The sequence below is a fragment of the Ranitomeya variabilis genome, chromosome 1, assembly GCF_051348905.1.
Source record: "Ranitomeya variabilis isolate aRanVar5 chromosome 1, aRanVar5.hap1, whole genome shotgun sequence".
NCBI classification, from domain to species: Eukaryota; Metazoa; Chordata; class Amphibia; order Anura; family Dendrobatidae; genus Ranitomeya; species Ranitomeya variabilis.
Genome location: NC_135232.1, coordinates 1,007,339,498 through 1,007,483,676, shown reverse-complemented (window position 1 = coordinate 1,007,483,676; position 144,179 = coordinate 1,007,339,498). Strand labels below are relative to the sequence as shown.

Below are 144,179 nucleotides of genomic sequence, written 5' to 3'. Positions count from 1 at the left end.
TCATCCGGGTGAAGGGGAACACTGATGAAAACATTAGCCAGGTCGGTCACTTTGAACACTTTTGCTGTGGCACGCACATTCGAGAGCAGAGTGTGCGGATTCGGCACAATTGGAGTTTCAAACACCGTGACGTCATTCACAGCTCTCAGGTCATGTACCATTCTGAACTTGGCTGGCTCTCATTTTACAGTCTTTTTCTTGACAGGGAAAGCAGAGGATTGCAAGGCGATGTGCAAGGAACAATGATTCCTATTTCCAGGTAGACCTTCAGTTGGTCAGAGACAGCTTGGCTCTAGGCCTGGCCTGGGCCTTACGAGGGTACGGGGTACCTGGCTTGAGTGACACCTGTACTGGGGCAACTTGAGGTTTTCTCACGTCCTGGGGTCCCTTAGACCATAGACTTTCTGGTACTACGTCCAGTACCTCCTTGAGTAGGCCTCATCGGTTGCCTTATGTTCTTGTAGGGCCGCCAGCATGACTCTTCTTGGGTCAGGGATGAAGAAAGTGTCACTGTCCCATCTGTCTAGAATACTGTGGTTGCCTTCAGCTTCTGCAGTAGGTTCACTCCCAGCAGGTTGAGTGGAAGGTCCTTGACACCACAAACTGGGACAGGATAGAGTGTCCTGGCTGAGTGCACACGCTCAGTGACTTTGTAAGCTGAGAATGTCTGACTTGACCATCAATGCCCATGCGAGGCACAGAGGATTCTGATAGGCAGGTGGGATCAGCGAGTTCCACAGGTCTCATCACACTTGCACCGGTGTGCAGAAGAAAAGATCTGACAACGCCATCCACTTTAAAGGTAATTTGAGGTATTGGTCTTGCAGATGAAGTTTTACATGTCAGGAGCGTAGTGTTTTGCGGACCTGGCTTGCTTGCCCCTGTCCTTTGGATGGGGTACTTCACTGCTTTCTGCACTCCTTCCTTGACCTGTTTCTCTGGACCAACTCTTGGGTTGCATGGGTCCAGTCTCTTCGGGGGCGTGGGTGCTTTGCACTGGTTCTGGAAATGGCCAAACTCGCCACAGATGTAACACTTGACACTTCTTCTGTCTTTGTAGAGTGGTTGCGCTTCCAGGTCAGTGGTCATCATGAGAGGGGCCGTCTTCTGCACCCCTGGTTGGGACTCAATCCCTTTGGCTACTGTGGACAACATGATGGGTACTGTAGCGGCAGCGGGGTCCGGCCTGCTGATTGAAGCTGCGGTGGTAAGATGGGGCCTGCAGGTGCATTCGTGGCGAGGCCCGGGGGTGCCATGAGATCGGCGGCTGCATCCAACCCAAGGTCTTGGGGCATTACAGGGGCTGCGGCTGCATCTGCCATCACTTACCCCTGGTCTGACATAGCTTCTCCCCTTTTCTAACCTTATTGAGGTCGGTGTCTCCTCTCTGGAGTCTGCAGCGGTTCTTCCGGTGTGTCGATCGGCACTTTGCAGCGTCTTCACCTCTGGCTCCCCTTCTGGCGTTCTCAGCAGCATGGCACCCGTTTCCTTCTTCGCGCTCTTTGTGGTGCTATAATGGCGGCAGTTTTGGTGACAATCGGCAATAAACAGTCTCCTAGGCGCACATAAAACATTTTGCTGGGTCAGTCCACTGCTATTGACCTGTTCTCAGGCCTAGCCACTATCAGTGGTTTCCTAATTGGTTGTCTCAGTCCATGCACAAAGGCCTGTACCAACATTTGCCTGTGTATCTGGTCATGAATGGTGAAGCCCATGTCTTGGAATACTTGCATTACTCTGCCATGAAACTTCTTTACAGACTCTGTCTTATCTTGGCTCTTGGTTTTGGCTTGTCCTGCCAATCTGCCTTTGGCCCACTCTCTGAGCTGTTCAATTAGCTGTGGCCCTGACTCCCAAGCGTGTACATCTAATTCTGCTGGAAGTTTGAATTGTTCCTTCATGATTGGCCAGAGTGCATCACCTGCTTCTATTTCCATTCATGGCCCAGAGATCATTCCAGGTGGCTGCATATTTTCGCTGGTTCTGCTACATTCTTCTGTAAAATGGCATGGGATGCATCCCTGGGTCTGGAAGATTGTCACCTGACTTGAAGTGCAGTGCACCTAGTGTAATGGTGGTGCCTGTATCTGCCCCTGCATTCTTGGTGCCTGTGGGTTTCTTTTCCTAGTGCTGAACAGCATGTATGATGTTCCCTCTTCATCTTCATCAGAGGAATAGTTGTAATAGCATGTACTGGGGTCATACACTGGCTGATTTTGGACCTAGAAGTTGCTTTTCTTTTACTCTTTGTGTGTGGATGTCTCCCCCCTGAAGCTGTGATGGATTAGGCTTATAGTTGGTGTGAATGTAGGCAGCTCTGACCGGTGCTGAAGTTGTACATTATCAATACATGGTGATATCAGTCCTCCCCCCTCTGCACCCAGGGCTGAGCTGTCTGCTGCCTGATATGTCTGGGGGTTGCCTACTGCATTGTGTGTAGTGGGATTTTCACCTTCTTCCCCGGATATCACAACTGACAATGGCTGGATTGTGCCAGGGACATAGAAAGGGGAACCTTGTGCTGTAAGCACCATATTGTTTGAATTGGGCGTTGGCCCAGCTGGCAACGAAGAGGAAGAAAGAGGAAGAAGAAGAAGAAGAAGAAGAAGGAGGGGTTGATTGAAGAAGGAGGAAAGAGGTGTGGAGAAAGAGAATGAGGAGATAGAGAGAGAGATAGGAAGGTGTGGTAAAGAGAAACGGGGAGAATCAGGGTGTGCAGAAGGAGGTGGAGAGAGGAGGAAGGATTGGTGTGGAGAAGGAAAAGAAGAAGAAGGAGATAGGTGTGGTGGGGGAGTGGAGAAGGAGGAGAGAGAGAGGGTGAGGAGAAGAGGGAGGTGTGGAGGAAAGAAATAGAGAGAGGGAGAGAGAGAAGAGAAAAGTGTGGAGAAAGAGGAGAGTGGGAGAGAAGAATGAGGAGAGAAAAAGTGACAGAGAAAAAGGAGGATAGAGAAGAACAAGAATAATAGAGTGGAGCAATGATGCCTTCTCCCTGTAGGGAGAGACGAGGCGCGCCTCATACTGTGCAAAAATAACTACCTATACCATGGATTCTGCTAAAAGCAGACTGCGCAGATTCTCCCGTCTCATACCCACAAAAATCACTTCCTGTATTGCTCACATAACTTTCTGTACCACCTAAACGATGTAAGCTCTGCTGCTACTTTATACCATGTATTAGCATTCAGCATTTTAACATCAGCTAACTTCCCTTATTTTCCTTTCTACGTCATGCCATTCTGCAGCTTGAAGTCTGCCATTCTTAAGAATTTCACATACTTTATACCTTCCAAAATTCTGCACATACTTAACACCTTCGTATTCTGCCACTATCTGGGGGCTGTTTTCTCTTCAGGAAATAAAAAGACTCTCCTGTTGCCTGGCCACTTTGTTCCCCATGGCAAAAAAAAAAAAGAAAAACACACAAAAAGGAAAAAGAAAACAACACTAAAAAAACCTCTAAAATTTAGTATATAAAAACTCCGAAAAACCCCAAAACGATAAAACCGTCAAAAACTTAGTACACTACCAAAAACTCAAAATTTTGATACAAAAGGAAAAAACTTGGAAAACTTTAAAAAAAAACTTAAAAAAAACTTTAAAAAAAATATACACATATATATATATATATATATATATATATATATATATATATGAAAAACAGAATAAAGACTTTCAAAAGAGTAAAAAAAACCACTATATATATATATTCCTTCTCTCTGCGTTTAACACAGTCAGAGACACACACTTCCCCTTTTCTTATGCTATTGCAATCAATGTCACTAAAATCACGTATCTGAAAACACGTATGTCGCATCAAAAATAATAGATACAATTTGTTTCACTTTTTCACAAATAGCTACACATAGCTAGCATTGCAGAAACAGCCAGAAAAAACAGATGTGACAGTGTGATTTACAATGCATATATCCCTGCCACAGCAGCTGGAAAAGAGGAAGTACAAAAGGAAAGAGAAAAAAACAAACAAAAAACTTTCTTTTATAATTTCATGCTTTTAAAGCAGCAATACTTGACAAACAGAAACAGATAGACAATCCAGGAGATGCCCTTTTTAATTGACACGTGCAGGCCGTTCTGGGAACAGACAACTATCAATCGCACTGGCATGCATATGCCGGGTTCTACCACCCTCCGCTCCGGTCATCCTGACTGGCCGCCGGCTACGGGAATCTGTGGCAGCCCTCAAAGCTATCACCATCCGAGCCTGGATCATGGAACTGCCTTTCCCGAGACCTCCTGTCTCTCCTATTGCACGGGAATCTGTGATAGCTTATTCAGCGATTTGACCTCCTGCTGTCTGTTACCCAGCCACCACAAACAAAAGTCACTTTTCCTTCCTTCTCCCGGATCTTACACAAACACAGAACACATACACGGCACACAGCAGACACCTCCCAGGGTTTGGATTCAGGCTTCGGACTTTTTACACTACCTGGGAATTGGTGACCACACCTGACCGGCAAGAGGTATAGACCCGGACTGGGCACAGGGGACTTTCAGGTAAGATGATAACATTTTCTTACCTTACTTATGGAGCTGCGCAGTCTCTGTCCCATGAACCAAGGCCGTGGCAACACCTCCGTCTCTCCGGTCAGTAGGGTGCGTTTCGTCCCTTTGCCCCACGTTGGGCGCCATTTGTTATGGAAAAATTTTTGGGTTGGATAAATTTATCCCTGTGTGTGCTGCGGCCGCTCCCAATAAGACTGAGTATTTTGAGTGCTCAAGGAATGAGACTGCAACATCATTGTGTCAATAACATTCCATCAATACTAATAATTTATTGTACATACATAGTTTTATGATAGCATATAGAAAGGAGTGGTTAGGGGTGGTTAGTTAATTACCATATTGTCTAGCTCCTCTGTCATTGGTTATCTAAACATATATGGAATATTGTGATTAATGCTCATATGACTGCTGATTAAGCAACTAGAATTAAGCTCTCTGCATGTAGGACAGAGTTGAGACATCTGATCAGCACTTAATACATCTGACACTGTTGGTCTGCCGCTTCAGCAAGATTCAGCTATATTCTAGGCATTATTTCAGGACATCTGGCCCAAGTTCCGCTTTTGAGATGGAAAACCCCATACAATCTGTCTGGCTTATATCAGTTCATGTCAGCCATTTTAAACCATTGATTATAATGTATATATTAGCTGTGAGCATATGAGTATATATGATTATAGAGGAGTATACATGCAAGTGAGATCTACATGATATATATATTTCTATCACACATGTGCCGGTAACAGCTGCAGGTGGAATCGCAATCCACCTGCGGCTGTTAACTAGTTAAATGCCACTGTTAGGCCAGCCACACACTCAGCGTATGTAAATACGGTCCGTTTTTTACGGCCGTAATACGCAGAAAAGTCCCCAAAATGGTGATCCGTATGTCATCCGTAGGCAGGGTGTGTCAGCGTATTTTGCGCATGGCATCCTCCGTATGTAATCCGTATGGCATCCGTACTGCAATATTTTCTCGCAGGCTTGCAAAACCGACATCTAATGGATTTATGTGCTCAAATGTTCGTTAAAACATATATACAGTATATATACAGTATATATACAGTGCCTAAAAGTAGTATTCAACCCCCTGCAGATTTAGCAGGTTTAATAAGATGCAAATAAGTTAGAGCCTTCAAACAAGAGCAGGATTTATTAACAGATGCATAAATCTTACAAACCAAAATGTTTTGTTGCTCAGTTAAATTTTTATAAATTTTAAACATAAAAGTGTGGGTCAATTATTATTCAACCCCTAGGTTTAATATTTTGTGGAATAACCTTGGTTTGCAATTACAGCTAATAATCGTCTTTTATAAGACCTGATCAGGCCGGCACATGTCTCTGGAGTTATCTTGGCCCACTCCTCCATGCAGATCTTCTCCGAGTTATCTAGGTTCTTTGGGTGTCTCATGTGGACTTTAATCTTGAGCTCCTTCCACAAGTTTTCAATTGGGTTAAGGTCAGGAGACTGACTAGGCCACTGCAACACCTTGATTTTTTGCCTCTTGAACCAGGCCTTGGTTTTCTTGGCTGTGTGCTTTGGGTCGTTGTCTTGTTGGAAGATGAAATGACGACCCATCTTAAGATCCTTGATGGAGGAGCGGAGGTTCTTGGCCAAAATCTCCAGGTAGGCCGTGCTATCCATCTTCCCATGGATGCAGACCAGATGGCCAGGCCCCTTGGCTGAGAAACAGCCCCACAGCATGATGCTGCCACCACCATGCTTGACTGTAGGGATGGTATTCTTGGGGTCATATGCAGTGCCATCCAGTCTCCAAACGTCACGTGTGTGGTTGGCACCAAAGATCTCGATCTTGGTCTCATCAGACCAGAGAACCTTGAACCAGTCTCAGAGTCCTCCAAGTGATTATGAGCAAACTGTAGACGAGCCTTGACATGACGCTTTGAAAGTAAAGGTACCTTACGGGCTTGTCTGGAACGGAGACCATTGCGGTGGAGTACGTTACTTATGGTATTGACTGAAACCAATGTCCCCACTGCCATGAGATCTTCCCGGAGCTCCTTCCTTGTTGTCCTTGGGTTAGCCTTGACTCTTCGGACAAGCCTGGTCTCGGCACGGGAGGAAACTTTCAAAGGCTGTCCAGGCCGTGGAAGGCTAACAGTAGTTCCATAAGCCTTCCACTTCCGGATGATGCTCCCAACAGTGGAAACAGGTAGGCCCAACTCCTTGGAAAGGGTTTTGTACCCCTTGCCAGCCTTGTGACCCTCCACGATCTTGTCTCTGATGGCCTTGGAATGCTCCTTTGTCTTTCCCATGTTGACCATGTTTGAGTGCTGTTCACAAGTTTGGGGAGGGTCTTAAATAGTCAGAAAAGGCTGGAAAAAGAGATATTTAATCCAAACATGTGAAGCTCATTGTTCTTTGTGCCTGAACTACTTCTTAATACTTTAGGGGAACCAAACAGAATTCTGGTGGGTTGAGGGGTTGAATAATAAATGACCCTCTGAAAAAACTTTTCCCAATTTAAAAAAAAAATAAACAAAGAAATAACATTCTTTTTTGCTGCAGTGCATTTCACACTTCCAGGCTGATCTACAGTCCAAATGTCACAATGCCAAGTTAATTCCAAATGGGTAAACCTGCTAAATCTGCAGGGGGTTGAATACTACTTGTAGGCACTGTGTATATATATATATATATATATATATATATATATATATATATATATATATATATATATATATATATATATATATATATATATATACAGTGGGGCAAAAAAGTATTTAGTCAGTCAGCAATAGTGCAAGTTCCACCACTTAAAAAGATGAGAGGCGTCTGTAATTTACATCATAGGTAGACCTCAACTATGGGAGACAAACTGAGAACAAAAAATCCAGAAAATCACATTGTATGTTTTTTTATCATTTTATTTGCATATTATGGTGGAAAATAAGTATTTGGTCAGAAACAAAATTTCAAGATTTCTGGCTCTCACAGACCTGTAACTTCTTCTTTAAGAGTCTCCTCTTTTCTCCACTCATTACCTGTAGTAATGGCACATGTTTAAACTTGTTATCAGTATAAAAAGACACCTGTGCACACCCTCAAACAGTCTGACTCCAAACTCCACTATGGTGAAGACCAAAGAGCTGTCAAAGGACACCAGAAACAAAATTGTAGCCCTGCACCAGGCTGGGAAGTCTGAATCTGCAATAGCCAACCAGCTTGGAGTGAAGAAATCAACAGTGGGAGCAATAATTAGAAAATGGAAGACCTACAAGACCACTGATAATCTCCCTCGATCTGGGGCTCCACGCAAAATCCCACCCCGTGGGGTCAGAATGATCACAAGAACGGTGAGCAAAAATCCCAGACCCACGCGGGGGGACCTAGTGAATGAACTGCAGAGAGCTGGGACCAATGTAACAAGGCCTACCATAAGTAACACACTACGCCACCATGGACTCAGATCCTGCAGTGCCAGACGTGTCCCACTGCTTAAGCCAGTACATGTCCGGGCCCGTCTGAAGTTTGCTAGAGAGCATTTGGATGATCCAGAGGAGTTTTGGGAGAATGTCCTATGGTCTGATGAAACCAAACTGGAACTGTTTGGTAGAAACACAACTTGTCGTGTTTGGAGGAAAAAGAATACTGAGTTGCATCCATCAAACACCATACCTACTGTAAAGCATGGTGGTGGAAACATCATGCTTTGGGGCTGTTTCTCTGCAAAGGGGCCAGGACGACTGATCCGGGTACATGAAAGAATGAATGGGGCCATGTATCGTGAGATTTTGAGTGCAAACCTCCTTCCATCAGCAAGGGCATTGAAGATGAAACATGGCTGGGTCTTTCAACATGACAATGATCCAAGGCACACCGCCAGGGCAACGAAGGAGTGGCTTCGTAAGAAGCATTTCAAGGTCCTGGAGTGGCCTAGCCAGTCTCCAGATCTCAACCCTATAGAAAACCTTTGGAGGGAGTTGAAAGTCCGTGTTGCCAAACGAAAAGCCAAAAACATCACTGCTCTAGAGGAGATCTGCATGGAGGAATGGGCCAACATACCAACATCAGTGTGTGGCAACCTTGTGAAGACTTACAGAAAACGTTTGACCTCTGTCATTGCCAACAAAGGATATATTACAAAGTATTGAGATGGAATTTTGTTTCTGACCAAATACTTATTTTCCACCATAATATGCAAATAAAATGATAAAAAAACAGACAATGTGATTTTCTGGATTTTTTTTCTCAGTTTGTCTCCCATAGTTGAGGTCTACATAAGATGTAAATTACAGACGCCTCTCATCTTTTTAAGTGGTGGAACTTGCACTATTGCTGACTGACTAAATACTTTTTTGCCCCACTGTATATATGTATATATATATATATATATATTAAAGAAAAAGGAACAGCACAACACTTGTACTTATCTTCGGGTGCAGGGCCCCAGGCAACCAGTCCAATGATTGCACCAGATTCACAGAAACTCAAAAAATGAGGCAGCACTCCATTGTTAAAGTGAAACATGTGGTAGGTTTAATCGACCCACATAGCCGGGCGACATTTCAGCTCAAACTGAGCCTTTATCAAGCCTCATTTTTTGAGTTTCTATATACAGTATAAATATATATATATATATATATATATATATATATATATATATATACACTCACCGGCCACTTTATTAGGTACACCATGCTAGTAACGGGTTGGACCCCCTTTTGCCTTCAGAACTGCCTCAATTCTTCGTGGCATAGATTCAACAAGGTGCTGGAAGCATTCCTCAGAGATTTTGGTCCATATTGACATGATGGCATCACACAGTTGCCGCAGATTTGTCGGCTGCACATCCCAAAGATGCTCCATACAAGGCAGGATGGATCCATGCTTTCATGTTGTTTACGCCAAATTCTGACCCTATCATCCGAATGTCGCAGCAGAAATCGAGACTCATCAGACCAAGCAACGTTTTTCCAATCTTCTACTGTCCAATTTCGATGAGCTTGTACAAATTGTAGCCTCAGTTTCCTGTTCTTAGCTGAAAGGAGTGGTACCCGGTGTGGTCTTCTGCTGCTGTAGCCCATCTGCCTCAAAGTTCGACGCACTGTGCGTTCAGAGATGCTCTTAGGCCTACCTTGGTTGTAACGGGTGGCGATTTGAGTCACTGTTGCCTTTCTATCAGCTCGAACCAGTCTGCCCATTCTCCTCTGACCTCTGGCATCAACAAGGCATTTCCGCCCACAGAACTGCCGCTCACTGGATTTTTTTTCTTTTTCGGACCATTCTCTGTAAACCCTAGAGATGGTTGTGCGTGAAAATCCCAGTAGATCAGCAGTTTCTGAAATACTCAGACCAGCCCTTCTGGCACCAACAACCATGCCACGTTCAAAGGCACTCAAATCACCTTTCTTCCCCATACTGATGCTCGGTTTGAACTGCAGGAGATTGTCTTGACCATGTCTACATGCCTAAATGCACTGAGTTGCCGCCATGTGATTGGCTGATTAGAAATTAAGTGTTAACAAGAAGTTGGACAGGTGTACCTAATAAAGTGGCCGGTGAGTGTATATATTCTGTATTTATATTTAATTCAGCGCGATATATGTGAAAAGCCGGTAATTCAATTGCCGGCTTTTCATTTCTCCTTCCCAAATCCGACAGGATATGAGACATGGTTTACATACAGTAAACCCTCTCATATCCCTTTTTTTTTTGCATATTCCACACTACTAATGTTAGTAGTGTGTATGTGCAAAATATGGGCGCTGTAGCTTGTAAAATAAAGGGTTAAATCGCAGAAAAAATTGGCATGGGCTCCCGCGCAATTTTCTCCGCCAGAGTGGTAAAGCCAGTGAGTGAGGGCAGATATTAATAGCCTAGAGAGGGTCCATGGTTATTGCCCCCCCCCTGGCTACAAACATCTGCCCCCAGCCACCCCAGAAAAGGCACTTCTGTAAGATGCGCCTATTCTGGCACTTGGCCACTCTCTTCCCACTCCCGTGTAGCGGTGGGATATGGGGTAATGAAGGGTTAATGTCACCTTGCTATTGTAAGGTGACATTAAGCCAGGTTAATAATGGAGAGGCGTCAATTATGACACCTATCCATTATTAATCCAATAGTACGAAATGGTTAATAAAACACACACACATTATTACAAAGTCCTTTAATGAAATAAAGACACAGGGTGTTGTAATATTTTATTATTCTCTTAATCCAGCTGAAGACCCTCGTTCTGTAACAAAGTTAAAAAAACAAACAACAATATTCCATACCTTCCGTCGTTATGTCCCACGATGTAAATCCATCTGAAGGGGTTAAATCATTTTACAGCCAGGAGCTGTGCTAATGCACTCGCTCGTGCCTGTAAACCCCGGGTACTGTAAGGAAAGCTGGGTGATCTGTAGTTACCTTGAGTTGCTGTGAGGCGCCCTCTGCTGGATGTCCTCATATGAACTCGAGCGTGGGAACTTTTCCAAGGCTCCAGTTCATGAGGACATCCAGCAGTGGGTGCATCACCGCAACTCAAGGTAACTACAGATCACCCAGCTTTCCTTTCTGTACCCGGGGTTTACAGGCACGAGCGAGTGCATTAGCACAGCTCCTGGCTGTAATATGATTTAACCCCTTCAGATGGATTTACATCGTGGGACATAATGACGGAAGGTATGGAATATTGTTGTTTGTTTTTTTTACTTTGTTTCAGGACGATGGTCTTCAGGTGGATTAAGAGTCTAATAAAATATTACAACAACATGTGTCTTTATTTCATTAAAATACTTTGTAATAATGTGTGTGTGTTTTATTAACCATTTCGTACTATTGGATTAATAATGGATAGGTGTCATAATTGACGCCTCTCCATTATTAATCTGGCTTAATGTCACCTTACAATAGCAAGGTGACATTAACCCTTCATTACCCCATATCCCACCGCTACACGGGAGTGGGAAGAGAGTGGCCAAGTGCCAGAATAGGCGCATCTTCCAGATGTGCCTTTTCTGGGGTGGCTGGGGGCAGATGTTTGTAGCCAGGGGGGGCCAATAACCATGGTCCCTCTCTAGGCTATTAATATCTGCCCTCAGTCACTGGCTTTACCACTCTGGCGGAGAAAATTGCGCGGGAGCCCACGCCAATTTTTTCTGCAATTTAACCCTTTATTTTAGCAGCTACAGCGCCCAAATTTTGCACATACACACTACTAACATTAGTAGTATGAAATATGCAAAAAAAAAAGGGGATATGAGATGGTTTACTGTATGTAAACCATGTCTCATATCCTGTCGGGTTTGGGAAGGAGAAATGAAAAGCCGGCAATTGAATTACCGGCTTTTCTCTCTAACACCGGTGCGTATTTCTCGCAGGTCACACTGCTGGTCCGTGTGTAATCCGTATTTTTCTCGCCCCATAGACTTTTATTGGCGATTTTTTTTGCGCAATACGGTGACAAACGCAGCATGCTGCGATTTTGTACGGCCGTACAAGACCATATAATACGGATCAGTAAAATACGACTGATAGGAGCTGGGACATAGGGATCATTGGGCCGTGTGTTATGTGTATTTTACGGACGTAGTTTATGCGCTCACACGTCCGTAAAACTTGCTAGTGAGGCCGGCCTTAATGTCTGATGGCATTTAACTCACGCTTACCTGAAGTGCATTGCTAATACCGCCCATTGGTGACCCCATCACCAATGGGTTGGCATGACAACCAGAGGTCTGCAGCAGACCTCTATAGTTGTCATTGCCAGATTGTTATGAGCGCCACCCCATGGTCTGTGCTCATAGCAAGTGAGCATTTCTGCTATATACAAAGGCAACTGTACTGCAGCTTTTAGCCTCCCATGGAGACTATTGAAGCATGCAAAAAGTAAAAAAAAAAAGTTTTTAAAAATATAAAAAAACTAAAAAAATGTAAAAGTTCAAATCACCCCCCTTAAGAAGAAGGGGAGCAAAAAACAAACACAAAAACTGAAATACCTCTAGTCGTTAAGGGGTTAAGCAAGTCCCAGTTGTAATTACTGATTTATAGTTGTTGGTGCATTGTTATAGTTTCAAAACTGCTTGATATCCATAAGTTAGAGGTCAATGACCTTGAGCCAGTAGCATAGCTTTCAGGGGCATCCAAGGGCGCAGCTACTCCAGGCTCCATGACCTGAGGGGCCCACTCGGAGCTATGCTGCTCTTAACTGTATCAGAGTGCGCAGCGTGCCGATACAGTTCAATTCTGACAGAGCAAGGAGATACGATTTCCCTACACTGCCACTATGGGACCCGTGAGCTGGGGGCCCATGAGCTGGGGGGTGGTGCCAGCATCAGCACCGCCCCCCACAAGTTCAACTGTATCGCCATCTGCCGATACAGTTGAAAGCAATGATGAAAGATGGAGCATCAGCTGACGCTTCCTCCCCCCATCATTCCTCCTCGGCGTCTGACATCTCACAGCCATGAGATGCGCGATGGTGTCTGTCGTCCACTACGCTAAGATATGCGACTTGAGCAGTAAAGGAACGAGGAGGGGAAGTGGGTATTGTATTTTATTATTTTGTTTAGTACATTGTAGTGGCCATAAAACTGTATTGAGGACTTTGGGATGAATTATACTGTATGGGCTATGGGGTGCATTATACTGTATGGGCCATGGGGTGCATTATACTGTATGGACCATGGGGCGCATTATACTGTATGGACCATGGGGCGCATTATACTGTATAGGCTATGGGGTGCATTATACTGTATAAACTATGGGGTGCATTATACTATATGTGCTATGGGGTGCATTATACTGTATGGACTATGGGGGTGCATTATGCAGTATGGGCTATGAGGTACATTATGCTGTATGGACTATGGGGTGGATTATACTGTATAGGTTATGGGGTGCATTATACTGTATGGGCTATGTGTTGCATTATACTGTATGGAAGACTATGTGGGGGCTATTATAATATTTTGAGTGCTATGTGGAAGCATTTAAACTGTATGCAAACAATTATAAAGCATGAAAGTTTTTGTGGGTCCATCATACTGTGTGGAGGGCTATGCGAGAGCCATTATACACTGTGGAGAGGTGTGGGCCATTATATTGTATGTAGGCCCATTATACTGCATGGAGGGCTGTGTCGGGGTCACAGTTGGGGGATCATACTGGGTTGAGGTCACAATACTTTTCCGGGGCAGTTGAGGAGTGGGATACAATAGGGTCATCATACTGTGCGTGTGGAGGATACTGTTGAGGAATTACTGTAGGGGTATCTTACTGTGTGTGTGGGGCACTTTTGCTGACACCATACTTTGCGACTGCAATGAAAGGGGAATCTAGGACTCCAGTAGGAGTGCAGTAATAGCGGCACATATGGCAGCAGCAGCTCAGCATTGGGATATCAGCAGGATAAGGAGTTTGTGCAGGTTGGGGATAGATGGGAACAGGGCCTGAAATGTGAGAAGTCAGATGTGTCTTTGTTGCAATTTCTGCAGATGAGTCTTGGCTGGAGAAGTTATGTCGGTCTGGGCCAGATGGAAAAGACATGAAAAGTGAATGACTCCATCAGAAAGAACCTCAGCTGTAAGGCTAAGTTCACACTAGCGTTGTGCGCCGCTGCGTCGGCGACGCAACGCACAACGCACGCAAAAACGCGGCAAAACGCACGCAAAAACGCTGCGTTTTGCGACGCATGCGTCGGTTTTTGCCGAAAATCGGATGCAAGAAAAATGCAACTTGTTGCGTTTTCTTGGTCCGACGCTTGCGGCAAAAAAGACGCATGTGTGGCACAACGCAACAAAAAAAAGCGCATGCGTCCCCCATGTTAAGTATAGGGGGCGCATGACGCATGCGTCGCTGCTGCGTCGCCGACGCAAACCCGACGCACATTAGCTTAACGCTAATGTGAACGTAGCCTAAGTCACTATGTATAACTGTGCAGTAATCTCTTATATGTTCTGCAGGACTGGTATCTTCCACTATATGGGCACCATATGGCAGTAATATCAGTGTTGGCCTTTTTATAGAGATTGTTTTTACTAACAACTCTGTTATCTGCTAAGGTTGTCCTACATTCACTATTAGGGTGCACCACCATATTTGCAATCAGGGTTACCTGGTTGGTGGCCCACTCATAAGTTTGCCTAAACCCCCCCCCCCCCCCCCCCGAACAAAAACCCTTAGCTATGCCTTTGCCTTGAGTAATATGGCACTTTTTGTTATCAAGTTTGTTTTGATCCTTCTGTTCTCTATTGTCAGAAATTTGTATTCATCATTATGGACCAGCATCATTAATGATCCATTACAGAGAATATCTACTGATAACCATATGTATAATGTCTATAAAAGCAAAAACAGCATAGTCATTGATAAAAAAAGAAATTAACAGCAGAAGACGGTACAAAGATGCAGAAGGAAGGATTTGAGCTAAAAAAAATTTAACAAAATGTTGCAAATAATGACACTAGGTAACAATAATAATTTTATTTCTATATAGCCAACATACTACACAGCATTTTACAATTCAGAGGGGATATGCGCAAACAGTAAATGATATTACCGAGTAACACATTCAACAAGTAACAGGCGGTGAGAGGGCCCTGCTTACAATCTATGAAGCTGTAGGGAGATACAGAAGGTAATAAGGGCTTGTACTGTATGTTTCAGTAGAAGGGAATTGAAAAATTAACAGTACACGGATTTTCCAAAAATCTGCATTATAGAGAATATGGATTTTTTGTAATTCACTCCAATCGAATTCAGCTTAATGGGAGCCGCCATGATGTTGAACAGTAGAGGACAGGCAAAAGGTTAAAAATAAAAACATACCATACTCACCTCACCGCTCAGTACTCTGGCCATCCTTGCTGCTCCCTGCCCGCTGTGCAGGCCTTCGCGTGTCCCCAACCTTTTTGACCTAAAGAGCCACATTCAGCACTGAGAGAGGGTCGCGAGCCACATTCAGCTCTGAGAGGGGGTCACGAGCAACATCCTGCTCCTGTCTCCCTCAACGTAGTGTCAACCAAAGCCCCCATTACGGGTATAATGATAACCGAAGCTTTTCCACAGAAATCTCTCCAAAGCAGTGCACTGAGATCCAAGGGTTACCAAAATGCTCCAATTCAGTATTCTCCCATCAAGGACTCCGAACACACTGTCGCATTCAGGTTCAAGAACCGGCTCTACCTTTTAATATCATCCCCCATACCTAAAAAATCTCTAAACCCCTAAATCCAGTATATGTGCATCCAGATTTGCTCTTCTGTGCAGGGCTACTCAAAAATTCACCATTTTGAGATGTACTCTTCATACCTGTTTGCTAGACCTGGAGCTAATGCACCAAGCTGGCAGACAGTCGCGAGCCACAATTCATGGGACCACGAGCCACATGTGGCTCCCGAGCTACAGGTTGGGGACCCCTGCTCTAGGGTTTTCAGTGCAGTCTTTAATATTGCACAGGTGATAATTTCATCTCCTGTGCGATGCTGGGGAAATCCTGAAAACAAAATCTGTTGATCACTCGAGCACTGTAGTTGGGGAATACTGCTGTAGCGAATATACAACTGCCATGGTTCCACCAATTATGGTGTCATAGGGACGCAGTAACATAGTAACATAGTTATTAAGGATGAAGGAAGACTTAAGTCCATCTAGTTCAACCCATAGCCTAACATAACATACCCAAACATGTTGATCCAGAGGAAGGCCAAAAAAAACCATGTGGCAAACAGTACGCTTCACATTGGGGAAAAAAATTCCTTCCCGACTCCACATACGGCAGTCAGACTAGATCCCTGGATCAACGCCCTATCAAGGAATCTAGTGTATATACCCTGTAACATTATACTTTTCAAGAAAGGCATCCAGTCCCCTCTTAAATTTAAGTAATGAATCACTCATTACAACATCATACGGCAGAGAGTTCCATACTCTCACTGCTCTTACAGTAAAGAATCTGCGTCTGTTATTATGCTTAAACCATCTTTCCTCCAGACGTAGAGGATGCCCCCTTGTTCCTGTCTCAGGTCTATGATTGAAAAGATCATCAGAAAGGTCTTTTTACTGTCCCCTCAAATATTTATACATTAACATAAGATCACCCCTTAGCCTTCATTTTTCCAAACTAAATAGCCCCAAGTGTAATAACTAGTGTTGAGCGATACCGTCCGATACTTGAAAGTATCGGTATCGGAAAGTATCGGCCGATACCGGCAAAGTATCGGATCCAATCCGATACCCGATACCAATACAAGTCAATGGGACTCAAGTATCGGACGGTATTCCTGATGGTTCCCAGGGTCTGAAGGAGAGGAAACTCTCCTTCAGGCCCTGGGATCCATATAAATGTGTAAAAGAAAGAATTAAAATAAAAAATATTGCTATACTCACCCTCCGACGCAGCCTGGACCTCAGCGAGGGAACCGGCAGCGTTGTTTGTTTAAAATTCGCGCTTTTACTTGGTTACGTGAAGTCCCGGCTTGTGATTGGTCAGGGCGGCCATGTTGCCGGGACACGGACCAATCACAGCAAGCCGTGACGAAATTACGTCACGGCTTGCTGTGATTGGTCCGCGTCCCGGCAACATGGCCGCCATTAACCAATCACAAGCCGTGACGTCACGGGAGGCTGGACACGCGCGCTTTTTAAAATGGGCGCGTGTCCAGCCTCCCGTGACGTCCCGGCTTGTGATTGGTTGCGCCGCGGTCAACCAATCACAAGCCGGGAGGCTGGACACGCGCGCATTTTAAAATTTTAAAATGGGCGCGTGTCCAGCCTCCCGGCTTGTGATTGGTTGATCGCGGCGCAACCAATCACAAGCCGGGACGTCACGGGAGGCTGGACACGCGCCCATTTTAAAATGCGCGCGTGTCCAGCCTCCCGTGACGTCACGGCTTGTGATTGGTTGCGTCTCCCATGTGACTGCGACGCAACCAATCACAAAGCCGGGACGTAATTTTAAAATCCTTAAGGACCTGAAATTACGTCACGGCTTGCTGTGATTGGTTGCGTCTCCCATGTGACTGCGACGCAACCAATCACAACGCCGGAACGTAATTTTAAAATCCTGAAGGACCTGAAATTACATCACGGCTTGCTGTGATTGGTTGCGTGCCGGTCACATGGGCGGCACGCAACCAATCACAAGCCGGGACTCACGTAAAGGAAAGAAAAGCGCGAATTTTAAACAAAGAACGCTGCCGCTTCCCTCGGTAAAGTGCAGGCTGCGTCGGAGAGGTGAGTATAGCAATATTTTTTATTTTAATTCTCTCTTTTACACATTTTTACATTAATGTTGTTTCGATACCGATACCCGATATCACAAAAATATCGGATCTCGGTATCGGAATTCCGATACAGCAAGTATCGGCCGATACCCGATACTTGCAGTATCGGAATGCTCAACACTAGTAATAACCTATCTTGGTACTGCAGACCCCCCAGTCCTCTAATAACCTTGGTCACTCTTCTCTGCACCCACTCCATTTCAGCTATGTCTTTCTTATACACCGGAGACCCGAACTGTACACAGTATTCTAAGTGTGGTCGTACTAGTGACTTGTATAGAGGTAAAATTATGTTCTCCTCATGAGCATCTATGCCTCTTTTAATGCATCCCATTATTTTATTTGCCTTTGTAGCAGCTGCCTGACACTGGCCACTAAATGTGAGTTTGACATCCACCCATACTCCCAGGTCTTTTTCATTGATGGTTTTGCCCAGAGTTTTAGAATTAAGCACATAGTTATACATCTTATTACTTCTACCCAAGTGCATGACCTTACATTTATCCCCATTAAAGCTCATTTGCCATTTGTCAGCCCAAGCTTCTAGTTTGCATAAATCATCCTGTAATATAAAATTGTCCTCCTCTGTATTGATTACCCTGCAGAGTTTAGTGTCGTCTGTGAAAATTGAAATTTTACTCTCTATGCCCCCTGCAAGGTCATTAATAAATATGTTAAAAAGAAGAGGGCCCAATACTGACCCCTGTGGTACCCCACTGCTAACCGCGACCCAGTCCGAGTGTGCTCCATTAATTACCACCCTTTGTTTCCTATCCCTGAGCCAGCTCTTAACCCACTTACACATATTTTTTCCCTATCCTCATTGTTCTCATTTTAGGTATTAACCTTTTGTGTGGCACCGTATCAAAAGCTTTTGAAATGTCCATATACACTACATCCACTGGGCTCCCTTGGTCCAGTCCGGAACTTACCTCTTCATAGAAGCTGATCAGATTAGTCTGACAGGACCGGTCCCTAGTAAACCTATGTTGGTATTGGGTCATGAGGTTATTCCTCTTCAGATACTCCAGCATAGCATCTCTTAGAATGCCCTCCAGGATTTTACCCACAGTAGAGGTTAAGCTTACTGGCCTATAATTTCCGAGTTCAGTTTTTGTCCCCTTTTTGAATATTGGCACCTCATTTGCTATACATCAGTCCTATGGTACAGACCCTGTTATTATGGAATCTTTAATGATTAAAAATAATGGTTTATCAATGACTGTAGTTAGTTCCTGCAGTACTCGGGGGTGAATGACAGTGCTGCCACCCAAAGGGATTGAATACTGGCTGAGCTGTCAGGATTGTGAGTTACAGCTCTACTGCCCAGTCTCAGGCAGAGGTGTGAGTATTGTGATTGACAGCTCAGCCGTCCTATCTGGCTGGGTCTGTGGGATCTCTTCCAGGTGTCATCTATTCTGGATGATTACATGGCTTTTTAGCACTCTGGCAAATGTCAGACCTTTGCCAATTGTAGCTTTGCTCAAGTGGTGTGTGTGTTTTCTCTCTAGTATGAGTTGTATTCTGATCTCTGTTGCCGACCTTGGATTTACCTTTTTTTACTATCCATTTGACTTACCCCTTTGTCTTGATCAGCAACCTTCCTGATACTCTGACCCCAGACTGTTACCTGACTACTCTTTTGTCTTTTCCCTTTGTCTATTATGAGCCCTCTTAGTACTGACTCCAGACCTCGACTATTCTGTGTCTGTGAGTAGAGACTAGCGTCACAACATCCAATGCAATGACTGGCACATGGTGGAGGTATCTGTGTAGTGATTGGACAAATATGAGCCAACTGCTGCATTCAGAACAGATTTCACAGAGGAGCGTTTAGTAAGAGTGAAACTAATTAATTGAGACTTTCAGTGCTCCAGATCAGAATAGATAAGAATAACAATAAGGCTGTGAGCACATGTTCTGGATTTTTCGCGTTTTTTCGCTATAACAGAATAGAATGCAATCCGCAATTTTTGTGCACATCGTGGTAAAAAAAACAGCATGTTCATTAATTTTGCGGATTTTTCGTGGATTTCCTGCAATTTAATGCATTGGGGAAAAAACGTGAAAAATAAGCACAAAAACTGAGATAAAAACGCGCATGTGAATTTCCTGCGGAAAAAGTCCGGTTTTGTTCAGAAAATTTCTGCAAAAGAATCCTGACGTGTGCACATAGCCTAAGGCTGTGTGCACACGTTGTGGATTTCCGCTTTTTTTAGCTATAAAAATGCGACAAAAATGCTTAAAATACGCATACATATGCATCCCATCATTTATAATGCATTCCACAATTTTTGTGCTTATGTTGCGTTTTTTTCTGCGAAAAAAATGCATCGTGGAAAAAACGCAGCATGTTCTTTAATTTTGCGGATTTTTTTGCGGATTTCCCACTATATTATTGCATTCCAGAACCTCTGGAAAAAAGGCAAAAAATCCACCAAAAAAACGCACAAAAAACGCGAGAGATACGCAAAAAAAATGCGAAAAATCCACATGCGGATTTCTTGCAGAAAATGTCTGGTTTAGTTCAGGAAATTTCTGCAAGAAATCCTGACGTGTGCACATAGCCTAAAAGTTTTTGAAAGGTCAAAGGTAAGAAAAGGTTGAATAAAATAGATTTGCATTTAGGCTTAGACATTCATTGAGAAGTAGATTTGTTTTTCTTTTGTTATGTATTAATTTATTAATGTTAAAAAGTTTGGACTAGGATATGATTAAGCTTTCTGCCAACAGTCAGGTTTGCCTATATTAACTCCTTATTGATCCGGCCATGTTTCATTTTTTCATTCTTCGGCCCCTGCTTCCAAGAGCCATCATTGTTATTTTTGCATCAACATAGCATAACTAGGACTTGTTTATTTCAGGAGAAGGTGCAACTTTGACCACCATGACTAAAGCCCAAAAAATAGATCCAAAGTAGAATGCTGCCTTAGCTATGCTTCAGTGTGGTTATAGTGTCCTTTTGGTAATGCACAGTGTTGATTTGCACCAAACATACCTTTTGGAATTATGGCCAAAATGTTCAACCTTGATCTCATCAGGCCATAACAAGTTTTCCACAGGTTTTTCGCAGACATAATGCAGGTGTAGGTAGAACATAGGCTTGGATATTTTTCTTTGTAAGTAAAAAAAAATTCTGCAACCCAGTTTTACTACGAGATTGTGTTGTGACGGGTGGGGGTAGCAATGATAGCTGAAATGGTTGCGCCATTTGATAGAAACAGTTTAGCCCCTTACCGACATCTGGCATACACTAACACCGATGTCGGTCTCCCTCCCTTTGATGTGGGCTTCGGCGGTGAGCCCACATCTTTCCAGAGAAATGTCCACTGTTTTGAACAGCTGACATGTGCCCGCAATAGCCGTGGGTTGAATCGCGATCCACCCTTGGCTATTAACCAGTTAAAGGCCGCTGTCAAACTCTGACAGCGGCATTTAAATTGCGCTACCAGCCATCGGGCCGGAAATACGCACATCGGTCTGTTGGGATGACAACCTGAGGTCTCCTGGAGACCTCTATGGATGCCAGTGCCGGCTTGCTGTGAGCGCCACCCAGTGGGCGGCGCTCATAGCAAGTGAGTAAATCTGCTATATAGAGGCGATCTGAACATCGCATCTATGCAACAGAGCCGATCGGGCTATGGAAGCTTCTAGTCTCCCATGGAGACTATTGAAGCATGCCAAAAGTAAAAAAAAAGTTTTAAAAAATATTAAAAAATTTAAAAAAATATAAAAGTTCAGATCACCCCCCCCTTTTGCCCTAAAAGGATTAACCTGATCGCTAAATGGCATAGTGAGAAAAAAAAATGCCAAAATTTCACTTTTTTGGTCGCCGCAACATTGCATTAAAATGTAATAACGGGCGATCAAAACACCGTATCTGCACCAAAATGGTATAATTAAAAACGTCAGCTCAGCGTGCAAAAAATTAGCCCTCACCCAACCCCAGATCACAAAAAAAGGAGACGCTATGGGTATCGGAAAATGGCGCATTTTTTTTTAACAACGTTTGGAATTTTTTTCACTACTTAGATAAAATAGAACCTAGACATGTTTGGCGTCTATGAACTTGTAATGACCTGGAAAATCATATTGGCAGGTCAGTTTTAGCATTTAGTGAACCTGGCAAAAAAGCCAAACAAAAAACAAGTGTGGGATTGCATGTTTTTTGCAATTTCACCTCACTTGGAATTTTCTTCCTGGTTTTTAGTACATGATATGGTAAAACCAATGGTGTCATACAAAAGTACAACTCGTCCCGCAAAAAATAAGCCCTCACTTGGCCATATTAATGTAAAAATAAAAAAGTTATGGCTCTGGGAAGAAGGGGAGCGAAAAACAAAAATGCAAAACCGAAAAAAGCTCCAGGGGTTAAGGGGTTAATGGCACGATCAGCTATTGACAGTGGTATTTAAGTGGTTGAACACCAGTGATTGGAGACAGCTGCAGTAGCTGCTGTGAGTTGCAGGTTCTAGTTGTATAAGGTTATGTGAATATTACATCTTTTTGAGGTCTAATTTTTTTAAAGCGGAAGACACTTCAGGAAACACTGGCTTTTTTTTTACTGAAGCATCTTTTGTATCCCTTTTTTTTCGTCATTTCCTAAGTGCTTTATCATCATTTTTGGCCCCTGCTATTTTTTAGCATTTGTCCATTGATTTTTGGACATTTTTACTGGCAATTTCCCCCTCTTCTTTTTTAACTTTACAGACAAATGAAGAAGTCGTTAGCTATTTTTAGAAAATAAATACTGGTTAAATATTCAAATAGATACCCAGGCATCATCTGAGCCTTTTGTATTTACCTTTATTGTAAAATATAGAGAGACTTCAATATGAAGAATTGTCTGCTCATATTTTTTAACCACTTGGTGGTTTAAAAACGTTAAAAAAAAATGAACATAAGACCTTCAAGTCCTTATTTATATAGAAATGTATATGTTAATTCATGTTTTTTTTTTAACTTTTTTAGGCAAATTTCAGAGTAGAAACTGTCTGAAAAAACAATTTTCCCATACCCTTAATATTTCAGCTCCTGTGCCCACATGATATATTTTAACCCCTTAACGACCAGAGGTATTTTTGGTTTTGCATTTAAATTTTTCGCTCCGCTCCTTCCCAGAGCCATAACTTTTTTATTTTGTGGTCAAAATGCCATGTCAGGGCTTATTATTTGTGAAATGAGATGTGCTTTTGAACAACACCATTGGTTTTACCATGTTGTGTACTAAGAAATGGGAAAGAAAATCCAAGTGCGGTGAAATTGCCAAAAAAGTGCAATCCCACACTTGTGTTTTGTTTGTTTTTTTACTCGGTTGACTAAATGCTAAAACTGACCTGCCATTATGATTCTCCAGGTCATTACGAGTTCATAGACACTAAACATGTCTAGGTTCTTTTTTATCTAAGTGGTGAAACAAAATTTCAAACTGTTTAAATAAAAAAATTGCGCCATTTTCCGATACCCATAACGTCTCCATTTTTTGTGATCTCGGATTGGGTGAGGGCTTATTTCTTGTGAGCCAAGCTGACGTTTTTAATTATACCATTTTGGTGCAGATACGATTTTTTTATCACCCGACATTGCATTTTAAAGCAATGTCATGGTGCCCCAAAAAAGTAATTTGACTTTTTTCTTCCTACGCGGTTTAGCGATCAGGTTAATCTTTTTTTTATTGATAGATCGGGCGATTCTGAACGCGGAGATACCAAATATGTGTAGGTTTGCTTTTTTTTATTGTTTTATTTTGAACGGGGCGAAAGGGGGTGATTTGAACTTTTATATTTTTTTTATATTTTTAAAAACATATTTTTTTAACTTTTGGCATGCCTCAATAGTCTTCATAAGAGACTAGAAGTTGTCACAACCCGATCGGCTCTGCTACATAGAGGCGATGTTCAGATTGCCTCTATGTAGTAGAATTACTCACTTGCTATGAGCGCAGACCACCGGGCGGTGCTCACAGCAAGTCGGCAGTGACAAACGTAGAGGTCGCGATCACGTGACAGGGTCACCGGTGGGTGGATTTCCAGCCCAATGGCCGGAAGCGAGAGTTAAATGTCGCTATCAGCATTTGACAGCGGCATTTAATGGGATAATATCCACGGGTGGATCGCCATTCCACTCACGGCTATTCCGGGCACATGTCAGCTGTTCAAAACCACCGAAGCCCACATCAAAGGGAGGGAGTCCAACGCCGATGTAAATTTACGCCCAACGTCGGAAAGGGGTTAAGCAGAATTTGAAGGTCCCCCTCACTGACCTATTTATAATACTAGTGGCATAAGGCCCTTTTGCCCAGGTGCTACTTCAGCACCAACTGTACTGTAATCAAGACCTTCCTTGGCTGGTTATATGGTGCTTGCCACCTGGCTTTTCCAGACAAAATGACAAATCTGCATTCATACGTAGAGACATGTCATTCATGCTAACAAATTAAATTTGCACTCAGACAGTCTCAGAAAAGTGCATGGTAAATTGTTAAGAACATAAAAGAGTTTATTTTATTTCAGATAAACTGCTCCTTAATTCTGCTCATTATGTTTCTCTATCTTCTGCACCTCCAGCCAAATGTATAAAGCTATAGGTGTAATAAGGACAAACCCTGAAATACACATTCACAATCCACCATGGAAGCAGTAGATGCCAACTTGGACATTTGGCTAACATTTTCAGATGTTCCTACGGTAAAGCACGTCTCCTATTCTGCACTGATGTTATAATTGGGGGCTTTTAGCAGACAGCTTGAGTTTTATGTCGAAAGTTCAATATTTAAAAGGCTCACATGAGAAATGAAAAGAATAACATTTTAGTACGTACTTAAACAGGTTCTGGGATATAGAAAGATTGATCTAATCTGTAATACATACACCATCTGTAATTCCTTGCAGAACATAACACTGCAAGAGAAGCATGGACTTATCTGAGCATATAAAGCATTTTATGGGTTTGCTGGGAAGCAGATCAGTGTTTAGGAAAGGATTAGACCTGGTCCCTGTTGGAGGTTATAACTCATATCCATTTATTTGATGATTTGCCTTTTTTTATTCATATAAAGTAGAACTCCAGATTTGTTATTTCAAAATCCAGTGTTTTAATGTATTGGTGAGGACCTTTTATTACGCTTTAAAGGAGACATTTTTTGCCATTATTTACAAAAGACATATAATGATGTTTGCCATGCACGCAAAGGGGATTATGGGCTAAAAAGGTTCAAATAAAGAAATGGGCACATGGCACATAGCAGACAGTATGCTCAGCCTTCTAAAGAATCAGTCTAATAACGTGTTAATACAATTATACTCTGGCAAGGTTTTTCTTATACAAGTGGTTTTCACATATGCCCAAAACACAACGGAATATTCCCAAACACACTTTGACTTTCAGGACATATGGAAAAAGTGAACTTTTTAGGAGCGCCAGGAAATCCTACTGTATTCTGATCTATATCTGCTAGGTAGAGAATAGCTTAGAAGGGTTTTTCCAAGACGGACATTTAGTCCCTATCCATTCGGTGATAAATGTCTGATCACTTAAATCGGGGTTCAGAGCCTCCTGTTTTTCATCATTGAATAATCATAGTTAGAAAGAGTTTAAATTAATTTGCAGTGAATCTGAATTAATATATGATTTTGAGGTCATTAGCTCCATATTTGCGACAGATACCTTGAGCCAGTTTATGGTAATATTATTGTAAATTTATAACCCATGTGTAACTAGATTCCTTGTGTTTTACCCTACCCCCATCTCTGTCTTGTCTTCCCTTTTGTTAATTTGAGATTAATAATTGATTGTTGAAATAATAATATATCCTCCCTTGCATGGGAGAGTGATTTTTTATTATATATTTCAAAATAAAACTTATTGAAACTAAATGAATTTGCAGGCCTATGGGGATGACAAAAACAGACCGCTAGCGGACACAGGCAAGAAAGGACCCTGGTGCAAGAACAGCATATGGGTACTTTGCAGTCCAATAACTTCTCCTAATGCACAATTCCACCTGCCTTGGAGATGGCAGTGGCCTCTTTAGCTCTTGGGGTCTTGGGCCCTTGTGTGGCTGCACAGTTTGCACCAATGATATGTCCACCCCTGAAACAGATGAGTGGTGAACTTTACTGCCTCCGTCAGTTCAATAATAATAATAATCTTTATTTTTACTAACACTAAAAATTTTTCTTAATTTTTACTTTATTTTTATGCACTAACATATTCCACAGCGCTTTACAGTTTGCACACATTATCATCGCTGTCCCCGATGGGGCTCACAATCTAGATTCCCTATCAGTATGTCTTTGGAATGTGGGAGGAAACTGGAGAACCCGGAGGAAACACACACAAACACAGGGAGAACATACAAACTCCTTGCAGATGGTGTCCTTGGTGGGATTTGACCCCAGGACCCCAGCGCTGCAAGGCTGCAGTGCTAACCACTGAGCCACCGTCCTGCTCAGACTTTGACTACAGCAGCTGTGTCCATGCTGGACTTCTGTTCCATTCAAACGCCTCCACAGTGAGGGAATGAGACCCCTATTCTAGTGATCCAGTGGTGGGGCTGCCAGAAATCAGTAAAAAATAATTCTCGGGGAACATCTTTAAAAAGTAAAAAAAAATGGTGAGCTTTTAAGGTTACAGCAGATAGATCAAGAATAATATTGGATTAGAGTAATAGGGTTTTTTCCAATATTTTGTAATTCCGTGATTGTTACTTTCCAAGATATTGTAAGTTTTTTGTCACTGCTCTATTTGTAAAAATCACAGCAGGATGTGCAGACATATTGCTTGTCACCTCTGAATCAGAGGGCCATTGTGCTAATTCACCCCATCTCTACAATCTGACATCCAGTGACAGGTATATGTTAGATCTTAGCTAACATCAAATTGATTACAGTATAACGCATATGGATCATATCTATTAGGTTTGGCTGCAGGAATTATAGGTTAGCATGACTAGATGCACTGTCCTAATACTGCAACACCATAGATGCATGATTCCCATACTGTGTATATTACCATTGTTTTAACTTTAAAATCCCAAAAACTATAATTATTTGAATCGCCCTGTTATTGTAATACTATAAATTGATGTTATTGTTTACATCACACAGGAACCTTTCCTGTAGCCTTCAATTCCAGCACCTTTTCGGAGATTTTAATTAATTGTTTTTAACCCCTTTACCCCCCCCCCCCCAAGCCTGTTTTCACCTTCATGACCAGGCCAAATTGTACAATTCTGACTAGTGTTACTTTTAGAGATGGAACACTTCAATGGATCCCACTGAGTTTGTGAATGTTTTTTCGTGAAAATTGTACTTCATGACAGTTAAGACATTTTGAAAATTTAGCAATTTTCAAATATGTAATTGATATGCCCTTAAATAAGGGCGTTATGTCACACAAAATAGTTAATACATAACATTTACCATATACAGTATATAATCGCGTGTAAGCCGAGATTTTCAGCCCACTTTTTTGGGCTGAAAGTGCCTCTCTCAGCTTATACTCAAGCCGTTGTCCCAAGGGGTCGGCGGGGGAGGGGGAGGGGCAGCTGTCACATACTCACCTGCTCCTGGCGCAGTCCCTGCATGTCCGATGGTCTCCAGGCAGCTCTTCCTATGTTCAGCGGTCACGTGGTACCACTCATTAAAGTAATGAATATGGACGCATATTCATTACTTTAATGAGCGGTACGTGACCGCTGAACGTAGGAAGATGCCGCTGGCTCCCGGAGACCATCTGACAGTGAGACGCTGCCAGGGACCACGCCGGGAGCAGATGAGTATATCAGGAGAGGGTGAGCATTGCGCAATATTCACCTCTCCCCGTTCCACCGCTGCACGCCGCTCTGTCTTCCATTCTCTGGCAGTGACTGTTCGGGTCAGAGGGCGCGATGACGTAGTTAGTGTGCACGCCGCCCTCTGCCTGAACAGTCACTGCAGAGGATGGAAAACAGAGCAGCGTGCAGTGGTGGAACGGGGAAGGTGAACATTGCAAGTGCTGGGGACCTGAGTGACAAGAAGTGAATATGTGTTTTTTTTATTTTAATTGCAGCAACAGCATATGGGGCATAATGTATGAAGCATCTTATGGGGCATAATGTATGTAGCATCTTAAGAGGCACAATGTGTGGAGCATCTTATGGGGCATATGCAGCGCCCCAGAGTCCTGGTCGTTGCAGTACTGTGGCTCCGCCACTAAGGGGAGCCATGGTGCGTTCGATGGCACTGAAGGAGTTCCTCCAATCAGGTATCACAGACACCAATATGTTTCACAGCTGGGCCTCCGGGGGGAGCTAAGGGTGCTATTCATTAGGCCACTCCCCACCATAGTGGGTAAACTGGGGGTCAGGCAGGAAGTTAGAGAGAACGCTGACTGGATTGAATGAAGCAACACCTAGTGAGAGAGGGTGTTGTGGAGGAAGAGACAGTAGGGTCTCTGCCAGGGGTGGGACCCTGGCAGAGGCTTGGCATTGGAAAGAACGTAACGGGACCGTGCCTGCTCAGCATAGCGGCGGTGCCCAAGAAAGGACTAGAAGCGAGATAGATTGTGCTGAGTGAGAAACGAGATCAAGCAGACGGAGAATACCAGCAGGGGTTTTGTTGAAAGAGGCAGCACCTTGCTGAGGCGCATTACCGGTGGCCGGAACGCCGAGGGAGTGGAATAATATACAGCTTTAAGCCATACTCCAAACAGCGGCAGGACAGTCAGTCTCAGGCGGGCTGTCTACCACATATCACCTATGAAGTCTTGGGGGGCAATTGCGGGAGAGGGGCGTCTCTAGGGTCCCGGAAGAACTCCAGGCCTACCTGACAAACGGGTGCCGTTCCAACCTGAATACCAGGGAGGGACGGAATAAGAGAGGAACATCTAATCGAGTTGTGAGGGAACTTAAGAAACAGACACAACAGTTGTGGGGTACTTTCCGTGAGCACAGCAGGGAAGGACTACAACACACAGCGCTAAGAAGGAAGGCACTGATTTCCACCTGTGAGGAGAACTCTGGAGGTGCCATTGGACCGGCCGGACTTGCGCAGCCTGGTGGGCCAGATTCCGGACTGAGGACCAAGAGATCTCCAGTAAAGAGGTAAAGAGACTGCAACCTGGTGTCCTCGTTATTTACCGCGACCTGCACCCCACAACTGCACCGCTACACCACCGTTAACAGCACCTACTTCACCGGACGTCCCCCAACTGACGGACAGGGCCACGGACCGGGTCTAGCCACCGTGACAACCCCAGGACTGAGACCTAGAGGCCCGGCTCCGGGTACCCCTCGGCCCTGCGGCGGTGTGGGGGGCGCTCCAACTTGGCGTCACGAACAGGATCTACTTAAGCCTGAAGAATCAGGTCATGTGTGCCTAGAGACTGTGATTTACTGTACTTGAACCGTACTTTATTGAAAAGACTGTGTTGTGCCATTTGCCGCCAAAATCCGCCGCCATTGCAGCGCTGAGGAGAGCGCAGGAAGAGAAGAGGGGCGTGGAGTGGGCGTAGACAAGCTGGAGAGCGCGAACAGCAATGGCCGCCCAGTCTAAATATTTCTGCACGGTGAGGACGTGTCCGTCAGCAGCAGAGATCCGCCTCCTAATCCTTAATGGGGGGCGGAGGCAGAGAAAACGAAACCGCTCCCGAAGGAGAGAGCGGGAAAAGGACCAGGAAGTGACCCACGTGGAGGACGCTATGGCCAGCAGCTCCGAACCCGACAGTGGGGTTGAAGTGGAAGTCTCCCCCGACTACCCGGATGAGCCCAGCAGCCCGTCCTCCGTGGATAACACCAGATTCCTGAGAGCCGAGATGGAGGACTTATATAACCAGCTCCTCCAACTGAATGTGAGAGTCCAGGCTCCGCACCCGGTGGAGCCGGTAGAGGGTTCCCGGACGTCGGAGTCCTCACCGGAAGAACCAGCGGGACCTGCTGCGGAAAGTGAACTTGCACCAGTTGGTGAGTCCGCCGATCCTGCCCCGCCAGCCGAGGGTGTGTTAGTGGGTCCCGTAGCGGCACCACCTCTCCCGGGAACCCATAGACTCCAGCGCCTGCTACCATGGGAGGAAGCCACGGGCATGGAACACCGCATGCGAGCCCCGATCACCCCTACTCCCTTGTTGGGTGAGGTCCACGCGGAGCGCACGGTGTGCCGCTGGGTGAACCCCGGATCCAATCTTATGGGGTTCCCCGGGGTGGAGACCCAGAAGGGGGAGATGGTACATGCCCTAAGCTGGGAAGAATACCGAATCCAGCTAGAGCACCGGTGGCGAGAGGAGGAGAAAATACATCAGGCTGGGCGGGAGGCCCATCATCAGAAAGATCTGGCGGTCAAGGACCGGGCCCGCAAGGACCCCACCACTCACCAGGCCCCGCGCAGGCAGGGCATCGTCACCATTTTTAAGCTCCGAGGAGGCTGGGGCTTTATTAAAGAACCGGGGCTATACGCGGAGGTCTTTGTTAACCGGCGGGATGTCGAGTCGCACCTCAGAGAGGGCCACCCCGACCGAGACCTCAACCCGGGAGACAGCGTCATCTATACCAGGCATCTTGGGGAGAAGGGGTGGTTCGCTCTGAACGTCTACAAGCAAGAGAAACCAGCCCCTGTAGCCAAAGTGCCACCGTGTGACCGATCTGTGACCACTTCGGTCGCCCCACCCTGTCTGATCACAGAACCTGCGATCTGCCGCCTGACCACCGTAGCGGCCAAGGAGGTGCCTCTTCGAGTGATTGATGTTCCTGATGTACCCGCGCAGAGAGAAGTGGGAACGCATACCCTCATCACCGCGCACGATCTGGTTGTGCAACAGACCCGCACCCATGGGGTGTACCTGGCCGCGGGAGTGAACCTGGAACCTGAACTGCCTGTATTGCAGGGGTTCCCCCGCCAGGTGGCGCCTCGTGGGGGATTCTAAGATTTTATTGCTTTATGAAAATGTAAATAGTTACTGTTTGTTCTTTTGTTCCTGTTGCTGCTAAACCCGTCCAGGGTAAACTTTAAAAGGTGACCCCTTTGTTGACCCGGGGTCACTATTGTTGTTTTCCAGAAGTTTTGCACAAAGTTACACAAACTGCAGTAATCATGGACTGTGCATGATACAAACTTCCTGTATATAGTTTGCACCTTATTAAAGGCGCTTCCTACTGGTTTTGTTTAAAAACATTTTGCGAAGATGCCATTCCGGAGCTCTGGTATGGACTGGTAGGCTGAGAAGAAGAGCTACCTCAGAAAGACTTGATCTCCTCTTAAAGGGGAGGTGGGAATTGAACTTGGAAAGTGATACTGTTTCCGAACAGTAATGTCATGATGATGCTTTGCAAGAAATGTAACCGTTTTACATGAAAAGTTATATGTGTTTAATATGTTTGAAATGTGAAGTTTGAATAATGTTCTTCAAAAGGAAAGATGCAGAAAGCCTGTTGAGGTGGACTAGAGTTCTGCATGGATAGAAACGTAAGAAAGTAATAATGAAGGTGAGGATAGAAGGTAAACCCTGCGTCCCCATAGAAAGTTAGTTCGTTACTAAGGACAGAAAGTAGACCCGTAGGGGTTAGTGAGTGAGTCCTTATAGGAGCCAGGCAGAGTGGGCTCCATGTTCTCAAACTGAAAGGAATGTTATGTCTATACTATGTATAGTAGAGAAAGGCAGTAGGCCCTGGCTGAACGGGGCGGTCCTGTAAAAGAAAGGAGAGGCAGTAGGTCTGGTGCCATAGGGACAGGCGGTCCTGCAGGTTCAAAAGTAGGAGAATGAAGAGTTACCTTGCCCTGTAATGTGATTATAGGAAGGCCTTTGATAAACTAAGAGTGTATGTTTCTTAAAGGCAATGTTAATTTATTGTTCCAGCATTTGCACTTAGTAGAATACCCGGTTGGGTAATGAGAGTAAATTGTAGCCTGTTGCTATGATATTTGATTATGTTTTGTAACGTTAAAGTGTCCTCACCTCCCATAAAGGGAAGCCTGTTCAAGTATGCTTATTGTTTTGCACTCAACAAATTTGTATGTCTTTTTGCTAACCTGTATTGTTGTTTTCTTCCCAGTCCCGGAGTACTGTGTTTAACCAGGGGGGAGTGCAGCGCCCCAGAGTCCTGGTCGTTGCAGTACTGTGGCTCCGCCACTAAGGGGAGCCATGGTGCGTTCGATGGCACTGAAGGAGTTCCTCCAATCAGGTATCACAGACACCAATATGTTTCACAGCTGGGCCTCCGGGGGGAGCTAAGGGTGCTATTCATTAGGCCACTCCCCACCATAGTGGGTAAACTGGGGGTCAGGCAGGAAGTTAGAGAGAACGCTGACTGGATTGAACGAAGCAACACCTAGTGAGAGAGGGTGTTGTGGAGGAAGAGACAGTAGGGTCTCTGCCAGGGGTGGGACCCTGGCAGAGGCTTGGCATTGGAAAGAACGTAACGGGACCGTGCCTGCTCAGCATAGCGGCGGTGCCCAAGAAAGGACTAGAAGCGAGATAGATTGTGCTGAGTGAGAAACGAGATCAAGCAGACGGAGAATACCAGCAGGGGTTTTGTTGAAAGAGGCAGCACCTTGCTGAGGCGCATTACCGGTGGCCGGAACGCCGAGGGAGTGGAATAATATACAGCTTTAAGCCATACTCCAAACAGCGGCAGGACAGTCAGTCTCAGGCGGGCTGTCTACCACATATCACCTATGAAGTCTTGGGGGGCAATTGCGGGAGAGGGGCGTCTCTAGGGTCCCGGAAGAACTCCAGGCCTACCTGACAAACGGGTGCCGTTCCAACCTGAATACCAGGGAGGGACGGAATAAGAGAGGAACATCTAATCGAGTTGTGAGGGAACTTAAGAAACAGACACAACAGTTGTGGGGTACTTTCCGTGAGCACAGCAGGGAAGGACTACAACACACAGCGCTAAGAAGGAAGGCACTGATTTCCACCTGTGAGGAGAACTCTGGAGGTGCCATTGGACCGGCCGGACTTGCGCAGCCTGGTGGGCCAGATTTCGGACTGAGGACCAAGAGATCTCCAGTAAAGAGGTAAAGAGACTGCAACCTGGTGTCCTCGTTATTTACCGCGACCTGCACCCCACAACTGCACCGCTACACCACCGTTAACAGCACCTACTTCACCGGACGTCCCCCCACTGACGGACAGGGCCACGGACCGGGTCTAGCCACCGTGACAACCCCAGGACTGAGACCTAGAGGCCCGGCTCCGGGTACCCCTCGGCCCTGCGGCAGTGTGGGGGGCGCTCCACATAATCAATGGAGCATCTTATGGGGCATAATTAATGGAGCATCTTATGAGGCATAATGTATGGAGCATTTTATGGGGCATAATCTATAGTGCATCTTATGGGGCATAATCTATGGAGCATCTTATGGGGCATAATGTGTGGAGCATCTTATGGGGCAAAATCTATGGAGCATCTTATGGGGCATAATCTATGGAGCATTTTATGGGACCTAATGAATGGGCCATCTTATGGGGCACAATGTATGGGGCATCTTATGGGGCATAATGTGTGGAGCATCTTATGGGGCATAATGTGTGGAGCATCTTATGGGGCATAATGTGTGGAGCATCTTATGGGGCATAATGTGTGGAGCATCTTATGGGGCATAATGTGTGGAGCATCTTATGGGGCATAATGTGCGGAGCATCTTATGGGGCATAATGTGTGGAGCATCTTATGGGGCATAATGTGTGGAGCATCTTATGGGGCATAATGTATGGAGCATTTTATGGGGCATAATGTATGGAGCATTTTATGGGGCATAATGTGTGGAGCATCTTACGGGGCATAATGTGTGGAGCATCTTATGGGGCATAATGTATAGAGCATCTTATGGGGCATCTTATGGGGCATAATGTGTGGAGCATCTTATGGGGCATAATGTGTGGAGCATCTTATGGGGCATAATGTATGGAGCATTTTATGGGGCATAATCTATGGAGCATTTTATGGGGCATAATGTATGGAGCATCTTATGGGGCATAATGTGTGGAGCATCTTATGGGGCATAATGTGTGGAGCATCTTATGGGGCATAATCTATGGAGCATTTTATGGGGCATAATCTATGGAGCATTATATGGGGCATCTTATGGGGCATATTGTATGGAGCATCTTATGGGGCATAGTCTATGGAGCATCTTATGGGGCATAATCTATGGAGCATTTCATGGGGCCATCAACCTTTATGCAGCATTGTATGTGGCAAATGTTTCTATGGAGCATCTTATGGGGCCATTATTAACCTTCATGCAACATTATATGGGCATATTTTAATATGGAGCATCTTATGGGGCCCATCATGAACTGTATGGAGCATTATATGGGGCTCCTGATTCAATATGGATATTCAAAAACACGTAACCTACTGATATCTCAATTAATTTTACTTTTATTGGTATCTATTTTTATTTTTGAAATTTACCAGTAGCTGCTGCATTTCCCACCCTAGGCTTATACTCAAGTCATTACGTTTTCCCAGTTATTTGTGGCAAAATTAGGGGAGTCGGCTTATACTCGAGTATATACGTTATCTACTTTACATCAATGCAATTTTTGAAACAATTTTTTTTTGTTAGGACGTTATAAGGGTTAAAAGTTGACTAGCGATTTCTCATTTTTTCCAAAAAAAATTTACAAAACCATTTTTTTATTTTTTTAGGGACTACATCACATTTGACTTTGTGGGGTCTATGTGACAGAAAATACCCAAAAGTGACACCATTCTAAAAATTGCACCCCTCAAGATGCTTAAGACCAAATTCAAGAAGTTTATTAACCCATTAGGTATTTCACAGAAATTAATGGAAAGTGGAAGGAAAAAATTAACATTTAACCGTTTTTTAAATAAAAAAATAATTTTAGATCAATTTTTTTATTTTTTTAGAAGGGTAACAAGAAAATATGGACCCCAACATTTGTTGTGCAATTTCTTCTGAGCATGCCGATACCCCATATGTGGTCGAAAACTACTTTTGAGGCACAGTGCAAAGCTTAGAAATAAAGAAGAAAAGAAGAGGCATACTGGAGATTTTGCTGGACTGGTTTGAGGGTGCTATGTCACATTAGCAGAGCCCCTGAGGTACCAGAACAGAAGAATTCCCATAAGAGACCCCATTTTACAATCTACAACTCTCAATGAATTCATCTAGGAGTGCAGTGATCATATTGACACCACAGGTGGGTTACAAAATGTTATCTTATTGGGCAGTGAAGAAAAATCTAATTTGTACCATCAAAATTTTGTTTTAGTCCAAGATTTTACATTTTCACTCTGGGAAATAGGCAAACATGGCACGAAAATTTGTCCCACAATTTCTACTGAATGAAGAAATTCCCCATATGTGGTTACCCAGTACTGCCTAGCCATATGGCAACATAGTGGTCATAAACTTATAAATAACTCATGAAAGAATAAAGTTACATTAAAATCAAGCACACCATTGTTTTTCTTGTGAAATTCTCAATAAGATTGATGTCACATGACCCTCTTCCCACTGGAAAAAATAAAGTTGGATCCAAAATGGCTGACTACAAAATGGCCGCCATGGTCACCACTAGTGATGAGCGAGTGTACTCGTTGCTCAGGTTTTCCCGAGCACGCTTGGGTGACCTCCGAGTATTTATGACTGCTCGGAGATTTAGTTTTCATCACGGCAGCTGAATGATTTACAACAACTAGCCTGCTTGATTACATGTGGGGATTCCCTAGCAACCAGGCAACCCCCACATATACTCAGCCTGGCTAATAGCTGTAAATCATTCAGCTGCGGTGATGAAAACTAAATCTCCGAGCAGTCATAAATACTCAGTGATCACCCGAGCGTGCTCAGGAAAACCCGAGCAACGAGTACAATCGCTCATCACTAGTCACCACCCATCTTGAACAGTTTTTCCCCTCCCATATACTAATGTGCCACAAACAGGAAGTTGATATCACCAACCGTTCCCATTTTATTTAGGTGTATCCATATAAATGGCCCAACCTGTATATTTTATATAATGGATATGTATTCACTTATTTTCTGTTGCTGAGCAACACTTGCTCAGGGCTTGTTATAGTACATAGGTATTGAACTGGTTTCCCCATGAGGGTTTTTTTTCTCAATATAAGGATTTTTTCTGATAAATATTTTTCTATGCATTAAAGAACAGCGGCAGAATGGGGGATATACACTGCTCAAAAAAATAAAGGGAACACTAAAATACCACATCCTAGATATCACTGAATGAAAGATTTCAGTTGCAAATCTTTTTTCATTACATAGTGGCATGTGTTGAGTACAATAAAACATTAAAATGATCAATGTAAATCAAAATGAATATCCCATGGAGGTCTGGATTTGGAATGATACCCAAAATCAAAGTGGAAAATCAAATTACAGGCTGATCCAACTAAAGTGGAAATGCCTCAAGAAAAGGAAATGATATTCAGTTTGTGTGTCGCCTCCACGTGCCTGTATGACCTCCCTACAATGCCTGGGCATGCTCCTGATGAGGCGGCTGATGGTCTCCTGAGGGATCTCCTCCCAGACCTGGACTAAAGCATCCGCCAACTCCTGGACAGTCTGTGGTGCAACGTTATGTTGGTGGATGGTGCGAGACATGATGTTCCAGATGTGTTCAATCAGATTCAGATCTGGGGAAGGGGCTGGCCCGTCCATAGCTTCAATGCCTTCATCTTGCAGGAACTGCTGACACACTGCAGCCACAGGAGGTCTGGCATTGTCCTGCATTAGGAGGAATCCAGGGCCAACCGCACCAGCATATGGTCTCACAAGGGATCTGAGGATCTCATCTCGGTACCTAATGGCAGTCAGGCAACCTCTGGCGAGCACATGGAGGGCTGTGCGGCCCTCCAAAGAAATGCCACCCCACACCATTACTGACCCACTGCCAAACCGGTCATGCTGAAGGATGTTGCAGGCAGCAGATCGCTCTCCACGGCGTCTCCAGACTCTGTCACATCTGTCACATGTGCTCAGTGTGAACCTGCTTTCATCTGTGAAGAACACAGGGCGCCAGTGGCGAATTTGCCAATCCTAGTGTTCTGTGGCAAATGCCAAGTGTCCTGCACAGTGTTGGGCTGTGAGCATAACCCCCATCTGTGGACGTCGGGCACTCAGACCATCCTCATGGAGTCTGTTTATCACTGTTTGTGCAGACACATGCACATTTGTGGCCTGCCGAAGGTCATTTTGCAGGGATCTGACAGTGCTCCTCCTGATCGTCCTTGCACAAAGCCTGAGGTAGCGGTACTGCTGCTGGGTTGTTGCCCTCCTACAGACCCCTCCATGTCTCCTGGTGTACTGGCCTGTCTCCTGGTAGCGCCTCCAGCTTCTGGACACTACGCTGACAGACACAGCAAACCTTCTTGCCATAGCTCGCAATGATGTGCCATCCTGGATGAGCTGCACTACCTGAGCCACTTGTGTGGGTTGTAGAGTCCGTCTCACGCTACCACGAGTGTGAAAGCACAACCAATATTCAAAAGTGACCAAAACATCAGTCAGAAAGCATTGGTACTGAGATGGTATGTGGTCCCCACCTGCAATGGGAGACATATATACCAAGATGGGGGTTACCAGGAAGGGGAACACATATACTAGGATGGAGGACATATAAGTATAATAAGGTGGGGCCAGGATGAGAGACATATATACCAGGATGGAGGGTATATATATATATATTCCAACAGTAAAATATGGTGGTGGTAGTGTGATCATCTGGAGAGGTTTTGCTGCTTCAAGACCTGGAACACTTGCTGTGGTAAATGGAACTAATTTCTGCTGTCTGTCAAAAAATCCTGAAGAAGAATGTCCGGCCATCTGTTTGTGATCTCAAGCTGAAGAGCACTTGGGTTATACAGTAGGAAAATGATCCAAAACACACCAGCTAGTCCACCTCTAAATGTCTTAATAAAACAAAATTAAGACTTTGGAGTGGTCTAGTCAAAGTCCTGACCTTAAACCGATTGAGATGCTGTGGCATGACCTTAAAAAGGTGGTTCATGCTTGGAAACCCTCCAATGTGGCTTAATTACAACAATTCTGAAAATATGTGTGGGTCAAAATTCCTTCAGAAAATTGTAAAATACTCATTGTCAGTTACTACAAATGCTTGATTGCAGTTACTGGAGCTAAGGGTGGCCGAACCAGTTATTAGGATTAGGGGCAATCACTTTTTCACACAGGGCCCTGTAGGTGTGAATTTATTTTTCCCTTAAAAATAAAGACCGCCATTTAAAAACGACATTTTGTGTTTACTTGTGTAATCTTTGTCTAATATTTAAATTTGTTTGGTGATCTGAAACATTTAAGTGTGATAAACATGCAAAACAATAGGAAATCACAAAGGGAGCAAACACTTTTTCACACAACTGTATATACCAAGATTGAGGATATACATATGCCAAGATGGTGGGGGCCTCTGTCCAAATCTTGCATTTCTGGTTACATCTTGCATTCTTCCTCTCTGTTTACAGTCATGGAGACTGATCTGTCATCTCATTCATTATTATTACATAGTACACAATTGGTTACTGTGATAAGATTTTCTGTCTACCGATGAAGGGAGCTTATGCAGCGCAGTGCATGCAGTTTCATCGTACTGGAACTTCTAGTGACCCCAAGAACATAAAGACATCCGATTCTCAGATGGTCACCATAAGATCACATGACAAAACAGAAGAGAAGAAATACATTCATTTCCATTCATATGCTGCTGTCAGCATTCCACATGTCTGACTGAGAAAAAGGTCAAGGTTCGCTGCATCCATGGGGTCACTGTGGACTATATTGTGGACAGTGATGATTGATATGTCCAAAAGTGTCAAGTGCCAAGATGGCGGTATAACACCGAACTTATTGTACCCCTTTGAGGCCGGGACTTTGTGTTCTTTGAAGATCTATGGGAAGTTGATGAAGTGTGGGGTTGCTAAGAGGAAAGACGGAACAGTAGTATGAAGCCCCACTACAGCAGCAGGCTGTGGGGATTCTTGTTAATGGAATGTATAAGGAGGAGGAGGAGGTAGCACCATCTAAAGGCGATAGTCCAGAGTTCGAGGTGACCGGAAGAAAGTGTGGGTCTGACCAATTCGGGGACTTAGCTGGGGTGACCAAACGTGTGACCATGGGAAACTGGGTAGCTCCAGAAAAGGGGTACGATACTAAGTGTGGACTTGCTGTTCCAGGATGACAGGGTGAGAGGGGGTGACTCCTATTCAGACTGTGACTCGAACGCAAGGGAAAGAGAGTGCAGTAAGGGGGAGCCGAGAAAAAATGACAGATCTTTGTCTCGTCACGGGGACCGCGGAAAGGCGGGACAGGCTACACCCTCTGAGAAGAGAGATGATGAGGAAGAGTTAGGGTCAGGTACAGATCAGGTTACTGTCCTTGATAAGGAAAATCAGTGCATTGCATAAGAAAGGAAGGAGGGCACTCACCGATCTGAAGCTTGATTTTGCTTTATTAAATGTTCATTAAAACATCATGGCCGGGAGAGTAAACAAGGAGCTCCTGTGAGCAGTGTGAAGACGACGGCCGTTTCGCGCTCTCACTGCGCTTCCACGGGTCTGTATGTGGAAGGACGGCAGGAGGGAAGATCATATGCTCCAGCCACGGCATACTCCTCCCATTCCCAGTTCCTCCCACCTGGCCATGAGATACAAAACACTAAAACATGATTAAAACTGTGTAGACCACCCATAATTTTTATACATTAACCAGTATAACCAGCACAAATAACGAGAACAACAATTATTCGTTTTCTATCTACCCCATTAGCGACCTTGAATCCTGCGAATGAGTCATTAGTAAAAGAAAATGCTCCTTCGTTACCAATGTGCGACGATGCCGCTACTAAACCCCTTTTGGTAATTACAGGAAAACCAACATGTCCAACTCATCGTTGAACCCCGTCGGTCCCATTGCGTTAGTGCGCAATATACACTTTGAATCACGTCTGAGGAGGAGCTTATTCCAATCTCCGCCCCACGCTGGTAAGTGGACCCTTTCAATGTCTGCAAAGGAGAGAACTCCCGGATTTCCCCCATGTACCTCTCTTACGTGCGTAATCAATCTTGGCACTCCTTTGCCCATTCTGATTGACCTGTAATGCTCCCGGAAATGCACATACATGGGACGTATAGTTTTCCCCACGTAATAAAATCTACATGGACAGAAAAGGACATATACAACATGGTCTGTTTTACAGGTAATGAAATCCATCACCGGGTGCTCAATTGCCCCTATATGTAGGACCCGACTGGTGACATGGAATTCACAGAAGGAACAATGTCCACATCTGTGATTGCCCTTGGGGGCCCCCCTCTTATCCAACCAATTTTTGTTCTCCTCTTTCTCAATACGGTTCCTCACCAACTTATCCCCCAATCTAGTGCTGCGCCTGTTCGCTATTAAAGGGCCCCTGGCTACCACCTCCGCTAAATCCTTATCTCTTTCTAAGATGTGCCAATTCTTTCTTGTAGAAGCGCGAATCTGCTGGTCCATAACACTATATCCAAAACAAAAATTTAATCTTTTTTTCTCTTTTCTTCTTATTTTCAACTGGCATACTACCCTCCTGGGTCTTTGTACCTCTCACTGTACCATTTCTTACCTTCTCAAATGCTGTATTCAATAAATCCTCTGGGTAGCCTCTTTGCCGAAATCTATCATATAGCTCCCCTTACTGTCTCAAAAAACCTTCCTCCGTATTGTTGACCCTCGTAATCTTCAGGAACTGACTATAAGGTAGTGAACGTTTTACGTGTGCGGGGTGGAAGCTATCATAGTGCATCATCATGTTCGTCGCCGTAGGTTTCCGATGGACCGATGTGCACAATGACCCCTCCTTAATCTCTACTAGTACATCTAAAAATTCCAACCGCTGTCCTCCAAACATGGCAGTGAACGTCATATTCATCGTGTTTTGTGTATTAAGGTGGGTTACAAATTCCTGAAAGATTTCATCGACATATCTTAAATATAACTTGATATGTCTCAAATACATATTTTCTATGGAGTATATGTACCTCTCCTCAAAGAGTCCTAGATATAAATTAGCGAATGTGCACGCTGCCGGAGTCCCCATCGCTGTCCCGACCTCTTGACGGTACCACCTGTCCATGAAAGTAAATGCATTGATAGTCCCTTGTGGTGGAATTTGGACTGCTTTTATGCATGAAAGCACTTGATGTGCAGAGAGGCTGAAGGTCTCCAAGTGGAAGGTAGTGCCGTCCCTCTTTTTTCTTTCGTCAAAGAATTCTCTTACTGTCCTTGATAAGGAGGTCACTTTGTCTCTGACAAATCTCAGCACAGAGGTAGGGCTGGAATTAAAATAGACCTGTAGGAGACCAACATCTGCAATGCCCGGAAAGGGTGAAATGGCTCAGTATAATGAAGGCTCCAGAGTACCTGATGCTAAAGAGAAGGTGTTCTCTGAAGTTACCGAGAGTCGAGAGACAGTTGAACCTGTGGATGCAGGAACAGGCGGAACTCTGAAGAGGCAGAGTGTGGGTGGGCAAGAGAACCCATCTAAGAATCTAATTAAAGAACTGGTGTGACATGTGCTGGCCAAAAGAGAGCAGGACCATGAGATAGAGCTGCTTAAAGAGACAGTGAAAGAGCATGTCGAGTGAGAAAGCGTCCTGAGACAAGCGATTGAGCACAGAGTGAATGAGATGGAGAAGGAAATCTCTGAGCTCAGAGGTCACCTATCAGCATGTCCAACCATGAACAAGGCCATATTGAAAGATATGGAGGTGCTCAGAGAGGCCCAAGAGAAGCATCAGCAGGAGCTTCTCCAGAGAGAGGATGAGCGTCCCTGCCTGGCAGAGGAGCGGGATAAAGTTTTCTGAGAACTCAAGATAGAGAAGGAGGCTAATGCCCACCTCGAGAAATACAGAGATGATCGTGAAATCGAACTGTCATGCTCTCTCGGTCTGATCGCCATGAAGGAGAGTGAGCAGGAGAGGCTGACCAAAGAAAGGGCCTTCACGGAGGAAGAAATTCAGCAGGGAAAGTGCCACACAGATGGCCATACAAGTGACATCGAGATCTTGGAAAACTGCGCTGAAGCTAAGGATGAGGAGGTCCAACAGTATGGCCAAGAAGGTGAGACTTCGGTTTTCAAGTGCGTGATAGAGGTACCCGGAGACATGCGCGAAGCGTGTGCCAGTGAGGATGTGCATGAGGCCTTTAGAAAGGTGGTAGAAGCATGTAGAGTAAACTAGGCACCAGAGACGAAACAGTTTGTCATACTGTCAACTAGGGAAGTCACAGTGAAGCGGGTGGCTGTCCTGAGGGATATGCATCTACAATGCCTCCGCACAATACAGGTGATCATGCTGAAGAATGAGAAAGCCGCTCGTCATCTGGAGCTAGCGAGAGAAGCTCAAAATTAGCTTGGCTTGGTGAAAGACATCATTCTGGTACCCAGAAATTTGGTGGGGAAAGTCATTGGAAGACTTGTGAGAGTGATGCAGGAGATTGTAAATAGATCTGGTGTGAAGAGACTGAGGATTCCGGCTGATGACAAGGACTAGGTCGTGGGTGAAGATGGGATACTTCCATTCCTTGTTGTCAGATCCATGGAGAGTCTTGGGAATATCCGGATGTTCCTGAGGTATCACGTGGTGTATAGTGTTGAGCGATACCGTCCGATACTTGAAAGTATCGGTATCGGAAAGTATCGGCCGATACCGGCAAAGTATCGGATCCAATCCGATACCGATACCCGATACCAATACAAGTCAATGGGACTCAAGTATCGGACGGTATTCCTGATGGTTCCCAGGGTCTGAAGGAGAGGAAACTCTCCTTCAGGCCCTGGGATCCATATAAATGTGTAAAAGAAAGAATTAAAATAAAAAATATCGCTATCCTCACCTCTCCGACGCAGCCTGCACCTCAGCGAGGGAACCGGCAGCGTTGTTTGTTTAAAATTCGCGCTTTTACTTGGTTACGTGAAGTCCCGGCTTGTGATTGGTCAGGGCGGCCATGTTGCCGGGACGCGGACCAATCACAGCAAGCCGTGACGAAATTACGTCACGGCTTGCTGTGATTGGTCCGCGTCCCGGCAACATGGCCGCCATTAACCAATCACAAGCCGGGACGTCACGGGAGGCTGGACACGCGCCCATTTTAAAAAGCGCGCGTGTCCAGCCTCCAGTGACGTCCCGGCTTATGATTGGTCACGGCGCCATGTTGCCGGGACGCGGACCAATCACAGCAAGCCGTGACGAAATTACGTCACGGCTTGCTGTGATTGGTCCGCGTCCCGGCAACATGGCCGCCATTAACCAATCACAAGCCGTGACGTCACGGGAGGCTGGACACGCGCGCTTTTTAAAATGGGCGCGTGTCCAGCCTCCCGTGACGTCCCGGCTTGTGATTGGTTGCGCCGCGGTCAACCAATCACAAGCCGGGAGGCTGGACACGCGCGCATTTTAAAATTTTAAAATGGGCGCGTGTCCAGCCTCCCGGCTTGTGATTGGTTGACCGCGGCGCAACCAATCACAAGCCGGGACGTCACGGGAGGCTGGACACGCGCCCATTTTAAAAAGCGCGCGTGTCCAGCCTCCCGTGACGTCACGGCTTGTGATTGGTTAATGGCGGCCATGTTGCCGGGACGCGGACCAATCACAAAGCCGGGACGTAATTTTAAAATCCTTAAGGACCTGAAATTACGTCACGGCTTGCTGTGATTGGTTGCGTCTCCCATGTGACTGCGACGCAACCAATCACAACGCCGGAACGTAATTTTAAAATCCTGAAGGACCTGAAATTACGTCACGGCTTGCTGTGATTGGTTGCGTCCCGGTCACATGGGCGGCACGCAACCAATCACAAGCCGGGACTCACGTAAAGGAAAGAAAAGCGCGAATTTTAAACAAAGAACGCTGCCGCTTCCCTCGGTAAGGTGCAGGCTGCGTCGGAGAGGTGAGTATAGCAATATTTTTTATTTTAATTCTCTCTTTTACACATTTTTACATTAATGTTGTTTCGATACCGATACCCGATATCACAAAAATATCGGATCTCGGTATCGGAATTCCGATACAGCAAGTATCGGCCGATACCCGATACTTGCAGTATCGGAATGCTCAACACTAGTGGTGTACCTGAAAGAAGTAGAGCAGCTAAGACGTGAGAGGGAGCAAATCACTATAGAGCTGCAGGAAATGGCAAACAGATTGCCACCAGCCTCATCTCGTGGGATAGAGGGGCAAAGAGGTTCACTTAAGACTGGAAGATCTCAATCTGAAGCTAACAGAGGACATAGAGATAAATGGAAGGACTGCTCTACAGGCAATAAATACCATAGGAGAATTGGCCAGCAGAGACATAACAAAAGGTGGCCTGACGGAAAAGGTAGAAGTAGTGATGCCTCAGTTATCTCAGGGCTGAGTGACCTAGGCGGGAGACCCTGTAACGGACATGTTGAAAAAGAGTCAGACCAGACAGATGGTATGGCTGCAAGGGAATTACGATGCTGGATTGACTGCCGGGGATGCGGGTGGTCTGACAAGGGGTCATCTCAATTAAAAGATGTGACGGAGGATGGGTATCTACAAAAGGGTTCAGTAGAAGGGCCCAACTTTGACAGATGGTTTGACTGACAGAGACGACCGAGAAGGATCGCTGGTTGGGTAACAGAAAGTGCCAAGCCCCACGGCTTTAGGCAGAGGGGGGAATATGTGATTGATGGGCATTATGTATCGCAGAGGTGGGTGGCTCTGTGATGGAAGCCTGGGCGTGTTTTGCTCAGCAGATCTACTGCTGAGGGATTTGTTTTACATTGGGAAGGCTTCCAGGTGACTTGGAGAGATGAGTGGGTCCAGTCACCTACATACCCACCCAAAGGGGTGTGTATGAACACCTAAGATGGTTGTGTGTTTCAGGACCTGCGGTGATGTCATGATCACCTGACTAACCATGTGATAGGTAACTGGGTGTGGTTACAATTATGTAATGGAGGTGTGTTTGGCACATGGGAGCAAGTGCTGGCTAGTCTGAGCCAAAGTAAGGAGGCCTGTGAGATACCTCCGGAGTGGACGGTCTGATAACCGTGAGTGATACTGACCAGGGTCAGTGAGAGACGTCTGTAGGATACCTCTGAGGATAAGAGGCATCCGGGAACCTGTGTGGCAGACACCAACAGGTAACGGACAGGGATCCGTGTTATACTGACAGGGGTCAGAGAGAGAGAGAGAGACTGTGTTTACTCTATGGGATACCTCTGAGGATAAGAGGCATCCAGGAACCTGTGTGATGGATGCCAACCGGTTAACGGACTGTAATCCGTGTTATGCTGACTGGGGTCAGTGTGGGAATGTGGTTCCACTGTAAAGCTGAATGTGTACAGACGGTGTTCAGGCTGTTGCATACTACCAAGTTCCTGAGGTGTTGGTTTATGCTGATGTTGAAATAAACCAAATAGACTGATTTTGTAAGAAAATCGTGCCTGTGTGCGTTTATCCCGTTGCCAAGCAAGTGTCTCCCAAGACACGCAGTAAGTGCTATCTTACAGGATGCTACAGAACAACAAATTGATTGACTATCCCAAGTATCAGCTTAAAATTTGTGGGGTTTGACTCACAGACACCACACAACCAATCAGCAGAACGGAGGGGTGACAAGTGACATGAAATATGCAAACTGCCTCTGTAGAGAAGACTAGAACTCTAGTGCCACCTATTGGAAGTAAGAAACCTAAAAGCCAATATCAACCCTTTAATGAGCCATCCCTTATGAGTTAGAATAAAAGCCAAATCAGAATCTCACTTTGCAGACACGTGTATCGGGGAGTTGCCCCTCACCAGGGTAGCGCATAAGATCGGATTTGGCTTTGTAAGAGGCTCTGACTGGGGTTTAAGGGGTAACGTTTCTCCTTGTGGAAAGTGATATGCCTGACATGCCAATATAAGGAGACTTATAAGCCATGCAATGCTCATCTGGAAAATTAAATATGCAAAATCACCTCTTAAGAAAGGAAGAGAACTTCAACTCTAGTGCCGCTTATTGGAAGTAGCAATCCTAAAAGTCAAGGTAACATTGCACTGAGGAGGGGCAACACCTCAAAACCCGTGTCGGCAAATTGAGATTCTGGATTGGTTTTTATGCTAAGTCATGTGGCAAGGCTTATTAAAGGGTCAATATTGAATATTGGGATTGCTACTTCCAATAGGTGTCACTAGAGTTCAAGTCCTCTTCCTCTCTAGAGGCAAGGCAAGTTTCATATTTCTCAGAGGAGCATCACATGGCCTATAAGTCTCTTTACACTGTCATGTCAAGCATATCACTCTGCACACAGAGAAATGTTACTCCTTTGGTCACATGAAAGGATTGCCAATTTATAGAAGAAAGACTTACACAGTTAAGACCTATTGTAAGGATAGGCTATATATGTGTCTTTAAATATCTTAGGTAAAGTAGTAGTGTGAACTAGCCTACTGAATGTGTATATAACACATTACAAATAAACATGACCTATTGAATATACCCAGTTATATAGCCATTGCCTTGGTGTTGCCGTAACACCATGACTATTCCTGTTAAGCAAACATTTGGACATTTTGGTCTGTGAGCTCAATTTTATATGTGAAACTTGGGGATTTAAGCATAACCCTGACATGTACATGTGACAGCGGAAACATTTTCTAAACCAACCAATAAACCAAGTGACAATGGAAAACATGGTTCATAATTTATGAGCTCACTTTAGGCAAGAAATCTACAGGTCTAAGTCGGTAAATCTCTCTGCTTTGTATAATGACCCTTTTACTAGGGGAGTCAGAGAGAATAATCCTCTTATAAATCCTGTGACTTGTAAAGGGCAGGATGTTATTTTTTTCCTCTTCTCCATGAAAACCAGTGCAGTTTAACAAGACTGTTTCGGGGCATATTTTAATGCTGATCTACTTAAACAAGAATAAAGATAACCCCGGGTTAATGGAAACAAATTAGTTTTTGCCTTTTTTTGTCACAAAATGAATCCTCCTGGCTTACCCCTACTGTACACATCTGTTTTTTGGAGAAATGTGTCATTATGCTGGACAGGATCTGTTAGTTTAATAGAACTACTGGGTCAAGTAAACTGAAACAAATCGCCATTACACAGTTTATAACACATTCTAGCACATGTGGTACAACAAGTGCTACAGATGCACATGGCGTAGATATGGGGGTGCAGAGGTTGGTACTTGAAAAAGCCTAGAGGTGTGAAGGCCTATCATAATAGCTGTGTGATGTCATAATACACAGAGCTAAAATGTTCTAATAAATACTTCACACACATACATCTGAAATAAGCGGATAATAATATTGATGGGGACTACCTCATTTTCTTCTGAGCAGACGTGGTCGTGATGAAACACGAGCACTTTTTTCATAATGCTTTGTACAAGTGTAAACTTTAGCATTTAAAGCGAATCTGTCACCACCTGGGATGTTTTTACCTTTTAATATGGGCATACAGGTAATAGAATGGTTAAAATAGTCCTACCTGTATGCCCATATCTGCGGGCGAGCTTGATGTGTAGAAATCGTGTTTTATTTGTTTATGGTAATGAGTTCTTCCAGGCTTTGGGGCTTGCTGTGGCTGGGAGAAAAGTTGGCAGTGACTGCACAGTGACTTGCTGGCACCTGCGCAGAAGAACAATGAAGTCAATGCCCATAGCAGGGCAGGGCAGAAAAGGTAAGTATAACAGCACAATTGCAGGTGCCAGATTCCGGGGCCAACAATACATGTCATAGGGCACTGTGACACTGATGGCAGGGGGGTGGTATGCAAATGAAGAACGGAGGCCAAGTTTTCTTCCAGGCACCGTACTGTTATGGTTTCCAATGGCAAGGAAACATCAGAAGCATAGAATAAACGGACAAGCTCTCGGGTGATGGAAACTAGAGCTGACCGCGATGCTAAACCTACACACCACACTATAAGTAGCCAGGGGGCATTCCTGCGTTGTCTCTAGATGCCGCGCGCCAGCCGGAGAACTAACTACCCCTGGTAGAAGAAAACACAGTCCTGGCTTGCCTCCAGAGAATGTCCCCACAGGAGATAGCAGCCCCCCACATATAATAACGGTGAGAGCAGATGAAAAGACACACGTAGTATGAAAGCAGATTTAGCACAGAGAGGCCCGCTAACTAAATAGCAGAAAGATACAACAGAGGACTTCGCGGTCAGCTGCAAAACCCTTCAAAACACCATCCTGAAATTACCTTAACTCATGTGACAACTCATGCCACTGGAGTGGTAATTTCAGCCCAACAAGAGCTTCCAGCTGCAGAGATTCACATAAGTGCAAACTGGACAAAACATACAAAAATAGACTTAAGGACTAAAGTGTCCAACTTAGCTGAGCAGAAAACTGGGAGCAGGAACATGCAACAGAATCACTCTGGATACATTGATGGCCAGCATTAGAATGACTGAGGAGCAAGGTTAAATAGGATACTCCCACATCCTGATAGGAACAGGTGAACTGAGAAGGCAAAGCTTGCAGGACACCAGTACCACAAGAGACCACCGGGGGAGCCCACGAACCGAATCACAACACCGTACACCCTGGAGCCTGGAAGAACTCAATACTGTAAGGAAATAAAAGACAATTTCTGCACCTCAAGACCACAGATATGAGGCATACAGGTATGACTATTTTAAACATTCTATTACCTGTATGCTCATATGAATAGGTAAAAACATCCAGATTCCCTGTAAAATCACAAGAAATGGGGCATAGAGCTAGAGCGCAGGACATGACTGTGGATTGCTAATGCAAATGATATAGTGTTAATTCGGCATGACAAAATTAGGAGTGTTACCTGTGACAGCAGGTAAGTGGATGCAGGAACGCGTTGCTATCGCAGTACATTTTATAGCACATTACTATCATTATTTGTTGTTGCATGATCCATCATTTACAGTGGGGCAAAAAAGTATTTAGTCATTCAGCAATAGTGCAAGTTCCACCACTTAAAAAGATGAGAGGCGTCTGTAATTTACATCATAGGTAGACCTCAACTATGGGAGACAAACTGAGAAAAAAAATTCACAGAAAATCACATTGTCTTTTTTTTATCATTTTATTTGCATATTATGGTTGAAAATAAGTATTTGGTCAGAAACAAAATTTCATCTCAATACTTTGTAATATATCCTTTGTTGGCTATGACAGAGGTCAAACGTTTTCTGTAAGTCTTCACAAGGTTGCCACACACTGTTGTTGGTATGTTGGCCCATTCCTCCATGCAGATCTCCTCTAGAGCAGTGATGTTTTTGGCTTTTCGCTTGGCAACACGGACTTTCAACTCCCTCCAAAGGTTTTCTATAGGGTTGAGATCTGGGGACTGGCTAGGCCACTCCAGGACCTTGAAATGCTTCTTACGAAGCCACTCCTTCGTTGCCCTGGCGGTGTGCTTTGGATAATTGTCATGTTGAAAGACCCAGCCACGTTTCATCTTCAATGCCCTTGCTGATGGAAGGAGGTTTGCACTCAAAATCTCATGATACATGGCCCCATTCATTCTTTCATGTACCCGGATCAGTCGTCCTGGCCCCTTTGCAGAGAAACAGCCCCAAAGCATGATGTTTCCACCACCATGCTTTACAGTAGGTATGGTGTTTGATGGATGCAACTCAGTATTCTTTTTCCTCCAAACACGACAAGTTGTGTTTCTACCAAACAGTTCCAGTTTGGTTTCATCAGACCATAGGACATTCTCCCAAAACTCCTCTGGATCATCCAAATGCTCTCTAGCAAACTTCAGACGGGCCCGGACATGTACTGGCTTAAGCAGTGGGACACGTCTGGCACTGCAGGATCTGAGTCCATGGTGGCGTAGTGTGTTACTTATGGTAGGCCTTGTTACATTGGTCCCAGCTCTCTGCAGTTCATTCACTAGGTCCCCCCGCGTGGTTCTGGGATTTTTGCTCACCGTTCTTGTGATCATTCTGACCCCACGGGGTGGGATTTTGCGTGGAGCCCCAGATCGAGGGAGATTATCAGTGGTCTTGAATGTCTTCCATTTTCTAATTATTGCTCCCACTGTTGATTTCTTCACTCCAAGCTGGTTGGCTATTGCAGATTCAGTCTTCCCAACCTGGTGCAGGGCTACAATTTTGTTTCTGGTGTCCTTTGACAGCTCTTTGGTCTTCACCATAGTGGAGTTTGGAGTCAGACTGTTTGAGGGTGTGCACAGGTGTCTTTTTATACTGATAACAAGTTTAAAAAGGTGCCATTACTACAGGTAATGAGTGGAGGAAAGAGGAGACTTTTAAAGAAGAAGTTACAGGTCTGTGAGAGCCAGAAATCTTGATTGTTTGTTTCTGACCAAATACTTATTTTCCACCATAATATGCAAATAAAATGATAAAAAAACAGACAATGTGATTTTCTGGATTTTTTTTTCTCAGTTTGTCTCCCATAGTTGAGGTCTACCTATGATGTAAATTACAGACGCCTCTCATCTTTTTAAGTGGTGGAACTTGCACTATTGCTGAATGACTAAATACTTTTTTGCCCCACTGTACATGCACTTGCCCCTCTGCTAAATACTCCTTTTTACAAGCATGGCGTGTTAAGATTTTCACCATGAAGCAGGTCTGTTACTGGACAATTGTGAGTGTTTATTCTTACTTTTTTTTTTTTAATCTTTATATATAAAGTGGGGAAATAAGAAGAGAGAGGCCTGTAATTGACATAATAGGTAGACCACAACTATGAGAGTCAAAATGAGAAAACAAATCCAGAAAATCACCTTGTCTGATTTGGCAAGATTTATTTTGCAAAATATGGTCTACCTATGATGTCAATTACAGGCCTCTATCGTCTTTTTAAGTGGGAGAACTTCCAAAATTGGTCGCTGACTAAATACTTTTTTCCTCACTGTATTGACTTTGCATTACTCACTACTAATTTTTCTATGTGACAATTGTCCTTCTTTTGGTCCTTTGAATGGTTTCAGGTTCTCTTATGAGCTATAAGTGCCATTTTTGTTTTTATAACTTCAATTTTTTGTTGTTAATCAAATGGTCTGCCATTCATTCCATTAAGCAAGTATATACCTACCTATAACAGTCTGTCCTTTGCATATTTTGTAGACCTCAGTAGATACTATTGCTTTGATTCAGTGTGCTCTTCTTCTTTTCCTTTGCTTCTTGTACAGGTCACTGATTATTCAGTGACCTGCCTTCTTTTTAAAATTTCACGCCACCAACATCATTGTGTGGGTCTCAGGTGCGCAGTTTAAGTCGGCGTCCTGTGTGCTGGACTTCAATAAAATGGCCCCGGATGTGGCACATGCGAGATTTCGGCTAGGTAAAAAATGTACTGAGCCGAAATCTCGCCATCTCCAGCACCATTTTATTGAAGTCTTGCACACAGGACGCCAACTCACACTGCGCACTTCATAATGTGGGTGGTGCAGAATTTTAAAAAGGAGGCAGGTCACTGAATAATCAATGACCCCTACAAGTAGCAGAGGAGGTTGGTGGGGGAGCGGAGAACCAGTAGAAGGCTCTGCCCCCATGTCCCACCACGAAGCACACAAGATGCCATTTTATGAAAACTTCATAAGGTGATTATTCATCAGCCACTGATCGGATCCGTTTACATCAGGTATCAGATTAATCAGCATCACAGTGCCATTATAGTCATGCTATATCCTGCTGACAGATTCTCTGGAAACTAAAATTCCTGACTACAAGAAAATGGTCCTGGTTAGACTTACTCATCAGATTTTCCTTCCCCTTCCCCAAGATGATCTCTAATATATGCACTCTTCTAACCTCCCCTGTTGTGAATTAGACTTTTTGGCTCCCTCTTGTGGTCACTAGTGGTATGACTCTGGGATTGTCTTTTTTCTGTTTGGCACTCACCTGGGTCGTTAGTCCAGGGGTGTCGCTATATTAACTTCCTGGATCCTTAGTCCGGTGCCTGGCATCGTTGTAATCAGATCCTTCTGTTGCTCCTGCCTGCTGGTCCTGGCTCTTGCAAAATTAAGCTAAGTTTTGCTTCTTTGTTTTTTGAGTTACTTGCTTTGCTACTATTTTTGTCCAGCTTGTACTAAATGTGATTTCTGACCTTGCTTGAAGCTCTAGGGGGCTGGGTTTCTCCCCCCGGCCATTAGACGGTTCGGGGGTTCTTGAATATCCAGCGTGGATATTTTAATAGGGTTTTTGCTGACCATATAAGTCATCTTACTATATTCTGCTATTAGCTAGTGGGCCTCTCTTTGCTAAATACCTAGCTCATTCTTATGTTTGTCTTTTCCTCTTACCTCACCGTTATTATTTGTTGGGGGCTTGTATCCAACTTTTGGGGTCTTTTCTCTGGAGGCAAGAAAGGTCTTTCTTTTCCCTTCTGGGGTTAGTTAGTTCTCCGGCTGGCGCGAGACGTCTAGAACCAACGTAGGCACGTTCCCCGGCTACTTCTATTTGTGGTGCTAGGATTAGATATATGGTCAGCCCAGTTACCACTGCCCTATGAGCTGGTTTTTTGTGTTTGCAGACTTGGTATTGATTCCTGAGACCCTCTGCCATTGGGGTCATAACACTCCCCCACAATACTTTATAAACCAATATTGCTTATGCCTTGGGAAGAGGAGCTGAATATAATTTTATGCAAAGCTGAAATAAAGCACATTTTTTTCAACTCGGCTGGATTCTCCAGATGCATACTATCAGTACTAGGTTAGTATTTGACATCAGTATTTGTAAGCCAAAACCAGGCGTGGGCCAGAAGTGGGGATGTGTTTCTATTATATTTTGTATCTGATTGTTTCACTGCTGGTTTTGGCTTACGAGTTCTGATGTGAAATACTGAGTGTGTGAATGTAGCCTTACAAGAAAACTCTTACAAAATGCTGTCTCGCTGGTACAAGACCCCCAAATTTTTACACCACTTGGGACTCTCTGACTACAATTTCTGCTGGAGATGTGGTACACATATAGGGCATTTATTGCATATATTTTGGCATTGCCCTTAACTAGAACAATACTGGGCAGATATTTAACCAGACTTTAAGAAAAACTAGGACCAATAAAAATAGGCTTATAGACTTAACCCCAGCTCAAGTTCTACTGTCCTGTCCCTCCACAAATTTTAAAACTAAAAAAAGACTTTTTACCTCTAATGGTTGGGGCCGCAAAACACTTATTTCCAATCCACTCAAAACAATCTAATCCAACATCCTTTTTTATGAACAACTAAATAATAAAGGTCAAATACAGTTTCTTATCTTAATAGATGCATAACATATGGATAGTAAGTCATCCATTTTTATGCACCTATTGATGAATAATGAGTCAGCACCGTGCGTTTTTTTTTTTTTTTTTACAAGTGGACCATTAGTTCATGTGACAATATTAGTTTTAAGCTGCATTTTTTAGCAGTTTTCCTTTGTGCAAGCTCAAGTCACTAGAGGCTGCAGCAGCTTCTCTGTTTCTTTGTCTCTGTCTCCAGCACTTTCATCTCCATAGATTTCTAGAGAATTTAATGTTATTTTATTGGCTCAGAGATTTTGATTATATAGACGACAGATCGGACTTTTATAGGAAGTTGCAGAAAGGCTTCTTTTTTTAGATGAGCTAACTCAAACTGCATTCTCTTCACTGGAGAAAAATCTCTTTCTGTTATTGAACTCGAACTGGTATAGTTCGGGGTTCATACAAGACATCTAGTGTCCGGTGCTCAAATCCAAACACGGACTTCGAGTTTGGGGTTCAGATGCTGAATAGTTTGTTGAAAGAATGCAGCACAGCCAATTAACAAGCTTTTCAGCTGTGGGCACTTCCTCAGCCATCACAGCCATGCAAAATATTGGCATAGTTGTAATTGGCCTGCGCACCATGTGACCTGACCTGTATAATCGCCGGATCACGGGTGGCACTGCCATTGTGCTCTGACTAGCACAGGTACAGTGCTAAGCTCTCTGCATACTATGAAAACAGGCTCTGTAGGGGCACACTTCAAACAGGCTCTCTGGGGGTACTCTGCACCAGGCTCTGTGGGGGCACTATGAACATGCCTCTGGTGGGGGGTATGCTGCAAAACAGCTTCTGTGGGGTTACTCTGCAAACAGCCTCCATGGGGTTACTCTACAAACAGCCTCAGTGGGGGTACTATGAAAACAGCCTCAGTGGGGGTACTCTGCATACAGGCAGTGTAATAACCTACTGGGCATTTTCTCTGTATACAGGCTGTGTAATACTCTGCACTTTTTTGGAGCGCAGAGAATGAGGAGAGCATCAAATAAGAGACGTGGCCGTGATGCTGCTGTTGGTGGTGGTGTACCTGCTGCAGGGAGAGGGTGTGGTCGATCTGTACCAGCTATGCGCCGAAATAAAACACCTTGTGTATTCAGGTGACAGGATAGTCTGCATAATTTTGTAGGCCAAAGTACCACTGGACAAATGGTGAGGCCAGTAGAGGAGGTTTTAGATTAGATGGCTGAGGGTGCCTCCAGTTCCTTTTCATTTTCTTCCACCCGTTACCCTTGCGTTACCCTTGCTAAAAGTGCAGAGTTGGCTCCCACCTCACCCATTTGCAAATCAGGCAAGCAGTCAGATCCCAAAGTCATACAGCAATTGTTTCTGCTTTTTAATGTCTCTGCTGACATCCACCTGGTCCTGCCCCAGAAGAGTAAGATATTGAGTGCACCGATACCCAACCACTTGTTCTGCTTGAGGAGTAGTACGTGGGAAGGCTAGTGAACATGGTCAGTGGACCACAGCAGTACATTTCTGATGATAATGACGAAACACAGATGCTAATTGCTGTGGCTTTCTGCAGTGTGCAGACATGTAAGGTAGGCAGGGGCGAGGAGTGGGTGGAAGATGATGCAAGGGATGAGCAGGTCCTAGACCCCATATGGAGTCAGAACCATCCAGGAGACATATGCAATTCAGAGGAAGAAGTGGTGGTCACGCTGCCCCAGATGTACAGCAAAAGAGGGAGCAGGGTGCAAAAGCACAGCAGCCAGTACGTTGGCTGCTACTGCTCAATGGAGTTTCCTGTTGTGGCATTTCTTCAGGCAATGTGCTAACGACAATTCACAGGTGGTTTGCACGTTGTGCTATCAGAGCTTGAAGGGAGGCATAAATGTTCTTAACCTCAGCACCCCCTGCATGACGAGGCATCTGAAGGCAAAACATGAACCGCAGTGGAGAACACACCTGAGAAACCAGGAAAGATCTGAGGCTCATCCTGCTCCCTCTTCTGCTGCGGTCTCGGCCTCTTCTTTGTGCTCCTAAGCAACATGGCCACCTGGCTTCACAGAAAGAGAATGTGACAGCACCACGCCAGCAGTGTCACTGAGCATCTCCACACGTTCCCATGGAAGCATTCAGCTGTCCATCAGCCCAAACACTGGAGAGAAAGAGGAAATATTTTCCCCACCCACCCATGAGCCCTGGTGCTGAATAGCATTTCAAAATTCCTGGCCTCTGAAATGCTGCCATTCCAGTTGGTGAAGATGAGCACTTTTTAAAAACATATGGTGGTGTCTGTCCCACAGTACTTGGTTCCCAGCCACTACAACTTTTCCAGACCAGCCATCCCGGACCTGCACAAACATGTTGTGGACAAAATGAGGTGTGCACTGTGCAACGCCATCAAGGTTCATATAACCACTGTGTGGACCAGTAAGCAAGGGCAGGGGCGTTATATCTCCCTAACTGCCCACTGGCTAAATGTAGTCGCAGCTGCACCTAAGTTGAAAATTCCTACCACCAGCTAACATTTCTGGATGTTTCTCTCTCCATGTTGCCTCCTCCTCCGCTTCCTCATCCGGTCAGCGTAACAGCTACATGACCAACTTCAGCGCAGCCAGGGGAAACGACAGCAGGCTGTCCTGAAATTCATCTGTTTGAGGGAAAAACCTCACACTGCGCAGGAGCTGTGGACAAGGATCAAACAACAGACCGATGAATGGCTGGTGCTGCTGAACCTCAAGCCTGACCTGGTGCTGTGTTATAATGGGTAAAATCACGTAGCAGCTCTGGGCATAGCCGGTTTGACGCACATCCCTTGCTTGGCACATGTGCTGAATTTGGTGGCACAGAGCTTCTTGAAAAATTACCCCGAGATGTCAAAGCTGCTGCAGAAAGTGCAGGCTATCTGTGCACCCTTTCGGCATTCTGACCTTGCCGCTGCTGCTTGCCTGCGCTGTAGTGTCACTTCTACCTTATTGCTCACGATCTCATATGCGACATATCCACAAGGTGGAACTCCTCCTTGCATATGTTGGAGAGACTATGAGCAGGAGCAGGCGATAGTAGAGTTTCAGCTACAGCATGCACGGGTGAGTCACTATGTGGGACATGTGTGCCGTGTTGCACTGTTTTCAGTACTCTACGATCATGACCGGCGCTGATGATGCTATCAAAAGCATTACTATTCCAGTTCTATGCCTCCTTGAAAAAAAAGCTTCAGATGATTATGGTTGAGTTGATGGCACAGGAGGAAGAACGGGGACCATTCACAGCATTATTGGTCTAGTCTTCCACCTCCGGCTCAGAAGGTGGGTTCCTGTACCAACAATGACTAGGTACACAATTGTCCAGCCAGTGGACAGTTTTGGAGGAGGAGGAACTGCGTTCACACCAGGGTGGCACTTAAGGCATGAGCATCAGTGAAGCGTGGTTGGGGGAATACAGAGGAGACAAACGATATACCTCCCACCGAGAACAGCTTGTCTTTGCCTCTGGGCAGCCTAGCACACATGAGCACCCACATTCTGTGGTGCCTGCGCAATGACCGCCGAGTTACCTGGATTAATAAGAGTGCAGATGGCCACACTGCTGGATCCCCGCTACAAGAACAGCGTGCCATCCTTACTTCCCTCACTGGAGCATGATAAGAAAATGCGGGAATACAAGCGCACACTGGTAGACCCACAACAGATGGCATTCCCACCTGACAGCGGGGGCTCAGTCGAAGCACGAGGAAGAGGAAGTCGCTAAACAGAGATGAGGCATTGGCACCACCTTGGGAGAGTTGACATGACCGAAATGTATAAAACTTCCTCAGCATGTCACAACATCCAGCACCATCATCTGATATGATCCATAGTAGCAGGAGGCAGCAGCATTTCAATAATATGGTGGAAGAGTATGTGTCCACACGTCTCCACGTAGTGATGGGTCTGCCCCATTTAACGTCTGTCTCCAAATCGGACACATGGCCTGAGCTTGCCCTTTGAAGATGCTGGCCGCCCTGTGGCAATGTGCTGTTGGAATGTGTGTTTAGCACAGCAGTGGGTGTGATCACAGACAGGTAAGTGCACCTGTCCACATACAAAGTATGTGAGTCTTGCCCACTGAGTATAATTGAGGATGTGTTGGTGACAAATATTGTTACTTAGAGTTGGGGGTATGAAATATCCCTCATTTTAATTGTTTTTAATTTTTTGCCTTTCAGATGTATGGCCTTAGATAACACTGACCCTGGGAGAATGTGGTACCGTGGAGTGCAAAGATAATATAATGGTTTTTTTCGGTTTTTGTTTTTTGAATATGATTTTTGCATATAACATGTTTGATACAAATAATAATTTTCTTAGATAAAATAAGAGGTCCTTTAATGAGTGGATGGATTGTCAATCAAGTAATAAAAAATGATTACAAAAATAAATTTTATATGGCATTGGAATCTTTTGTAGTTGGTGCAGGTGTTTGACCGGGACAATGGTGAAACTACCTTATAGTTGTCACAGTTGCAACACTTTGGTCCGGAGGGATCATTTGGGGCATTTGGACACTATGTGACTCCCGGAGACATCCTGGATAAGGTGCCGTCTGGTGCATCAGGGTAGAATTAGGCACCTTAAATAGTCCATATGGTGTTATAACGCCGCACCAGAAAGAATAAACATATGGGTATAGCCTTGTTAATTCTAAGTTAAAAAGAAAGTTTACTTTAAATATAATGCCATAGTGGCTTCTGCACATGCGCAGTTGAGAAATTACCACAGTATAACTTTATAATAAGTATGGCGCAATAACTTGTCTCTGCGCATGCGTTTATATAAAACGGCTATATAGGATATATTACACAGGTCAACAAAAAAAAAATTTTTTCTGGTGTCCAAAATATTTTAATGAATTTGGGGTATTTTTGGGGTGCTGATTCTGAATATGCTATCAGTTTTGCCAGATTGGCTTAAGTTTTTGAGATTTTTGGTATCTTATTTATAGCACTTGTTGGTAAATGCGACGCATCATCTCATTAATTTCTTTGGATTAGTACTTGAACTGAGCAGTTCTCAATATAGTTTTGTGTTAATTAGTGTTCTAAAAGTTTGTTCATAGCTTGATTTTTGCACTAACTTTATGTTGTTGTCTGTTTTCCAGTGAAAAGCATGAACTCATCAAGAAGAAGTTGTCTTAACGATCCAGACTCATTCTGTTACATTTGTGGTGAATACACACTGCCAAAACATAGAAGAAACATAACAGACTTCGTAAAAAAAGTGTATTTTGCCTATTTTGGGGTTATGCTTGGGGACCAAGACAAGTTTTGGGCACCACACATAGTGTGCAAAGCATGTATCGAATTATTACGAAAATGGAGCAAAGGACAAAGAAAAAGCTTCAAATTTGGTGTTCCAATGGTGTGGAGAGAGCCAAAAAATCATCATGATGACTGTTATTTCTGTGCAGTGCAAGTGCAAGGATTCAATAAGCATAAGAAACGAAAATGGGAGTAACATGGAATCTGCAAGAAGGCCTGTCCCTCATTGTGAAGATGTGCCTGTACCTGTGTTTACCATAAATAACAATCATCATGATGATTTTTAGCAAAAGGCGCAACTGTGTGCACCTGCGCGCAGGTAAGAAATGACAATATGATGCCACAACATATATGGCGTAGGAATGTGCGACTGCGCGTGCGCAGTTAAGAAAATGCCACACAGGACTGATCATTGGTCGGCAATCCATTCCATTGTAATGACGCGCTAAGGACATGCGCAATAGGTTGTATTGATCGCCGTATACCTCGCATGGCGTCCTCCATGGGTACACGTCTCTTTAGGGTAAGCGTGAAAAAAAAAAAAAATAACCAATATAATAATTAGTATAGAATATGATCTGAAGGGCAATGTGTTTATCTATATATATGAGGCATAGTGATTACTCGCTAATCCCGCCCCTGCACAGTAGCTCCGCCTCCCACATCACCACACACAATCCCGCCCCCCACCTCATTACCGCACACAAGCCCGCCCCCCACCACATCACCGCACACAATCCCGCCCCCAACCCATCACCGCACACAATCCCGCCCTCCCACCCCATTACCACCCATTATCCCGCCCCCACCCCATTACCACATGTAATCCCGCCCCCCATCACATTACCACACGTAATTCCGCCCCCCACATTACCACATGTAATCCCGCCCCCCAACATATCACCACGCATAATCCCGCCCCCCAACATTACCACACATAATCCCACCCCCACATCACACTCGCTAATCCTGCCCCCTGCACAATAGCTCCGCCCCACCACATCACATATAATCCCACCCCCCACATCACCACATAATCCCGCCCCAACACATCACCACACATAATTACGCCCCCCCACCCCATCACCACGCATAATCCCGCCCCCACCCATCACCACGTATAATCCCGCCCCCCACCACATTACCACACAATTCCGCCCCCCACCACATTACCACGCATAATCCCGCCCCCCACCACATCACCACGCATAATCCCGCCCCCACCACATTACCACGCATAATCCCGCCCCCCACCACGCATAATCCCGCCCCCACCACATTACCACACATAATCCCGCCCCCCACCACATCACCACGCATAATCCGGCCCCCCACCACATTACCACACAATTCCGCCCCCCACCACATTACCACACAATCCCGCTCCCCACCACATTACCACACATAATCCCGCCCCCCACCACATCACCACGCATAATCCCGCCCCCCACATCACCACACATAATCCCGCCCCACCACCACATTACCACACACAATCCCGCCCCCCACATCACTGTTGTGAATTTACCTTTTGGCTCCCTCTAGTGGCTACTAGTGATTTGACTCTGGGTATGTCATTCATCCCTTGTATGCTCACCTGGGTCGTTAGGTTAGGGGTGTTGCTATATAAGCTCCCTGGACCTTCAGTTCAATGCCTGGCAACGTTGATATCAGAGCTAATCTGTAGTGCTCTTGTCTACTGATCCTGGTTCCTGTTTGATTAAGCTAAGTCCGCTATCTTGCTTTTTGCTATTTGTTTTTGTTTGTATTTTTGTCCAGCTTGTTCATAATCTGTATCCTTTCCTTGCTGGAAGCTCTAGGGAGGCTGGAGTTCTCCCCCCGGGCCGTTAGACGGTTCGGGGGTTCTTGAATCTCCAGTGTGGATTTTTGTTAGGGTTTTTGTTGACCATATAAGTTATCTTACTACATTCTGCTATTAGTAAGCGGGCCTCTCTTTGCTAAACCTAGTTCATCTCTGTGTTTGTCATTTCCTCTTACCTCACCGTTATTATTTGTGGGGGGCTTGTATCCTACTTTTGGGGTCTATTCTCTGGAGGCAAGAGAGGTCTTTGTTTTCCTCTTCCAGGGGTAGTTAGTCCTCCGGCTGGCGCGAGACATCTAGCGACCAACGTAGGCATGTTCCCCGGCTACTTCTAGTGTTGGCGTTAGGAGTAGATATATGGTCAACCCAGTTACCACTGCCCTATGAGCTGGATTTTTGTACTTCGCAGACTTGCTGATATCTCTGAGACCCTCGCCATTGGGGTCATAACACATCACCACGCATAATCCTGCCCCCCACCACATCACCACACATAATCCCGCCCCACCACCACATTACCACACATAATCCCGCCCCACCACCACATTACCACACAATCCCGCCCCCCACCACATCACCACGCATAATCCTGCCCCCCACCACATCACCACACATAATCCCGCCCCACCACCACATTACCACACATAATCCCGCCCCCCCACCACATTACCACACACAATCCCACCCCCCACATTACCACACATAATCCCGCCCCCCCACCACATTACCACACACAATCCCACCCCCCACATTACCACACATAATCCCGCCCCCCCACCACATTACCACACACAATCCCGCCCCCCCACATTACCACACACAATCCCGCCCCCCCACCACATTACCACACAATCTCGCCCTCCCACCACATTACCACACATAATCCCGCCCCCCCACCACATTACCACACACAATCCCACCCCCCACATTACCACACATAATCCCACCCCCCACCACATTACCACACACAATCCCACCCCCCACATTACCACACATAATCCCGCCCCCCCACCACATTACCACACACAATCCCGCCCCCCCACCACATTACCACACACAATCCCGCCCCCCCACCACATTACCACACAATCTCGCCCTCCCACCACATTACCACACATAATCCCGCCCCCCCACCACATTATGACACACAATCCCGTCCCCCAACACGTTAAATTGTACCTGGTAGAAGTCAAGGAAAGATCTTTGAAAATGACGAAAATGACTATACATTTAATTGTGTTTACAGATAAATTTTTACTTAATTTGTTTTGTTATGAAATTTGTTTAGATGATGGAAAGAATAAAAAACGCACATCTTACTGAATCCAGTTTGTTTTTGATTTTACACTGTGAATAAAATGTATTTTTAGTATTATTCAGATTTTTAATGATTATTATTGTTATTAACGTCATTTTAAGTTAAATTACCACCTGCGTAAGCGCTATTGAATGTTGTCATTATTTACTTTAGTTTAATCACCAGCAGCGTTAATTAGATAGCAATGAGCGTGCCGAGCGTTAGCTGGCTGGAAACATCTAGTTAGTAATATGAGTGAATGTAAAAAGCACTAAGCACTTTGCACATGTACACTTTATGTTAATTTATGAAAATAATGTATAATGCACTGTTTTTCAATGCACTTTATGGAATGTAAATTTAAAGTAGCATTAATTGATGATTGTTGAGACACATATAAATATGTACTAAGTAGAGGTACCCACTGCTTGAGAAAGGTTCATATGGAGCCGAAACGTCGCCCAGACATGTGGGTTGATTAAATCTTCCATGTTCTTACTGAAGGAATGGAGTGCTGCCTCTTTTTTGAATCCTTTAGATCTATAGATAGATAGATCTATATATAGATAGATAAATACCAATTCCGATGTTTAGTAATAAACATAATAAAATAGTACATAAAGAGTTAAATAAAGGTACACACGAAATCTGCGTTAGGCCGGGGTCACACTTGTGCGGAACTCGCATTAGTCTCGCACCTCAATACCCGGCACTGCCACCAGCACTTAGTACCGGAGCCTTCAGCTGCATAGAAATACATGCAACCGCACGCTCCGGTCCCTATTGCTGGTGGCAGTGCCGGGTATTGATGCGAGAGACTTGTGCGAGTTTCTCACAAGTGTGAACCTTAAACGCAATATCTGTTTAATTTATAAAAAGTTGAAAAAAAAATGGCGTGGGCTCCCGCGCAATTTTCTGTGCCAAAGAAAGCCAGCGACTAGGGGCTAGGGGCCGATGTTTATAGCCTGGGAAGGGGTTAATACCCATGGATCTTCCCAGGCTATGAATCTCAGCCCGCAGCTGTATATTTAGCCTTTACTGGCTATTAAAATAGGGGAACCCTCCCAAAAAAACGATGTGGGGTCCCCCTATAATTAATAGCCAGAAAAGGCTATGCAGACAGCTGCAGGCTGATATTCATAGCCTAGGAATGGACCATGGATATTGCCCCCCCAGCTACAAACTATAAATACTCCCTAGTCCCTCACAGTCCGTTTAATATAGACTGTCCAACAACGATCTCCCCTATAGAGCTGTCACATCAGGAGATTTGACAGCTCTATAGGCCTCCTGTGGCACACTGACAGGAGATAATGGCTCTTGCAGTGCATCACTGAAGAGGTTACCTGAGTTCAGGCTCTCACAATGCTGAGTGAGAATTTTCCCACACAGCGGTAGCGCAAGTGACAGTGTGAACTATACTGAACTCACGGTGGAGGGATACATTGTGGAGGATTACCTCCTGTCACAGTATCACTGGAGCGATGTGACAGCTCTCCACGGGAGATCGTCGTGGGACACTCGTTATTAAATGGATTAAATTGGATCAGATTGGTTTTTTTTATATTACATTTTTTTACAGATGGTCGAGGGCTTCGGGTACTAGGTCTATGGTGAGTATATACTGTATGTTGTATGCACTGTATGTGTATATGTCTTTTTTTTTTTTTAACACAGTAGCCGAGTGATGGGACTACTACTGTCCCATCATCCGGCTAGCTGTCATTGTAGCAGGCATAGCCAGATGGGGCTAGTAGTCCCATCGGACGATGCCTGCCTACACACAGCCGCGCACACACACACAGCCCTGCAGACCCCCCCGCACACACACACACACACACAGACACCCGCACATCTTCGCACACACAGTCTCTGCCCACACACTCTTCCCCCTCCCGATCCACGGCAAATCCACAGATCTTTTTAAACCTACGGTTTTGCTGCGGATTGGCCTGACAGAATGGAAGTCAATGGGTGCAGAAATGCTGCAGATCCGCAAAAAGAATTGACATGCTGCGAAAAATAAAACACTGCAAATCCGCGCATTTTTTTCTGCAGCATGTGTACAACAATTCTCAATTTCACACTGACTAACATTGGTTGTGCACTACACTGCGGATTTGATGCAATTCCGCACGTCCAAAAACGCTGCGGATCCGCATCAAAATCCGCAACGTGTGCACATATCCTTAGAGTTTTCTACTCCAATTCAGGTATTTGGCTTTAGTTTTCAGGTGCAACGCGGGAAGAAGCAGCAGAACAGAGAGATCGTAATATTAGCACTACCATGTGGAGAGGAAAGGTATGGGGTGGGCATGTCTGTCTGGTACACCACCAATAGCTACAGCAGCAAAAAGAGTAGAGGATAAAGTTTTGGCAACTTTCATGTTAACCATTCCCAATTAACCATGCAGTTTACAGAGCCTTGGAATATTACATGACTCATATGGTAGATCACTGTTACTTACAGTGAAAATCTAGGCAAATATTCAGAGTAAGAAAAAATTGGCCCATCCAATGCATTTTTTCCTTGAGGTTATATGCAAGATTCTATGTTTTTCAATATATTCAATCTTGCAAAAAACATAAAATAAAAAAAAATTACTTATAATTGAAACCCCGGATAACTTTCCATTACATTTTTCTTATAGAATAAAATCTTGCAAGGCTAGCATGAACAATGATATTAAAAGGGATTGTCCCATGAACAATGCATTTTAATTAACAGATCTTTGAATAATAGAGAGATCCACATTTGGATGAGTTAAAAAAAATGTTCGTGTGCTGAGATAATCTTATAAATGTGCCCTTGCTATGTACTGTGTAATGGCTGTGTCTGACTATGCAGAGCTGCTCCAGATCAAGGTCAACATATACCACAGCTCCTGGCCATGTGGGGAAACATAAATCACTTATGATAAATAATGATACAGATGAAACAGCAGTAGCATAAAACTGTTGCTTTCTGAGGTAATACATTTCCCTGCCTGTTTTATCACAGAGCCTTTCTGATGCATCACCAGTCCAGTGAGTTCATCATAAATCAAGTCAGTAAAAAATAAGCTCAGCAGCCTGTGGAGCTGCACTGACTTGATTTATGATGAGCCCAGAAGCCTGTACATTTGGAAGAAACATTCACTATATAACCTCAGGCAGGGACAAGTGGACAGCAAAAGCTGTGAGCCCCTGTAGTTTTGTTGGTATACTCGCTTATCACAATTGCCTTGTACTTCCCTCTGGCCAGTAGCTGTGGTATGTGCTATGAACTTGAGTAGCTCTGCATGGTCAGACACAGCCATTGCACAGTACATAGCAGGGACACGTATAAGATTATCTCAGCACAGGAACATTTTTGTAATTGCATCCAATTGTGGAACTTATTATTATTCCAACATCTGTTAAAATGTACTTTAGTCGTTGGACAACCCCTTTCAGATATTTCGCTTCATTTAGCAAACCATAAAGAGTCACAGTTGTCTTAAATCTTCAGTAAATAACTGAACTGCCATTTTCACTTATAGTATCGCATCTTGAAAGTAATTTATCCATCAGCTTCACATTCTTTATATAAAACACATGCAGAGATGCAAGATCCATGACCCTCTTATCTATTTGCACGAATTGTAGGATCAGGAAAAGATATTGCAGTCTTAAAAATGTCAGATTTAAAATCCAGTATTAAGTACATTTTTACTCTTTTCGTGCTGAGTTTTTACTGCTCTTTTTATTTGTTTATGTGAGTGTAGAATGAGGTATAAATACTATACTGTAAAACAGGCAGTTAATAAAGTATAAAACCAAAATTATCCATCAATTTTAGAGCTGCCATCATCTTTACAACCATAAATACTGTATATAAATGGCACTGCTTCCAATTATTCTACCTGTCCTGAATTCAGAAATGTAACCAATAAAGTTCTTTAATGTAACCTTCCTATCCCTCTTCAGTGCCCAGCTATACCTTACCCTCAATTGTACAGAAAAAATGGAAATTGGACATACAGTACAAGTTTGAAATCCAATAGTCACTAGTTACTTTTTTCCTTAGAAATATATATTGATTATTATAGATTTGAGTATACGGGTACATACACAGGTCATTTTTTGCAGGTGGGTTCAGCTTGGAACCACATTGAAATGCTAATGCTGGACTGCGGAGACCCATGTGTCAAACAGTGCCTTCCAGCCTCCCACCAATCCCATAATGAAACACAGCCAGGCCTAGATGGGTTGAAACAGGTCAGTCACAATTTATTAACCCCTTAACGACCGCCGATACGCCTTTTAACGGCGGTAGTTAAGGGTACTTAAACCACAGCGCCGTTAATTAAAAAAAAAAGCGTATAGTACCCCCCCAGAGTCGGATTTTCTGAAGGGTCTCAGCTGCCGGGGGTAGCAGAGACCCCAAAGAACATGATCTGGGTCGGCTTTTACCGACCCCGGCTGGCGATCCCCAGTATTAACCGTTTACCGGCAACCGCAAAAAAAGAAAAAAATCTGCTGTGCCATTTACTTTCTCTGTCCTCCGATGTGATCGCACATCAAAGGACAGAGAAATAGGGTCCCCGAATGCCCCCGATACTTACCAATGTCTCCCGCTGCTCCTCGTTCCCTCTGCTTCCCCCCATGGGTGCCGCTATCTTTTTCCAGGAACAATAGGAAGATTTTTCCTATTGGTTCATTTTGGTCACTGGGATAGACCCTATCACAGTGATCAAAATGAAAAAAAAGTAAATAACCCACCCCCCCCTTTATCACCCCCTTAGTTAGGAAAAAAAAATAAAATAAAGAAATGTATTTATTTCCATTTTCCAATTAGGGTTAGAGTTGGGCTAAAGTTAGGGTTACAGATGGGATTAGGGTTAGGGTTGGAATTAGGGTTTGGATTAGGGTTGAGATTAGAGCTAGGGTTGGGATTAGGGTTAGGTTTGGATTAGGGTTGAGATTAGAGTTAGGGTTGGGTTTAGGGGTGTGTTGGGGTTAGGGTTGTGAGTTAGAATTGGGGGGTTTCCACTGTTTAGGTACATCTGGGGGTCTCCAAAAGTGACATGGCGCCACCATTGATTCCAGCCAATTGTGTTCAAAAAGTCAAATGGTGCTCCCTCCCTTCTGAGCTCTGCCGTGCACCCAAACAGTGGTTTACCCCCACATACGTGGTATCAGGGTACTCAGGACAAATTGGACAACTTTTGACGTCCAGTTTCTCCTGTTACCCTTGGGAAAAAAAAATGGGGGGCTAAAAAATAATTTTTGTGGAGAAAAACAAGATTTTTTATTTTCACAGCTCTGCGTTATAAACTTCTGTGAAGCACTTGGGAGTTCAAAGTGTTCACCACACATCTAAATATATCCAAATAGGGTCACTTGTGGGGGGTTACATCAGAGGCTCTGCAAATGCAACATGACGCCCGTAGACCATTCCATCAAAGTCTGCATTTTAAAACGTCACTACTTTCCTTCCGAGCCTCGATGTGTGCCCAAACAGTGGTTCCTCCCACATATGGGGTATCGGCGTACTCAGGACAAACTAGAAAACAACTTTTGGGGTCCAATTTCTCCGGTTACCCTTATCAAAATAAAAAATTGAGGGCTAAATCATTTTTGAGGAAAATAAAAAGATTTTTTATTTTCATGGCTCTGTGTTATAAACTTCTGTGAAGCACTTGGGGGTTCAAAGTGCTCACCACACATCTAGATAAGTTCCTTAGGGAGTCTATTTTCCAAAATGGTGTCACTTGTTGGGGGTTTCCACTGTTTAGGCACATCAGGGGCTCTCCAAACGCGACATGACGTTTGATCTAAATTCCAACCAATTCTGCATTGAAAAAGTCAAATGGCGTTCCTTCCCTTCCAAACTCTGCCGTGCGCCCAAACAGTGGTTTACCCCCACATATGGGGTATCGACGCATTCAGGAGAAATTGCACAACAAATTTTGTGGTTCATTTTCTCTTTTTACACTTGTGAAAATAAAAAAAATTGGTTCTGAAGTAAAATGTTTGTTAAAAAAAAAAAAAAAGTCAAATTATAAATTTTTTCCTTCCACATTGCTTCAGTTCCTGTGAAGCACGTAAAGGGTTAATAAACTTCTTGAATGTGGTTTTGAGCACCTTGAGAGCTGTAGTTTTTAGAATGGTGTCACTTCTGGGTATTTTCCGTCTTGTACAACCCTCAAAGTGACTTTAAATGTGATGTGGTCGCTATAAAAAATAGTTTTGTAAATTTTGTTGTAAAAATGAGAAATCGCTGGTCAACTTTTAACCCTTATAACTTCCTAACAAAAAAAAAAAACTGAACTGTCTTTTTTCTAGCTTTAGCCATATGGGCTCCACAGTCAGAGGAACGTTCCCAAGTACCGTGCCTGCCAGTATGATGGACTCTGTCATCTGCACATACCCTACGGCCTCATTCAGACATGTTTTCCAGAGATTGAATAAGTACGATTAGGTTGTTCTCATGGCCCTGTGACCGAGTGTCTGCAAAAAGAAAGCCATGAGACTATCAGTACAGGGAATAATTTACAATACTTCATGTACAGCAGATCCTCTACAGAAAATGTTCCACCACACTCTGCTTCATATATAATGGTGTTCAAAATAATAGCAGTGTGTTAAAAAACCTGAGTTAATCACAAAATCTTTATACTCGTTTTTATTTCCAGCATTGGAAACATTGCACACTGTTTTCTAATTCTCAACATGAAGAGAAACATATATAATTTTTAACTACTTTACAGAAAATAACAAAAAAATTAACATTGGGCTGTTCTAACACATAGTGTCTGCGTTTGTCCTTACAAACTCACAATATGTACTTTATTGTGTGGATTTAGCATTCCTGTGAATCACTTACCTAATATTTAGTTGTGTTCCCACAGTTTTTTTTTTAGAACTATTTCACATCTAAGCTGCATAGAGTCAACCAACTTCTGGCATTTGTCAACTGTTATTCCAGCCCAGGATGAATGGACTACATCCCACAATTTTTTGGCATTTGTTGGCTTTGCCTCAGAAACTGTATTTTTAATGTCACCCCACAAGTGTTCTATCGGATTAAGGTCCAGGGATTGGACTGGCCACGCCATAACCTCCATTTTGTTGGACTGGAACCAAGATTTTGCTTGTTTACTGGTGTGTTTAGGGTCATTGTCTTGTTGAAACATCCTCAAGGGCATATCCTTTTCAGCATATATGGCAACTTGACGTCTTCAAGTATTTTAATACATGCAAACTGGTCCATGATCCCTGGTATGTGGTAAATAAGGCTACTTTCACACTAGCATCGGGCCGAGGTTCCCGACGCTAGCGTTGTCTCCGCCGCACAACGGGGGCAACGGATGCATTTTTCCAACGCATCCGCTGCCCCATTGTGAGGTGCGGGGAAGTGCAGGGAGGTGGGGGCGGAGTTCCAGCCGCGCATGCGCGGTCGGAAAAAGCGGACCGTCGTGAGCAAAAAACGTTACATGTAGCGTTTTTTGGTCCCGACGGTCCGCCACAACACGGCGCAACCGTCGCATGACGGTTGCGACGTGTGTCAATCCGTCGCAATACGTCACTTAATGTAAGTCTATGGGGAAAAAACGCATCCTGCAAGCACTTTTGCAGGATGCGTTTTTTCGGCAAAACGACGCATTGTGGCGGATTGCAGTTAACACTAGTGTGAAAGTAGCCTAAGTCAGTCACCATAGAAGGAGAAACGTGGCCATATCATGATACTTGCACGACTATGCTTCACTGTCTTCAGAGTGTACTGTGGTTTGAATGCAGAGTTTGGGCTTCATCTGACTGCGGCCCTTGGGCCCAAAGAGAACAATTTTACTTCCATCAGTCCACAAAATGTTTTTCCTTTTCTCTTTAGGCCACAGTACTCACAGATAACTTGAAACTGTTTTTGATCATCCTGGAGCTGATCATTGGTCAACACCATTCTGGCTATTATTCCATTCATGGCGATCATTGTCTGGATTTCTTTATTTATAAGTTTTACCCTCTCCAATCTACTTTTTAATCAAAGTATTCTGTTCTTCTGAACAATGTCTCCAATGACCCATATTTCTCAGGCTTTTAAGGAGAAATGCAAGTACAACATGTCCTGGCTTCACTCTTAAATAAGGGCCACCTGATCCACCCTTCTTTCTTCACAGAATGATTGACCTCACTAATTGAACTCCCTCTCTTTCTCTTTCAATTATTCTAATACACAGACTCAAAAACCTGCAGATCATGAATGTGGAGTGTTGGTTTTCATAGAATCTACTGCACCAACTGGTAAATTGTTTGACATGTGGTAATATAATTTATACCAAAAACAGTGAATAATCTGGTTAGTCATGTTAGACTGCTATTATTTTGAACACTTGTGTACTTTAATAAGATTGTTTTGGATTTCTGCATTTACTGCAGATGAATTACACAAATGGACATTTCTACAATATAGCTGTCATTTGTGAATTTTACAGTTTTACAATGAAGTATGTAATAATTCACTAGTATTTTGTATCTGCAAACCAGTGTACAGGTCATCAACACTGGGGGTTGGTTTGGTCTCAAAATTGATCAGGATCATGGAATGCTTTACATAGGAAAATGTGGGCAGTACACCAGAATAAGGCTATGTGCACACGTAGGAAATGCGGTGCAGAATTTTCTGCACTAAATCTGCATCTCCTGGCAGAATCCGCAGCTGCGTTTTTGATGTGTTTTTTGTGCGGTTTTGATGCAGTTTTTACCACTGCGGATTTCTAATAATGGAGGGGTGCAGAAACGAACAAAAGACGTGACATGCACTTCTTTGAAATCTGCAGTGTTTCTGCGCGGATTTTTCTGCACCATGTGCACAGCTTCTTTTTTTTTTTACATTGATTTACATTGTACTGTAAATCACAGTGCGGATCTGCAGCGTTTCTGCAGCAGAAAAAAACGCTGCAGATCTGCACTAAATCTGCATCGTGTGCACACAGCCTAAGGGTACGTGTCCACGGTCAGGAAATGCTGCGTGTTTGACGCTGCGTGGGGCCGCAGCGTCAAACACGCAGCGTCCAGATGTTACAGCATACTGGAGGGGATTTTTTGAAATCCCGTGTCCACTATGCGTGGAAACACGCACGCGGCGGCCCTGCGACTCCGGACATGCTGCGCGTCTTTTCAGATCGCAGTATGTCCGTGTTCCTTGCGTCGCCGCTGCGTCGCCACAAGGAATAACACAGGGCCCTATGCGAGGGGTGCGATGATCCCGGATGTGTACAATGAACACATCCGGCATCATCGCGTCCCAGAAGGGGGCGGGGCTTAGCGCCGAGCGGCTTCGCCGCTCCGACGATGCCGCCGGCCATCCTGATCGTGGACACGTACCCTAAGGGTTCATTTAAGGCCGGTGTCCCACTTGCAACTGCAATGCGAGTCTCTCGCCTCAATACCCGGCACTGCCGCTGGCAGTTTGGACAGGAGTGATCAGCTGCATAGAAATACATGCAGCCGCACACTCCGGTCCCAAGTGCCAGGTATTGAGGCAAGACTCGTGCAAGTTTCTCGTATTGTACTTGCAAGTGGGACACCGGCCTAAGGTGTGTTATAGGAGAGCGTGAATAAGGCTATGTGCACACGCTGCGGACTGGTGTGCGGATTTTTCCGCACTGAATTTAATAAATCCGCATGGCAAAAACACTGCGTTTTTCCTGCAGATTTAGCGCGGTTTTACCTGCGGTTTTTTAATATGGAGCAGGTGTCAAACCGCTGCGGATTCCGCACAAAGAATTGACATGCTGCGGAAAATAAACCGCTACGTTTCCGCGCGTTTTTTTCCGCAGCATGTGCACAGCGGTTTTTATTTTCCATAGGTTAACATGGTACTGTACACCGCATGGAAAACTGCTGCGGATCCGCAGCGTCAAAAACCCTGCGGATTCGCAGTAAAAACCGCAACGTGTGCACATGGCATTAGTGTCAGATGGAAGACACTAATCATCTAAGAATCTATTCAGTTTCATTGCATGATTATATTTAATGTGAAACACTTATTTTCAAAATTGCAGTAAACCGACATGGGAAAATATAAGATAGTAATCATATAATTGCCCGATAACTTCCCAAACTTACTCTCTGGTCCTCCCAAGACCACCTTCTCACCTCCACACTCATACATTCCTCACCCAATCGCATTCAAGACTTCTCCCTGGCATCGTCCATCTTCTGGAATTCTGTGCCCCAACACATCCGATTATTCACCACATTCTCAACTTGAAAAACCATCTCTTCAGAACAGCTTACAGCCTGCAATAACCCAGGGGCCAACTCGCCACCACTGGAGCTTGCACAGACTACAACTTAGGCCGGAGACACACTACAGCGAGATACGGCCGAGACTCGCAGGTTAAAAACATTCTCTGGCACCGGCACTGTGGAGCGGGGCGTGCGGCTCCATGTATTGCTATGCGGCCGCACGCTCCGCTCTGGTTAGACGTACCATCCCGTCAAGGTGGGGTAGGCCCATATGACCACCGACGGGATAGTATGTCATATGCTATCGGCCGCGCTCACGGGGGGAGCACGGCCAAGTGTCAGCTGACTATCAAAGCTGACATCCGGCACTATGTGCCAGGAGCGGTCACGGACCGCTCCTTGCACATTAACCCCCGGAACATACATGACTGCAGCGTTCCGGCAGCATAGGGAAGCATCGCGCAGGGAGGGGGCTCCCTGCGTGCTTCCCTGAGACCCTCGGAGCAACGCGATGTGATCGCCTTGCTCTGAGGGTCTCCTACCTCCTTCTCCCTGCAGGCCCCGGATCCAAAATGGCCGTGGGGCTGCGCAGAATGTCAGATCAGCGATCTGACACTGTAGTGTGATGTCCCCCCCTGGGACAATGTAAAAAAAATATATATATATTTACATGTGTAAAAAAAAAATAAATAAAAAAAAATTCCTAAATAAAGAAAAAAAAATATATTGTTCCAATAAATACATTTAACTAAATAAAAAAAACAACAAAAAGTACACATATTTAGTATCGCTGCGTCCGTAATGACCCGACCTATAAAACTGTCCCACTAGTTAACCCCTTCAGTGAACACCGTTACAAAAAAAAGAGGCAAAAAACAACGCTTTATTATCATACCGCTGAACAAAAAGTGGAATAACACGCGATCAAAATTAAAAAGGATATAAATATCCATGGTACAACTGAAAACATCATCTTCTCCCGCAATGCCGCGATACAGCATCGTGAGCGAAAAAATAAAAAAGTTATAGTCCTCAGAATAAAGAGATGCAAAAATAATTATTTTTTTTATACAAAATAGTTTTTATCGTATAAAAGCGCCAAAACAAAAAAAAAAAAATTATATAAATGAGGTATCGCTGTAATTGTACTGACCCAAAGAATAAAACTGCTTTATCAATTTCACCAAATGCAGAACGGTATAAACGCCCCCCCCAAAAAAAGAAATTCATGAATAGCTGGTTTTTGGTCATTCTGCCTCACAAAAATCAGAATAAAAAGCAATCAAAAAATGTCACGTGCCCGAAAATGGTTCGAATAAAAACGTCAACTCGTCCCGCAAAAAACAAGACCTCACATGACTCTGTGGACCAAAATATGGAAAAATTGTAGCTCTCAAAATGCGGATGCAAAAACCATTTTTTGCAATAAAAACCGTATTTTCGTGTGTGACAGCTGCCAGTCATAAAAATCCGCTAAAAAACCCACTATAAAAGTAAATCAAACCCCCATCACCACCCACCTTAGTTAGGGAAAAATAATAAAATTTAAAAAAATTTTATTTCCATTTTCCCATTAGGGTTAGGGTTGGGGCTAAAGTTAGGGTTTGGATTACATTTACGGTTGGGATTAAGGTTAGGGGTGTGGTTAGGGTTACCGTTGGGATTAGGGGTGTGTTTGGATTAGGGTTTCAGTTAGAATTGGGGGGTTTCCACTGTTTAGGCACATCAGGGGCTCTCCAAACGCGACATGGCATCCAATCTCAATTCCAGCCAATTCTGTGTTGAAAAAGAAAAACAGTGCTCCTTCCCTTCCGAGCTCTTCCGTGCGCCCAAACAGGGGTTTACCCCAACATTTGGGGTATCAGCGTACTCAGGACACATTGGAAAACAACTTTTGGGGTCCAATTCCTCCTGTTACCCTTGGGAAAATACAAAACTGAGGGCTAAAATATAATTAAAAAAAAGATTTTTTATTTTCATGGCTCTGCGTTATTAACTGTAGTGACAGATTTGGCGGTTCAAAGTTCTCACAACACTTCTAGATAAGTTCCTTGGGGGGGGTCTAGTTTCCAATATGGGGTCACTTGTGGGGGTTTCAATGTTTAGGCACATCAGGGGCTCTCCAAACGCGACATGGCGTACAATCTCAATTCCAGTCAATTTTGCATTGAAAAGTCAAATGGCGCTCCTTCCCTTCCGAGCTCTGCTGTGCACCCAAACAGTGGTTTACCCCCACATATTGGGTATCGGGGGTACTCAGGACAAATTGCACAACAACTTTTGGGGTCCAATTTCTCCTGTTACCCTTGGTAAAATAAAACAAATTGGAGCTGAAGTAAATTTTTAATTTTTTCTGAAAAAAAATTAAATGTTAATTTTTTTTTAAACATTCCAAAAATTCCTGTGAAACACCTGAAGGGTTAATAATCTTCTTGAATGTGGTTTTGAGCACCTTGAGGGGTGCAGTTTTTAGAATGGTGTCACACTTGGGTATTTTCTATCATATAGACCCCTGAAAGTGACTTCAAATGTGATGTGGTCCCTAAAAACAAAAAAAATGGTGTTGTAAAAATGAGAAATTGCTGGTCAACTTTTAACCCTTGTAACTCCCAAACAAAAAAAAAAATTTGGTTCCAAAATTGTGCTGTAGACATGTGGGAAATGTTACTTATTAAGTATCTTGTGTGACTTATTTCTGTGATTTAAGGGCATAAAAATTCAAAAAAAACTTTTTGCCTAATTTCCATTTTTTTCACAAATAAAAGCAGGTAATATCAAAGCAATTTTACCACTACCATGAAGTACAATACATCACGAAAAAACAATGTCAGAATCATCAGGATCCGTTGAAGCGTTCCAGAGTTATAACCTCATAAAGGGACAGTGGTCAGGATTGTAAAAACTGGCCTGGTCATTAACGTGCAAACCACCCTTGGGGGTAAAGGCGTTAAACTGCTGAAAAATATGTTTTTGCTATAAAGTTTGCTTGTGATACTAGAGCCTACACTAAACAATTGTGATTCAATGAATTCAGTAGACCACTGACAATGGACAATGTTCATCTGTATTTATTATAACTTTTCACATCAGATAACTGTTCTGATCCTTTTCATAAAACAATCGCATCAATCCTCTTCCAAATGTGTGAATTAAACTGGATGTTGCTAGCCCCCTTTCGCGGAAGCCTGCGCCCCAAGCGGCTGAAGCATTCCGCACAAATTGGATAGTGTTAACTTGCCCACCGACGTTGCAACCCCCAGTTGTCAACTTTTATATTTCCAGGATCAATAGAAGAATGTCACAAATCAGTTACAGGAAAAGAAGATTATGTGATGGGTATTCACTGAATCTACTATAGTGAATGTGGAAGTAAAATTCTGTGAATTCAAGGTAACAGTGGTCAGAGTGATTTTTCTGAGGATCATAAAAATCACATTTTGAGGATTATGCAAGAATTTTTTTTAAAAACCCTCATAATACATGCATCACTTTTGAAGAGTCCTATATCTTGAACTGTTTGCAGTCAGGCACTAACCAACCCAATGTGTATCTCTTCTAATAGACTTGTGTTACTAACAAATAGCTTTCATTAGTTAAGGGGTCGTCGGGTCAAAATTGATAAGTCTGCATGCACTGTACGCTGCGAAAATTCGCCGATTTCTGACCCAGGACAGTCAGTCTAGTGGACGCAGCCCTACTCCACACCCTTGTATTCATCAAGGCCACACCTTGTCTAGAGACGCAGCCGTCCAGTGGGCACAGTATCTCTCTATACAAGTGTATGGTAGCTAGGCTGCACCCACTGGCCGAGAGTATGCCCAGCTCAGTGAGTGTGCTAGGGGGGGAATTCATAAGTCTGCAGTCACACAATTTAGACCGGACAACCCCTTTAAATGCAAGATAGTACATTGTGTATATTTTTTCAAATTAGCTGCTAGATTTAATGAGGACCTGTCACTTCCTAAACAAAATGAGTTGTAAAAATTCCCGAGCGCCCTGGTTCGGCCGCTCTGACTGACCACAGCTAGGAAGGAGGAGAGGAAGCGCACATCCCCAGAGAAGACTCTGAAGAAACACCCAGTTTCAATTCAAACAGAGATTTCACATATTGAGCTCCAAAAAGAACAACAGAAAGTTAGAATCAGGGAAGCTCAGGGAGTTTTAAAGTGTATAAACACATGTTGAGCTAGTGACAAATCCTCTTTAAGACTTTTCAATATAAACTTTTTAAAGAGAGTATTGATACTAGGTCCTGGGCTACTAAAACAAGTAGTAACCCAATACTATGAGCTTTTAATTCCCCAGCAGCTTGTGTCAGAGGTCAGCACAGTGTATCAAGTGCATCATCTTGCGTGGTAGACTGGGAAGCGTGTACAAATAATTGTGTTGAATTTTAGCTTTACTGACAACCGGGATTTTAAACAGCACACTGTCTGTGAAAGCCCCTTCCACCTGTGGTTGAGCAATGGATGAACAATTTTTAAATTTTATTTTGCAATCCTTTAACAGCAATGGGTGGGATTCTGAAACCTGCAACAGCCAGACCACATTCTTTGATGGCACTTTTTAAGTAGAATATCCAGGTGGGTATAATACAAGGATAGCAATGGTGCACAAGGTTTAAATAGATTTTTAAATGTCAAGTTATGCATTGAACAGATGAGGCTGAGGCTGGGCCAGAAAACATACAATAAAAGCCCTCATACTCATCAAGCTAATGCGGACTAAATCAGCTAATATCGGCAGGTTCGGCTAACAGTCTAATGTGTATGGGAGTTGCAGACAGAAGATTGTCTAGTGGAGTTAAGGATCCAAAGTGCCCGATTTCGGACTGCTGATCCTTTGGTTCTGTAGAGAAAAGCTGTCACCAGACATGTCTGGGAGCAGTTTGTTCAGGAGCGCTGGGCAGAGGAAGTGAGCAGACACTATGGTATCCCACGTATTGCCACGGGATGGAAGTGGATGTCTGAATAGCATTGTTCACAATGTCTACTCCAACAACCGCAAAATTAAGCCATTCAGTCCTGCCATCATACCAGACATGACTAACTGGACAGCAAATTTCGCAGAGATCTTCAGTCACACAGTTTTCTATACTTACTTTCAATATTCCTATTGAATGAGTCCTCGATCTATGCAACCTTGGAAGAGAAAGGCCTTCTGGAACAATAAAGTAGTAACTGAAGGATCTGCCACTAATATAAATACATATTTATATATATTTATAATACATTCATAGAATATTAGAGCTGGAAGGGACCTCGAGGGTCATAGTGTCCACCCCCTGATCAATGCAGGATTTCCTAAACCATGTCAGACAGATGTCTGTCCGGCCTGTTTGAATATTTCTTATTTCTATTGACGGAGAACTCACCATCTCTTGTGGCAGCCTGTTTCACTCATTGATCACCCTTAGTGTCAAAAAACCTTTTTCTAATATCTAATCTGTATCTTCTACCTTTCAGTTTCATTCCATTGTGTCTCGTGCAAATAAGAATAAGGGTGTTTCCACAGTCTGGAAACCTTCAGCATTCGCACTGTCCAGATGTTACAGCATAGTGGAGAGGATTTTATGAAATCCCGTCTCCACTATGCGAAAAGAGCCGCATCCGGCGGCCCTGCGTAACCGGACAGGCGGCGCGTCTTTCCAGACCGCAGCATGTCTATTTATCTTGCGGAGAGTCTCCATCTCCGCAAGATAAATAACCCAGTCTATGAATACGATGCAAGCTAAATATTCCCAGATCTTTTAACCGTTCCTCGAAGGACATACTTTGCAGTTCGCTCACCATTGAGGTAATTCTTCTCTGAACTTGCTCCAGTTTTTCTTTTTAAATGCAGTGCCCAGAGAACTGGACACAGTATTCCAGATGAGGCCTGACCAAGGAGGAGTAGAGGGGGATAATTACTTCACGGGATCTAGACCCCACGCTTCTATTAATATATTCTAGAACGGTGTTTGTCTTTTTTGCTGCTGCATCACACTGTTGACTCATGTGCAGTCTGATCTATTAGTATACCCTAGTATTTTTCACACGTGCTATTGCTTGGTTCTATTCCTCTCATTCTGTAGATGCAATTTCCTTGCCCAGATGTAGAATCTTGTATTTCTCTGTTAAATACCATTCTATTAGTCGCTGCCCATTTTCCAAGCTTATCTAGGTCCTTCTGAATCCTTTGTCTTCTCTTGTGTTAGGCTACTTTCACACTTCCGTTTTTTTGAATCCGTCACAATGCGTCGGCGCGACGTATCGATGGATGAATCAAAAATAGTGAAAAACGGGTGCAACGCATCCAGTATTTCGACGGATCCGCTAGACGGTTCAGTCGAAAAACTGGATCCGTTTTTACCATCAGTTTTTTTGACGGATCCGTTTTCCCATGCCTAAAAATGGGAGTCTCCCAAATGTGATTGGCTACTGGAAAATAGGGAAACCAATATATTGACTGGCTGGCTGTCTTCGGGCTGGCAGGAGTCTTGCTGGCACATTTGGGGGGTAACGCCCCAGGCCAGGTTTATATAAATTTGGGGGCTGTCTGGCCAATTGGCTACAAATTCCTGATTCTGAGCATGCTCAGTGTAAAAAAACGGATTCCAGCGCTGGATTCATCATACGACGTGTCACGACGGATCTTGCGTCCATAGGCTTCCATTCTAGTCAACGACGTGTGCCGCAGGATCCGTCGCGACACGTTTTCCCGACAGACAAAAAAAACGTTACATTGAACTTTTTTTCCCAGACGACGGTCTGCCAAAACACGACGGATCCGTCGCACGACAGATGCGACGTGTGGCCATCCGTCGCGATCCGTCGCTAATACAAGTCTATGGGAAAAACACGGATCCTGTGGGCACATTTGCAGGATCCGTTTTTTTACCAAAACGACGCATTGCAATGGATCTGAAAAGACGGAAGTGTAAAAGAGGCCTTAGCCATCTCTCCTAGATTTGCATAGTCTGCAAATTTGATTAGTTTACCTTCAGTTTCCTTATCTAGATAAATTTATAAAAAAATACTGGATTACTTACCGGTAATGCTCTTTTATAGAGCCCACGACAGCACCCACTAGAGAGAGGGGATCCACCCCTAGGAACAGGAAACCTACAGAGAGATAACAGGGGCGGCCCCCCCTCGCGCCTCAGTTGTATTACAGAGAATAGGAGGAACCGCTGCCAGGTTTTAGTTAATAGGCTCAGGAATATGTACATATTTACAACCTTATACTATATTGTTCTATTATTTACACCTCACCACAACGGCACCACGTGCTACTATAAAAAGGGAGGGATGTGAATGGGTGCTGTTGTGGGCTCTATAAAAGAGCATTACCGGTAAGTAATCCGGTATTTTCTATTCGCCTCGACAGCACCCACTAGAGAGATTTACAGAGACTATTGATTGGGTGGGTTCACCGTGTCAAGAACCGATATTCCAAAGGTTAGATCAGAGGCGGATGATAGGTCTAATCTATAGTGCTTATAGAAAGTACTAGGTGAAGACCAGGTTGCGGCCTAACATATAAGGTCTATTGGCACGTTCGCCTTCTCTGCCAAGGAAGTCAACAAGGCTCTTGTAGAGTGTGCTCCCACATGCAGTGGAGGATCTCTTCCTCTAGCTTTATATGCCAAAATTATGGCATCTCTAATCCAGCGTGATAATGTATTCTTTGTGACTCTGAATCCTTTGTTTTTACCCTGGAAAGACAGAGAGCCCTACTCTTCCTCCAGTCCCTAGTCCTCTCTAAATAGGCCAGAACAGTACTTTTAACGTCTAGGGTATGAAGCCTCACTTCTTCTGGCGTTGAGTGGCCTTTATAAAAAGTAGGTAGGAAGATCTCCTGGGATCTATGAAAACTAGTGGCTACTTTAGGAAGATAAGACGGGTCCGTTTTCAAAATTATCCTGTCAGATGTTACAGATAAAATGGAGTATCTATTGATAAGGCATGGAGATCGCTCACTCTTCTAGCAGATACCAATGCTACTTACAATACCGTCTTTAATGAAATATTTTTCCATGAGGCTGTATGAAGAGGCTCGAAAGGGCTCTGTGTTAAATGCATCTAGGACTAAATATTGAGAATATGGGTACCTCAGAAGAAAGTTGTGCTGTATGGAATTCAAGAAATTTTCTCCAGACTCTGACAAATTCTGGTAGTAGAAGGCTTTCTACTCTTCATGAGGGTATCTATTAACCCTCTAGAGAACCCTCTAAGATTTAATAACTGCCTCTCAAATTCCAGACAGTCAAGTTCATGCCCTTTACCTGAGGGTGGAAGAATGGTCCCTGAGAGAGCAGGTCCGTGGTCTGAGGAAGAATCCAAGGGTCTGTAATTGACATTGCCCTGAGCCACGAAAACCATGGCCTCTTGGGCCAAAATAGGGCTATCAACAGAACTCTTGCCCCTTCTTCCCTTATAACTATGGGCAGTAGATTCCGTGGGGGAAAAGCATAAGCCAGACTGAATATCCATGGCACCTGAAGGGCAACGAATATGTACGGATTGTTCTGTCTGCATACGAGGCAAATGTTCTGACCTGACGGTTGGATCTTGTTGAAAACAAGTCTATTTGAGGTACGCCCCATCGAGCTGTTATTAGTCTGAAAATCTTCCTGTTGAGCATCCATTCTCCTTGATGAAGGGTGTGGCGGCTGAGGAAATCAGCATGAAAATGGTCTATGCCTCTGATATGTACCGCTGACAGGGACAACAGTTGACTTTCGACTAAATTCATGATGTTTGATGTAACATCCATGAGAGTGTCCGACCGTGTACCTCCTTGATGGTTTAGATAGGCCAGCGCAGTGGTGTTGTCGGAAAGGACCCTTGTGTGAGAGTCTCGCAGCTGAGGAAGAAAGTGGAGTATGGAATAATATATAGCTCTTAATTCTTTAACATTAGAAGAATTATAAGATTCTGATCTGGACCAAAGACCCTGAACCATCTGATCCTAAAAATGTGCTCCCCAGCCTTCAGGACTAGCATCTGTGGTCACTATGCTTGAAGGAGTTATCACCCATAGAACTCCTCTCGAGAGATTTCCCCAATCCAACCACTATGTAAGGGAGTGAACCACCTCTAAAGTTAACAAAACTGTCTGATCTAAATGTCCACGGTTTTTAATGTCCTCTTCTAACACAAATTTCTGAAGTTGTCTCGTACGAAATTGAGCCCACTGAACCGCAGGAATACATGAAGTCAGTGAACCTAGCAAGGACATGGCACTTCTTAATGACTTATGGTACCGTCTCACAAAACGATTTACCAATGATCTGCCGCTGGCAGTTTGGACAGGAGCGATCAGCTGCATAGAAATACATGCAGCCGCACACTCCGGTCCCAAGTGCCAGGTATTGAGGCAAGACTCGTGCAAGTTTCTCGTATTGTACTTGCAAGTGGGACACCGGCCTAAGGTGTGTTATAGGAGAGCGTGAATAAGGCTACGTGCACACGCTGCGGACTGGTGTGCGGATTTTTCCGCACTGAATTTAATAAATCCGCATGGCAAAAACACTGCGTTTTTCCTGCAGATTTAGCGCGGTTTTACCTGCGGTTTTTTAATATGGAGCAGGTGTCAAACCGCTGCGGATTCCGCACAAAGAATTGACATGCTGCGGAAAATAAACCGCTACGTTTCCGCGCGTTTTTTTCCGCAGCATGTGCACAGCGGTTTTTATTTTCCATAGGTTAACATGGTACTGTACACCGCATGGAAAACTGCTGCGGATCCGCAGCGTCAAAAACCCTGCGGATTCGCAGTAAAAACCGCAACGTGTGCACATGGCATTAGTGTCAGATGGAAGACACTAATCATCTAAGAATCTATTCAGTTTCATTGCATGATTATATTTAATGTGAAACACTTATTTTCAAAATTGCAGTAAACCGACATGGGAAAATATAAGATAGTAATCATATAATTGCCCGATAACTTCCCAAACTTACTCTCTGGTCCTCCCAAGACCACCTTCTCACCTCCACACTCATACATTCCTTACCCAATCGCATTCAAGACTTCTCCCTGGCATCGTCCATCTTCTGGAATTCTGTGCCCCAACACATCCGATTATTCACCACATTCTCAACTTGAAAAACCATCTCTTCAGAACAGCTTACAGCCTGCAATAACCCAGGGGCCAACTCGCCACCACTGGAGCTTGCACAGACTACAACTTAGGCCGGAGACACACTACAGCGAGATACGGCCGAGACTCGCAGGTTAAAAACATTCTCTGGCACCGGCACTGTGGAGCGGGGCGTGCGGCTCCATGTATTGCTATGCGGCCGCACGCTCCGCTCTGGTTAGACGTACCATCCCGTCAAGGTGGGGTAGGCCCATATGACCACCGACGGGATAGTATGTCATATGCTATCGGCCGCGCTCACGGGGGGAGCACGGCCAAGTGTCAGCTGACTATCAAAGCTGACATCCGGCACTATGTGCCAGGAGCGGTCACGGACTGCTCCTTGCACATTAACCCCCGGAACATACATGACTGCAGCGTTCCGGCAGCATAGGGAAGCATCGCGCAGGGAGGGGGCTCCCTGCGTGCTTCCCTGAGACCCTCGGAGCAACGCGATGTGATCGCCTTGCTCTGAGGGTCTCCTACCTCCTTCTCCCTGCAGGCCCCGGATCCAAAATGGCCGTGGGGCTGCGCAGAATGTCAGATCAGCGATCTGACACTGTAGTGTGATGTCCCCCCCTGGGACAAAAACGTCAACTCGTCCCGCAAAAAACAAGACCTCACATGACTCTGTGGACCAAAATATGGAAAAATTGTAGCTCTCAAAATGCGGATGCAAAAACCATTTTTTGCAATAAAAACCGTATTTTCGTGTGTGACAGCTGCCAGTCATAAAAATCCGCTAAAAAACCCACTATAAAAGTAAATCAAACCCCCATCACCACCCACCTTAGTTAGGGAAAAATAATAAAATTTAAAAATTTTTTATTTCCATTTTCCCATTAGGGTTAGGGTTGGGGCTAAAGTTAGGGTTTGGATTACATTTACGGTTGGGATTAAGGTTAGGGGTGTGGTTAGGGTTACCGTTGGGATTAGGGGTGTGTGTGGATTAGGGTTTCAGTTAGAATTGGGGGGTTTCCACTGTTTAGGCACATCAGGGGCTCTCCAAACGCGACATGGCATCCAATCTCAATTCCAGCCAATTCTGTGTTGAAAAAGAAAAACAGTGCTCCTTCCCTTCCGAGCTCTTCCGTGCGCCCAAACAGGGGTTTACCCCAACATTTGGGGTATCAGCGTACTCAGGACACATTGGAAAACAACTTTTGGGGTCCAATTCCTCCTGTTACCCTTGGGAAAATACAAAACTGAGGGCTAAAATATAATTAAAAAAAAGATTTTTTATTTTCATGGCTCTGCGTTATTAACTGTAGTGACAGATTTGGCGGTTCAAAGTTCTCACAACACTTCTAGATAAGTTCCTTGGGGGGGGTCTAGTTTCCAATATGGGGTCACTTGTGGGGGTTTCAATGTTTAGGTACATCAGGGGCTCTCCAAACGCGACATGGCGTACAATCTCAATTCCAGTCAATTTTGCATTGAAAAGTCAAATGGCGCTCCTTCCCTTCCGAGCTCTGCTGTGCGCCCAAACAGTGGTTTACCCCCACATATTGGGTATCGGGGGTACTCAGGACAAATTGCACAACAACTTTTGGGGTCCAATTTCTCCTGTTACCCTTGGTAAAATAAAACAAATTGGAGCTGAAGTAAATTTTTAATTTTTTCTGAAAAAAAATTAAATGTTAATTTTTTTTTAAACATTCCAAAAATTCCTGTGAAACACCTGAAGGGTTAATAATCTTCTTGAATGTGGTTTTGAGCACCTTGAGGGGTGCAGTTTTTAGAATGGTGTCACACTTGGGTATTTTCTATCATATAGACCCCTGAAAGTGACTTCAAATGTGATGTGGTCCCTAAAAACAAAAAAAATGGTGTTGTAAAAAATGAGAAATTGCTGGTCAACTTTTAACCCTTGTAACTCCCAAACAAAAAAAAAAATTTGGTTCCAAAATTGTGCTGTAGACATGTGGGAAATGTTACTTATTAAGTATCTTGTGTGACTTATTTCTGTGATTTAAGGGCATAAAAATTCAAAGTTTGAAAATTGCGAAATTTTCAAACTTTTTGCCTAATTTCCATTTTTTTCACAAATAAAAGCAGGTAATATCAAAGCAATTTTACCACTACCATGAAGTACAATACATCACGAAAAAACAATGTCAGAATCATCAGGATCCGTTGAAGCGTTCCAGAGTTATAACCTCATAAAGGGACAGTGGTCAGGATTGTAAAAACTGGCCTGGTCATTAACGTGCAAACCACCCTTGGGGGTAAAGGCGTTAAACTGCTGAAAAATATGTTTTTGCTATAAAGTTTGCTTGTGATACTAGAGCCTACACTAAACAATTGTGATTCAATGAATTCAGTAGACCACTGACAATGGACAATGTTCATCTGTATTTATTATAACTTTTCACATCAGATAACTGTTCTGATCCTTTTCATAAAACAATCGCATCAATCCTCTTCCAAATGTGTGAATTAAACTGGATGTTGCTAGCCCCCTTTCGCGGAAGCCTGCGCCCCAAGCGGCTGAAGCATTCCGCACAAATTGGATAGTGTTAACTTGCCCACCGACGTTGCAACCCCCAGTTGTCAACTTTTATATTTCCAGGATCAATAGAAGAATGTCACAAATCAGTTACAGGAAAAGAAGATTATGTGATGGGTATTCACTGAATCTACTATAGTGAATGTGGAAGTAAAATTCTGTGAATTCAAGGTAACAGTGGTCAGAGTGATTTTTCTGAGGATCATAAAAATCACATTTTGAGGATTATGCAAGAATTTTTTAAAAAAACCCTCATAATACATGCATCACTTTTGAAGAGTCCTATATCTTGAACTGTTTGCAGTCAGGCACTAACCAACCCAATGTGTATCTCTTCTAATAGACTTGTGTTACTAACAAATAGCTTTCATTAGTTAAGGGGTCGTCGGGTCAAAATTGATAAGTCTGCATGCACTGTACGCTGCGAAAATTCGCCGATTTCTGACCCAGGACAGTCAGTCTAGTGGACGCAGCCCTACTCCACACCCTTGTATTGATCAAGGCCACACCTTGTCTAGAGACGCAGCCGTCCAGTGGGCACAGTATCTCTCTATACAAGTGTATGGTAGCTAGGCTGCACCCACTGGCCGAGAGTATGCCCAGCTCAGTGAGTGTGCTAGGGGGGGAATTCATAAGTCTGCAGTCACACAATTTAGACCGGACAACCCCTTTAAATGCAAGATAGTACATTGTGTATATTTTTTCAAATTAGCTGCTAGATTTAATGAGGACCTGTCACTTCCTAAACAAAATGAGTTGTAAAAATTCCCGAGCGCCCTGGTTCGGCCGCTCTGACTGACCACAGCTAGGAAGGAGGAGAGGAAGCGCACATCCCCAGAGAAGACTCTGAAGAAACACCCAGTTTCAATTCAAACAGAGATTTCACATATTGAGCTCCAAAAAGAACAACAGAAAGTTAGAATCAGGGAAGCTCAGGGAGTTTTAAAGTGTATAAACACATGTTGAGCTAGTGACAAATCCTCTTTAAGACTTTTCAATATAAACTTTTTAAAGAGAGTATTGATACTAGGTCCTGGGCTACTAAAACAAGTAGTAACCCAATACTATGAGCTTTTAATTCCCCAGCAGCTTGTGTCAGAGGTCAGCACAGTGTATCAAGTGCATCATCTTGCGTGGTAGACTGGGAAGCGTGTACAAATAATTGTGTTGAATTTTAGCTTTACTGACAACCGGGATTTTAAACAGCACACTGTCTGTGAAAGCCCCTTCCACCTGTGGTTAAGCAATGGATGAACAATTTTTAAATTTTATTTTGCAATCCTTTAACAGCAATGGGTGGGATTCTGAAACCTGCAACAGCCAGACCACATTCTTTGATGGCACTTTTTAAGTAGAATATCCAGGTGGGTATAATACAAGGATAGCAATGGTGCACAAGGTTTAAATAGATTTTTAAATGTCAAGTTATGCATTGAACAGATGAGGCTGAGGCTGGGCCAGAAAACATACAATAAAAGCCCTCATACTCATCAAGCTAATGCGGACTAAATCAGCTAATATCGGCAGGTTCGGCTAAGTCTAATGTGTATGGGAGTTGCAGACAGAAGATTGTCTAGTGGAGTTAAGGATCCAAAGTGCCCGATTTCGGACTGCTGATCCTTTGGTTCTGTAGAGAAAAGCTGTCACCAGACATGTCTGGGAGCAGTTTGTTCAGGAGCGCTGGGCAGAGGAAGTGAGCAGACACTATGGTATCCCACGTATTGCCACGGGATGGAAGTGGATGTCTGAATAGCATTGTTCACAATGTCTACTCCAACAACCGCAAAATTAAGCCATTCAGTCCTGCCATCATACCAGACATGACTAACTGGACAGCAAATTTCGCAGAGATCTTCAGTCACACAGTTTTCTATACTTACTTTCAATATTCCTATTGAATGAGTCCTCGATCTATGCAACCTTGGAAGAGAAAGGCCTTCTGGAACAATAAAGTAGTAACTGAAGGATCTGCCACTAATATAAATACATATTTATATATATTTATAATACACACATTCATAGAATATTAGAGCTGGAAGGGACCTCGAGGGTCATAGTGTCCACCCCCTGATCAATGCAGGATTTCCTAAACCATGTCAGACAGATGTCTGTCCGGCCTGTTTGAATATTTCTTATTTCTATTGACGGAGAACTCACCATCTCTTGTGGCAGCCTGTTTCACTCATTGATCACCCTTAGTGTCAAAAAACCTTTTTCTAATATCTAATCTGTATCTTCTACCTTTCAGTTTCATTCCATTGTGTCTCGTGCAAATAAGAATAAGGGTGTTTCCACAGTCTGGAAACCTTCAGCATTCGCACTGTCCAGATGTTACAGCATAGTGGAGAGGATTTTATGAAATCCCGTCTCCACTATGCGAAAAGAGCCGCATCCGGCGGCCCTGCGTAACCGGACAGGCGGCGCGTCTTTCCAGACCGCAGCATGTCTATTTATCTTGCGGAGAGTCTCCATCTCCGCAAGATAAATAACCCAGTCTATGAATACGATGCAAGCTAAATATTCCCAGATCTTTTAACCGTTCCTCGAAGGACATACTTTGCAGTTCGCTCACCATTGAGGTAATTCTTCTCTGAACTTGCTCCAGTTTTTCTTTTTAAATGCAGTGCCCAGAGAACTGGACACAGTATTCCAGATGAGGCCTGACCAAGGAGGAGTAGAGGGGGATAATTACTTCACGGGATCTAGACCCCACGCTTCTATTAATATATTCTAGAACGGTGTTTGTCTTTTTTGCTGCTGCATCACACTGTTGACTCATGTGCAGTCTGATCTATTAGTATACCCTAGTATTTTTCACACGTGCTATTGCTTGGTTCTATTCCTCTCATTCTGTAGATGCAATTTCCTTGCCCAGATGTAGAATCTTGTATTTCTCTGTTAAATACCATTCTATTAGTCGCTGCCCATTTTCCAAGCTTATCTAGGTCCTTCTGAATCCTTTGTCTTCTCTTGTGTTAGGCTACTTTCACACTTCCGTTTTTTTGAATCCGTCACAATGCGTCGGCGCGACGTATCGATGGATGAATCAAAAATAGTGAAAAACGGGTGCAACGCATCCAGTATTTCGACGGATCCGCTAGACGGTTCAGTCGAAAAACTGGATCCGTTTTTACCATCAGTTTTTTTGACGGATCCGTTTTCCCATGCCTAAAAATGGGAGTCTCCCAAATGTGATTGGCTACTGGAAAATAGGGAAACCAATATATTGACTGGCTGGCTGTCTTCGGGCTGGCAGGAGTCTTGCTGGCACATTTGGGGGGTAACGCCCCAGGCCAGGTTTATATAAATTTGGGGGCTGTCTGGCCAATTGGCTACAAATTCCTGATTCTGAGCATGCTCAGTGTAAAAAAACGGATTCCAGCGCTGGATTCATCATACGACGTGTCACGACGGATCTTGCGTCCATAGGCTTCCATTCTAGTCAACGACGTGTGCCGCAGGATCCGTCGCGACACGTTTTCCCGAAAGACAAAAAAAACGTTACATTGAACGTTTTTTCCCAGACGACGGTCCGCCAAAACACGACGGATCCGTCGCACGACAGATGCGACGTGTGGCCATCCGTCACGATCCGTCGCTAATACAAGTCTATGGGAAAAACACGGATCCTGTGGGCACATTTGCAGGATCCGTTTTTTTCCCAAAACGACGCATTGCAATGGATCTGAAAAGACGGAAGTGTAAAAGAGGCCTTAGCCATCTCTCCTAGCTTTGCATAGTCTGCAAATTTGATTAGTTTACCTTCAGTTTCCTTATCTAGATAAATTTATAAAAAAATACTGGATTACTTACCGGTAATGCTCTTTTATAGAGCCCACGACAGCACCCACTAGAGAGAGGGGATCCACCCCTAGGAACAGGAAACCTACAGAGAGATAACAGGGGCGGCCCCCCCTCGCGCCTCAGTTGTATTACAGAGAATAGGAGGAACCGCTGCCAGGTTTTAGTTAATAGGCTCAGGAATATGTACATATTTACAACCTTATACTATATTGTTCTATTATTTACACCTCACCACATACACCTCACCACAACGGCACCACGTGCTACTATAAAAAGGGAGGGATGTGAATGGGTGCTGTTGTGGGCTCTATAAAAGAGCATTACCGGTAAGTAATCCGGTATTTTCTATTCGCCTCGACAGCACCCACTAGAGAGATTTACAGAGACTATTGATTGGGTGGGTTCACCGTGTCAAGAACCGATATTCCAAAGGTTAGATCAGAGGCGGATGATAGGTCTAATCTATAGTGCTTATAGAAAGTACTAGGTGAAGACCAGGTTGCGGCCTAACATATAAGGTCTATTGGCACGTTCGCCTTCTCTGCCAAGGAAGTCAACAAGGCTCTTGTAGAGTGTGCTCCCACATGCAGTGGAGGATCTCTTCCTCTAGCTTTATATGCCAAAATTATGGCATCTCTAATCCAGCGTGATAACGTATTCTTTGTGACTCTGAATCCTTTGTTTTTACCCTGGAAAGACACAGAGAGCCCTACTCTTCCTCCAGTCCCTAGTCCTCTCTAAATAGGCCAGAACAGTACTTTTAACGTCTAGGGTATGAAGCCTCACTTCTTCTGGCGTTGAGTGGCCTTTATAAAAAGTAGGTAGGAAGATCTCCTGGGATCTATGAAAACTAGTGGCTACTTTAGGAAGATAAGACGGGTCCGTTTTCAAAATTATCCTGTCAGATGTTACAGATAAAATGGAGTATCTATTGATAAGGCATGGAGATCGCTCACTCTTCTAGCAGATACCAATGCTACTTACAATACCGTCTTTAATTAAATATTTTTCCATGAGGCTGTATGAAGAGGCTCGAAAGGGCTCTGTGTTAAATGCATCTAGGACTAAATATTGAGAATATGGGTACCTCAGAAGAAAGTTGTGCTGTATGGAATTCAAGAAATTTTCTCCAGACTCTGACAAATTCTGGTAGTAGAAGGCTTTCTACTCTTCATGAGGGTATCTATTAACCCTCTAGAGAACCCTCTAAGATTTAATAACTGCCTCTCAAATTCCAGACAGTCAAGTTCATGCCCTTTACCTGAGGGTGGAAGAATGGTCCCTGAGAGAGCAGGTCCGTGGTCTGAGGAAGAATCCAAGGGTCTGTAATTGACATTGCCCTGAGCCACGAAAACCATGGCCTCTTGGGCCAAAATAGGGCTATCAACAGAACTCTTGCCCCTTCTTCCCTTATAACTATGGGCAGTAGATTCCGTGGGGGAAAAGCATAAGCCAGACTGAATATCCATGGCACCTGAAGGGCAACGAATATGTACGGATTGTTCTGTCTGCATACGAGGCAAATGTTCTGACCTGACGGTTGGATCTTGTTGAAAACAAGTCTATTTGAGGTACGCCCCATCGAGCTGTTATTAGTCTGAAAATCTTCCTGTTGAGCATCCATTCTCCTTGATGAAGGGTGTGGCGGCTGAGGAAATCAGCATGAAAATGGTCTATGCCTCTAATATGTACCGCTGACAGGGACAACAGTTGACTTTCGACTAAATTCATGATGTTTGATGTAACATCCATGAGAGTGTCCGACCGTGTACCTCCTTGATGGTTTAGATAGGCCAGCGCAGTGGTGTTGTCGGAAAGGACCCTTGTGTGAGAGTCTCGCAGCTGAGGAAGAAAGTGGAGTATGGAATAATATATAGCTCTTAATTCTTTAACATTAGAAGAATTATAAGATTCTGATCTGGACCAAAGACCCTGAACCATCTGATCCTAAAAATGTGCTCCCCAGCCTTCAGGACTAGCATCTGTGGTCACTATGCTTGAAGGAGTTATCACCCATAGAACTCCTCTCGAGAGATTTCCCCAATCCAACCACTATGTAAGGGAGTGAACCACCTCTAAAGTTAACAAAACTGTCTGATCTAAATGTCCACGGTTTTTAATGTCCTCTTCTAACACAAATTTCTGAAGTTGTCTCGTACGAAATTGAGCCCACTGAACCGCAGGAATACATGAAGTCAGTGAACCTAGCAAGGACATGGCACTTCTTAATGACTTATGGTACCGTCTCACAAAACGATTTACCAACGATCACGACCAGCGATACGACCTGGCCGTGATCGTTGGTAAGTCGTTGTGTGATCGCTGGAGAGCTGTCACACAGACAGCTCTACAGTGACCAACGATGCCGAGGTCCCCGGGTAACCAGGGTAAACATCGGGTTACTAAGCGCAGGGCCGCGCTTAGTAACCCGATGTTTACCCTGGTTACCGTCGTAAATGTTAAAAAAAACAAACAGTACATACTCACATTCCGGTGTCCGTCAGGTCCCTTGCCGTCTGCTTCCCGCACTGACTGACTCTTGGCCGTAAAGTGAAAGCAGATCACAGCGGTGACACACACCGATCCAACGATGACAGCGGGAGATCCAGCGACGAAAGAAAGTTCCAAACGATCTGCTACGACGTACGATTCTCAGCAGGGTCCCTGATCGTTGCTGCGTGTCAGACACAGCGATATCGTATGGATATCGCTGGAACGTCACGGATCGTACCGTCGTAGCGACAAAAGTGCCACTGTGAGACGGTACCCTTACTGCGTTTTTCAATCGCTAAGTTTACCTTATCAATTATGGAGGCCTTCTTATCTTCAGGAAGCAAACATACCTGGTCCACTGAATCTAGAAGGAGCCCAAGAAATTTTTGACATGTTACAGGTTAGAGTCTGGATTTTTCCCAATTGATAATCCAGCCAAGTGTTTGCAGAGAAACCACAACTTCCTCCAACCTTTGCTCGCACTGGAGGGGGGTTTTCCCTATAATCAGCAGGTCATCTAGGTACGGAATGACCAGTGTGTCCTTTAACCGTAGAAAGGACATTACTTCTAATAACAATTTTGAAAAAACCCTCGGGGCCATAGATAACCCAAAGGGCATTGCTCTGAACTGTAGGTAACAAACCTGACCATTCATTAAAACTGCCACCCGAAGAAACTGCTGATGCAATTGGTGTATAGGAAGATGGTAATAAGCATCCTTAAGATCCAATACTACCATATAACAGTTTGGTAATAAATTTTTTATAGCTGAACGAATGGATTCCATTTTAAATGTTTTGGATTTTATGAAGGTGTTCAATTTCCTCAAATTAATTATAGTTCTGAAAAACCCATCAGGCTTAGTAATCAGAAACAAGGGAGAGTAAAATCCTTTCCCTATCTGAGAGGACGGAACTTCTATTAAAACCTGTTTAGTTAAGAGGGATCTAATTTCAAGTTCAAGTGCCTCTTGCTGTAGCTTGGATTTTAAGGAAGTTAGAAGGAAAGAATCCGGAGGTGTCCGGATAAAGTCTAAGGTAAGGCCTGAAGATACAACATTTTTGGCCCATGAATTAGCTGTTATTTCCTTCCATTGATTAACAAATCTTAGTAATCTACCTCCCACAGGTAGAATAGGATTAAAGGAACTTATCCGCTGGTTTGGAGGGGCGGTTATTGAATAAATTTCCCTTTTGCCTGAACTCCTTGTTACTCCAGCGGTCTTTAAAGTCTCTTTTCTTGCCAAATGGTGGCTTCCTGAACGCCCTTCTGCAAGAAGGAATAAAGGGATTAGGGAACCCCTTCTTCCTCTCACCCGCCTTAGTGAGTATATCATCCAGAACGGCTCCAAAAAGGTACTCACCCTGACAGGGTATGGCACACAACTTAGACCTGCACTGGGCATCCTCCTTCCAGTTCTTTAACCACAACGCTCGACAAGCTGTATTAGTAAGGTTAGCTGTTCTGTCTGCTAAGCGGAGCGAGTCTATTGAGGCATCTGATAGAAAGGCAGCAGCACCCTTAATCAAGGGAATAGAGGCACGCAACTTTTCTCTGGATACACCACTCTTGATGTTTTGATCTAGCTGCTCCAGCCAAACCAGCATAGACCTGCTAGTGCATGTGGCTGAGATTGCCGGTTTAAACGCAGTGATACAAGCTTCCCATGATCTTTTAAGAAGCGTGTCTGATTTTCTGTCCATTGGATCAGACAAAGAGCCTGCATCCTCTACAGGTAAAGAGGAACGGCGAGAGGTGGATGCTACTGCCGCAACAACTTTAGCCCAGGTGGCCAAGTCCTCATCGTCAAAGGGGTAACGCCTCTTACAAGATATCGGTACAAATCCTTTTTGTCTCTGCTTACTCCATTCCTTTTTGACAAGGTCTTTAATGGCCTGATTTACAGGAAAAACATGACCCTTTCGCTGAGCAAGACCTGCAAACATAACCTCCTGCGGTGTCTGAGGTTCCTTGGACTCTGATAACCCCATTGTACTCCTTACTGATTTCACCAAATTATTCACACCATCAGTAGGAAAACAGACATAGTCCTCCTCTTCTGAGGAACAAGAAATCTGAGCGATATCAGAATCAATCTCCCCACTTTCTGCAGACGTGTCTGCTCTATGTGAGGATGCTCTCCTGCTTCTCCTCTCAATATTCATAGATGGGCCACCACCTAAGGACTGAAGCTCTTCACGGATCATTAGACGTATCTCATTCATTTTGACCGACCCCTCCTGCTGCAAGGTGTTATTTATACAACTCTGACACAATTTCTTAATATAAGAATCAGGCAGGGGCTCGGTGCATATCGCACACTGCTTGTGCTTAGACTTCCCAGTCTTTTTTGCCTAGAAAAAACACAAGCAGAAGAGACTACCATAAGCTTCCATGAAGCCGTGTATACACTCACCCGGAAATATATTTATATACCGGCTGCCGGGTTGTTTGATCGGCCTGGGGTGTGGAACGGGACGACTTTTTCCCCGATTTGTCAGTGGAGTCACTCACTTTCGAGTGTCCACTACTCTTCCTCCTGGTATCACCACCGGGTAACATTAACTCCTCCGTAGGGCGCTCAGTGACTTCCTCTTGGGACGACATGATAGCGCACACTACCCTCTGCCGAGATGCATTTTATAACGCAGGCCCTTTCACAAAACACACCCCTTCCTGCTGTTATCATCATCATAAATTTATTTTTTTTTTTTTACGTCCTATTTGAATCAGGCCTCACCGCCAGGGTGGATAGAACCTCTCAGAGGAATCCAATATGGCGGTTCCCCCGGAAATGGTACTCCAACCTCGCAACCCCAGAAGTTCAACCAACTACTTCCGGGACGCAAATGCTACCGCGCATGCGCCTGCTATGCCGCCGGAGAATCCTGGACATGCTGCCTCTGCAGCCTCACCGCCGGCTCCGCTGACCCCGGAAACACTTCACCATGCGGTACAGGATAAGGATACTCCGGACTACAGGGTAGGCGCTCACCATGCCATGCACATACCTTTTGCCACTCAGGCCGTCCGGGCAGGCGCCGCTCTGCACTTTTCAGCGGGGGCCTTACAAACAGAGTCCCAGCAGGGAGCTGTTTGATACTTCACCGCAGGATCACCAGACGAGGGGGGAACCAACATGAACATTCCCCCGACTCTGCTGAGCGGCAGGGGCTCCAGAGCAGGTGACCGAGACGAACAGGCGACAGTCCAGGCGGGCTTTCCTCTTCGTCCATAGTATCCAGCAGAGTCTTCTCTGTGGGTTCCCATCTAGGAACAGGAAACCAACTGAGGAGCGAGGGGGGGGGGGCCGCCCCTTTTATCTCTCTGTAGGTTTCCTGTTCCTAGGGGCGGATCCCATCTCTCTAATGGGTGCTGTCGTGGTGAATAGAAAAAAATGTGAACAACACTGGGGTCAGGACAGGGCCTTGTGATACCCCACTTGACACACTGTTCAAATTAGATGTGCAGCCATTTATTACCACTCTGAGTACGATCACTGAGCCAGTTATTAATCCACCTAACCGTAGCCTTGTCAATCCCATACTTGTTCATTTTTTCAAAAAGGATAGTATGAGATACTTTATCAGATGCTTGGCTATATCTACCGCATTTCCCTGATCCACCCAGTCAGTGATTTCATCATAGATGGAAATTAGATTAGTCTGGCATGACTTGTTTGCTACAAACCCATGCGGACTCTGGATAATTACTGTATTCTTATCCAAGTACCGTATTTTTCAGACTATAAGATGCACCGGACCATAAGATGCATTCTAAATTTTCAGAAGGAAAATAGGGAAAAAATTAATGAGTCAAATGGGGGTCCGTCTTACAGTCCGAATTCAGCTTACTGGGGGAAATTGGCAGCGCTGGTGGAGTGTGGTCACAGGGGGTGTTCGGTGGTTCAGCGATGATATGACTCATGTGACTCCCATCCCAAACCGGTGCGGCAGGTTCTGCTGTGTTCATGGTGTGGAGGCGCTGCCAACATTTCCTGAAAGCCTGGAGCCCCTGCACATCTACTGCTGTGAAGCGGTGGCCTCCGGTAAATCCTATCCCAGGCTGGTGCTGCAAGTTCATCGGTGCTCAGTAGTCCCGGGGCTCCGCCAACATTTTGTGAAAGCCTGGAGCCCCCACACATCCACTGCTGCGATGCGGTGGCCTCCGGGAAAATGGCCACCGGTGGCGGCGCATGCGCAGATTGAGATCTCGGGACGAGATTTTGTTGCAGAGATCTCAATCTGCGCATGCGCCGCTTCCGGCAGCCATTTTCCCAGAGGCCACCCATCACAGAAATGAAAGTGCGGGAGCTCCGGGCTCTCACAAAATGTCAGCGGAGCCCCCGCACCACCGAATACTGCTGCACCAGCCTGGGAAGGGAGTGTGATCATCGCCCGACTCCTGCTGCCGCCACACTACTGGTAAGTATATTCCAACTAGAAGACCCCCCCCCCATTTTCACCAAAACATTTTTGGGAAAAAAGTGCGTCTTATAGTCCGAAAAATACAGTACTTACATACATATTTAATCATTTATTCAAAGATCTCTCCTGATATTTTCTTTCATCTTTGTATATTTCTTTCAGTTTGTATATTTTGGCTATTCTTAAGATTGTGACACATATTAGTCTGTTCTATCTATACTACATAATACTTCTATGTGTAAGTAATAAAGCTGTGTAACATATGGGCAAGGTGAGAAAATAGCATGCACAGGATATTTAAGAATTTTTCAATACATTTTCAGCTATGGTTCCATTTAAGGCTCAGGACTCACTTTTTTTCTCATTACTCCCTCCGCAGGACAGATGGCCAGTTGTCAACATCCATGAATAATAAAAATCACAGCAGACTTCTATGTGAGCGGGATGCAAACTATGACCTGATACGTGATACCATGGCATAAAAGTGTCACATAAAGGAGGGTTATTAAAGTGGCAGGAATGGTGTTACTTCATACAAAAATACTTTATTTTACATATTATAAAAGAAAAAGGGCTTATAAATTGTTCCAAGAACAGGAAGCCCACGAGGCTACGAACTGTTAGAGAACTTCAGAAGTCTGGAGGTCTCCTCCAACCTAAAAGGGAATGAAGAGAGGAGCTTGGTTATGACACAAGTAGAACAGTGGTGAATATATCGCATGGTGTCGCTGGTTAATAAGGGCTGCATCGCCCTGCTGTAGCGGACGGATCCTTATACGCGTGTAATACAACGCCTCTAATGGTGCTACATGGCTGGACGGTGAGGCACTACAGGCAATGTGGCACTGCCTGTCCTTACTGTGAGAAGTCTCATCCTGGACACACTTTGCTAGGTTGGCACAGCCAAGAAGATCCAACCCCTGAAGATCTGTGTGATACTTACATTTTATTTAATCTGTCCATTCTTTGCTTTGTGCTCTCCTGTGGACATATATAGGTGTTACATTTAACTTCCAACATGCATGACACAAACCGGAAAATGTTGCAGTTCTTGAAGGCATAGATTTAGCAGAACTTAACCCCTTAATGACCGCCAATAAGTCTTTTAACTGACCTGAGATATAAGAGAATAGCCTCCCCATACAGGTGACAATCCTGCAGCTGTCTGCTGTACACTATAGCTGACAACTTGCTGTATCAGCCATGATCAGTGTTTGCACCGTCCAAATCTGCTTACCCCTTAGATGCTGCTGTCAATAATGACTACATCACTATAAATGGTTAACAGAGTGTGGGGGCTTCCTCTTTATCCAAACTTTTGCCCTCAGATCATGATTGTGTTGTGTGGTCCTGATGTTTGCCATGGCAATTCATGACCAAATAGCAACCTTACAGTCTGACTGCTGTAGTAATCTGTTCAGAAGTTAGCGGCATTTAGGTGGTAAAAATACACATTTTCATTTCTGTCACGCCACTTTGCATTAATTCCTGTAAAGCACCTGAAGGGTTAATAAACTACCTGACTGCAGTTTTCAATATGTCTACGGGTGCTGTTTTTAAAATGGTATCACGTTTGGGGGTTTCCCAATATATGAGACCCCTAAAGTCACTTCAAACATGGATAAGTCCCTAAAAAAATAAATGTTGTAAATTTATTTGAAAAAAATTTAAAATTGCTGCTACATTTTTAAACCTTCTAAAATGCTAACAAAATAAAATAACATTTTACAAATGGTCCTGATGTAAAGCCGACATGTGGGAAATGTTATTTATTAATGGTTTGCTGTGGTATGACCATCTGGATTAAAGGGATAATCACTCAAATTTAGAAAATTGCAAATTTTTTAACATTTTTCTCAAATATTTGATATTTTTTTTATAAATAAACACAAAACATATCGACCTAAGTTTATCATTATCAAAGTATAATGTGTCACGGAAAAAGAATCCCAAAATCACTGGGATTTGTTGAAGCGTTGCAGAGTTATTACCACATAAAGTGACACTGGTCAGATTTAAAAAATGTGGCTCCGTCTCTAAGGGGTTAAAGACGGCGAAGGAGGGGGCAAAAGTACAGCACATTTTATCAAGAGGATATCTACAAAATCTAACCTGGAAAATCCCTTTAATTTGTATTAGACATGTATGCTCATCTCTGAGAATTATTACACAGGTTACAGACAGTGCTGCCCAGTGCACTCTGCAGCCGATCAGCAGCCGCATCAGTGGGTCCAGCCTGGTTTTATCACGATAAGCTCCCCGTGGGAAGATTTACCATTTGAATGGAGAACCCTTTAAACTCTGCTACAGAGGTACCATTGTCTATGTAATCACCAATATCGTTGTAACTTAACCCCTTACAGCAAATAGACATCCATTTTAGAGGGTCAAAGAAGTATATATATATATTTGGATTTTATTGAAATCAAATCATTGAAGAGTGGAACAGCCATTTCTTTGCATAGCTAACTGGGACCGGTTCTCCTGCATTACTGCCTACTTCCATCAGGACCCCCGCATCTATGTGGTTAGATTGTGGAATAGGGACCCGGTCATTCCAGACTTTATTGCAGGAACCAGGTTTGTTTATGGGAAACCTGTAATGTCCCTATGTGGGGTTAATGTGCAAGTTAGCAGCATTCTAAAGTTGCCCGATCACCGCAATAAAGTCCCAGCTGCCAGGAGGAAACTAACTGTATTTCTCTTTACAGCCTCTGGCTTTCAGTCATACAGGCGTGCCTTTACCCACCGGTCAGTATACAGTAAGCGGCAGCTATACGAAAGCCCCATCGATGTAACCGACAGCCATCTAGGCAGTGATACGTTGCAGAAATGGCTGCCAGTCGATGTACCAAGGCGTGAATACAGCTGCTGCTTTCTGAAGCCGCGTCGGCACGCCTGTATGACTAAAAGCTGGAGGCTGCCGGGAGGAACAAGGCCAATTCCCCCCAGTAGCCGGGCTTTCAGTGCAGGAAACGTGAAGCTTTATAACGCTAATAACCTGCAGATTAACCCTATAGCTGCAGTTTCATAGCGTTTGGGGATATGACAGGGGCCCTTTCACGGCAGCCCCCGTCTAATTCAGACTTTTGCCATGGGGCCCCTAGATTTCCATATATACCCCTGAAAAGCAGAGATCTATCAGTTTTTGTTAATTTTTTGACAATTCAGAGTTGTAAGAACATAAGAAGAGGCTTTAGGACTTCTATACCAGCTTTATAAGGTTTCTAGAGAAAGCACTTCACTTCGGTCAACTCTTACACCAAGGCTAAGCTGTGGCCTTACACATCATCTGGCATCGCTAACATTTACCCCAGAACGGCCTTGGCCATCACCATTTGGCAGCTGTGCCTACCTGTGTGTCTTCAGCCACGTCAATAGCAGTGGGAGAGGAGTCTGCAGATAGCAGAGAACTGTATCCAGACGACTGATGATAGTTCTCAGGGATATCGGCCTTTATGGTCAATCCTGCAAAGAAACATCCATTTTTCTATAACCTTTGTCTATTTGCCATCAAACCTACTGATTTAGTGCTGGTGATGAGCACAGTGTTTATACAAGATCCTACAAGCCCAGGTCCAGCCAGAGATTTCCCTGCTAAATTATAGACACAAAGGAAAACCAAATGACCCAGAGAACATGAAATCCAAACCTCTAACCTGAAGAATGTGCTGCTGATCAGCGGGCGAGATAAGATAACCAGCGGGGTAAGAACGGGTAAGCATTACTACACTGTTTGTTCTAACGCAGACAGGTTATTTGTTAAAAAAAATAAAACACCACAAAAACCCATCTAGCACAGGTATGAAAAAATTACACAACATTAACGATACATGTGAGACAGACTACTCCTGACAACCAGTAGATGGCAGTAGCGCTACACAATTGCCAAAACCACTGCTTCAGACATCACAGAAATAAGATTTTAAAAACACAGCAAAAGAGATATATATATATATATATATATATATATATATATATAGGTATGTGTGTGTGTGTGTATATGTATGTGTATATATATATATATATATATATATATATATATATATATATATATATATATATATATATATATATATATATATATATATATATATATATATATATTATATATCTTTCCTATAAAGAAAGACTTTAGGATTCTGCCTCCGAAGGGGAAAAGTTAGAATATGGCCACGAGCCTGGGGAATTAGAGTAAGTGGGATCTAGGGAATTATATATTGTAAAAGTATTACAAGAAAGACAACGGATAGAAGAGGATAATAAAAAAAAAAATGAAGCAAAAAATGCTACCTATGAACATGGCCTTGGGCTATATTATTAGGGAGCAATGTAATAATCATGTATAGTGTGAAAACAGGTGTACAATGTGAAAAATCCTTTTGGCCCTTACTATTAACGGTCACCGTGCGGCCCATCAGAGCGCTCCTCACGACTTCCGATAATATAAGAATGACTGCAGGGCTAGAGATGTAGTATAAAAGGGCCGGTAATAACCTTCAGCTTCAGTGAAGCACAGAAAAATGGCAGCTACGGTCCATCCGTGTGGTGGGTCCAATAGGTTTGTAAATCATCAGATATTTAATATAATAAATTAATAAAATTACTGATCACACAGGAAGAGACCCTGAAAATAAGGTGGATGTTCATTTCAAGGAACATTGTGAAAAAAGCCAAGCAGCAGTGGGCTTGGAAATGTGAGACATGGCAATGGAGGAGAGAACCCAGCACTGACTACAGACCCGTTGGGCCGGACTTCTTTAGGACTGTGAGGATCTCCTGACACCACACTCACCAGGAGGGACGTCATCGGCCATTCTGCTGGGTGTGCGCTCCTCGCTTATCGATGTCAAGTCTCTCTGGAAAGATTGCAGAAATGAGAACGTCAGCAAGAAGAAGCGCTGGAAACCTACAGATGTCCCATCTGGCCATGGATTCACCTAGCAGGGCTCCGCTCCCACAATGAGTTCTGTGAGCTCACAGATATTCTCCAGCATTTCGGCATCTAGTAGCTAAGTTAGGTTACTTGCATTTTTATTGCGTTTTGTTTCTCTTTTGGCTTTTTTTTTTTTTTTTTTTAAACAGAAAGCTGCTTCGTTTCGGATACTTCCTGGTATTTGGCTGTGACAAAACTATTGATACCATTATGTGCCCAGTACAATGTGTTTTTAGAGCTTTTCCGCTGTGGAAAAGTACTAAAAACACAAGTGGATTTTCTGAATCTAATGCAAGTCTATGGGGAAAGAGAAATTTCAGACTTCAAAACACGCGCCGCAGCTCAATTTACAATGAATAATAAAAAATAAAATAAAACACAGGCGTGCGATTACTATAAATCCCACCCACTTGGATAAAACTGTAAGACACTGTTTATTGTGCAGCGAAAATACACAGCATCGAAATTAACGTCATTTAAGCCCCATGTGAAGAGTTTTTTATTTAAAGGCTTTTTTTTTTGGGGGGGGGGGGGCGAAGTAGCCTATTTTTCTGCTGGTGTACTTTAAGCCGTATTTTCCAACTGGACAACTGGAGAGCGAAGTTTGATGAATTTGACACAAATTCAAAAGATCCTTTTTTAGTAAGAGGTCGTACAACTATTGGTGAGCTTAGAAAAACTAAACACACACCCAAAACTGGCAGCTTTTGACTACAACAGGTCGCTGGAGTGCAAATTGGCCTGGATCACATGGCTATCCAAAGCACAAAACAGAAGAAAAGGTCTGTAAGATGAACCCTGTCCCTAGTCCCAGTAAAGGTACCGTCACATTTAGCGACGCTGCAGCGATATAGACAACGATGCCGATCACTGCAGCGTTGCTGTGTGGTCGCTGGAGAGCTGTCACACAGACAGCTCTCCAGCGACCAACGATGCCAAAGTCCCCGGGTAACCAGGGTAAACATCGGGTTACTAAGCGCAGGGCCGCGCTTAGTAACCCGATATTTACCCTGGTTACCAGTGTAAATGTAAAAAAAACCAAACACTACATACTTACATTCCGGTGTCTGTCGGGTCCCCCGGCGTTCTGCTTCCCTGCACTGTAAGCGCCGGCCGTAAAGCAGAGCGGTGACGTCACCGCTGTGCCCTGCTTTACGGCCAGCTGGCGCTTACACAGTGCAGGGAAGCAGAATGTCGGGGGACCCGACAGACACCGGAATGTAAGTATGTAGTGTTTGGTTTTTTTTACATTTACAATGGTAACCAGGGTAAATATCGGGTTACTAAGCGTGGCCCTGCGCTTAGTAACCCGATGTTTACCCTGGTTACCAGTGAAGACATCGCTGAATCGGCGTCACACACGCCGACTCAGCGAATGTCAGCGGGTGATCCAGCGACGAAATAATGTGCTGGCCTTCTAGCTCCGACCAACGATGTCACAGCAGGATCCTGATCGCTGCTGCGTGTCAAACACAACGATATCGCTATCCAGGACGCTGCAACATCACGGATCGCTAGCGATATCGTTGTTAAGTTGTTCAGTGTGAAGGTACCTAAGTGTGTGGATGTGGTGACCCCTTATAGGCCCTTTTGTGAGCTGCTAAGAACGGCCCCCACATGACAAACCAGGTGCTTCCATGTAGTCAATAAGCCAGTTACCCCATAGCAAACAGTCCCGGCAAGAACATCCATGGCTCCAGGAGCCGCACTTGGAATGATCAGGTGAATGTCATGGCCACCATCTTTAGACAGCCAGTCCCCTCAGTCCATATTACTTTTATTGCTGTAGATTATTATGCTATAAAACTTTTCATATTTCCCTTTAATCTCTTTTGGGTTTCCATCTCTGCCGGATTAAACATAGAATTCATCCCATAGAACCTTATTCATTGCGTCAGAGAAGCAACTGATAGGACTCCCTTCTTTCAGGTTTATTATCTTTAGACAAGGAGCCTTCCTAGGACAATCCCTTTACCTTAAAAAAGGTTGTTTAAAGGGATATTCACATCGCCAAGATCCTAGCCCAATATGTAGTAGGTGTAATAATAATATTAGCAAATATGTCCAATTAGAAATCTGGTGTAGTTTTTCTGATTCACTATGTGCAGGGCATTGGAGGACCTTAGATAGTCTGACAAGCCGAGCATGGACTATAGTCTGCTGCGGTCCCTGGATGGCTCCTCCCCGCTCTCCATGACGGACAGGTCGCTCACTTGTGTGTATCAGCTGCAGAATCTTTCCCTCCTACTAGATGATGACACAGGGCACTGCTCCGGGGTGACACAATACAATACCTACTTCTGCACTTCACCTGAGGATTCCCAGGAGAAAAATAAATGAACTAAGCAAAACCTGTCCCCACCCGACCATTATACCCATACAGTGTAATGATCCTAATACTGGATGTATCTGAATAGGCAGCGATGTGAGGGAGCGCCGCTTCCATCTGGCCGACATCATTAGTGACAAACCTTTTTTGACTGCAACAAGCGGTCTGTTTCCAGGAGCAGGACCCGGCTCAGAAGGTTCCTCCAGTCCCCCTCATCAATGATTATCTTGCCTTTCATACTGGTCTCCAGCGCCTGCAGTCTGTCCTCCATCCAGTCAAGCCGTGAAAGCTTCTCCTGACATTCAGCCAGCCGGGCCTTCAGTAAATCTATCTGTGCGTCCTTTGTCCCCTGCAATGAACCCAGCGCTTTACATTTCCCAGAGAAAATCCACATTAGCATCTGTGCTGGCGGCTTCCCATACTTCTACTGCCAGAAGCCCCTTACTGTCATCGGCATTTATGGCCGACCCGTTACAGGCTCTGCCAGGCTACTACTGGATCAGATTATATTCCTGCTGCTCCTCTGAGGAACACCTTTTTTAGTTTATGGTTTCACATATTTGTGCCAATTCTGATGGTTTTTACCAAGGGGGCGTGGCTCACAATTATTTAGGGAGGTAGGCCATTTTCCATTATTAACCCATTAGCTATGTTCCTTTAGTAAAAGGCATAAGAATTCGCACTAAATTACATAGGCACAAATCTCTGGAACCTTGTGACAGATTTAAAATCATACACAAAAAAGAAAATTAAAAAAAGAAAAACATGATTACGTCTTACGTCATTTTCACATGGATCCTCCGCTTCATAATCTGATGTAGAATCATCGTCTTCTTGAGCCACAAAATCTTCCCTAGACCCCGGCACTGGAGACCGAAGAAGGTCGGCACCGGTGTGACGCTCCACAAGGAGTTTTTTCTGCTGTAGATATGGATACATCAGTAACAGTGGCGTCTCCCTACCTACGTCTCTCATAAAATAGGATGAAGTTGGCAAGGGAGCCATTTACACAGGAAATATTCCTTTTTTCTCCTGGAGACATTTTTCATATTATTACCATGAGACATTGCTCAACATCTATTATGGGAGTGATGGCATCTCCATACACCCAAGACTGGTTCCACCAAAGTCAGCAGATCCAAGTATGGCTTTATATAGTGAGAAGATAATACCACTTGTCCTTTCCGGAGACTTCTACACTCCAGAAAGAAGTAAACCCAGATAGGACTGCACGTAGGAGGCAAAGCTTAGTGCAATGGATCCCGTGCTGCGATATCGCAGTCTCTGTACAAGTGACAGACATTCCAGGTGTTGAGAGGTGGACGACTTGAAAAGATCAACGTGAAAAAAATATACACGAAAAAAAAAACAATAAAAAGCATTTGGAGGTTGATAAATGACGTGCAGACTATGCAGTGCATTCATGTACTCAGCCGGGGCCATACATGGGGAGCTTTTCCCAATGTGTAAAGGGAACCTGTCACCAGTTTTGTCACATAGCAGCTACAAATATCACCTTACTCAGCAGGGTTGCGGCATTCCCTAAATCCTTATAGAACCCCCTGTAAAGCCTTTTTGATTTCCCCAGCACTGTATGCTAATCGGGTCCGTCTGGTTTGATGGGTGAGGCTTCAGTCCGCTCCACCCCTCCCCCGGCTGCTGCCGTGAGAAATCTCGCGCCTGAGTAGACAAATCGCATCTTGCAGACTTTGGCTTTGCCCGCAGTTGGGAAAGCATATTCTGTGGGTGCGAGACATCTCACGGTGATGTGGATCACGCAGGAGGCTTCATCCATGTCAAGGACGGGGAGCAGCAATTGGACGGGTGGAGACAACCGAAGCCAAAACCATGGGACCGGACAGACCCGACTAGCATGCAGTACTCGAGAAATCAAGAAGGTTTTGTAGCTATGTGACAAAACTGGTGACAGGTCCCTTCAATGTTGCTACAGGTCCCTTCAGTCAGAAGAGAAGTGTGTGATGATTTGGCCTCCACACCTGTTGGCTCATACAGCATTACAGGGAAGGGCAGCAGACTAGGCTTTACTATAAAAACACTAATAATACTCTGCTCCATACACTTATTTATTGTCTGTCTTTGGTGACTGTATGAGGAGCATGGGAATATACTTAACAAGTGGAGACGTGTCGGTGATAACTACTTACATGATTCTCCTTCTCTGGGTTGATGGATGACTGGACACGAGTTTCTTCAGGATAAAACACTTCACATTTATCCTTCATACAAGCCATTCTCTTAACTGGCTGCAATTTCACCTAAAAATAAATAAGTGCAAACACAAAGATAAGATGTAGCTCAAGGGGATGTCCACTACTGGCCAGGCCTAGCATAACCACCGCAGCGTTCTGTATGAAGGAGAAAGGGGAAGACTTGTAGGCCAAAGGCGTAGGTCAGAACACGTCACTGTGGGCTCCATGGACACATTGCTACATTGTACAGCATGGAGCTGAAGAATCAGGTCTGCTCATATACGGTAGGTACAGAGACGTCTTTCGGAACACGTTATTTAAACCTGATAGAAGCACAGGAGGGTTTTAGGGGACTATCCCTCAGTCTACAGGTGATGTCGGTGGGTAGGTATGTGAAACGCAACATTACTCTAAACTAGAAAAGTATTACTGGTAATAGACATGGGTTATGTGAAAATAACATTAATATCAAATATCCACAGGGCGATTTCTGCTCATAACGAGTACTCATCAGTAATAAAACCAGTAGATTGCCTCTTTTAAACAGGCCGAGGCAAACTGCTTGGAGACAATTCACTTAATATGATCGTTTATTCTTCGTACACATCCATGTTTACACAGAGCAACGATTGGGAACATAGGTGTGACCGGTTATTGGCAGCGCACAAGGACCTTCAGAAGAAACATATTGCATTGAACAAACTATCTGATCTGTTAGCATGAATATATATCAGGAGGGGCTGAACAGAATGATATAAAGGGGTGTGTGAGCTCATGAATTGTAACTCATTCATTCATTCAAGAACCTGCTTACTCTGGACTTAGATGTCAAACCATAATAAGTCCGCCTAGTGGACTCCTGTTGGGAGTAAAAGTGAGATAACAGTGCTGTGAATGGAGAGCTGCAAAGATGTTTGTAATCACACTCTGCATATTCTACTGCAATGGAATAAAAACTAAAAAAGGTGTCTGCCATGACACTCAGAACTGCTTTTTACTACATAGCAGGTGGAGATATCAGGGCTGTCACATTAAAGCACACTTTTTTCTGCTGTATAACAATTGTTACTTAAAGGGGTATTCCCATCTCCAAGATCATATATTAATATGTAGTAGGTGTAATATCAATAATATTAACAAATACCTACAATTAACAATGTAGATTCGTTCTTCAGATTCGTTATGTTGCTTCCCCCTTGTGCAGGGTACAGGGATATCTAAACTACTGCAGGAGGTAACATAGCGAATCAGAAGAACTACTAAATTTCTTATTATTATTATTAGCAAATATCTCTAATGATAATAAACAATAATAATTATTATTATACCTACTACATATTGGGACAGGATCTTGGGAGATGGGAATACCCCTTTAAGATTAGTCAAAATCAAGCAGGGGATTAAAAGAAAAGTATGCCAAGATAAAGACAGAAAACAAAAAAATATATAATGTGCAGGTTTTTTCCCCTAGAAATAAGTGGCCATCATATGCTACTTTATGCGCGGTGACTCAGTGGTAGCGCTACTGCTATTCATAGCTGGAGTCTTAGGTTCAAATCTCACCAAGGACAACATCTTTAAGCAGTCTGTCTTTGTGTTTTTTCTCCAGGTACTCCGATTGCGAGCCCCAATGGGGACAGTGAGGATGATGTCCAAAACACTGGAATATGATGAGTGCTATACAAGTAAACTAAATAAAAGCCGCATTTAACACAAGTTGGGTAATAATCATTATTTCTCCAATCCATTCCCTAAAGCTGGAGAAAGACACGGGTATTACATGTATGTTATCTTTGGTTTGTATACACTTTATGTACCCATCCACTATTGCAATATATAGTTTGATTTTTTTTTTAATTAATATTATGCACTAGCACTTTATCAGCACCATCGGTATAAGTATATTTATTTTGTTTGCACTTGCATTTCTTATTAGCACGTTGTATGTATTCTGGTATTTGCTTGTGAACAGGATTATGACCAGTACTCCTCTTGATTTTTTTATTAATATTATGCACTAGCACTTTATCAGCACCATCAGTATAAGTATAGTGATCGGAATCTCACGCTTCCTTATAGGCAGACTATTGCTTGTAAATATTTATTTTGTTTGCACTTGCATTCCTTAATAATATTAACACGTTGTAGGTATTCTGGTATGGGCTTGTGAACAGGATTATGACCAGCGCTCCTCTTGATTTATTTAAGGAATACTTGATTTTCGAAGGTAAAGGTTACTTCATACATCTATGTTATAGAATTAGCAGTGGTGGAAATTAATAAATAGTTTCCCAAGATTTCTAATAAGAAATAGACTGAAAGTGTTATAAAAGGACAGATCTGAAATCAAAAGAATTGGAGCCAGGAACAGCACTGGATAAATATTCTCCTGCCCTATAGATGTAATTTGCGGGCCGGGGAATGACAGAACAGATTAGGTGAAGAATGTATAGGAAAACCAAGAGCCAAGTTTACTAGGAAAACAACATAAAAGGAAAACAAATAAAAACAAATACTTGTACTATTGCCATTATTTCACTATGGAAGTCCCGCTCTGTGCAATACATTCCCATAATAAGGCAGGGTTAATGGGAAAATTGGAAACACATGGACTTCTGAAAACAAAATTACATTTCCTAGGCCACAAGCAATTTCATCAGCATCTAATGGACTCCAGAGGACAGGCCAACGAAACAATGCAAATCCACAATGAAGAGGTTTCCAATGGTTTGTTCAAAGCAGGCAAAAATCAGTGACCATATCGTGAAATATAACGTTTTATTATTATAGTTTGTTTTAAAAACTTAATCTCAGCTTAAAGGGGTTGTCCACTACTTTCAATTAACCCCCCAATGTATCCCCCCGGGGCCCCTAATGAATTGTGCAAATACCTTCCGTTGCCGTTTTCGCCTGTGAGCGGCGCTATTCCGGCGGCTGAGTCCGGGTCACGTGACCCCAAAGCTGCAGCCGCCACTTATTTCCGCCGACGTCACGTCAATTTCCAGACTCTGGAAATTGACGTGACGTAAGCAGCAGGCATGACCCGGCCTCACAGTCAGCAGTCACTCAAGAGTGACTGGGCTGTGGGCGGGGCTGTGCTGGGGCGGGTGGGGCTAGGCAGGGATGATTGTGCGGGCCGGCGCCGGGGGTCTGCGTGCCGGCGCCGGTATGGGCGGGCGGTGCTGGGGTCTGTTGCAGGGGTGGGGGTGGGGGTGGGGGGGTGTCATTGGTGTGTCTCTGTGTGCAGGCATAGTCCGATGGGACTACAAGTCCCATCGGGCTCTGCCTGCTACAGTGACAGTGAGTGACACATTAGCCAATGATGGGACAGTAGTAATCCCATCATCCGGCTAATGTGTTGAATGTAAAAAAAAACAAAAAAACACATACACAGTACATACATACATACATACAACACACACCATGTGACATGCAACATGTGACAACATGCGACATGCAACATACGACATGCAATAAAATGCGACATGTGACAACATGCGACGACATGCAACATGCGACAACATGGAACATGTGACATGCACCATGCGATGACATGCGACAACATGAACCATGCGATGACATGCTACATGCGACGACATGCAGCATGCGGCAACATGCGATGACATGCGACATGTGACAACATGCAACATGTGACATGCACCATGCGACGGCATGCAACATGCGGCATGCACAATCCGATGACATGCGACAACATGCACCATCCGACGACATGCACCATGCAACAACATGCACCATGCGACAACATGCACCATGCGACAACATGCACCATGCACCATGCGACGACATGCACCATGCGACTTGCAACATATGACATGCAACATGTGATGACATGAGACATGCAACATGCGATGACATGCAACATGCGATGACATGCGATGACATGCAACGACATGCGGCGACATGCAGCATGCGATGACATGCGGCATGCGATGACATGCGGCATGCAACATGTGACGACATGCACCATACGACATGCAACGACATGCAACATGTGACATGCCACATACAGTACATACAACATACATACAGTACATATAACATAGAGTGCATACTCACCATCACTTGTCACCTTGATCCCCGAAGCCAGTGTCATCTGTAAAAATATTAAAACAATAAACAAACACTATACTCCCTGATCCGCAGAAATCCAATTAAAAAGAGTGTCCCTCGACAATCTCCCGTGGAGAGCAGGAGCATCAGCTGATGCGACCGCTCTCCAGGAATAGAATGATGGAAGGTATCCTTCCAGAATGTATTCCTCACAATGTATTCCTACGCCCCTGTGAGAAAATAGTCCCTAGTCTCACTTATGGCATTGCTGTGTGAGAAATTTTCCCAGGCAGCAATTGCCATAAAGTGAGACTTTGTCCTAAGGTAACCTCTCAGTGATGCACTGCAGGAGCCATTGTCTCCTGTCAGTGTGTCACTGAGGATCCTATAGAGCAGTGACATCACCCGATACCACTGTTCTATAGGGGAGATCGTCGTGGGACACTCGTTATTAATTGGACTACGGCGGACAGGTAGTATACGGTTTATTATTTTACGTTTTTTTGCAGGCACTGAAGTATGGTAAGTATGGTGAAATGAAGAATATTAAAATACTTTTTTCCTAATGTGTGTGTGTTATTAACCCTTTATTACTATTGGATTAATAATGGATAGGTGTCTTATTGACGCCTCTCCGTTATTAACCCGGCTTAATGTCACCTTACAATAGCAAGGTGACATTAACCCCTTATTACCCCATATCCCACCGCTACACGGGAGTGGGAAGAGAGGGGATAAGTGCCGGAATTGGCGCATCTTACAGATGCGCCATTTCCAGGGCAGCTGCTGCGGACTGGTATTTGTAACCGGGGGGACCAATATCCATGGCCCCTCTCTAGGCTATGAATATCAGCCCGCAGCTGTCTGCGTAGCCTACAGGGGGACCCCACGTCTTTTTTTGGGGGTCCACCTATTTTAATAGCCAGTAAAGGCTACGCAGACAGCTGCGGGCTGATATTCATAGCAAGTTACAAAAAGCAGTAAAGCCGCACCCTATAATTATATAGTCTCTATGGACATCAGGGCGCACGTCCTCACCAGGGGGTCCATCCCAGATAGAACATCCAAATCCAAACTGAAGAAAAGGACAGCGCCACACCAGATAGTGAAAAGCAGCTCACATATTTATTCTGCCTCCTGCGGCAACGTTTCGGTCCGAAGACCTTTGTCAAGGTGATATTCATAGCAGGCTACAAATATTGGCCCCCGGCCGTCGGCTTTCCCCCTCTGGTGCAGAAAATTGCGCGGGAGCCCACGCCGTTTTTTTCCATTAAATTAAACGCTCATTAAGGCCTTTTTCACACTTGCGTCGGTACGGGTCCGTCGCAATGCGTCGGGCCGACGTACCGACGCACGTTGTGAAATTTGAGCACGACGTGGGCAGCGGATGTAGTTTTTCAACGCATCCGCTGCCCATTCTGAAGTCCGTGGAGGAGGGGGCGGAGTTTTGGCCGCGCATGCGCGGTAGAAAATGGCGGACGCGATGGACAAAAAAAAGTTCACTTGAACGTTTTTTCGTGCCAACGGTCCACCAAAACACGACAGATCCGTTGCACGACGGACGCGACGTGTGGCCATTCGTCGCGATCCGTCACTAAAACAAGTCTATGGGTAAAAAATGCATCCTGCGAGCACAGTTGCAGGATCTGTTTTTTTTCCCAAAAAGAGGGATTGCGACGGATTGCTAAAAACGCAAGTGTGAAAGTAGCCTTAGAAACATTGGCCTTTCTATTATATATCTATGGATATATCTATATATAGATATATTTATAGATAGATATATCTATAGATACCTAGATGTATCTATCCATATATCTGGCTGCTTTCACACATCAGGTTTTTGCCGTCAGGCACAATCCAGTGAGTTTTGAAAAAAAAACGGATCCTTCTTTTTCTGCCGGATCCGTTTTTTTCTCATAGAGTTGTATTAGCGACAGATTGCGCCTGATGGCCACACGTTTCATCCGTTTTTTGCCGGATCCGTCAAAAACACGGGTATTACATACCTGGTAATGTGTTTTTTCATGAGACATGACGGCACCATGAGAGAGGGGATCCGCCTATCCTATCAAGGACAGGAAACCTTCAAGATAAAAGGGGCGGCTTCTCTCTCCACATCAGTTGTTTTACAGAGTACGAGAGGAACTCCGCTGGTTAGTGTACACATAAATAATACATCCTATACGGTTCTATTCACCGATACCCCAGGGAGTGTATAATACAAATAATGCTAATAATGCACCCAACTAATGACGTGATCAAAAGGGTGGGAATATAAGGGTGCCGTCATGTCTCATGAAAAAACACATTACCAGGTATGTAATACCCGTGTTTTTCCATCGTACATGACGGCACCACGAGAGAGTTACAGAGATATGTATTCTCTTTTAGGGAGGGATCACTGCTTGTAACACTCTTCTCCCAAATGTGAGATCAGAGGTAGCAGATAGGTCTAGCCTATAATGTTTAAAAAATGTAGACGGAGAGGACCAAGTGGCCGCCTTACAGATTTGGTCGATGGTAGCATTTGCTCTCTCCGCCCACGATGTCGCCATGGCCCTCGTGGAATGGGCTTTCAGACTCTGTGGAACAGCCCTGCCTGCACTACTATACGCTAGAATAATGGCCTCTCTCACCCATCTAGCTATAGTTTGTTTTGAGGTTTTAAGGCCCTACCTTGACCCCTGGAACGAAACAAATAAAGCCCTCTGTTTCCTCCAGGATCTTGTCATCTCTAGATACTGTAGGATACATCTCCTGACATCTAGGCAATGGAGTCTCTCCTCTTTCTTGTTACTAGGATTAGGACAGAAAGAGGGTAGGGTTATGTCCTGAGCCCTATGGAATCTCGATACCACTTTGGGGAGATATGCCGGATCTAATTTTAATACAACCCTATCGTCCATGATTTGTGTGTAAGGGGGGTCAGCTGACAATGCGTGTAAATCCCCCACCCTACGGGCCGATGTAAGTGCCACTAACAAAGCTGTTTTTAATGTTAGTACTTTATCTGAAGTTGTATTTAACGGCTCAAAGGGGCTTTCTGTCTGGGCTGTTAACACTAAATTCAGATCCCATGGTGGAGGAGTAGGGGATAGAACAGAGTCAGCTCTACTACAGGCTCGGACAAACCACCACCCATCTATTGCTTGCCAGGTCACAGTTGAATAGGGCTGCTAAGGCTGAAATGTGTACTTTGAGGGTACTAACAGCTAACCCCAGATCTAAGCCCTTTTGCAGGAACTCCAGTATTGCCACTATCGAGACCTCCCCTTCCCGTATTGGCACTGAGCTGGAGAGGAATTTCTTCCATATTCTCCCATAGATCTTGGTCGTTACTGGTTTTCTGCTGCTGAGCAAGGTGGATATTAACCCAGCTGAGAACCCTTCTTTCTCTAGTAACGACCGCTCAAATGCCAGGCTGTCAAATGAAGCCCGGAGTTCTGCGGGTGGTTGAAGGGACCCTGCGTTAGAAGGTCCTGGTCTTCCGGGGAGAACCCACGGGTCCGTCACTGACATCACTCTCAGCCAGTAAAACCATGGTCTTTTCGGCCAGAAGGCCGCTATCACAATTACCCCGGCCTTGTCCTCCCTGATCTTCCTCAGAACTGCTGGAACTAGACATATCCCTGGTTGATCCTGCCCCAAGTGCTACCGCTGGCTTCAGCGCCTATGCGCGCTTTACTTCCAGGCGTGCACCCGGCCTTTGCTTCCGGTGCGCGCCGAAGATTTTGGCCCCCCTGCCCCTCTACCGCATCAAATCGTTCCGAGTGCTGCTGCCTTGCGCACGCACGTACCTCCATTCCTAGGTACCTGGTGCCGGCTGGAGCCCACGCCACGGATCTCAGCTCAGCGCAGCTCTCAGCATGCAGATGCTCCAGTGTTCCGGACACCGCTCCAAACCACTCTGCAGCTTCAGGTACTCAGGGAGGAGGGGAAGGGGGGAGACCTGCTCTTCACGCTCGACAGGGAGGGCCCCAAAACCTAGGGCCCCAAAACCTCCGAGGAGCTTACCTAGCCCGGGCACCGATGTGCCTTACGGGCTGCATGGCCACCTTTGGTCAACAGGGGGGCACCATAAAAGTGACCCCCGTGGACAGCAGGATTTCTAACTCGACAGGGGGGAAGCGCCACCTGCGGCCCCCGTGGAGAATCTTCACCCGGGCGTTCGCCTCACGGGCTCTGGCCATGCTTCGCTCAGGGGGGGCATGGTATACATTGACCCCCGAGGCGACTACCGGTACCTGGTGACGGGTGCAGCAGACCAGCGCCTGCCCAAATCCACCCGACCCAGGCCCGGGCATCCTCTTCTATCTTCATCAGAAGTCTTCCATCTTGAGGGTTCCCAGTCAAGGACAGGAAACCAACTGATGTGGAGAGAGGAGCCGCCCCTTTTATCTTGAAGGTTTCCTGTCCTTGATGGGCGGATCCCCTCTCTCGTGGTGCCGTCATGTATGATGGAAAAAAGCTGTTTCCGCAGGATCGAAAACACATACAGAGGAACGGTTTTTCTGTCCGGCGAAAAAACCCACAGCGATGGATAAGGCGAAAAACGTATGAAACGGAGATGTGAAATGATGAATCCGGCTTCCGAAACCGTTTTTTCATGCATGTTTCCATTCAAATCATGCACATTTTCCGTTTATTTATTTCCAAAAACTGCATCAAAACCGCGCAAAAAACAGCATAAAAACTGCACCAACAACTGCATCAAAACCTGGTGCAGTTTAGTGCGGTTTTGATACAGTTTTTGGTGCGATTTTTGCGCGGTTTTGATGCAGTTTTTGGTGCAGTGTTGATGCAATTTTGGTGCGGTTTTGATGCAGTTTTTGGTGCGGTTTTGATGCAGTTTTTATGCGTTTTTTTTAATGCAGTTTTTGGTGCGTTTTTTTGCGCGGTTTTGATGCATTTTTTAATTCGCTTTTGGTGCGGTTTTTGCACGGTTTTTATGCGTTTTGGTGCGTTTTTGAAAGCTAAATAAAGATGTATTATTGAACAAAAAAAAAGATTTGTGATGTCATTATTGTCCAACCTCCTCTTTTACATTTGTCCAACCCACACTCCATTACACACACAGATAGACAGATAGATGAAATGGATAGACAGATCTACATATAGATAGATCTATAGATGCATACAGCTATCTATTCATATATCTATCTATAGATATATCTGGATAGATATATCTATTGATAGATGTATGGATAGCGTAGGGTGCGTGTCCACTGTCCAGATTACATCCGAATGAGCTGCAGATTGGATGCTGCGTACTTGTAGTCCCATTGGAAGATGCCTGCACACACACCTCAAAAGACCCCCCGCACACACCCAAACAGCCAGGCACCCACCCGAACAGCCCCGCACACACCCGAACAGCCAGGCACCCACCCGAACAGCCCCGCACACACCCGAACAGCCCCGCACACACCCGAACAGCCCCGCAGACCCAGCACACACATACACGCACACAGTCACCGCCCACACCCTTCCCTCCTCCCGAACTGCAGCGTTTCTCGGACCCACATCCGCAGCAAAACTGCAGATCTTTTTTACATCTGTGGTTTTGCTGCGGATGTGCCCGACTCAATGAAAGTCTAAGGGTGCAGAAACGCTGCAGTTCCGCACAGAAGAAGTGACATGCTGCGGGAAAAAAAAGCTGCGTTTCGGTGCGGCTTTTTCCGCAGCATATGCACAAGTCTGCGGCTCCCATAGACTTACATTGGTTGTGCACTACACTGGGGATTTGATGCAATTCTGTGCGGCAAAAAACGCTGCGGATCTGCAATCAAATCCGCAACGTGTGCACACAGCCTTAGCATTTAGTGAATCTAGCAAAAAAGCCAAGCAAAAAACAAGTGTGGGATTGCAGTTTTTTTGCAATTTCATTGCACTTTGAATTTTTTTCACATTTTCTGTTACACGACAAGGTAAAACCAATGGGGTCGTTCAAAAGTAGAACTTGTCCCGCAAAAGATAAGCCCCCACATGGCCATATTGACGGAAAAATTATGGCTCTGGAAAGAAGGGAAGCGAAAAACGAAAACTAAAAAAGCTCCAGGGGTGAAGGGGTTTAGAAACATGGATATGGACATATCTATGGAAATAGATGAATACATACAGATATTTCTATATATCTATGTCTATCTATCTATCTGTGTGTAATGGAGTGTGGGTTGGACAAATGTAAAAGAGGAGGTTGGACAGAAATGACATCACAAATCTTTTTGAAGATAGAGGGGGGAGAGGAGGGAGGGGTTGGTGTTATGGATTCTGTTTTTGGGCTCCCTCTGGTGGTTACAACTGGTACTGGGTGACTTTGGTGGGTTGCGGTCTCTGGTTTCCACCTGTCCATCTGAGGCTGGGTGTTTCCTATTTAACCTGGCTTTCCTGTCATTCCCTTGCCGGCTATCAATGTACTCAGATGTGCTCAGTTTGGTTCTGACTACCTGCTCCCAGATCTCTCAGGATAAGCTAAGTTATGCTTTTCAGTTGTTTTGTTTTTTGTCCAGCTTGCTAAATATTACTCTATGCTAGTTGGAAGCTCTAGTGGGCTGAGGTGCTCCCCATGTGCCATGAGTTGGCACATGGGTGCTTGTAATCTCAGGATGGTTTTTGATTAGGGTTTTTTGCTGACCGCTCAGACCCCTTTTGTATCCTTCTGCTTTCTAGTTATAGCGGGCCTCGTTTTGCTAACTCTATTTTCATATCTATGTGCGTGCCTTCCTCTCATTTTCACCGTCAATACATGTGGGGGGCAACTATACCTTTGGGGTTTATTTCTCTGGAGGCAAGTTAGGTCTTTATTTTCTCTGCAGTGCTAGTTAGCTCTTAGGCTGGCGCGAGGCGTCTAGAATCAACGTAGGCACGCTCCCTGGCTATTTCTAGTTGTGTTTGTCAGGAGTAGGGCAGCGGTCAGCCCAGGTTCCATCACCCTAGAGCTCGTCCGTTATTTGAGTTATTTTTTGCTTGTCCAGTGCGATCCCCTAGCCATTGGGATCCATAACAGTATAGCCGGCCCACAAAGTGTTAATTGTTTGGGCTGAAGCAGGAGAAAAAGAAGTGTTGAAGGGAAATTTTTTTTTTTTTTTTCCCCTCAGAGTTTTGCTGCCTAGCCTTTAATTGCTGTCTAGCTGCTTCTTACCTCCTCTTAACCCTTGAATGGCTCTGACCTTAGCTGTTTAATATGGATGTCCAGAGTTTGGCTTCCAGCCTGAATAATCTCGCTGCAAAAGTTCAAAACATACAGGATTTTGTTGTTCACACTCCTATGTCTGAACCTAGAATTCCTATTCCAGAGTTTTTTTCTGGAGATAGATCTACCTTCCTGAATTTCAGGAACAATTGCAAATTGTTTCTTTCTTTGAAATCTCGCTCCTCTGGAGACCCTGCTCAGCAGGTCAAGATTGTAATATCTTTCCTGCGGGGCGACCCTCAGAATTGGGCATTTGCATTGGCACCAGGGGATCCTGCATTGCTCAGTGTGGATGCGTTTTTTCTGGCACTGGGATTGCTCTATGAGGAACCTAACCTGGAGATTCAGGCTGAAAAGGCTTTATTAGCCCTCTCTCGGGCATGATGAAGCGGAAGTATATTGTCAAAAATTTCGGAAATGGTCGGTACTTACTCAGTGGAATGAGTGCGCCCTGGCTGCAAACTTCAGAGATGGTCTTTCTGAGGCCATTAAGGATATTATGGTGGGGTTCCCTGCGCCTACAGGTCTGAATGAGTCTATGACTATGGCCATTCAGATTGATCGGCGTTTGCAGGAGCGCAAACCTGTGCACCAGTTGGCGGTGTCTTCTGAACAGGCACCTGAGACTATGCAATGTGATAGAATTCAGTCCAGAAGTGAACGGCAAAATTATAGGCGGAAAAACGGATTGTGTTTTTATTGTGGTGATTCAGCTCATGTTATATCAGCATGCTCTAAACGCACAAAAAAGGTTGATAAATCTTTTGCCGTTAGTACTCTGCAGTCTAAGTTCATTTTGTCTGTAACTCTGATTTGTTCACTGTCATCCATTTCCGTCGATGCTTATGTGGATTCGGGCGCTGCCCTGAGTCTTATGGATTGGTCATTTGCCAAACGCTGCGGTTTTAGTCTGGAGCCTCTGGAAGTTCCTATTCCTTTGAAGGGAATTGACTCTACACCACTGGCTATGAATAAACCGCAGTACTGGACACAAGTGACCATGCGCATGACTCCCGTTCATCAGGAGGTGATTCGCTTCCTTGTACTGTATAATTTACATGATGTACTAGTGCTTGGTCTGCCATGGTTACAAACTCATAATCCAGTCCTGGATTGGAAAACAATGTCTGTGTTAAGCTGGGGATGTCAGGGGGTTCATGATGATGCACCTCTGATTTCAATCGCTTCATCTACTCCTTCTGAGGTCCCTGCGTTTTTGTCTGACTATCGGGATGTTTTTGAGGAGCCTAAGCTCAATTCGCTCCCTCCTCATAGGGATTGTGACTGTGCTATAGAATTAATTTCTGGCAGTAAGTTCCCTAAGGGTCGTTTATTTAATCTGTCAGTGCCAGAGCATACTGCTATGCGGAATTATATTAAGGAGTCCTTGGAAAAGGGACATATTCGTCCATCTTTGTCCCCTCTGGGAGCAGGTTTTTTTTTCGTGGCTAAAAAAGATGGTTCCCTGAGGCCTTGTATAGATTATCGCCTTCTGAATAAGATTACAGTCAAATATCAGTATCCATTGCCATTATTGACTGATTTGTTTGCTCGCATTAAGGGGGCTAGGTGGTTCACTAAGATAGATCTTCGCGGTGCGTATAATCTTGTGCGGATAAAGCAGGGTGATGAGTGGAAAACCGCATTTAATACGCCTGAGGGCCATTTTGAGTATTTGGTAATGCCTTTTGGACTTTCTAATGCTCCTTCAGTCTTTCAGTCCTTTATGCACAATATTTTCCGTGAATATCTGGGTAAGTTTATGATTGTGTATTTGGATGATATTTTGGTGTTTTCTGATGACTGGGAGTCTCATGTTCTACAGGTCAGGAAGGTGTTTCAAGTCCTGCGGGCCAATTCTCTGTTTGTGAAGGGCTCGAAATGTCTCTTCAGGGTCCAGAAGATTTCTTTTTTGGGGTACATTTTTTCTCCTTCTACTATTGAGATGGATCCCGTCAAGGTTCAGGCGATTTGTGACTGGACACAACCTACATCTGTTAAGAGTCTTCAGAGGTTCTTGGGTTTTGCTAATTTTTATCGTCGGTTCATTGCTAATTTTTCCAGTGTTGTTAAACCTTTGACTGATTTGACTAAAAAGGGTGCTGATGTTGCTAATTGGTCTCCTACGGCTGTGGAGGCCTTTCAGGAACTTAAGCGCCGGTTTTCTTCTGCTCCTGTGTTATGTCAACCAGATGTTTCACTTCCTTTTCAGGTTGAGGTTGATGCTTCCGAGATTGGAGCGGGGGCGGTTTTGTCACAGAGAAGTTCCGATGGCTCGGTGATGAAGCCATGTGCGTTCTTTTCTAGAAAATTCTCGCCCGCCGAGCGCAATTATGATGTGCGTAATCGGGAGCTTTTGGCCATGAAGTGGGCATTTGAGGAGTGGCGTCATTGGCTTGAGGGTGCTAGACATCGTGTGGTGGTCTTGACTGATCACAAAAATCTGATTTACCTTGAGTCTGCCAGGCGTCTGAATCCTAGACAGGCTCGTTGGTCGTTGTTTTTTTCTCGTTTCAATTTTGTGGTTTCATACCTGCCAGGTTCAAAGAATGTGAAGGCAGATGCTCTTTCCAGGAGTTTTGTGCCTGACTCTCCTGGAGACTCTGGGCCTACTGGTATCCTTAGGGATGGGGTAATATTGTCCGCCTTCTCCCCAGACTTGCGTCGTGCATTGCAGGAGTTTCAGACGGATAAACCTGATCGTTGTCCACCAGAAAGACTGTTTGTTCCGGATGATTGGACCAGTAGAGTCATCTCCGAGGTCCATTCTTCTGTGTTGGCTGTTATGACCCCAATGGCGAGGGTCTCAGAGGAACGTGGAAGTCTGCAGAATACAAAAATCCAGCTCATAGGGCAGTGGTAACTGGGTTGACCATATATCTACTCCTAACGCCAACACTAGAAGTAGCCGGGGATCATTCCTACGTTGATTCTAGATGACACGCGCCAGCCGGAGAATCTAGCTACCCCTAGTAGAGGAAAACAAAGACCTTTCTTGCCTCCAGAGAAGGGGACCCCAAAGCTGGATAGAAGCCCCCCACAAATAATGACGGTGAGGTAAGAGGAAATGACAAACACAGAAATGAACCAGGTTTAGCACAGAGAGGCCCGCTTACTGATAGCAGAATAAAGAAAGGTAACTTATATGGTCAACAAAAACCCTATCAAAATCCACACTGGAAATTCAAGAACCCCCGAACCGTCTAACGGTCCGGGGGGAGAACACCAGCCCCCTAGAGCTTCCAGCAAAGGTCAGGATATAGATTTGGAACAAGCTGGACAAAAATACAAAACCAAAACAAATAGCAAAAAGCAAAAGGCAGACTTAGCTGATATAACTGGAACCAGGATCAGTAGACAAGAGCACAGCAGACTAGCTCTGATAACTACGTTGCCAGGCATTGAACTGAAGGTCCAGGGAGCTTATATAGCAACACCCCTAACTAACGACCCAGGTGCGGATAAAAGGAATGACAGAAAAACCAAAGTCAAAAAACTAGTAACCACTAGAGGGAGCAAAAAGCAAATTCACAACAGTTGGCTGGTCATCCGGGAATATTTGGTACTAGAGACTTGGTGGCCAGGTCTTTTTGGTGGCCTTCCTTGTCAAGGGATGTGCGCACCTTTGTGCAGTCTTGTGGAGTGTGTGCTCGGGCTAAGCCTTGCTGTTCTCGGGCCAGTGGGTTGTTGTTATCCTTGCCTATCCCGAAGAGGCCTCGGATGCACATTTCCATGGATTTTATTTCAGATCTCCCTGTCTCACAGAAAATGTCCGTTATCTGGGTTGTGTGTGACCGCTTTTCTAAGATGGTTCATTTGGTACCCTTGCCTAAGTTGCCTTCCTCCTCTGAGTTGGTCCCTTTATTTTTTCAGAACGTGGTTCGTTTGCATGGGATTCCGGAGAATATCGTTTCTGACAGGGGATCCCAGTTTGTGTCTAGATTTTGGCGGACGTTTTGTGCTAAGATGGGCATTAATTTGTCTTTCTCGTCTGCATTCCATCCTCAGACGAATGGCCAGACGGAGCGAACTAATCAGACCTTGGAAACTTATTTAAGGTGTTTTGTTTCTGCTGATCAAGATGACTGGGTTGCCTTTTTGCCACTGGCCGAATTTGCCCTTAATAATCGGGCTAGTTCTGCTACTTTGGTTTCTCCTTTCTTTTGTAATTCGGGGTTTCATCCTCGTTTTTCCTCTGGTCAGGTGGAGCCTTCGGATTGTCCTGGAGTGGACGTGGTGGTGGACAGGCTACATCAGATTTGGAATCAGGTGGTGGACAATTTGAAGTTGTCTCAGGAGAAGGCTCAGCAGTTTGCTAATCGCCGTCGCCGCGTGGGTCCCCGACTTCGTGTTGGGGACTTGGTGTGGTTGTCTTCTCGTTTTGTCCCTATGAAGGTCTCTTCTCCCAAGTTCAAGCCGCGGTTCATCGGTCCTTATAAGATCTTGGAGATTCTTAACCCTGTATCTTTTCGTTTGGATCTCCCAGCATCGTTTGCTATTCATAACGTGTTCCATCGGTCGTTATTGCGGAGGTATGAGGTGCCCGTTGTTCCTTCGGTTGAGCCTCCTGCTCCGGTGCTGGTGGAGGGAGAATTGGAGTATGTTGTTGAGAAGATCTTGGATTCTTGTGTTTCCAGACGTAAACTCCAGTATTTGGTTAAGTGGAAGGGTTATGGTCAGGAGGATAATTCCTGGGTGGTCGCCTCTGATGTTCATGCGACTGATTTGGTCCGCGCCTTCCATAGAGCTCATCCTGATCGCCCTGGGGGTTCTCGTGAGGGTTCGGTGACCCCTCCTCAAGGGGGGGGTACTGTTGTGGATTCTGTTTTTGGGCTCCCTCTGGTGGTTACAACTGGTACTGGGTGACTTTGGTGAGTTGCGGTCTCTGGTTTCCACCTGTCCATCTGAGGCTGGGTGTTTCCTATTTAACCTGGCTTTCCTGTCATTCCCTTGCCGGCTATCAATGTACTCAGATGTGCTCAGTTTGGTTCTGACTACCTGCTTCCAGATCTCTCAGGATAAGCTAAGTTATGCTTTTCAGTTGTTTTGTTTTTTGTCCAGCTTGCTAAATATTACTCTATGCTAGTTGGAAGCTCTAGTGGGCTGAGGTGCTCCCCATGTGCCATGAGTTGGCACATGGGTGCTTGTAATCTCAGGATGGTTTTTGATTATGGTTTTTTGCTGACCGCTCAGACCCCTTTTGTATCCTTCTGCTTTCTAGTTATAGCGGGCCTCGTTTTGCTAACTCTATTTTCATATCTATGTGCGTGCCTTCCTCTCATTTTCACCGTCAATACATGTGGGGGGCAACTATACCTTTGGGGTTTATTTCTCTGGAGGCAAGTTAGGTCTTTATTTTCTCTGCAGTGCTAGTTAGCTCTTAGGCTGGCGCGAGGCGTCTAGAATCAACGTAGGCACGCTCCCTGGCTATTTCTAGTTGTGTTTGTCAGGAGTAGGGCAGCGGTCAGCCCAGGTTCCATCACCCTAGAGCTCGTCCGTTATTTGAGTTATTTTTTGCTTGTCCAGTGCGATCCCCTAGCCATTGGGATCCATAACAGGTTGGGGTGTGTTTTGGAGTGGGTGTGCCAGGTGCAGAGTTACAGGCGAGTGCAATGCATCATGGAACTTGTAGTATTAGAGCACAATAAGTCAGGAGAAAGGAAGTTGTCGATTAACCCCATGAGAGCTGGATCCAGCACTAAAGATATGCTGCTACAACATGATAAAAGGTAATATTGCTAAAATAAACACAGTAGATGTTTTCAGTGGCCCATAATAGCAAGATTTATGAAAAAAAAAAAAGGTTATAGTAGTGGACAACTTCTTTAACTCATCATCCCCGGGTCTAGTGCAGAGTCCCTGTCACTGCATGTTACACTGGCGGCTCGGAACTCCGTGAGCTCGTTAGTTGTCAGAACCGCTGAGGTCCGGAGTTGTCAACGCTGCAGACTAGAACAGGCATTGGGAGCGGCGGAGGAGAGTTAGTTCTGGACCCAGGGAGGGGGGTGAAGCACAGTTTATTAATGAATAAATAAATAAATAAATAAATTCACACAAAACTGTCACTGAGGGATAGGGTTTTATTTTTAAACAGAAAACCCCTTTAAGGATATTAGGTAGAGCCAAGCAGATCGCACAACCCCAGTCTCTGGTCCAGCTCACTGTTCTCTTTGCAGAGCTTTCCGAGGCGGCGTTTGATTTGCTAACCTGGTGTGGCGTCATCTATGTCATCTCACCAGCCTGCCTAATCATAAACCGAGCCTGGGATCGCAGAGCGTAAGGAAACTCGCGCATCTCCTGCCCTGGACCAGGGAGCACTGACCTGGACGGTGGACGTGGGAGATAATCGGCTCATCTCTAATACTAAGTATGACAGATTATCCCACTATTCAAATATATGCTGAATATAAAAACCAAACCAGAAACAAAATCAACACCGAGCTGTAAGTAAGCAGCGGGGGATATGTTCATTTTGTTTGTTAGGTTTTCTCGGTTTAATGGCCAGTGTGAACCTACTCCTACATGTTGCATATATAACAAAAATGGTGGTGGAAGAATACAGTGCAAAAGCTATGCTGTAAATATGTATTAAAAACTGACCCAGATTCCAGGACAAAATAATAAAATGGAAAAATCCTATTGACCTTGTAAATGATCACAAAAGTACTTGGTTCTTGATATGCCCATCAATAAATATAGCAGTCAATGGAGTGCAAAAATATTAATGTATAAATAAAGTGACAGTGCACAATAAAAGCATTTATAAGAAGCAAATCTATCCAAATTGTCATCCTTTTACTATATTGCAATCATCATATTGTGCACTTACAATTGCTCATTTTGCTGTTCTACCCAGTTAGTTCTTCTTTTCCATTAGATCTATGACATCATGTGATTACAAACAGACTAGCTGAATCCTTTACGCTCTATGCAGAAACAAGAGGTCAATTTTCCCTATATGAGTCATGAATCACTGCAAAAGTCCCTAGCAGGGGGAGGAGGGAGAAGCTGGATCAGGAGTTAGAGGGAAATGATAAATGCAGGGATAATAGACTTCCTGTTTCTACATAGAGCAGAGAAAAGAACTGGGTAGAAAGGCAAAATGAGCAGTTGTAAGTACACAGTGCTATATAATACGAGTCCAATATATTCAAAGACTCAAGGAGAAACCAGGCACCTAGCTCAGGGTGGGGGAGGGTCAAGCCTCAAAAGGCTGCAAATAACAGATTTCACACTTTGAACCAGCCAGCTCAGAGCAGGACAAAGGCATGTTTTCAATACAGAGTAATGCTGAAGCTGTCAAAGAACATTCTACATAATCCCATAAGGAGTTAAGGAGATACTATACATCCTAGACATACATCATGTACATTTTCAAGGTCTCTGGAAAAAACGGAATGCCTCCCAGGGTCTCGATTTGTTCTAATAGGGGAAATACATAGAATGGCCAGTAGGAACCAGATAGCAATGATGTGTTTAGTCTCAACGCGTAGCACGGGCCTGGTCAGATCTGATGGCGCCAAAACCATCTCCCTCTTCCATTAAAGAGTTATGACATCTTAGGGTTTAGAGCTTTTATTTTCTAGGGGCAAGGGGAGGTGATTTGAGTTCAGCCCAGAGGGCAGGAGGGAAGTGACCCAAATAGCGTAAAGTCTAGTGTAAGGCTATATGGTCTCTCTCTTATGCATGTGGTCCACTTCGAAGGGTGGGGGGGAAGGGGGGTGTCACATACGTCAAATAACGTGCTGTGAAGGACCTAGGAGTCAGCTGGCAGCTCATGCTCCCTGCCGCCCTGTGAACACATGGTCGAACATCAACCCGGTAACTCACATGATCCATCTGCTTATACCTTTTGTCCTACCACTATTGTATTCACATATCTTGTCATTGTATATGTGTAACTATCCTGTATTTAGCGTATTGGCTAGCGTGCCCATAAAGCAATTAAATAATTTAACCTTGGGTTGCTCTTATCTCGATCCATGAATCCACACGTCCACTTCTCATCTTAACTTTCCATGCTACTGGGACTGATATCTGGACCGATATAATCCCGTTAATGGACAGTCTTATATCTAACGTGGAATTGGTGGCAGTTCTACTGGGATGACCAGCCGCTGTTTCTCTGGTGCTAGTGAAAGGGGCCTCTCAGCCTGTCAGGGTTGTGAGCAAGTGTGGTGCCACGTCAGTGACTGCGTGGTCCACATCCTGTCTCTGCCCTTGTCTCCCTGAGCCCGTGTGGACAGCTTGGTGGTCCTCCCACCAGGTCATTGCCATCTCAACCTGTGTGAAAACAGCCTTTAAAGGGTGTTACAATTGTTCTTGAAAAGGGCTTAAACTGGTTAAGGGGTTTTCAGGATAAGCCTTTTCCTCTTCATAAATAAGCATTTGTTAGTTTTTCTGACCCATAATGCAGACAATTCATGAAACTTAGGGGCTCCGCCAATTTACAGAGGGTAAGACCCAGGGACTCAATGATTTGCACTGTTCTAGACGTAATGTAACGGCTCCAGCCGATCAACAGAGATCGGAGCAGAGGTATAGAGGCAGCGTTGGACCTGAGGATGGTGAGTAAAGCTCAGTTTGATATGCCACTGAGCCTGTGGGCGTATATGAGAAATGCGACCATTGCTTTAAAGCATTTTAACAGCAGGAGCACACCTATAGTCAGTCTCCACTACCCGGTCCTGACTTGACACATAGGAAATAAGTGGAAATGCCGGCAATCACTGGCTGAGCAGTCCCCTCTGTTAGATCAGGTAGCAGATCTGCTTTCAACTGCTATTAAAAATGCTTTAAAAAAAAAAAAAAAATTAAACTTGCCCGCTCTTTAAAGTGGGGGATGGTAGTGATGTTGAACAGATGCGGTTTCCAACGGTGAAAGCTGTATCCATATTGAAAGGGTCCTGTGGTGCTCTGCTTGTCAGTGCAGAGAAGCCAAGCCTGCGCACCTCCCTCCACCAGTTTGTATCAGAGTCCCAAACATTGCCAAGCACTATAACTAAGCAGCATGGGCGGACTTCATACATAACTGGAGGCAAATCGCCTGCGTACCTTGCTGTGATTCACAATTTCTTTGTGTTTCTTAACTACGCAGTCAATGATATCGCATACGGTCTGTATCCTCCGCTCAGGGAATCCACACTGGAGAAACTGCTGCTTTGTTAACACAGGCTTGTAATGGAAGACATCTCGGAGAACCTGCAACAACGGATCAGAAAGCTTATCCCTTACACACAGAACGCTCAGGAATGGAAAGTCCAGCACTACCTGGGAAAAAAGCCGATGTGGAATAGCAGTAGAAGGTTGGTGTATTTTACATAGCGGACTACAGCGTTTAACAAGGGATAGTTCACTTATTCGACAACCTTTAAGCCGGCCCGAGAATTGTTGGATAGCCAAGGGTTCGGAATGGATCCCTCTTACCACTGGAAAGCGCTTCACCCAACCCAATATATTTTGCCCACTGTGACTAACGTGCATCACACCGACACTCCCCGCTACGCTTCATAGAAGGGGCCTGCCTAGCGCGACAAGCCCATTAAAAAGTCGTTTCAAAAGCAGAAGAACATTTACCTTGTATACGGCATCAATAAATCTCAGGTCACTCTTTGCAGCAAGCTCAACGTCTAGTGACACTAATATCTCGGCAATGTTCGCGGAATAACCAGTGAAGGTGTAGCTGATGATTGGCAGCGATGCTGCGGGATCTCCTTTCACCAACCTTTAGTGGCAAAAAGAATTAAACTATTAAAATATCCCCTCAAATTATTACTCAAGAGTCCAATCAGTGCACACAACGCTACTCAAATATTTCAAGGTGTCATTAGTTTAGGAAGAATTAAATTATTTTTTTCATCTCCTTCAACCTCTTTAAAGTGGGCCTGTCCACACGATTCTGTAATGGAACATAAAAACATGGCTGTAATGGTGCTGTACTGCTGATCTGATTGATACATTTGGTTGAAGAAATCCGCTTTGTGGTTCTTTCATCACAATTTGAAGTTTTCTGTTAATTAGATTTTGCTACACAGGGGCCGGACTGCATACTGGGTCTTCTCCTACCAGTCGGCGATACCCTGGCCCCTTCAGCTGCCTCCAGTCTGCGAGTCCCCAGCCCCTCCGCCTGCCTCCAGTCTGCCATTCCCCGGCCTCTCCGCCTGCCATTCCCCGGCCCCTCCGCCTGCCTCCAGTCTGCCATTCCCCGGCCCCTCCGCCTGCCTCCAGTCTGCCATTCCACGACCCCTCCGCCTGCCTCCAGTCTGCCATTCCACGACCCCTCCGCCTACCTCCAGTCTGACATTCTCCGACCCCTCCGCCTGCCTCCAGTCTGTCATTCCCCGGCCCCTCCGCCTGCCTCCCGTCTGTCATTCCCCGGCCCCTCCGCCTGCCTCCAGTCTGCCATTCCCCGACCCCTCCGCCTGCCTCCAGTCTGCCATTCCCCGACCCCTCCGCCTGCCTCCAGTCTGCCATTCCCCGACCCCTCCGCCTGCCTCCAGTCTGCCATTCCCCGACCCCTCCGCCTGCCTCCAGTCTGCCATTCCCCGACCCCTCCGCCTGCCTCCAGTCTGCCATTCCCCGGCCCCTCCGCCTGCCTCCAGTTTGCCATTCCCCGGCCCCTCCGCCTGCCTCCAGTCTGTCATTCCCCGGCCCCTCCGCCTGCCTCCAGTCTGTCATTCCCCGGCCCCTCCGCCTGCCTCCAGTCTGCCATTCCCCGACCCCTCCGCCTGCCTCCAGTCTGCCATTCCCCGACCCCTCCGCCTGCCTCCAGTTTGCCATTTCCCGACCCCTCCGCCTGCCTCCAGTCTGCCATTCTCCGGCCCCTCCGCCTGCCTCCAGTCTGCCATTCCCCGGCCCCTCCGCCTGCCTCCAGTCTGTCATTTCCCGGCCCCTCCGCCTGCCTCCAGTCTGCCATTCCCTGGCCCCTCCACCTGCCTCCAGTCTGCCATTCCCCGGCCCCTCCACCTGCCTCCAGTCGGCGATTTCCCGGCCCCCTCCGCCTGCCGTCTGACCTACTTGTCAACAGTATTCGTCTGTTTGAGGCGAAAAGAAAAACACAAGCGACCACGTTTTGTGACCAGACACTACCGAAAAAGAAGGTCAGACAAATCATAGAGTGACTCCATCTGACTCATTAAAGTCAATGGTCCCAGGCATTCGCGGTTGCACCCGAATTCCATTTTTCAGGACTTCAAAATGGAAACCTCGATCGAGCAACTGACATGTGCCCAAAACCGCTATGTGAACCTGGTCTTACAGGATTTCCTCCTGCAGAGCTTATACAGCCGTCCTCACAGGCGGCACAGATTTAATGTTCTCAAGATGACCTCTGGTGGAGAGGTCTGTGACCGAATCGGTCCATGAACCACCTCCAAATAAAATACATGGGAAAGCGGTTTACAGTTGAAGGAGACAGATAAACTGGTCAGGCGCTCCTCCACCAGTGGCCATGTAGAGAACAGAAGTGGTTTGCACTCGGTGAGGATGGCCGTACTAATAATTACTGATAGTAAGTGCCACAGAATAATGTCCCCAACATATCTGTACACATCTATTAATATAAAGATAGAGGTCATCCTCTTTAGGGATCCCCTTAAAGGAACCCTATTAATGACATCATAAAAGATTTTTATTTGTGGCATGTCAAGAGTACCACTGTCTTTATGTCTCTAAACCCAAACAGGAAGTACAGGGATCAGTAAAGGGTTTAGGCAGAGTTGGATCAGAAACGTAGAGGAATCAATCAGGACTTATTTTACACCATTGTAGATGATCTACTATATAATTGTCTAAGTGTCACTTCCGTCTGTCTGTCTTTCTGTCTGTCACAGATATTCATTGGTCGCGGCCTCTGTCTGTCATGGAAATCCAAGTCGCTGATTGGTCGTGGCAAAACGCCCACGACCATTGCCACGACTAATCAGCGACGGCCATAGTTTGGCAGCGAAATGGCCGCTGCTTTACTGCCCTGCCGTCAGCGCTGAGTGCTCACACAGGGTTAATGCCAGCGTTAACAGACTGCGGTGTAACGCACTCCGTTAACGCTGCTATCAACCCTGTGTGACCAACTTTTTACTATTGATGCTGCGTATGCAGCATCAATACTAAAAAGATCTAATGTTACAAATAGTAAAAAAAAAAAAAAAAAAAAAGTTATTCTCACCTTCCGATGTTGCGTTCTGTTCTCGGCGGTGCAAGCGGCAGGTTCCAGTGCCAAGGAAGCTATGCGAGAAGGACCTGCTATGACATCACGGTCATGTGACCGCGACATCATCACAGGTCCTGCGCTCATACCAACCCTGGGACCGGAAGCTGCCGCGTGCACCGCACACAGGCGCCAGGAATTCAAGGGGCCTTCGGAAGGTAAATGTTTATTTTTTATTATGTCTTTTTTAACCACGCATATAATGCCCACATTGCTATATACTGTGTGGGCTCTGTTATATGCTACATCTCTGTGCTATATACTATGTAGCTGGGCAATATACAACGTGACTGTGCAATATACAACGTGGCTGTGCAATATACAACGTGCTCTGTGTTATATCCTACGTCGACTGTGCAATATACTACGTGGCTGTGCAATATACTACGTGGCTGACCAATATACTACATACCTGTGCAATACACTACATGGCTATGTTATATACTACGTACCTATGTTATATACTATGTCGGTTATGTTATATACTACATCACTGTGCAATATAGTACGTAGCCTGTGCTATATACTACCTACATAGTCTAGAATACCCGATACGTTAGAATCGGGCCACCACCTAGGTTCTTATATACTCTTAAGGAAGGACAACCCCAATAAAGACTTAATCAGAGCAACATTGTGGTTCACCAGAACTACAAGTGTACTTTAATATACCGTATATACTGGAGCATAAGCCAAGATTTTCAGCCAATTTTTTTAGACTAAAAGTGCCCCTCTCGGCTTATACTCGAGCCATTGTCCCAGGGGGTCGGTGGGGAAGGCGCAGCTGTCACATCATACTCACCCCCTCCCCGCGCGGTCTCTGCACGTTCCTGCTTCTCCGATGGTCTCCAGCACCCGCAACTCTTCCTGTGTTCAGCGGTCATGTGGTACCCTCATTAAAGTAATGAATATGGACACAACTCCACTCCCATAGGCGTGGAGCGCATATTCATTACTTTAATAAGCGGTATGCTCATAGAAAGAAAAACTAATACCATAAAAAAATGATCTTTATTAGATTATATTAAAAATTCACAACAACCAAAAAAGTTAGAAAAACAAAAAACAAAAACCAGGCAGCTATAAAAAAAAATGCCGACCTTCAAAAAATAATGCAATGGGTGGGCCTAATAGCCCTAGTAACCCCTATCAAGCCCTGCCTGACAGCGGAGGTTGGCACCCTAATACATGCAAATGGCGCCACCGCTCCACAGCGGCTAACCCTATTCACCCTAGAAGGTTTGTACATTATTAAGTTCCTGTATGGACAGCTGAATTATAGTACGCTTCACTACATATTTTGTACCATGATTTGTTACCACAAATAATTCTTCTTTGGTCTAATGGATTAATTTAGACTAAGGGGGGTTACCACTGAGCAGCTCCATCTAGCTCCTTTTGGTTGGGGCGTAAGGTTTATCACAACAGCACCCCCTTGGGTTCTTCTATCCCTTCCTCTTTCCTGATCTTCTACTGTGACTTTGGTATCCTTTGAAGGGAGAGCGATAGGGAGTTGTTCAAAGCAGCCTTCGATGAGCGGGGGCGCCACTGTGCGTATTAATCTAGGGTGCCAACCTCCGCAGCCAGATAGGGACTCCACAAATAGGGACTGTGGAGGGAATTTTTTCCTTTACACTTTGTTTTTTCCCCCTTTTTCTTCTAGCCGTTAAAAAACTGTTCTATACAAGAATTGTGTGGTTTGTTCAATTGATTATCAGATTGTGATTTATTGGCGTTGGGTGAGGTAGCAAATTGTTTTTTCCCACCCTACCGATATTACGGACTGCTCAGTGACTAGTGACAGAAGGTGTGTGGACTGGGTGGGCTAATATAGCCCATTTGTTGTTGTTTTTTGTGGTCTGGTACCTGTCTAGTGGTCCATTCTTGAGCAGGAAATTCTAGGGTGAAAAGGGTTAGCCGCTGTGGAGCGGGGGCGCCATTTGCTTGTATTAGGGTGCCAACCTCCGCTGACAGGCAGGGCTAGATAGCGGTTACTAGGGCTATTAGGCCCACCCATTGCATTATTGTTTGCAGGTCGGCATTTTTTATAGCTGCCTGGTTTTTGTTTTTCTAACTTTTTTAGTTGTTGTGAATTTTTAATATAATCTAATAAAGATAATTTTAATGGTATTAGTTTTTCTTTCTATGAGCATTTCATTTAACTAATTCCCCTTATCTGAGTTCAAAAAAATTTAATGAGCGGTACCATGTGACCGCTGCACACAGGAACAAGCTGCCGGTGTGCACCGGAGACCATCGGTGAAGCAGGGACATACACAGAGACCGTGCCAGGAGGGGGTGAGTATGACGGGGGAGGGTGAGCAATGCGATATTCACCTGTCCCCGTTCCACCACCGGGCTGTTGTCTTCCACGTCCTCTGGCTGTGACGTTCATGTCAGCGGGCGCGATGACGTGGTTAGTGCGCGCCCTCTGCCTTAACAGTCACTGCAGAGAGCCGGAAGACACAGCGGCACACGGCGGTGGAACGGGGTCAGGTGAATATCGCAAGTGCCGGGGGTCTGAACCACTGGCGACTCCGACACCTGACCCCCATAGCGCGCCGGTGTCCCCACCTGCTCACGTCTCCGGCACCCAGCAATGAGGGATGAGTATGTCATTTTTATTTTTTTTTTAATCGCAGCAGCAGCAGCATACGGGACATATTATTCTATGGAGCATCTTATGGGGCCACCAACCTTTAATGCAGCATTATATAGGGCATCGTATGGGGCCACCAACCTTTAATGCAGCATTACATGGGGCATAATATTCTACAGAGCATCTTATGGGGCCATCATTAATCTATTATGCAGCATTATATGGGGCGTATTTTGTATGGAGCATCTTATGGGGCCCATCATGAACTATATGGAGCATTATATGGGGCTCCTGATTCAATATGGATATTCAAAAACACTTAACCTACTGATGACAACTAATTTTACTTTTATTGGTATCGATTTTTCTTTTTGAAATTTACCAGTAGCTGCTGGATTTCCCACTCTATGCTTATACTCAAGTCAATAGGTTTTCCCAGCTTTTTGTGGCAAAATTAGGGGTCTCGGCTTATACTCGAGTATATTATTATTATTATTATTTATTGTTATAGCTCCATTTATTCCATGGCGCTTTACATGTGAGGAGGGATATACATAATAAAAACAAGTACAATAATCATAAACAATACAAGTCATAACTGGCACAGGAGGAGTGAGGACCCTGCCCGCGAGGGCTCACAATCTACAAGGGATGGGTGAGAATACAGTAGGCGAGGATAGAGCTCGTCGTGCAGCGGTTTGGTTGATCGGTGGTTACTGCAGGTTGTAGGCTTGTCGGAAGAGGTGGGTCTTCAGGTTCTTTTTGAAGATTTCGATGGTAGGCGAGAGTCTGATGTGTTGTGGTAGAGGGTTCCAGAGTAGGGGTGATACGCGAGAGAAATCTTGTATGCGATTGTGGGAAGAGGAGATAAGAGGGGATATACGGTAATTCACTCTCTTATCAATCCCACGCATATTAGATAAAAGTTGGCCGAACCCACTGACCATGTCGTTTTTACAGAGTCCTCCCAAATCTTCCCTGACAGAAGATGACAGAGAACCTAAGGATCAGGTAATTAAATTCACAGCACCTAATTTTCAGACATCCTGACACATTTCGACTAGACAGTCCGGCTTCACTTGATACACTTTCATTGAGCAATACCGCGCACATCTAGTCGGCACGTGACCACGTGTATGCAAATCAGATACTCGCGGTCACTTGACCACCTGATGCACTGGAGAATCCTCAACACGTGTGATGTGAGGAGTCACAAGCCAGCAGTCACATGGGGATTGCAGACTTGTACCCTAAAGCCAGAATATCCCTTCCGCTTTTCTCACAAACCCAGACCATTCTGCTCCGCTTCCCCTTCCTTACACCAGGCTGCCTACAGGCCAGACTTCACACATAACATGACTCCTCTTACCCTGAGTAGTCGACATCTCTGGGATAACTCAGAGACCTCAGCTTCTGCTCCAGCTTTCGGAGAACGCCTTTCACATCCCCGGTCGTCATCATAATACAGCAACTGAGAAACCGTCCTGGAAAAATAGGTGGATCTTTAACAGAAAACATGATCCCAAATCCCCACATGTAGGATGTGCTGGGGGCTTTATCTCCATCCCACCGTGCTCATGGACTGTGGGCTCGGGCAGCAGAGCACGTCTGATCACCCGAGAGGACACAGTGACTCCTATACACAAATACTGGTAATGATGAATATCTGGGGACCACCACGGCCACACCCCGCCAATCAGAAAGACCCCAGGGCCGCTGCTCCTCTGCTGTAAGCTGGAGGCCAGGGGAATGTAACGTGACAGCCATGGTACTCTACACACCGGCACGTTACATGAAGGTGGGGTCCTGGCTGGGCGTGTGGATTGGTGCTCTCAGGACGCTACAGCCGTGCAGGCCTCATACAACCAATGTCGCTGGTTTGCCAGGACCTGTATATGGACAGTTCAATGAGCGAGACCAACTGAATGGGAACTTGGTGAATGTACACAGGAGATAGCAGGTACAGTCTTATGAACGTTTCCTTTACAACTCATTTTCCACACAGATTCCTTCCTTTGCTTCTCCACTGTTCTCTTTTCCGGTGTCCCCACTGGTTCTCACCACAACCCAGCTCAGTATTAGTCTTGTTCAGCAAGAGTCCCTCACTCGTCTGGCAGTTCTGCCTCTTCTGTCCCTTTGGGTGCATGTATGGCCAGTACTTATCTTCTCTTTTACTGATGCTCTGGAACCCCCGCCAGGGATTTTCTACTCATCTCACGTACTGAGTTCTGTCAATGGCCATTACCGTCTAGTGTTATAAGCTCAGGGTCTCATAGCTAGGTGTCCTCTTCCTGGAGCCATCTCTATTGGATCACTACATCTTAGTTACTTCTGCTCCAGATCTCGCCATCACTTTTCCTTTGGTCTCCTCACTTTAGGGACACCCCAGAATGTGGCACTGCTCACAACAGACCTTAGGTCCTCCTTCTATGCACTCCACCTGACTAACACAGGAAATGTCACTTTTCCTTCAACTTGACCTCTCCCACTCTGGACTAGTCCCAGCAATTAACTTTCCCTATGGTCAAACTACACAGACTGTCAATATTACTAATACCTTAACATTGAACTTGTTTCAAGAAGGAAAACTGGGCAGTATGTCCATCTCCTTACAGGAACACTGCATACCGTATATATGCAATGGCACGGGGCCTGCAGACGTGGGGGAGCGGTTACCCTGACCCCAAAAAACTGGAGAGGTGGAGGATTATGCATAAACAATGTATACAGAAGGGATGACCCTTCAGTGCGCTCACACTGCTAAAAAAAAAAAAAAGTCACCAAGAGGCTAATACAGGGGCGGACATATCATTGGGGAAACCTGAGCGACCACACAGGGGCCCAACAGGTAAAGGGGGCTCACCCCCCCTCCAATGCAGGAGAACTGTGCATTGTGAGGGCTGTTTGTGCACAGGGGTCCGTGTCTGCCAGCGGGGGAATATACCTACCGGTCAGCAGGTCTTCCACCTGGTCACTACTTTGTACAGAGACCTCAGCTGCTGATGGTTTACACCATGCTGTGCCCCAGCTGCTGCAGAACATCATACACACCTTATGTCCTATAAAAAGTAATCATGGAAAGCAGCCTCCTCAATCAGAGGTTCTGCAGCAGCTGAGGTGGCTATTATATACAACGTAACCAATCCTGACTGCGCGATCCCCATGTTGTATCACTGATGTCCCCCGTGCACTGCCGACCTCCCCACCGGCAGCACAGGGGAGGGGATTACAGGACGTGACCGATCATCGGACCTGGGAAGCCCGATCCCCGGACCTGGGAAGCCCGATCCCCGGACCTGGGAAGCCCGATCCCCGGACCTGGGAAGCCCGATCCCCGGACCTGGGAAGCCCGATCCCCGGACCTGGGAAGCCCGATCCCCGGACCTGGGAAGCCCGATCCCCGGACCTGGGAAGCCCGATCCCCGGACCTGGGAAGCCCGATCCCCGGGGTGCAGCCCTCACCTGCACGGCTCCCGTACAGTACAGCCCGTACACGGCAGTCCGCTCCCGAAGTATCGCAGCTGTACAGTACTCTGCTTCTCTCAACAAGCCCCGCCTACAAACATCCTTTCACCCAATTAGCGACCTCCTGAATTCTACAAATGACGTTGCAGCTTACATGTAACTTCGGAGATGTGACGTAAAAGAGGGTCTGTGATTGGTGTAGAGAACCAGAGCGGATAGGGGCGGAGCTTGTGCGTTTTTGACGGTTGGTGCTGTGTGTGTGCAAGCGGCAATTAGAAGAAGCAGCATTGTGGTGTGTATGGTGATGGGGAGCAGCGGTACCACTGTGTGGTCATGGTGATGGGGAGCAGCGGTACCACTGTGTGGTCATGGTGATGGGGAGGAGCGGTACTAGTGGAAATTCGGAGTGCAGCAGCGGTACAGCTGTATGGTGATGGGGAGCTGCGGTACCGCTGTATTATTATTTATTATTATAGCACCATTTATTCCATGGCGCTTTACATGTGAGGAGGGGTATACATAATAAAAACAAGTACAGTAATCTTAACCAATACAAGTCATAACTGGTACAGGAGGAGAGAGGACTCTGCCCGTGAGGGCTCACAATCTACAAGGGATGGGTGAGGATAGAGCTGGCCGTGCAGTGGTTTGGTGGTTACTGCAGGCTGTAGGCTTGTCGGAAAAGGAAGGTCTTCAGGTTCCTTTTAAAGGTTTCTATGGTAGGTGAGAGTCTGATATGTTGTGGTAGGCTGCGTGTCCACGATCAGGATGGCCGGCGGTATTGCCGTAGCGGCGAAAAGCCCCGCCCCCTTTCTGGGACGCGATGATGCCGGATGTGTACAGTACACATCCGGGATCATCGCACCCCTTGCCATAGGGCCCTGTGATATTACCTGCGGCGCCGCAGCGTCGCCGCAGGTAGCACGGACATGCTGCGATCTGAAAAGACGCGCAGCATGTCCGGAGTCGCAGGCCCGCCGCGTGCGAGTTTCCACGCATAGTGGACACGGGATTTCTAAAAATCCCCTCCACTATGCTGGAACATCTGGACGCTGCGTGTTTGACGCTGCAGCGTCAAACAAGCAGCGTTTACTTACCGTGGACACACGGCCGTAGAGAGTTCCAGAGTATAAGGGTATGTGTCCACGTTCAGGATTGCATCAGGATGTGGTCAGGATTTTTCATCAGTATTTGTAAGCCAAAACCAGGAGTGGGTGATAAATACAAAAGTGGAGCATATGTTTCTATTATACTTTTCCTCTAATTGTTCCACTCCTGGTTTTGGCTTACAAATACTGATGAAAAATCCTGACCAAATCCTGATGCAATCCTGAACGTGGACACATACCCTAACGGTCGGAGACGAGGAATGAGAGTGGACCCTCGGAAGGTGGAAAGCCCTACCCCTGGGCGAGCAGACCTAATGAGAACCGACCCCTATACATGGACCGTCAGGAGCAAGCCCAGAGATCACTAAACCATGGTGGCAGTACCAAGAGGGACGGCACAGAAGAAAGGAAAAAGACCAGGACAAGGGAGGACTAAACAGTGGAACAGAAACCTGGAAGGTAGAACAAACCACAGAGGACCAGGAAGGCAGGCATCAGACCTGAACAACAGGAGAGCCGGGGCGGGAGAGGCTGCGGGAAAAAAGGAAGAGTTAAAGGAAGCACGGAGGGAAAGGCAAAACAAAGCTGAGAAGCAGAACTAAGACTACTTAGGGCCAAAACGGACAAGACGTAGCAAAGACTCTCACAGTACTGGAGTACAAGACTCCGAGCACAGGAAAAGCGTACGGACCAGACGCCCACCAGCAGCTATGTGACAATCATGCACCATAATGCAGGAAGGACAGCCTCTTGTAGCAGAAGTCTTACCTGGATTGGCTGTAAGGAATCAACGGATCCTAGTGTTCAGGGAAAGGAGGAATGTGGAGGTGTGCATGGGCCCTCTGAAGAGCCCTGCACGCCTGCGCCGACACAGGACCCCCCTAGGAGAGCGAGACACTGGAAGCTGAGAGGAGGAGAACTGAGGACGAGCGCGCCGGGACCCAGAAGCAGAGCGGCGGGGATGCGCAGCGGCAGGAGAGGCAGACATAGCCACAGGAGAGGAGAAGCTGGCGCGCCGGGACCCGGAAGTGGAGCGGCGGGGACGATCTGCAGGAACAGTAACACAGAGTAGGGGGTATGCACGGGAGAAATCTTGTATGCAATTGTGGGAAGACAAGATAAGAGGGGAGAAGAGAAGGAGATCTTGTGAGGATCTGAGGTTGCGTGCAGGAAAGTACCGGGAGACGAGGTCACAGATGTATGGAGGACACAGGTTGTGGATGGCTTTGTATGCCATGGTTAGGGTTTTGTACTGGAGTCTGGGTAATGTGGAGCCAGTGAAGGGATTGACAGAGGGGAGAGGCCGGGGAATAGCGGGGGGACAGGTGGATTAGTCGGGCAGCAGAGTTAAGAATAGATTGGAGGGGTGCGGGAGTGTTAGAGGGGAGGCCACAGAGCAGGAGGTTACAGTAGTCGAGGCGGGAGATGATGAGGGCATGGACTAGGGTTTTTGCAGATTCTTGGTTTAGGAATGTATGGATCCGTGAAATATTTTTGAGTTGAAGTTGGCTGAAAAGGGCTTGGATGTGTGGTTTGAAGGAGAGATCAGTGTCAAGGATTACCCCGAGACAGCCAGCTTGTGGGACTGGGGAGAGTGGGCAGCCATTTACTGTAATGGATAGGTTTGTTGGGGGGGTCGCATGAGATGGGGGAAAGACGATGAATTATGTTTTGTCCATGTTAAGTTTTAGAAATCTAGCGGAGAAGAAGGATGAAATAGTGGACAGACATTGAGGGATTCTGGTTAGTAGGGTTGTGATATCTGGTCCAGAGAGGTAGATCTGTGTGTCATCAGCATAGAGGTGATACTGAAAGCCATGAGATTCTATGAGCTGTCCCAGGCCAAAGGTGTAAATGGAGAAGAGAAGGGGCCCTAGGACTGAACCTTGCGGGACTCCGACAGATAGGGGGCGATGTGAGGAGGGGGTGTGTGAGTGGGAGACGCTGAATGTCCGGTCTGATAGGTATGACGAGATCCAGGATAGGGCCAAGTCTGTGATGCCAAGGGATGAGAGGGTCTGTAGTAATAGGGAATGGTCCACTGTGTCAAAGGCAGTGGACAGGTCCAGGAGGAGGAGGACAGTAGTGTTGCATGCTCTTGGCGGTTAATAGGTCATTGGTGACCTTAGTTAGGGCAGTTTCAGTGGAGTGGTGTGACCGGAAGCCAGATTGTAAGCGGTCGAAGAGGGAGAAGGAAGAGAGATGGGAGGACAGTTCAAGATGGACGTGTTGTTCCAGTAGCTTTGAGGCATAGGGGAGAAGTGATATAGGGCGATAGCTAGATACAGAGGATGGGTCAAGAGAGGGCTTTTTGAGGATAGGTGTGATTGAGGCATGTTTAAAGCTTCAGGGGAAAACTCCAGTTGTTAGTGATAGGTTGAAGAGATGGGTTAGGGTTGGGATGAAGACTGGCGAGTATGGTGAGGAGGGAGTGGTGGTACCGCTGTATGGTGAGGGGGGAGTGGCGGTACCACTGTATGGTGAGGGGGAGCGCCCGTATCGTATGGTGAGGGGGGTGCGCCCGTACTGTTGTATGGTGAGGGGGGAGAGGGTACCGTTGAATGGTGAGGGGGCTGCGCCCGTACTGTTGTATGGTGAGGGGGGAGCGGTGGTACCACTGTATGGTGAGGGGGGAGTGGCAGTAGCGCTCTATGGTGAGGGGGGAGCGGTGGTACTGCTGTATGGTGAGGGGGGAGTGGCGGTACCGCTGTATGGTGAGGGGGAGCGCCCGTACCATTGTATGGTGAGGGGGGAGCGCCCGTATCGTTGTATGGTGAGGGGGGAGAGGCGGTACCACTGTATTATGGGGGGGGAGTGCCCGTATTGTATGGTGAGGGGGGAGAGGCGGTACCACTGTATTATGGGGGGGGAGCGCCCGTATCATTGTATGGTGAGGGGGGAGAGGCGGTACCACTGTATTATGGGGGGGAGCGCCCGTACCGTTGTATGGTGAGGGGGGAGCGCCCGTACCGTTGTATGGTGAGGGGGGAGCGCCCGTATCGTTGTATGGTGAGGGGGGAGAGGCGGTACCACTGTATTATGGGGGGGAGCGCCCGTATTGTTGTATGGTGAGGGGGTAGAGGCGGTACCACTGTATTATGGGGGGGGAGCGCCCGTATCATTGTATGGTGAGGGGGGAGCGCCCGTACCGTTGTATGGTGATGGGAGGCAGAATCACCTTACACCCAGCGGGCATCGCATGCAGCCTCTGTGCGCAAAATTGCCATGACGTATGCATGCGTCCAGGTCGGTAGGTATGGATACGTCATATCTTTTATGCGGTGATCGCGTTAAGGTTCCTGCTGATTTTGTGAGCAGGCCACATTGAGCCATCGTCCCTGGGGGGCGGCACCGCAGCATTTACGATCTCTGTGATTGGCTGCTCAATTCTTAATAGCCAATCACAGCATTTATCAGTGTTTCAGCACCAATCATAGGCTAGAGCCTAGCAAAGGCAGTGTCACTGGGGCCAGGTCTGATTGGTGTGATTGATCTATGACGTTGATTGCACCAATCAGGGTGCAGAGACGCGATGTGAACTTTTGAGTGACTGCTCTGCACTTCCTCATTCCGGCTCCCAGACTTGAGGATAGCGGTCACTGAGACTTCTGTCACACTGTGCTGTGCCTTGTGGTGCCACAGATTTTTTTTTCAGTACCTGAAAATCACTGATCCACACTCGTGATCACTGTTTTCCAGGACTTTTTGGTACCTGTCTATTTTTTTTTTCTCTCTCACCGCCCCCTTGCACCAGCTCTGTTTGTGCGTCATACACAGCCACCGAGCCATTGATCAGACGCCCATCACCGATTAGCACCCGTGCTTGCTTTTGGCACGGACTTTTTTTCTCCCTGTCTTTCAGCCGTTGGGTGGTGATCACTGACGCACATCAATGATTGACCTCCGGTTGTTTTCTTTTGTGTTAAAAAAAACAAACAAACAAAAAAAACTAGTTGCTAAGACTAGATTAGTTAGAAACAGTAAATATATATTGTAGTAATCAGTATCTACTACAGTATTTTTACTGAATTGTCGGGTAGAGTCAGATAGTATGAAGTAAAAAATAATTTAATTTAGTTGATAGGATTAGATTAGGGATAGTTAAAATATAGTGTAGTAACCTGTGTCTACTACAGTATATTTTACAGAATTGAGTTAGTGCCAGAGCGAAAAAAAGTAACATCCGTGCATCCTACAGTCGTCAAGTGCTGATCACTGACGCACATCAGTTTAGTGATCGACCTCCGGTTGTTGCTTTGGGGGGGGGTGAAAAAGTAATTACAAATATTTAAATTAGGGACAGTAAAAATATACCATAGTAATCGACATCTACTATAGTATTTTTTACTGAATATAGTCAGGGTTAGTGTAAGGCTACGTTCACATTTGCGTTGTGCACCGCAGCGTCGGCGACGCAACGCACAACGCAAATGTGAACGCATGCACAACGCAGCGTTTTGTGACGCATGCGTCCTTTTTTTGCTTGATTTTAGACGCACCAAAAATGCAACTTGCTGCGTCCTGTGCGCCCGGACGCGTGCGCCGCAGGGACGCATGCGTCACAAAACGCAAGTGCGACGCATGTCCATGCGCCCCCATGTTAAATATAGGGGTGCATGACGCATGCAGCGGCGCCCGACGCTGCGTCGCACAACGCTAATGTGAACGTAAGCTAAGATAGTTGTGGATGCGCAGTAATTTTTTTATTTTTTTTTTATCATCCATTGAATAAGTTTGTTTCTTATTTTACCAAATTTTAGATTTTTTCTTTTCTCTTTTGAATAAATAAATAAAAAACTTACAACAACCACTCATACCTGATTAAAACTTGGTACATACACGAACACCACATACCTGAAGAAATATCCCGCTCGTCTCAATCACTGTATTCAGAGGAGGAGGCATACACCTTCTGAGACTGACAGTGGGAGAGAGGACCTCCATACACCTTCCTCTACCATTTATGAAGTAAAGGACTCCAGGATTCAAGCCCCTGAGTGCCCCCCTGTCCTGGGAGTGAGTGGGAAAATTGTGTGGGATTTGGCGCACCCACTGCTGGATTAAGGTTATCACCTCTATGTAGATAACTTTTATACCAGCGTCTCACTCAAATCCCTCTGTGCGAGCTAATGCAGTCTGCGGTACTGTCTGGAAAAATCAGAGTGCCCTCCCTAAGATGCTAATTAGGCAGCTGCTCAGAAAGGGTGAGAATAGAGCCCAATGTAGCAAGGACATGCTGGTGATCAAAGACAAGAGGGATGTCCTTTTCTTGACCACCATAAATAGTGATGGCAGCACCCCCACCGCTGTACATGGTACCTCTACACAGGTCACCAAACCAGACTGTGTACTGGGGTACAACAAGAACATGGGGGGAAATTGAGCTCTGATTAAGTCCTCCAGCCATACAGTGTCATGAGAAGAACCAAGGTATGGTACAAGTAGCTGGCCGTGCACATCGTACAGATGACAATGTATAACTCTTTTGTGCTTCACGATGTGCAGGCCAGACTGGTACATACCTTTAAGGTACCTTCACACTGAACAACTTAACAACGATAGCGATCCGTGACGTTGCAGCGTCCTGGATAGCGATATCGTTTTGTTTGACACGCAGCAGCGATCAGGATCCTGCTGTGATATCGTTGGTCGGAGCTAGAAGGCCAGCACCTTATTTCGTCGCTGGATCACCCGCTGACATCGCTGAGTCAGCGTGTGTGACACTGATTCAGCGATGTCTTCACTGGTAACCAGGGTAAACATCGGGTTACTAAGCGCAGGGCCGCGCTTAGTAACCCGATATTTACCCTGGTTACCATTGTAAATGTAAAAAACAAACACTACATACTTACATTCCAGTGTCTGTCGCGTTCCCCGGCGTCCGCTTCCCTGCACTGTCAGCGCCGGCCGTTAAGCAGAGCACAGCGGTGACGTCACCGCTCTGCTTTACGGCCGGCGCTTACACATTGCAGGGAAGAGGACGCCGGGGAACGCGACAGACACTGGAATGTAAGTATGTAGTGTTTGTTTTTTTTTACATTTACACTGGTAACCAGGGTAAACATCGGGTTACTAAGCTCGGCCCTGCACTTAGTAACCCGATGTTTACCCTGGTTACCCGGGGACTTCGGCATCGTTGGTCGCTGGAGAGCGGTCTGTGTGACAGCTCTCCAGCGACCACACAACGACGAAACAGCGACGCTGCAGCGATCGGCATCGTTGTCTATATCGCTGCAGCGTCGCTTAATGTGACGGTACCTTTAGTTTCAGGAGAGAGTAATCAAGGCCCTGCTCTTTGGAGGTCAGGAAGGAGTGGGGCCCAGTACTTCCTGAACTGAAGGTGCTCGTGTCGTACCAGGCCAGCATTTCCAGGGGAGGTCGCAAAAGAGGTGTATAAAAGAATGCTTCAAACTGTACCACACATCCGTGGACTATCAAATTCATTTCTGTCTTGCACAACTCAAGTATGCCAACTTGACGTACACTACACAACTCACGTATGCCAACCTGACGTACACAAATATTATTCGAAATACACCACACACTCTAGTGATCAATTATGCAAGACAGTGTGAGTTTATTCTACATAACTCAATATAAGTAACACATGGGAGCAATTCTAGAAACATAAGGAAAGCAATCAAATTTAGTAACACAACATGACATTTCAACTCTCCCGAGCCTTAATCATACCATCGCTAAAAGACAAAAAACATAACATCGGTAAATACAAACATATAGTATGTACATATATACAAATCTACGAAGTACATGCGCAGTATACCATCAGTCCATTAGAGAAATTTCAAAGAGGTATGTCAAGCGACCATAACGAATACACCGAGGTGAATAAAATGCTTATGATATCACTAGCTGTTTCCAGCCAGCTAACGCTCGGCATGTTCAGGAGCCTCGTGTGGTAATATGCGGGGATGGAGCCTCGTGTGGTAATGTGTGGGGACGGAGGTTTGTGTGGTAATGTGGGGGGATGGAGCATCGTGTGGTAATGTGGGGGAACAGAGCCTCGTGTGGTAATATGGGGGAACGGAGCCTCGTGTGGTATTGTGTGGGGACGGAGCCTCGTGTGGTAGTGTGGGGATGGAGCCGCGTGTTTTAATGTGGGGGAACGGACCCTCGTGTGATAATGTGTGAGGACAGAGCCTCGTGTGATAATGTGTGGGGATGGAGCCTCGTGTGGTAATGCGTGTGGACTGAGCCGCATGTGGTAATGTGTGGGTACGAAGCCTCATGTGGTAATGTGTGGGGACGGAGCCTCATGTGGTAATGTGTGGTGATGGAGCCTCGTGTGGTAATGTGGGGGGCGGGATTATGTGTGGTGATGTGTGGGGGGCGGGATTATGTGTGGTGATGTGTGGGGGGCGGGATTATGTGTGGTGATGTGGTGGGGGCAGAATTATGTGGTGATGTGGGCAGAATTATGTGTGGTGATGTGGTGGGGCGGGATTATATGTGATGATTTATTATGTGGTGATGGGGCGGGATTATGTGTGGTGATGTGGGGGGTGGGATTATGTGTGGTGGCGGGGCGGGATTATGTGTGGTGATGTGGTGGGGGGCGGGATTATGTGTGGTGGTGGGGGGCGGGATTATGTGTGGTGATGTGGGGGGCGGGATTATGTGTGGTGATGTGGGGGGCGGGATGTGGTGGTGGGGGGCGGGATTATGTGGTGGTGGGGGTCGGGATTATGTGTGGTGATGTGGTGGGGGCAGGATTATGTGTGGTAATGTGGTGGGGGTGGGATTATGCGTGGTGATGGGGTGGCGGGGCGGGATTATGTGTGGTAATGTGGTGGGGGGGCGGGATTATGTGTGGTGATGTGGGGGGTGGGATTATGTGTGGTAATGTGGTGGGGCGGGATTATGTGTGGTAATGTGGTGGGGCGGGGTTATGTGGTAATGTGGTGGGGGGCGGGATTATGTGTGGTAATGTGGGGGGGGGGCGGGATTATGTGTGGTAATGTGGTGGGGGCGGGATTTTCTGTCGTGATGTGGGGGGTGGGATTATGTGTGGTAATGTGGGGGGCAGGATTATCTGTGGTAATGTGATGGGGTGGGGGGTGGGATTATGTGTGGTGATGTGTGGGGGGGTGGGATTATGTGTGGTAATGTGGTGGGGCTTTAATTGCAAGTTCATATAAAGGTCAAGTCAAATGTCCATTTGGTCAGTATTTCTGATTTAAGCTGGTTTTGGTCGGTGCCTTTGGCACCTTTTTAAACGGTTCTCATTGGTTGAATTCTTGTTGCTGGGCTGTTTTGTAACTATAAAAAGCCCGTTTTCTGGCTGGTTACCTCTGTCGGAGGTTTTTAAGAAGAAAAGAAGATCCCACCCACCCTTCCCCTTTTTATTTATGTCCCGTCATGATGTTTTATTTGTGGGAAAATCGCCCATTTTATGGGCGGATTGATTATTTGGTGTTTTTTGATATATGGACATTTATGAGTATATTATTTAAAGTGTTGTATTAATTGGATTAACCCTAAATAAACATCACGGCCAATTTTCTCCATTACAATTGTGTTGTGTTTTTATTTTAAATTTATGAATAGGTCTTGTGTTGCCATGGGGTGGGGGGCAGGATTGTGTGTGGTGGGGCGGAGCTACTGTGCAGGGGGCGGGATTAGCGAGTAATCACGATGCCTCATATACACTCACCGGCCACTTTATTAGGTACACCTGTCCAACTTCTTGTTAACACTTAATTTCTAATCAGCCAATCACATGGCGGCAACTCAGTGCATTTAGGCATGTAGACATGGTCAAGACAATCTCCTGCAGTTCAAACCGAGCATCAGTATGGGGAAGAAAGGTGATTTGAGTGCCTTTGAACGTGGCATGGTTGTTGGTGCCAGAAGGGCTGGTCTGAGTATTTCAGAAACTGCTGATCTACTGGGATTTTCACGCACAACCATCTCTAGGGTTTACAGAGAATGGTCCGAAAAAGAAAAAAAATCCAGTGAGCGGCAGTTCTGTGGGCGGAAATGCCTTGTTGATGCCAGAGGTCAGAGGAGAATGGGCAGACTGGTTCGAGCTGATAGAAAGGCAACAGTGACTCCAATCGCCACCCGTTACAACCAAGGTAGGCCTAAGAGCAT

The 144,179-nt window shown here is 45.1% G+C and overlaps 1 protein-coding gene across 2 annotated transcripts; it reads right to left on the bottom strand.

Moving 5' to 3' along the window:
• Positions 1 to 95,472: 95,472 nt before the first annotated feature.
• Positions 95,473 to 134,082, bottom strand: CEP44 (centrosomal protein 44). 2 transcript variants are annotated; one of them, XM_077279514.1, is made up of 11 exons: positions 133,954 to 134,082; positions 131,861 to 131,975; positions 125,264 to 125,411; positions 124,742 to 124,888; positions 104,380 to 104,490; positions 102,995 to 103,135; positions 102,357 to 102,563; positions 99,745 to 99,808; positions 98,305 to 98,417; positions 95,893 to 95,930; positions 95,473 to 95,605 (listed from the first exon to the last, which is right to left on the bottom strand). In XM_077279514.1, the coding sequence occupies exons 2-11, from the start codon at positions 131,950 to 131,952 to the stop codon at positions 95,560 to 95,562; spliced, it is 1,107 nt and encodes a 368-aa protein (XP_077135629.1). In that variant the 5' UTR covers positions 131,953 to 131,975; positions 133,954 to 134,082; the 3' UTR covers positions 95,473 to 95,559. The 2 variants fall into 2 exon arrangements, with proteins under 2 accessions (XP_077135629.1, XP_077135630.1); XM_077279515.1 differs by having other exon boundaries at positions 102,995 to 103,132.
• Positions 134,083 to 144,179: the final 10,097 nt, after the last annotated feature.

What these genes read in the sequence shown, in the direction of transcription:
- CEP44 (XM_077279514.1), bottom strand. Translation starts at nt 131,952, where the DNA reads ATGATGACGACCGGGGATGTGAAAGGCGTTCTCCGAAAGCTGGAGCAG. An exon ending in ACCCAGAGAAGGAGAATCAT is followed by an intron (nt 103,136 to 104,379) that starts GTAAGTAGTTAT and finishes CCATATCTACAG; the next exon opens with CAGAAAAAACTCCTTGTGGA. An exon ending in AGGATCCATGTGAAAATGAC is followed by an intron (nt 102,564 to 102,994) that starts GTAAGACGTAAT and finishes GGTTCATTGCAG; the next exon opens with GGGACAAAGGACGCACAGAT.